This window comes from Heteronotia binoei, chromosome 2, assembly GCF_032191835.1.
Source record: "Heteronotia binoei isolate CCM8104 ecotype False Entrance Well chromosome 2, APGP_CSIRO_Hbin_v1, whole genome shotgun sequence".
NCBI lineage: Eukaryota > Metazoa > Chordata > Lepidosauria > Squamata > Gekkonidae > Heteronotia > Heteronotia binoei.
The window spans coordinates 62240949-62344658 of NC_083224.1; the positions used below are offsets into that span (position 1 = coordinate 62240949).

General features: G+C 42.6%; 3 protein-coding genes across 7 annotated transcripts in view; all 3 read left to right on the forward strand.

Annotated features, from left to right (window-relative positions):
- Positions 1 to 7864: 7864 nt before the first annotated feature.
- DENND2C (DENN domain containing 2C) lies at positions 7865 to 55218 on the forward strand. Its single transcript, XM_060231182.1, has 18 exons — positions 7865 to 8809; positions 12969 to 13117; positions 13462 to 13568; positions 15199 to 15369; positions 26417 to 26513; positions 27179 to 27223; positions 30956 to 31143; positions 35180 to 35289; positions 36099 to 36168; positions 39944 to 40021; positions 40918 to 41058; positions 41258 to 41406; positions 43482 to 43659; positions 44622 to 44663; positions 48003 to 48108; positions 50152 to 50391; positions 51036 to 51122; positions 52644 to 55218. The coding sequence occupies exons 1-18, from the start codon at positions 8034 to 8036 to the stop codon at positions 52673 to 52675; spliced, it is 2766 nt and encodes a 921-aa protein (XP_060087165.1). The 5' UTR covers positions 7865 to 8033; the 3' UTR covers positions 52676 to 55218.
- A 3427-nt stretch (positions 55219 to 58645) lies between these two features.
- Positions 58646 to 73824, forward strand: BCAS2 (BCAS2 pre-mRNA processing factor). Its single transcript, XM_060231183.1, has 7 exons — positions 58646 to 58801; positions 58880 to 58972; positions 62142 to 62212; positions 63624 to 63785; positions 67440 to 67490; positions 69096 to 69176; positions 73410 to 73824. The coding sequence occupies exons 1-7, from the start codon at positions 58709 to 58711 to the stop codon at positions 73534 to 73536; spliced, it is 678 nt and encodes a 225-aa protein (XP_060087166.1). The 5' UTR covers positions 58646 to 58708; the 3' UTR covers positions 73537 to 73824.
- Positions 73825 to 85130: 11306 nt separating this feature from the next.
- The window catches only part of TRIM33 (tripartite motif containing 33), a 104015-nt gene continuing 85435 nt past the window's right edge, over positions 85131 to 103710 (forward strand). For 3 of the 5 annotated variants that reach the window (XM_060231191.1, XM_060231189.1, XM_060231192.1), the window contains exon 1: positions 85131 to 85746. In XM_060231191.1, coding sequence (XP_060087174.1) covers positions 85239 to 85746 — 508 coding nt within the window. In that variant the 5' untranslated portion in view covers positions 85131 to 85238. The remainder of the gene's footprint in view (positions 85747 to 103710) is intronic. The other 2 variants (XM_060231188.1, XM_060231190.1) reach the window with 1 other exon arrangement.

Sequence of the window (103710 nt, forward strand, 5' to 3'; positions counted from 1 at the left end):
TGCATGGCTAACTAACAAAATAATGGAAGCTGTAAAAGGTAAGAAGGACTCCTTTAAGCGGTGGAAAGCTAGTCCAAGTGAGATTAATAAAAAAGAACACAGGCTGTGGCAAATCAAATGTAAGACTGTGATCAGGCAGGCAAAAAGGGATTATGAGGAGCATATTGCAAAAAACATAAAGACCAACAATAAAAATTTCTTCAAATATACTAGAAGCAGGAAACCAGCCAGGGAGGCAGTGGGGCCCTTGGATGACCAAGGGGTAAAAAGATTACTGAAGGAGGATAGGGAAATGGCTGAGAAGCTGAATGCATTTTTTGCCTCCGTCTTCACTGTGGAAGATGAGAAGTGTTTGCCTGCTCCAGAACCACTTATTTTGGAAGGGGTGTTGAAAGACCTGAGTCAGATTGAGGTGACAAGAGAGGAGGGAAAGCCGACAGAAGATGAAATGTCTCTGGTTCGGGAGGACTCGTCTCAAAGAGATGAAGGGTTGGCTGCTATTTTTCTACTGGGTAATGGATCAGAGTTGTCCACTGTGATGGTGACAAACAGTATGGACTGTCTGCCAAAGTCTCGAGGCAGCAGGAGGAAGGTGGTGGGCCTAGCTTGCCTGGGAAATTATAGATGTTTGTATGCAAATGGTAGAAGTGTTCAAAGTAAAATTGGTGAATTGGAATGTTTAGTGTTGGGAGGAAACATAGACATTGTGGGAATTTCAGAAACTTGGTGGAATGAGGAGAATCAGTGGGACACGGTGATTCCTGGATATAAGTTATATCAGAAGGATAGAGAGGGAAGGGTTGGAGGTGGGGTGGCTCTGTATGTCAGAGAGGATATACGGTCCAGTAAGACTGAGGTCAGAGAATTAGATTCCCTTTTAGAAATGATTTGGGTTGAAATAGAGGGCCCAAAAGGAAATTTAACTATGGGAGTTTGTTATCGCCCACCAAATCAAAAGAGAGAGGACAATTATAATATGATGGAAGGCTTAAAGATAGCGGCTAAACGTAAAAACTGTGTCGTAATAGGTGATTTTAACTACCCGCAGATTGATTGGGTCAATATGTGTTCTGGTCGAGAGAAAGAGATTGAGTTTCTTGATGCTCTCAATGACTGTGCTATGGAGCAGATGGTCTCAGAACTTACCACGGGTGGGGCGATTCTGAATTTGGTCCTAAGTAATGCCCAAGACTTGGTGAGAGATGTAAAAGTGATTGCGCCACTTGGGAGCAGTGACCATAATGTTATTGATTTCACTGTTTGTATAAATAGGGAGTTGCCCAAAAAGACCGCCACAACCACATTTAACTTTAAAAGGAGTAAATTCACTGAGATGAGGAGGAAACTGAAAGGAAAGGTAAATACAGTCAAAACCCTTGGGGAAGCTTGGAGGCTATTTAAAACTATAATCCCAGAAGCTCAGATAAAATACATACCACAAGTTAGGAAAGGCAGAAACAGGCCTAAGAAAAGGCCTGCATGGTTAACAAACAAAGTAATGGAAGCTATAAAAGGTAAGAAGGACTCCTTTAAGCGGTGGAAAACCAGTCCAAGTGAGATTAGTAAAAGGGAACACAGGCTGTGGCAAATCAAATGCAAGACTGTGATCAGGCAGGCAAAAAGGGACTATGAGGAGCATATTGCAAAAAACATAAAGACCAACAATAAAACTTTCTTCAAATTTATGGAGAGCCAGTTTGGTGTAGATGGAGAGCCAGTTTGGTGTAGTGGTTAAGTGTGCGGACTCTTATCTGGGAGAACCGGGTTTGATTCCCCACTCCTCCACTTGCAGCTGCTAGCATGGCCTTGGGTCAGCCATAGTTATCACAGAGGTTGTCCTTGAAAGGGCAGCTGCTGTGAGAGCCCTCTCCAGCCCCACCCACCTCACAGGGTGTTTGTTGTGGGGGAGGAAGGTAAAGGAGATTGTGAGCCGCTCTGAGACTCTTCGGAGTGGAGGGCGGGATATAAATCCAATATCTTCTTCTTCTTCTTCTTTATTAGAAGTAGGAAACCAGCCAAGGAGGCAGTGGGGCCCTTGGATGACCATGGGTTAAAAGGATTACTGAAGGAGAATAGGGAAATGGCTGAGAAGCTGAATTAATTTTTTGCCTCCGACTTCACTGTGGAAGATGAGAACTTTTTGCCTGCCCCAGAACCACTAATTTTGGAAGGGGTGTTGAAAGACCTGAGTCAGATTGAGGTGACAAAAGAGGAGGTCCTACAACTGATGGACGAATTAAAAACTAATAAGTCACCGGGTCCGGATGGCATACATCTGAGAGTTCTGAAAGAACTCAAAGTTGAACTTGTGGATCTTCTAACAAAAATCTGTAATCTTTCATTGAAATCTGCCTCCGTTCCTGAGGACTGGAAGGTAGCAAATGTCACCCCCATCTTTAAAAAGGGTTCCAGAGGAGATCCGGGAAATTACAGGCCAGTCAGTCTGACTTCAATACCGGGAAAGTTGGTAGAAAGCATTATCAAGGACAGAATGAGTAGGCACATTGATGAACACGGGTTATTGAGGAAGACTCAGCATGGGTTCTGTAAGGGAAGATCTTGCCTCACTAACCTGTTACATTTCTTTGAGGGGGTGAACAAACATGTGGACAAAGGAGACCCGATAGATGTTGTTTACCTTGACTTCAGAAAGCTTTTGATAAAGTTCCTCATCAAAGGCTCCTTAGAAAGCTTGAGAGTCATGGAGTAAAAGGATAGGTCCTCTTGTGGATCAAAAACTGGCTGAGTAATAGGAAGCAGAGAATGAGTATAAATGGGCAGTCTTAAGCAGTGGGGTGCCGCAGGGCTCGGTACTGGGTCCCATGCTCTTTAACTTGTTCATGCTCTTTAACTTGTTCATAAATGACTTAGAGTTGGGAGTGAGCAGTGAAGTGGCCAAGTTTGCGGATGACACTAAATTGTTCAGGGTGGTGAGAACCAGAGAGTATTGTGAGGAACTCCAAAGGGATCTGTTGAGGCTGGGTGAGTGGGCGTCAACGTGGCAGATGCGGTTCAGTGTGGCCAAGTGCAAAGTAATGCACATTGGGGCCAAGAATCCCAGCTACAAATACAAGTTGATGGGGTGTGAACTGGCAGAGACTGACTAAGAGAGAGATCTTGGGGTCGTGGTAGATAACTCACTGAAAATGTCAAGACAGTGTGCGTTTGCAATAAAAAAGGCCAACGCCATGCTGGGAATTATTAGGAAGGGAATTGAAAACAAATCAGCCAGTATCATAATGCCCCTGTATAAATCGATGGTGCGGTCTCATTTGGAGTACTGTGTGCAGTTCTGGTTGCCGCACCTCAAAAAGGATATTATAGCATTGGAGAAAGTCCAGAAAAGGGCAACTGGAATGATTAAAGGGCTGGAACACTTTCCCTATGAAGAAAGGTTGAAACACTTGGGACTCTTTAGCTTGGAGAAACGTCGACTGTGGGGTGACATGATAGATTATGCATGGGAGGGAGAAAGTAGAGAAAGAAGTACTTTTCTCCCTTTCTCACAATACAAGAACTCGTGGGCATTCAATGAAATTGCGGAGCTGTCAGGTTAAAATGGATAAAAGAAAGTACTTCTTCACCCAAAGGGTGATTAATATGTGGAATTCACTGCCACAGGAGGTGGTGGTGGCTACAAGCATAGCCAGCTTCAAGAGGGGGTTAGATAAAAATATGGAGCAGAGGTCCATCAGTGGCTATTAGCCACAGTGTGTATATATATGTGTATATATATGTGTATATAATTTTTTTGGCTACTGTGTGACACAGAGTATTGGACTGGATGGGCCATTGGCCTGATCCAACATGGCTTCTCTTATGTTCTTATGTCATAGCAACAGGTAGGGAAAGGGGTAGCTATCTGTTCATGGCAGGTGAAAATGTAAGATAGTTTGTGCATTGCAGAGAGCTTTGTGGTACTTCACGGTGAGCAAGAGGCTGTCCTAATTCCTTTGTGTTCAAGCTACCCAGCCTCTACAGCATTCAAGGATGTCGACAGTTGTTTTCTGCGGGTGGATTATCACTAGGGATGGGCATGAACTAAAGTTCATGATGAATTTTGGCTGGTTCATGGTTTGCGAAGCAAAGTTTGTAGCAGGGTGACCAACATGCACTTTCCACAATCTTTCAAGTTGTTAATCATGGTTTGTGAATGGATACATTTACAGACAGATTGTCTCTGCTCAAAGAAAATGTTTATCAAACTTCAAAACAACAGAGGGGGTGGAATTATCAGCCTTAGGGGCTCTCCAAAGCCTAACAGGTACTGCTGGCTGCCAATAACAGAGTTTCCATTTTTTTCTAAAGGATCAGAATACTATATATACCATGAACTCAGCTCTGCAGCCTCTCCTCTGTTGCAGTTAGAAAGGTAACTGCCCACTTGCAACTTCTTTGCAAAGGCCTTGACACGTGGGAGACCAGCTGTCCCCTTGGTGCCAGCCACAGTGCAGACATCAGCACCCGGACCAGCCCTCGAATTCAGGCTGTATTGTTGCGGAGCATGTTGGTAATGGCCTGGAAGGGCTTGAGGACACACACCATTTGGGAGAGGGCCAGCCAGTCATTGGAGATAATGGTGTACAGGGAATGGAAGACTTCTCCTCCATGACAAGCACTCTTTGCATCCCCTTTTATCCTTATGGTACACAAAGGTGTTCACACTCAGAAGGGGTGGGAGAGCATAAATGTGGGAGACGTTTTGGGGAGTCTGTAACTGGGATCCCAGAAATATAATCTGTTCCTGTCTTGGAAAGATTGCAGGGAAGTGGGTGGCAGGGTGAGGTTCTCTGTGTGTTTGGTGTGTGTAGCTTGCAGGGGGTCCATTCTATACTCAGTCCTCAAGCAAGTCTCTCTTTGGTCATAAAATAGTGTTGCCAGGTCCCCTCATCACTCTGGTGGGGGATGGGGGGGTATTTTGGGACAGTCTTGACATGAAGAGATCACCCAGAGTGACATCATCACACTGGGGACATTGTGCAGTGAAACTGTGGTTTTTGGGCAAAACTCTATGGTAAAACCAGCTTCACACCATAGAGTTTTGCTCTCAAACCAGTGCCTCACCACACAATGTCTCTGTTTGGATGATGTAACTTCCAGGTGATGTCATTGCATTGGGGATGTTGCACAGTGACGTCCCTGTTTGAGGGTGGGGAGAATCCCCAGAAATCAGGGGAAACCCAACCAGAACCTGGGGACTGACAACCCTATCATAAAACCCTGATATCTTTGTGACTGGCAGAGTGAAAACTTCTGTTTCTAGTCCCTGCAGTTTGTGAGTGCAGCAGTTGCTATACGTGAATCATAGCAAACTATTACTTTCTGAAATTTCCCTATCTTAAGGAGCCCAGAAGCATCTTAGACAATGTGCAGATGCCTTGTAGCTGCGGTGGACTCTGAAGCAATTATTGGTTTGGGAAGATACCTGCACCCAGGTGTACTGCTAATGGGAAAGCACAGTATTGCACAGTGTAGGGTGTGGGATGAACATAAGTTCCTGAGCCAGCCCACTTGGGTTCAAGCCTTGTCTTCACTACCTCCGCCTGCAGTGGCTGTGGGTGGTTTGCATTACTGTCTTGTCCTGTTTTCCTGTTTGTGAAATGAAGGAAGTATCAGCTCCAAGCATGGCTTTGAAGGATCTTGCTATTCCTAATCTTTTCAATAACTGTCCTGAATGTTACTCAACAAAAGAGCCTCTGGAACTATGGTCATGGTAGCATTTCAACAGTAAGAGAAATCCAGATTTGCCCCAGGGGATCTACTTCCAGCACAATCAACTTTGAGACCAGCACACCATAGTTTGTAGTTAAGAGCTTTGTTGGTGCTGCTGAAATTCCCAGAATCTAATGGTGGTGATACTTGTAAAACTTTTTGAGCTGCTTTGTCTCCACCATCTTGTAACCATCTATGTTGGCTTTGTAGGATACCACTTGCTATACTAAACTAATTCTCATCAAGTGTAGCCCCATGCTGGCTGGGGCTGATGGGAGTTGTAGGCAAAAAACACCTGGAGAGCTACTGTTGGCAACCCTTGGAATAGTGTATTAGAATAATGTTTTTTGTATTGACATACTCAAATAAGGGATATTGGCTGTTTATCTCATTACATATATGAAACCCATCTTCCACTATATTTTAATGTATTCTTTTTTTTCTAATGGCAAACTAGAATGATGTTTATAATGTATGTTACATGTTAAAAAGTAAATTAGGGGGACAGAGACACCTCTGGGAAAGAGATGTTCTCAGTTTAACCCAGACTTGCAAACAATAGAGCAATTAACAGATAGCATTTATTGCCTTATGACACTCTCACTATCATTCTCCAATTCTGACATGTTACTGTTTTATTGGTTTCTCATACAAATGCTATCCAGGCCAAATGTTCTTTCAATTTGTTAATTTCACTATTTTGCCATTGGATTCTATCTTTGTACCACTTTGCATTCTTAACCACTGCCCACCAGCTATATGTAGCTCTGCTCACTGTACCCCATTCCATTGTACCCCATGAAATATGCATACATACCAAAGCTTACATTCTGAATAAAACTTTGTTGGTCTTAAAGGTGCTACTGGACTCCTACTTTATTCTGTTGCTTCAGACCAACATGACTGCACACCTGGATCTAACCACTTGCTATGGTGTACTGTATAATCAATTTCTGAGACTAACTGTGTGTGTATGGCGCTTGTTAAAGGGACACATTATGGTCCAGTGGACAGAATGTTAGTCTTGGTCATGATATGCCCAAATTCAAGTCTCTGCTCAGCCATAGACTTCCTGAGGGAAATGCACATTTCTCCTATCTGTAACATCATGGCTGATCTTGCAGTGTTAAGTCCCATTAATATTGATAGGACTGCATATGATCTTGTTTCACCTGAGTGCTAAGTTTCTGGATTTGGGGGAGTGGAAGTGAGAGCTGACTCACACATACCCAGTCTCTGGTATGAGCTGAAGCAACATTGAGGACCTCTGTTACTCATTCTTGCTAGAATAATTAGTTTTATTTATTTAATTACCTCCACCTCTCAGCTGAAGACTTCTGAGGTGGCTTACAGACAATATCCACATAGAAACACAGTGAATAATCAATTCAGAAACAATAAAAAACAATAAAACAAACCACTGTACAGCATGAGTAAAATCCATAAAACCAGTCTATAAACCAAGACCAGCATATGACAAAACAGACATCCAATCATTAACCAGAAATTATCCAAACCCATGGGTAAACATAAAGGGTTTTGGCCTGGTGCCTAAAATTCAAATAAGGAAGAGTCAGGTGAATTTAAATGCAGAACTGTGGTGATGTAGTCCCTTAGTTTGAATCTGAATCCTATTTTGGGCCACATACCTTACCTTGGAAAGTGAGGGCACTTGAAGCAGGGTCTTCATATAGTAGAACCTTTCTGTTCTTGGGTAGTTTCAGATGAGGAGATGGGGAGGGATGGTGGCTCAGTGGTAGAGCATCTGCTTGGGAAGCAGAATGTCCCTGGTTCAATCCCCGGCATCTCCAAAAAAGGGTCCAGGCAAAAAGGTGTGAAAAACCTCAGCTTGAGACCCTGGAGAGCCACTGCCAGTCTGAGAAGACAATACTGACTTTGATGGACCAAAGGTCTGATTCCGTATAAGGCAGCTCCATATGTTCATGTTCATGTCCTGGAAAAATCCTGGCCCCAAACTTTTAAAAATGTTTTATACTGCCTCTCCACCAACATAATTGAATAAAAATAAGTTCACATTTCAAAGGAAATCTATCGGAACATGACATTCTCTCTTTTGGGGGTGGTGGTGGTGGTTACTGAACATTTTGGTATCTCGCACCTTTACATTATTTTTTTGTATCTCTTCTTCAGGGTGGCATCAGGATGCATTTCCCCTTTCAGTACAGGAATTGGTTCACTTGACAAACTGGATTTGATTGGAGATCAACCAACGCTTGATTTGGATTTACAAATCTCAGACACTCTGTAAGAGGTTGGGCAGCATGCTGTGATGGGGCACTTGTAAATGAATCTTGCCTGCCATGCACCCCACAGGGAGTGTAGATGCCAGCTTTTCCCGTACAACTGTGCAAACTCTGTCTCGTAGCCATTGCCGGAACATAAAACAGAAGATTTCTCAATGGGAGGGTCGGACAAAAGGGAATTGCCAGGAGCAAAGGCAGAAACCCAAAGACTTTGGAGTCAAGTATGGCCATGACTCCAAGGATCAGCCAGCTGGTCCTGATCATGGCAGGAAGGTAGAAGGTTTACTAAATGTCAGGAGTCTTGGCTTAGATTTCCGGGAAAACCCTCATCTCTGCTCTGTGACTGAGGAGGAGGAGGAGAGACTCCAAGAGGCTGGTGTTTCAGACAGCCTTGTGGCTAAGCCACTCTCCAATGGTGTGATATCTGAAGAAGAGGATGATGAGGACTGGGAAGGGGAGAGGTTGCCCCCAGGGAACTTCTACACCTCACGGGATCTGTGGAAACAGATAGAAGCCCTTACCCCTGACAAAAAGGCTTTGGACTTGAAAAGGAAAAGGGAAAGTTGTGGCTCAACAGATAAGGAGCTGAATGCTGTGCCAACAAAGAGTTTGGAGAATATATACTGTGATGTTGAGGGCCAGGAGGGGCAGCCACCAGCCATTAATCCAGTACCCAAACCGCGAAGGACTTTCCGTTACCATTCAGAGGGCTGTAATGGAAGCCATGTTGAGCAGAAGCTACCAGAACGCCAGTGTAATGGTGGCTGCCCTACAAACTCTCAAGACCCTGAACAGAAAGTGGCCAGAAGAGGCCTCCGGGCCAGATCAAAGAGGTGGGTGTTCTGAGAGGGGTTTTCCTATGTTAAGAAGTTAGATTCCTCTCATCTTCTTTTCCCATACAAATCTTTATTGGGCTATCTTAAAAGCTGTGCAGAAAATTTCACCATTTAAAATTAATCCCCTCTCCCCCACCCCTGATGAAACCTGTTGTTTTTGTGTGTTACACTGGAGTATGAGAGTAAAGCGAGTTTAGTGTGGTATATTGTTTTCCTACCTTTTGGTCACTGTGGTGAAGCCTCATGGGCAAAGTGCTTGTGCTCTGTAGTTCTGCGTGGATGTAGAATTTCTGTTGAACTATAATTCAGCACTTTGAAAAGGTAAACTTTCTTGCTCATTGTTATATTTTAAAGGAACTTTATTGTTGTAAAGATAGGCAAGCATTTGGCTTGTGTATGCAGAATAAGCTATTTTGTGTAATATATCTAGGTTGTGGAATTCAGAGTTTAATGTTCTATTTGAGTTACACTACTGCCAAAGTTTAATTTTAAAAAGCTCACAACAACCTGATTTCTTGGTAAGCACAAGCATCAGATCTTCTGGATCAGGGGTCAACACGTTTACTCACCTTGGTGCTGAGTGTTCTTCCCTCTCTGAGGAGTGAAAGGTGTTAAGCCTCAGGCCCTAGTCATACTGAACCTCTGAAACTGAGTGCAGTAACAACAGGCCTCAAACCCTGAACTGTTGTAATTCATCTCAGTTTGGGTGACACTTCAAGAGCCTTTAAAGCTCTGCACAATGTCAGAGAGAGGGCCTACTACTACTAGGGTTGCCAGCCTCCAGATGGGGTCTGGAGTTGCCAGATCCAGGTTTGGAAATTCCTGAAGATTTGGGGATGGAGCCTGGGGAGGAAAAAGTACTCAGTGGGGTACAACACCACAGGGTCCACCTCCCACAGCAGCCATTTTCTCCAGGGGAACTGATCTCTGTAGTCTGGAGATGAGCTGTAATTCCATGGGGTCTCCAGGTCCCACCTGGAGGTTGGCTACCCTACATTATGCCCTCCTGCAGTCCCTGCCTCCCTAGGCTTCACTTCCAGATCTCTAGGAATTTTGTACGCTGGAGCTGGCAATCCTATGAAAGTGTGGGCCTGCTGAGGCTAGTCAAAATTTGCCATTCTTTGCTGGAACTTTGCCCATTTGAGCACTTCTTGAAAATTCCTTTGAGTGGAAGCACAGTTGCCTCCCCAGCATGAAGATAATTTAGATGTCATTTGTCATCCCAGTAAATTGTATGTAGACAAAAATAGGGTTGCCAGGTCTGTGCTGGAAAATACCTGGAGACTTTGGGGGTGGATCAGGGAGAGGGTGGGGTTTGAGGAGGGGAGGGGCCTCAGCATGGTACAATGCCATAATCCACCCTTCAGAGAAGCCATTTTCTCCAGGGGAACTGATCTCAGCCTGCTGGAGATCAGTTGTAAAAGCAGGAGATCCCCAGGCCCCATCTGGAGGCTGGCATGGAAAGCAGGGAAAATGCCTGGACTACTTGTAGATTCCCCCCCTCCCCAAACATGCTACTTCAAATATATCTGATATGCACAGATGTAAAAAATTCTGGCCAGAGGAATGAGATGTGATTGGAGGTGATATGTGTGAATTTAAATATGTGTTCACCCATTTACATCAAAAGTCAGATGAGGACACTCTTACTGAGCGGAGAGTAGGGTTCCCAAATCCCCCGCCTGGGCGAGGGACCCCTGATTTGGAGCCTCCTCCCCCCGCTCCCCAAATATCTGGAAAGCGGGGGGGAAATGGCGGCCCTTCCCACCTGCCCGAGCCAAGCCGAGGGCGAGCAGGCCTCTGGCTGGGTTCTGGCTGCCGACCGAGGTCTCGCGCCGCGCCGGCAGGGTGGGCTGGAGCTGAGCGCTCCCTCTCGGAGTCCTTTTCTCTTGGGTGGTGGGCGGCCGCGCAGCTTCCTTCCCACCTCAGCCCGGCTGGCTGGGGGCTCTTCCGTGCCCTGGTGGTGGAGCGCCGGCTGTCCCCGGAGGGAGGGAGGGAAGCTGGCGCGGCTGCAGCGGCATCTTGCTCGTGAGGAGGGCGACGGGGCGCGGGCAGCGGCTGCCTCGCTTGCAGCCTTCCTTGCTCCGGAGGAGCCCCGACGCCAGGCGAGGAGCTGCGGGCGCCGCCATGGCCGAAATCGGCATCGACCAAGCTGCCTGGCGTCAAGGAGGGTAAAGCGGCGGGGTTCCCACCAGGCGGGCCCTGCACTGCTGCCCTTGCCCCATGGCCCTCTCCGCCCTGCCCTGCCTGCGCACGGCCCCGAGGAGAAGGAGGCGGGCAGCCCCAGCGCCACCGACCGCAGCCCAGCCAGCCCTCCAGCCAGCGCCTGCCTTTCCAGGGAGCCCACCAGGTGGGCCCTGCACTGCTGCCCTTGCCCCACGGCCCTCTCCGCCCTGCCTGCGCACGGCCCCAAGGAGAAGGATGCGGGCAGCCCCAGCGCCACCGACCGCAGCCCGGCCAGCCCTCCAGCAAGTGCCTGCCTTTCCGGGGAGCCCGCAGGCAAAGCGCCCCGGCCTCCCTCCTTTCCTTCTGGGCCTGGGAGACACCCTCCCCGCAGCCAGGGGCCCGCTTGGGAGGGCTACCTTTCTCCAAGTGGGGCCTGGAGAGCTCCCGGAATGGACACGGAGCTCCTGGCTGCAGGGAGCCCCGCCCCCACCGGGAAAAGACGGCAGCTTTGGAGGAGGGTGGGCGCCCTCGAGGGCATGGCTTGCATCCCCCCCCCCCGGTCTGTGTCCTTAACAAGCTCTGCCTCCAAAGCTTCAGGGGTTTCCCGACCTGGAGCTGGCAACCCAGCGCCTCCCCAAGTAAGTCCCACTTAGTAAACTGAGCTAGGGCCATGCGATAAGGCTGCAATGTTCTGTGTGTTTTCTTAGGTTTCGTGGTGTTTGGTGTTCCAGCGGGTACTCTCTACCTACAGAGGTTCCATTTGCCCATGTCAACTCACAGCTACTGATGGCCCTCTCTTCCACAGCCTCTGTTATCCTGGCCCCGCTGGTGGACCTAGGGTTGCCAATCCCCAGGGTCGTCAGAAAGCGGGGGGGGGGGGGGGGGGGAGGGGAGGGAAATGTCTACTAGGCACTCTATTATTTCCTATGGAGAACGATTCCCATAGGGAATAATAGGGAATTGATCCGTGGGTATTGGGGGCTCTGGGGGGGGCTATTTTTTGAGGTAGAGGCACCAGATTTTTAGTATAGCATCTAGTGCCTCTCCCCAAAATACACCCCAAGTTTCAAAACAATTGGACCAGAAGGTCCAATTCTATGAGCCCCAAAAGATGGTGCCCCTATCCTTAATTATTTCCTATGGAAGAAATGCATTTAAAAAGGCATGCTGTCCCTTTAAATGTGATGGCCAGAACTCCCTTGGAGTTCAATTATACTTGTCACATCCTTATTTCTGGCTCCACCCCAATGTCTCCTGGCTCCACCCCCAAAGTCTCCTGGCTCCACCCCCAAAGTCCCCAGATTTTTCTTTAATTGGACTTGGCAACCCTAGCGGAGAAGCAAGGGTCACTCCTGTACCCCAGTCTCACTGCTTTCTGTTACATCCAGCATTATTCTTCCAATCCAGTTTATTTCCATTACCAGAGCCAAGCCAGTAGGAAAATCCTTACAGTATGGAGTGAGAGGAGGAGCCAGGATTTAGCTCTCCTCAGCTGTGCGTCCCATTTTTGCCACAAAGGAGACCTTCTTCCTCTCCCCTTCTACTTTAAATGTAAATGGGTAGACACTTCTATGTAGTTTATCCTTGGAATGTGGGTTTTGAGTTATGGGTGCAAGAATGAAAGGAGTTGGAACCTCCATCTGTGCTCTTCTTATATATCTATTAGTGTTTTGAAATTTAAAAATTGTTTTTCATGCCTTACCTTAAGGGAAAAAGTAGATCAAAGAGAAATTGAACTTGTTTAACAAGTTTGGGTGTCTAGATGCCCCCCGCTTTTTGTCTTTGAACATCCAGGTAGGTGAAATGAAAGTCATAAAAGTGACATTATCTATAATGTGACCTTTTCTAAAAGATCTAAAAAATTGGTGGTGGGAGAAAAAGACCTCTGAAAATTTCAGCCAGTGAACACAAGGCAGTGGCTAGGCAGGCTGTGTCATGTACTTCCTCTGGATGTCTCTAAGGATAAGACAACCTTTCATTTTGTTTTCAGAAAGTCCTTTGAATTTGAAGATATCCAAGGCTATCGAAACAGGATAGCTGCCTTGGAGTTCCAAAAGCTCCATGAAGAATTGAATGGCACTACAGATGTCCGCCTCTATTGCACACAGTCAGAGGACAATCTCTATGAGGACATTATTGGTATGTTTAAATAAGAGAGTGATGCTAGTGACTTAGATTAAGTAGTTTTACTGTCATTCTGGAAGTCATTCGTTACTTCTAGCCATCCAATGAACATATAAATGAGCCCCTGCGATCATATGTTATTTTGTTTTCAGGGAGGCAGGTATCTACAATCTCAGGGTGTTTACAAATTGAGAGGAAGGGTGTGGGGATGTGCCATGCACAGTGATGTTTTACTCCCCCTGTCTGGCTAAAGGCAGATGACCTAGGTCAAGAGGCACTGACCCAGTTTGGGCTTTTCTTTGCAAGCATGTGTGGCTGAATGGTGATTCTGACCTTCAAGAGACTTTTTTCCCCTTCAGATCCTGCTAAGGAGAATCTATATGAAGATATTAAAGTGAAGCCACTGTGGAAGATCCCAGCTGCTTGGAAGCTGCCTCCTGCCCGGAACACCTATAAGCCACCCAAGGTGAGGGCAATGTCTTTCTCTGTCTGCCCAGCATCCTCACCTAATATGGGCACAGTGCCTGCTCCCCAAAGATCAGGTTTCATCCTTCAGAAAGCTCAGTGAAAGGGAATACCTTCACACATGCATGCATGTTCATCAGTTGAAGCACTTTGAGGATGGATGGATGGATGGATGGATAGATAGATAGATAGATAGATAGATAGATAGATAGATAGATAGATAGATAGATAGATAGATAGATAGATAAATTTATTGTCATTGTTCTCAACAAAAAGAGAGCAACGAAATGAGGTGCTCTTCCACAAAACATACCAACACATCAAACACACATATTCATATTCATACCATTTAAATACATCTAAAACCATTTAAACCATTTAAACCATTAAAACCATTTAAACCATTTAAATATATCTAAAACAGATAATCCTTCATAACCCTGCATTTAGCCTAACCACAGCACTTGGATAGAAACTGTCCTTAAATCTGTTTGTCCTAGCCTTCAACACTCTATATCGTCTACCTGACGGTAAGATCTCAAAAAGCAAATGGCCCAGATGTGAAGGGTCCCTTAGGATCATTTGTATCTTCCTTTTACATCCCATATTATACAGATCCACCAATGAGGGGAGAGAACATCCACAAATCTTTTGTGCTCTCAGTCTGTGATGGTGATTTCACACATGCAAGTCCTCTCTTGATGTTGTGTGTGTGTGTGAATGTACCCTTAGACAGCAGGCACAAATTGCAGCAGTGTAGGCATTAGTTTAAGCTCTCTTTATTCACAGTTGATACTCTGTACTTCCCATTAGGAGATTCAAGGTGAGGGGGAAATTAAAAAATTAATAAATTTCAAAAACTGGTTCTGTATCAACAATACTGTAGTGGGAAGGGAACTTGTGCTGCCTGTTAACTCCTTAGTGAACCTGCAGCTTGGCCTGTATGGTAACATACTGTGTGTCCTTGGCAAATCATTTATGTTTAAAAAAGAGAGCATCTAAGAGAACATGTCTGTCTGCTTTGTTCCTGTTCCTCATTAGACTCTTTTATTTCTCTGTCACTGCCAGAAGCATAACAACTGAGGACTAAACTACATGTTACACTGGGGATCTGTGATCAGATCACTCAAATATTGTACTTTGTCTTCAAAAAACCACCATAGGGATTTGGATTAGGGCTGTGGTGAGGGGATAATATCCTTTTCCCCATGCCATTCTCTGATAAAAATCCTTTCCTGTTAAAACTGCAATTTGTTCCAGTGAGAGAAAAAGACAAGCACCCATACTGTACAGTCTTTTCCCTATAGGGCTTATAGCTACTGGATCAGGGAGGTGGTTGTTTATCAAGGAAATGGCGCTGGGGGGCTGGAGTTTAGCTACCATGCCCCAGTCCAGATCAGGACCTCTATCTGGGTGGATGCTTTTTAAGGTTCAAGTACCTGGTGGGAGATCTGGTCACTTTGTGAACACATTAAACAGGCCTCTGGAAAGGTGATGTATGTTTTTCAAATATATCACAGATCTGTCATGTAATGTATAGTGACCCCCATTAGCAATATTGATATGGGGGTCCTGATGAGAGTGGGAATCTATTTCTAGCAAAGCATTCACTCTCTTGTCCTTTTGTTTAGCTTCCCCCCAAGCCACATTTCCTTCATCGCAAAACCCTGGAGTTAAAGAGTGCTCGGATCTGCCTACGTGGGAAGCTGGCAAAAGACACAACTCTACCTGTTACACTGACTGAATGGAAGTTCTTTAAGGCAGGCGAGGCTGGAAGCAGGAAGAAGAAAAATCTTCCACGGGTGAGGAAGGATTTAAAAATATATATATTTTAAAAATATATAAAAGATTAACATTAAAAGATTAAAATATGCAGCTATCACCATGCCACTATTAAAGCAGCTAGAACACATGCTTACCCTTCAAGGCCAGTCTAAATAATTCAGCTGTGCATGCCCTGCAGAACTAAACAAGTCCGGCAGGACACAGGTGTTATCTGAGAGTTCATTCCATGGGGTCGAGGGCACAACTGAGAAGGCCTTCCCCTGGTGACAGCTTGCCAAACCACCTGGGGCCAGACACCTGCAAGTGGCCCCTAGATGATGATCGACAGGAGTGTGGGGAGTTGTAATGGGAGAGGTGGTCCCAGATAGTTAAGGGTTTTGAATGTTAACAGCCTGATGGGAAAGGGCGGAATATAAGTTCACTAAATAAATAAATTAACACCAACACCTTCAATCGAGTCTGGAGATCAATAGGGAGCCCATGCAGCTGCTGCAGAATTGGAGAAATATGAGCTGACTGATGTTCCAGTTAGCAACCTGGTAGCTGCATTCTGGACCGCCTGCAGTTTCCATAGAGTTTTCAAGGGTAGCCCTATGTAGAGCAAATTGCAGTAGTCCAGTCTGGAGGTGACCGTTGCATTGATCAATATGGCAGTGTCTGACCCAGCTGGCAGGCCTGGTGTAGATGAAAAAATGCCAACCATGCTACCATGGGCACTTGTTTATCCAGTGATAGTGCAGAATCCATCCACATCCTGAGACCCTTTACAGTGACATGGAGTGAGAGCACATTGGAATGCTGGTTGCTGCACTAATTATTTGATGCGGAGCTTTGTTTAATTATTATTTGCACTAATTATTTGATGCGGGAGGGATGGTGGCTCAGTGGTAGAGCATCTGCTTGGGAAGCAGAAGGTCCCAGGTTCAATCCCCGGCATCTCCAAAAAAGGGTCCAGGCAAATAGGTGTGAAAAACCTCAGCTTGAGACCCTGGAAAGCTGCTGCCAGTCTGAGAAGACAATACTGACTTTGATGGACCAAGGGTCTGATTCAGTATAAGGCAGCTTCATATGTTCATATGTTTGTTTGTACTGTGACTGATTTACAAAACCAGCTATCACATTAATTCCCCAATGCTCAGTAATTACAATCTAATTCTAGGTTGTAAATCTATATTTAATATGTTTTGATATGTTTATTATAATTAGTTTTATTATGATTTTATTGTGATTTTATTTTATTTGATGTACTCTGCTCTGAGCCCCCAATGGGGGAACGGGTGGAATATAAATAAACAATTAATAATAATGATGATGTAGAAGGATTTAATATATTTTTTTTAGAACTCAAGACAATCTTGTTGTAAATAGAAAAGGGAGGTTTTAAAAACAGCTGATTAGGAGAGTAGCTGATATTGGCTTTATGCTTGAATTCAGTCCACCCATTTGTTTATCTTAATGCTACATTTATGCCTTCATACTTATTACCTAGTAGGCAATGTGTAGCAAGATGTGATTAATCCTCCTTCACACAGGGAATTAACCTCTGCCTTTGGCAAAACGGGGCCTTAATGATATTTGCAGAGGCTCAAAGTGATCCTGAGTTGATTTGGTCTCCCTGGATTTGTGTAGCTTCTTTCTCTGAATCTGCTGATTCTCAAATTAACATTTAACCTCCAAACTGTTTTTTGCTTAATACTGCTGAAGAGCTCATTAAGAAGGAGCCTGTTTCTTAAAACTTGGATACATTTTTCCTGATGCGTTTCCTGCCGCTCCCTCCCATGGGTGAGTGACTAACGGAAAAGCATGCATGGGGTAGTCAGAGAAACAAGAATGGGCTTTGTGCTGCCCGTGTGTTGAGGGACTTGGGCTCTCGGTGCCTTTGGGTCAACTTCTCCACGTTTAGATGAATCTCTAGCTCCACATCAGTAAATGCATGTATTCATGTACAGTTTCTAGAAGCAATCTTCGGTAAGAAAACAGTAACCACAATTTATACAGTAAGATGTGTTGTTGTCTAGCTAAAAACTTAAGCAATAGGAACTCCCAGTTCTGTCACCTAATTGGATAGAGCTAGCCACAGAGCTTCATAAGAATTATTTCTGCTGCTGCAAAGGGAATTGTATGTATGTGTACAGAGGGGAATGTGAGTATATCGGCCAGGCCAGGGTAACTGCCTGTCCAAGTTTTATATATCAGCATTTCTCAGAGTGTGCAGAGATGATCATAAACACCCACCCATTCAGGAGGAATGATGAAATATCCCACTCTGAATGTCCTTCCTTAGACAAATGGACCTTGCCTTAAGACCCCCAAAGCACCTCCAGAAATGTGGGAATAATTTACCGAGAGAGGAAGCACATGTTATTCTCTCGCCCTGAACTGCTAAAACTTGGCTGCAATTGCTGGACTGAGGCCCAAATGAAGCAGAAACATGTCTTCATCAACCCCAGCTGAAAAGCATGTGCTCTCCAGCATCTGCAGCTCCCAGCAGCTTCTTCTGGAGCCTTGGAGCCACTTCACACTTTGCATGGTGTTTGAGTCCCCTACCATTTATTGTCCTTTATGGTGTAAATGGTGAAGTGAAGACACACATCTTCAGACTCACCCTAAACATTTGCCAAGAAGCTCTCTGGTTTGTGTTTCTGGCTGAATGGGGCCCATGTTGTGACAAAATTTATCTCCGCAAACACTGATGTAGCTATTTAAAGCATCAAGGGGCTTTCCTTTTAGCAGAACTAGGACCCAGGCTTGGAAAATACTGGGTGTGCAGATGTCAGACAGAAGGAAGTTCATGCAGGAAATTCAGTGCTTCCTGCATAAGGGCAGTGGTGGCCTAAGGTCAAGCTGCACTCCCTCACGTTCCTGCCTGACCCGAAGGTCTCTGCAACCCTTTCTTCCTCTGTGAGCCTGTCTCTGCTGAGTTTGCTGAGGTCACAGAAAGGGTTGGGACTGTGAACAGATTTACCTGGTGTCTATAGCATTTGCTTTTCTGCATTATTTGAGGTTATGGGAACAAGCAGACCCCACCCTGTTGCCTTTGCTTGGAATGTTGAATGCATTCTTAAAGCTAGGGCAAGAGGGAACTTGGCCTGCGCACCGTGTCTAGAATAGGAAAGCAGTTCCGCAGGAGACCAGAGTGTCAGCAGGCTGGAACTTGACATGTTGAGGCAAAGAGCTCTCAGCCTGCCTGTGGCTTGAGCAGCCTGACACCCTGGTGGGTTGGGCTGCTGATGGCACTCACTTTTAGCACATGGCTCTTTCTTTGCAACTGACTGAAGCCAGTCAGCCAAACCAAAGGTTAGCTAGTAGCTGAGCAGCCACTGGCCCAGGAAACTGGAACTCTGTTTCACTTTCTATTGCTCTGCTCTAAGTGTTAGTACTTTCCTTCCTTCCAAACCTGTGAGACCAAACTATTCCTCAGTTTATCTGAGGATAACGTGTGAGCTCTCCCTTTGTAATAGCATACAGAAAACGGAGGTCATGGCAAGAGTAAATACAAAGACCAATGGAACCATGCCAATACGCTCCTCCAAAATTATAAATAAAACTTCATATATTTACAATTCTCATTCATTCTGTCTTCATATGCTGCAATACTATAATAATATCCTGCACCTGGTCAATACAAACAATGCATCTTTCAGGTTAATACACTGTGCATGTCTTACAATAATTCATTCATTTATACCAAAGTCCATCATTCATCCTGAACCAAATAGCCAGACAAGAAATCAATAATTCATTCAGGAAATAAAATCCTTCAAACCACGTAATCAATTTCTGAATATGCAGTATAGTCCAAAAAAATACAGACCAAGACTTCAGAATGTGCTCTTCATTTTGTATAATCGTCTAATAATGGACTGCTTTTGCAACATATTCAGGTGTTACTCCTCTTGACATCAAATCTGAACATAAATGCCCTGCCGTCTACTTCTCTTAATTGCTCTATATTGTGGACACTACACAAACAATTCTGTATTACTTGCTGATGGATTCAGTCCTCATTTCACCTTTGGACAGCTCTCAAGAATGTGGAAATCAATTGTGCGAGACACTTGTACATCACTTGCTGCTGTGCCGACTTCCTGGCAAAGAGGCTTATGATGCTGAGAACATGAAAACAACCCCCTTTCCATTAGTAGAGAGGGAATCAAGCAGCTGTCATGCCAGCTGGTACTCAAACAGTCCATACCTTATCTTTTAGTAGGGCTGCCAACTCTGTTGGGAAATACCTGTCTATTTGGGCAGTGGAGCCCAGGGAAAGCGAGACATGAGGAAGGGAGGGACCTAAACAGGGTATAATGCTATAGGTTCCACGCTCCAAAGCAGCTATTTTCTCTAGGGGAGCTGGTCTCTAGGTTTTGGGGTTAGTTGTAATTCCAGGAGATTTCCAGGCCTCTTCTGATGCCAGATCTTGTCATCAGAAGAGGTTTTTTCCTCACCTCTTGGCATTCTAGCTTGAAGAAAATGGACTTTTTTGTAATTGTATTTCTGTGAGAATTTTCTGATATATATTGAATTGATATACTCAATGAAATTATTTATTATTTGTTATCGATATTGGTATAGTTTAATTCATTATATAGAATTGCATTCCTGATAGTGTTGCACCCACCTGGAAGTTGGCAACCTTACCTTAGGGCTCAGCCAAACCTGCTCAAAACAAGTTCCGATTTTTCCCAAGGAAACTAATAATAACCCCCTGCATCACAAATGAAGTAGTTTGCATAAATGTATCACCATGTTTATAGTTTCCCACAGAAACTGGAATATTTTAGCACTGATTGGAAAGGTAGACAAAGGAGAGCTTGGAATGGTCTCTTCTGAGCTGACTGGGCTTAAAGCCTTGGGGTTACACACAAGTAGGTTCTCAGTGGAGTGTAATGGTACAGAGTCCACCCTTCAAAGCAGCCTTTTTCCTCAGGGGAACTGATCTCCATAGTCTGGAAATCAGTTGTAATCCTAGGAGATCACCAGATCTCACCTTGGAGGTTAGTAACCCTACTCACAAGTCCTGACATGAACCACTGGGTATTTTTGTCTAAAGCCCTTATTTGGTTTCTAAGGTTTTAGAAGATGTCCTTATCCCCCTGGGTAAATGCCTCTTTGCCTAAGCACTTCGTCCACATTTGTCACATACACTGATACCCAGGGCTTTTTTTGAGCAGGAACACACAGGAAAGCAGTTCCGACTGGCTTTCTGTCAGGGTGTGTGGCCTAATATGCAAATGAGTTCCTGCTGGGCTTTAAAAAAACAAAAACAAAAAAAGCCCTGTGTGAAACAATGGTGACATCAGGGAATGTGGCCTAATATGCAAATGAGTTCCTGCTGGGCTTTTTCTAAAAAAGAAAAGGCCTTAGTGATACCCCAATCCCCAGATAAGAATAGCTTGCTACAGACTACCATGGTCCTTTCCCTTCTATTCTGGCAGATAATATGCACCAGTTCTGGAGGGGTAGAGGAACTCTGTATTTTCTCAGGAAAATAATGGCACAAATCATTACTGGTTTGAGGACTTGGACTATAAACATGAAAGACCATTTTTAAATCTCTCTTACTTGTAGATTTCCTAAGATAGCTTTCAGAAACTCACTGTGTCTCTTGCCTATCTCACAGAGTTGTAAGAATGAGAGATAAGAATAGTAGAGATGTACCCCCGCCCCCAAAATACTCTTAACAATAATAGTAGTAGAGGTCTGATCGTTGTTTTCACATGGAAAATTCTATTCCCCCCCCCCAAGAGCAACTAAGTTTTGGAATACTGAACATGTTTTTCGTCCTGTGGGCATGATTATATCCTTGCAGGTCCTTAGGCCCTTAAATTTGCATAGGTTTGCTTGTGCCCAGTCACAGAGCTAAACCTAGCCATGCTATGAGACTCTATTTGGGTCCTGAGAAGGCTAGGAGTATTTCTGCACACCAAGAGTTGTAGGTTCCTTTGGGCAGCTTTTGTCAGCATATACAAATGCTCAATAAGGCATTAGGCTAGTGACTCCTGAGATCATGCTGATCTAACTGACAGTGTCAAATATGACTTCAGTGCTTACCAGGTCTCAACAAGGTGAAACCAGTTCTGACTGGCATTTGGTAACGAGTGCAAAGATTGAATGTCCAGTGCACAGTGACTCAGCACTTGTAACTCATTGGTGCATATACTATGTAATATATGTATATAAGCAGTGCTGTACTGTTCAATGTATCCTTCTACTCTAGATAGTTTGCTTGGCGAAGCACTTTGCTGGTGGATGTAAATAAATTGTATATAGTTAAGCACAGAGTGTCGTTGGACTTTTGCTTGCTATATTGACTCTCCTACCAGGGCTAATAATAACGATAAAACTACAGGGTTATGGGCCCAGTCTGCTATGCACTGGAGGCTTTAGATGAGGCCAGCCTGCTGTGGTGAACCGAGCCAGAGTGGATGTCTGCTGCCATTGTTTGAGAATGAGAGCAAGGACGAGCTCCGTAAGGCTTTGAATAGCAGTGCAGAGAAGACGTCAGCATGGCTCATATTTCAACAGCCCAGCTTGTCCAGAAGCTCACCTCCATTAACTATAGTGTGTGGGCACTCCGTATGGAACATTTCCTCAAACGAGAGGGTCTGTGGTTGATGGTCAAAGCACCTCCAGCCCAGCTTGATGATGATGACGCGGTAAAGAATGAGAAGGTGCTGGCTAACATTGTCCTTAGTGTGGGAGACGACCAGCTGGTTCATGTTTCTGGTAAGACCACAGCGAAAGCTACTTGGGACAGTCTAAAAGCAGTCTATATACAAAGTACTGCAGGCTCCCTGATTGCTATTACTCGTCGGCTATACAGGACGGTAATGAAGCCAGGAGAGTCTGTAAGGGCACGCTTAAATGCACTGGCGGAATGTTGCCAACAGCTAGAGCAGAGGGGGAAGAATGTTCCAGAAGAAGATAGAGTATACATAATTCTCAGCTTGCTGTCTGCTGAATTCAACATGCTCATTACTGCGCTTGAGACAGCTGAAGCAAGCAAACTGACCTTGGCATATGTCACTGGTCGACTTCTCGAGGAGGAGAAGAGGCTACAGGAGTCAAGTTACACTAAGGCTTGGCAGTGATCCAGACTGGGGGAGAAAGCGAATGTCAGCACCAGCATTTCACTTGACGACGCCAGGAATCGGCAGGGAGAAGCGTCGGAGGTGGCTCTAAATGTGCGGAAATGTTTTTATTGCGGTTCAACGGCACATCTTAAGTATGCCTGAAGGCAAGGAGGAAAGTCTAAGATTGCTCCAAGGCTTCGCTGATGGTGACAGATGCTACTACTACTCCAGGAGTATGGATTTTAGACTTGGGGGCATCACAGAATTTCTGCAGAGATGAACATTTGCTCCACGACAAAAAGCCTTCCGATCTTCAGCATGTTAGTTTGGCTGATGGACCTAATTCAGAGATCCTATGCAGGGGCATGTAAATTTTCCGGCTTTGCAGCACACTTTCTCTGAGGTGCTGTGCGTTCCCTCATTAGAGAACAATTTATTGAGTGTGCCTGTCTTAGATAAGGCTAGCTTTATGGTCACTTTTTCTGATAAGACATGTAAAGTCATAAAAGGAGGGAAAGTGCTGGGAGATTACAGAACAATGTTTATGTTCTTGAGAACTCATCAGGAACAGTCAAGGCTGTAACAAATTCTAACTCTTATGACAATTGTGTACATTTGATGCACAGGATATTGGGGCATGCTAGTTTCCATGCTATAAACAAAACATTCTATTGTGGGGAAGGGAAGTGTGAAAGATTGCAGTCAATTCCTTGACTGTGAGATATGCAAGTGCACTAAATCACAAGCTTTCCCCGTAGCTCGCAAGAGCGATAGAGTGTCGGCAAGGCCATTAGCTTTAATGCATGCAGATCTGATTGGTCCATATCCCAAAAGCCACTCCAATAACAAATTTGCTTTAATCCTAACTGATGACTACTCCAGATTTCTTGGGTGTGTGCGTTAAAGCAGAAATCAGATGTATTCACCACTGTGAAATACTGGTACAAAAAGGTTCAGAAACAACTAGGTAATCTGTGTGCTATTCAAACAGATATGGGAGGAGATTTTATGTCCTCTGTGTTTAAAAGGTGGATGCAAATACATGGGATATCTCATAAAGTGGCTAATGTAGCAGTGCCTCAGGAAAATGGGGTTGCCGAATGAAAAGGTGGAATGTTGCAAACGATGCATTCTATGTTAAAGGATGCTGGGTTACCTATCAGTTTTTGGGCAGAAGCTTTAAAAGCTGCTTGCTGTGTGAACAATAGACTCTGGTCTAAATCAATTGATAGCATTCCGTATAAGATGCTATATAACAAAAATCCCAACCTAGATCACCTAAGAGTGTTCGGTACGAGAGCTTGGGTAAACATTCTGGTTAACCAAAGGAGAAAAGGAAGTGCAAGATCTAAAAAACTTCTATTTCTGGGTTACCAAACTGGCATGAAAGCCTATCGGTTTGCTCACGATCAACAGAATATTAGCTTCAGCAGATCTGCTAACTTTTGTGAACACCAGGGGTGGCAAAGAATCCATGCTAATGATTTGCCTGATCAGGTTGCACTGCCTATTATAACTGAGGAACAAACCACTACTGTAAAACAGGAGATATGTTCTCCTTCACCTAGTGTCTCTGAGGGTGAACAAAATACATCAGAACCTAGAAGGTCAACTAGGAGGACTAAGGGTGTACCACCTGACAGATATGGGTTTGATAATACCTCAGTGAATCATGTTTATGTGAGAGAGCCACAAAGCTTTCAGGAGGTATTGAATATGGCAGAACTGGAAAGGCTGCTTGGCAGGAGGCCATGCAGAGGGAGTACAGCTCGTTATCCAAAAATAATGTGTTTTCTTTGACTTGTCTGCCAGTTGATAAAAAGGCTATTGGGTGTCGGTGGCTGTACAAAGTGAAAACACTGCCAGATGGTCAAATGCAGAGAAAAGCAAGGTTGGTTGCTAGAGGTTTTTCTCAAATAGAAGGTGAAGACTATGATCCAGTGTTCACTCCGACTGTAAAAGCAGACACTTTAAAAGCAGCATTGTGTGAAGCAGGGCAAGACAAGATGCGGGTACATCACTTTGATTTTACCGCTGCTTACTTAAATGTACATCTAGAGAAAGAGCTGTATATGGAACAGATACCAGGCTTTGAGAACTCATTTGATATTGAAACTCAACGAAGCATTATATGGCTTAAAACAAAGTGCCAGGGAATGGAACCAGTGCTTGAGTAAGGCATTGATTGGTTTTGAGTTTGAACAAGGTATAGCTAATCCCTGTATGTTTAGCAAAACAATTGAACAAACAAAATGTTATTTATTAGTTTTTGTGGATGACATATGTTTTTTGTTCTACCCTGATACACAATTGAAATGGTTTATGGAGTCAACTCAAAATCTGTTCAAGATAAAACACTTGAGTAACATACGACACTATTTGGGAGTTGACATAATCAGAGACTCACAAGGATGGTTTAGTCTGAATCAGAAAGAGAAAATATTTAAACTCTTTGAAAAATATAACATGCTGGATGCACATTGTGTAGACTCACCAATGACAACAGGTTATAAAAACGAGCCTGATAGAGTATTTGAGAACACGTCTATGTATCAATCTCTAATCGGTTCATTGCTGTATATTGCCTGTTGGTCCAGACTTGACATATGTTTTGCTGTACACATGTGTCAGAAAAGCTCAAATCCTTATGCTAAGAACTGGGTTGCAGCAAAAAGGGTACTCAAATATCTTAAGGGTACTGCCAACTACACATTGGTGTTGAAAGCTAATGAGGCACAACAAATCACTGCCTACAGTGACTCAAGCTGGGGTGATAGGCAGGATGGTAGATCCGCAACAGGGTATGTCATGTACATAAATGGTGCATTGGTACTGTGGAAATCATTAAAACAGACCTATGTGGCCACTAGTACTTGTGAAGCTGAATATGCTGCACTTAATGATTGTGTAATACAACTAGAGTGGCTGTACCAATTACTGCTTGATCTAGAAATACAATGCAAACTGCCAATACGTGTGTGCTGTGACAACACTGCAGCTCTGCAGCTAGCAGATGCACAAGGAATAAAACCACGAAGCAGACACATTAACATCAGGTATCAAAATGTTAACGATGTTGTGCAAAGAAAGTTAATCGTGTTATAGGATTGTATATCTGTAATGAATGTGGCTGATAGGTTTACCAAAAGCCTAAGTGTGGACAAGTACACAAATCTGAGGTCTAGATTAGGTCTCACTGCCTATGTCTTAGGGGGAGTGTCAGCATATACAAATGCTCAATAAGGCATTAGGTTAGTGACTCCTGAGATCATGCTGATCTGATAGTCAGTGTCAAATATGACTTCAGTGCTTACCAGGTCTCAACGAGGTGAAACCAATTCTGACTGGCATTTGGTAATGAGTGTAAAGATTGAATGTCCAGTGCACAGTGACTCAGCACTTGTAACCCATTGGTGCATATGCTATGTAATATATGTATATAAACAGTGCTGTACTGTTCAATGTATCCTTCTACTCTAGATGGTTTGCTTGGCGAAGCACTTTGCTGGTGGATGTAAATAATGTAAATAAATTGTATATAGTTAAGCACAGAGTGTTGTTGGACTGTTGCTTGCTGTATTGATTCGCCTACCAGGACTAATAATGATAAAACTACAGTTTCCTATACTTGCAACCATCACATTATCCCCCATAGTACTTGGAGAAGTTATCTGTCCCCAGTTTGTTTAGTAGTTCATAGGTCTCAGTTCTGCCACTGAAATCCAATTTCTGCCTGGAGTATATGTACCGAGCACTGACTTGGCATCTTCCGAATAGTATTTTTGCATGGTGCTTTCAGAAGCCAGGTTATTCAGTGTTTGCTCTTTGGATCAATTGGTATATCTGTACTATGTGGTTGATAATAACCCTTACCGTATTTCCTAGCTGTAGTTTTTCATGAAACAGGTATGTTAATTGCATGTTAGGCTTTGTGGTTCTTGCTTTGACTTGTGAGGCTGTATTGATTTCCACTTTGTCATTTGGGCTTCAGCTTGTGTTGAAGATACAGGAGATATTTGACTCCAAACGAGGGAAGAAGAAGGTGAAGTTGGTGACTAATACAGGAAAAGAAGCTTCTCCAGCCAAAGGTATAGATGCTTGGTTCTGTGCAATTCTCTTTGAAGGACAGCTAATGTTGATGAGGATGCCTTGCAGATATTGTAGATATTGCAGATATGTAGCAGTTCTGAGGGCCTTGTATCCCCTGGGTGAACACCCCATTCCTGTCGAACAGACATCATCTGGGAGTTCAGTGCTCAGGCACATGTAGGCCTGAGTCAGATCAAGACGGCTTTAAGCCTTCCCTTCACCCCAGTTTCCTGACCTGAAATGGCCTTGTGGAGCTACTGTTTCCCCATTGGAGAAACTTACATATATTGATGAGCTGTATATAAATTTCCCTAACTTGGCAAATAGCAGCTCCGTAGTTAATCTGTATTCTGCAGATCAGGGATGTTGATTTACTTAATGTGATTAAACAGTTACGGTGATCTATCCTCCTTCAGTGGTTTGTATTGCACAATTATGCAGAAACCTCACTGGAAATATAAAGCGAATGTCACTTGCATTAGTGAACAGCTAGAGAGCATGTGTGTGTTGCAACCAATTGCTCCGCAAAGAGCGCTTATGCTGAATGGGGCAGTTTTGACCGGCTGTTGGTGTCAGAGGCTCGTGACAGGTCATGAGCTGCCTCTAGCACTCCTCCTTCCCCTCCCAAGTGGCAAATGATGACGGAAACTTTCTATTGTTTCAGGTGAAACCAATGGCTATGACAGTGAACCAGAGAATTTGCCAAAAAGTGAGTGAGTGAGTCACAGGGGCTGAGCCAGTTCCTGGGACATAATTACAGGTGCCTAAGCACTTGGGAGCATATTTAATACTGGGAATGGCTGGTCTATGTACAGCTTGGGCACCTCACACTATGTGAGGATTTTTGGGACTGTGAACCACTTGACTAATTGGCACATCTGCTGTTTGCTTGTGGACTCTCATTGAGTGTTGAGAAACTAATTCTGGAATTTCTCAGCACCTTAATAGCCTCTTCTTGAGGACACAATCTGAAACCCCATTCCACAGAACTGGAGTAATGATGGAAGATACTTGGGCTATCGTCAGTGCCAGATAGACCACCCTAAGTGGTGGGATAGCCAACAGAAGGCTGCCTGGCAACCCTAGTTGGAGCTCAGGGACCCATGGAAGGAGATGGTCCTTCAAATATGTGGGTTGTGAAAGGCTTCAAAGATCATAACCAGCATCTTGAATTGAACTTGGAAACAGACTGGCAGCTAATGTAGCTGTTTCAAAATGGGCAACATATGTGCCCAGTGGCTAGCCCCTGGAAATAGTCAGGCTGCCACATTCTGCACCAGTTGTCATTTCCAGGTGGTCTTCAAGGGCAGATCCTCATAGTGCGTACCAGTAATCCAAATAGCAGTGGTACATAGTGTACCAGTAATCAATATAATGGATCAGTGGGGCCGGATCAGCTGAGTCTTGGTAACAAATCAGATGCAGCCGATAGAAGGTGCTCTTCACTGCCATGCTAACCTGCTGTTCAAACAGCAAGACAGAGTCCATGAGGGCCCCTGAGCTCTTAACTTTCTCTGGGGGGAAAAAAGTCATTCATTTGAGGACAAGTAGATTCAATACCTTGGTAACATCTGCCATCCCAACCAGCATTACTTCTGTCTTGGCTCCACTTCCTGTGGCAGCTATTTTGGGCTGGTACTCACTATCCTCTCTCAAACTTCCAAGGTGCACACCAGCTTAAAAAGGTTGGGGACCCCTGAATTAGCCGCCCTGAGCCTGCCTTTGGCGGGGGAGGGCGGGATACAAAAATAAATTTATTATTATTATTATGAATTACAGAATATTCTGGAGCATTCATGAGTTCTATGGCAAGCAGATAAATTTGGAAAAAGTTTCCTGAGGACCAGAATTTTGCAAGCTACTGTCTTAGAACACAAAGAATAGAAAGAATACCATTAAAAAGAAAGCAATGGTAGTCTGTGCACTACTTACTTGTTTCTGCCAAATGGTGGCCAAGGAAAGGGAGCAGGCCTGGTTTACCTAGCTCTGGTGCTGCTGTGCTATGACATCATCAGCCTGCATCAGCTACTATCGGCCTCTCTGTAGGCTTGGCAAGACAGCACCTGTGGTGCATAAACTGGGCCTGCACACTCATTCCTGCTTGGATGTAGCCACACTTGGGTGTAACCCACTCTCTTTGGCCCACAAACACATCAGCCCACCCACTCTGATTGGCCACAGGTTGGTAGTGGCAGCTGCAAAGTGCAAACCATGGCCCTGTAAGAGAACCAACAAGAGTTTTACCAAAATCCTGAAGGAAAAATGAAAGAGAATGAGCTTGAGTACTTAGATGTAGCATTAGCAGTGGTGTTTGCATGTGTTAACTGTAAGAACAATGGAATCAATTGCTCAGGCCAGCTGTGAAACTCTGTCTCTGATGGCTAAACTGGACAATCATCTGTCCAAGGAAAAAAGGGCTAGTGCTAGGCAAGCTTAGAAGTTGGATTAGATGACTTTTGAGGTTCTTTCCAACTCCATGATTCTGTGAAGAACTCCATGATTCTTATTTTATGAGGTTCTTGTAAAGGTTGCCAACTTTTAAACTGGTCCCTTTAGCTGTCCCTTTAATAATCAGTTTGTTCTGCAAGCAATTACCAGGTGATGTTATTTAACTCTGTGCCATGAAATGCTTCAGCTGCCTGTTGCCACTCATTAAACCATTATTAAAAAGACAGGGCATTGTATCTCCTAGCCAGTTGGCAATCTTATTCTTGCAACAAGATGTGAAATCTGCCCCCCCTCTTCCCCCACATTCCTACTTAGATTTTTCCAGGGTTGCCCACCAAAAATTGCTTGCTGACACTGCAGCTCAGACACTTCTATACTCTATAAACCCCTTCAAGATTATGAAACGCCCTTTGCTGGGAAAAGGAGAAACTAGAGTGAGATTATACATAACGAGTTTGGCCTTTTATCCTGGGCTTGCATGTAAACAGTGAAGGAACAACGAGAGCAACAGGTTCCAAACTGGCTCTGTGTCATGACTCATCTGCTCTAGTTGGCAGCCAGGGCCTGGACACACCAGCATTTCCTGCTCTCCATGTCTGGAACCTGACAGAGCAAAGATTTGCTTGTAGTCTTTTGAAGTAACACACTGGCATTAGCATATGACCAGCCATGCTGTTTCCTTTGCTTTCTTCCTGCAGAAAGTATTACGCAAGCAGTTAAATAAGCACCCTCTTTTGATGCTGGAGGTAGGAAGACCATGCATCCCAGTCTAACAGAAAACCATACCTTACTTGATATAAGAACAGTGAGCCTATGTCGCTGCAGTTCATAGAATCATAGAATCACAGAGTTGGAAGGGGCCATACAAGCCATCTAGTCCAACCCCCTGCAGAATGCAGGATCAGCCTGGAGCATCCCTAACAAGTATTCATCCAGCTGCTGCTTAAAGACTGCCAGTGAGGGGGAGCTCACCATCTCCCTTGGTAGCTGATTCTACTGTTGAACAACTCTGACTGTAAAAAGTTGCTACACTGTTGTTGCTGTTCTTTTGCAGCACTGTGTATGTTCGGAATGTGTTTATTCATTAAGGTAGGAGAGAGGAGACCAACTCTGTCCCAGTTCTAGATATTCCAGCTTGTTGATGTTGGCATATTCGTATAGAGTTAGGCTGCATTGCTAAATTTCCTCCCATATCTTTTGCTATTTCCACATGGAGATGATTCTGCTCCCCATTTTTGCAGCTCTGCGTGGAGCATTCGGTGCACCTGGAGCAGCAAGAACAAGGAAATATTTTTTTAAACTTTTAAATTTATTTTATTTATATCCCACCCTCCCCGCCAAGGGCAGGCTCAGGGCTAATTCCCACCTAGTGCTGTTTCCATGCAGGAAAATGGCTTGGGAGGAGGGGGAGGCAGAAGCCTTCCTCCCCCCCCTAGGGATGCCAGTCCCCAAGTAGGAGCAGAGGATCCCTTGATTTTGTGGGCTCCAGCCTGCCTCCAAGAGCAACCTCTGGGCAGGCACCCCTCTCCCTCCCCTCCTGCAATGCAAAAGAAAAGAGCAGGTGCATGCAAGCACTATGTGACATCCTCATGTCAGGGATGGCCATGCTCCTCCTGGAATGCCCCCCCCCCAAATCCCCCCCACCAGGGAGAAGATTGGACCCAACACCCTACTCTTCCCCTCCCCTCTGTGGCAGCATTCAAGCCCATTTGGCCTTGCCTTTATTTTAAAAACCATACCTGCAGCTGCTGTATGGCTGTCAAATACTTATGTACCTGCATACCTCTGCCAAGCTGGCTTTTTGGGTTTTTTGTCTGCCATTCTACCTACAACATGATCATGAGTTTCTGTTCTGAAGGACTGTGGTAGCTTTTTCTGCTCCTTAACGTTTCCACTGTCTTCCTGCTACATGGAGGCTGTGTTGTTTCCTGTGACTCTATTTAAGATGGGCTGTTAAAGTTAAAACCCTCACAGAGTGGTTTGTCTTCCATAGGTCGTCATAAGCGCCTGCTGCAAGTACAGGCTCAATCCAAGAGGAACCCCCATTACCAGACGCTAGAGCGAGACCTGATAGAATTCCAGGAGCAGCAGCTTTTTGAGCTCTTTGTAGTGGTGTCATTGCAGAAGAAGCCATCAGAAGCAACATACACCCCACAGATTATTCAGCAGTTTCCCAGCAAGGTGTGTTATGTGTTACTTGAACCTGTTTAAATGGTGGGTGGGAAGGACAAACGGAAGCAGGAAAAGCTATAGGAGCTTTCAGGGAAGAGAAAAAGGAAACAGTGGGGAAGGTGAAAACTAGATGCCCCCTTAGCAAATCCTTGCAGGACCCCATTTCTTTGTTTACAACTTTGTGCATAAGCAAGGTGCTTGTACAGCCTCACGACTGTTATGTCACAACAGTATATGCATTGGGGTGACTAGAAGCACAGATGTAACTATTTGTCTAGTATATTTTTATCCCACCATTGCTCCATGGAGCACAGGGCACCATATTTGGTTCTTCCCTCCATTTTACCCTCACAACAGACCTGTGAGGTAGGTTGCTAGCTGAGGGACAGTGTCTGGCCCAAGGTCTCCCAGTGAACAGATTATAGATTTGAACTAAGCTTTACCTTACCTTAAATATGCCACATGGGAGTAGGTGTACTTTCTGATATATGGATCCTTGGTTGATGTTCTCTTTATGACTTGTGCAGTCTCAGAGATATGGAAGAGATTCAATTGTGTATGACAGATATCTAGGATCCATAGTGTGGGTGGGATGAAGGGCAGAGATTGAATTGTCCACACCTTATAAGAGCTTGAGTATCCTCAAACATAAATATGAGTAACAAAAGATCAGTAACTTCTTTTCTAGTTTGGGAAGAAGGGTGTGTTTGTTGACATGCCGAACTATCTGTCTATCCATCCATCTTTCTAATCTTTTTATTTATATAACAAAACAGTACACATTCATATAAATACATTAAACATACCCAATTATGAAGTCCAAATCTTCTTCCTATATCCAGTTCTATACTTCTTGCCTTGCAACTTCTTCCTTTCTAATGGAAAGTTTCTGTTCCAGTTTTCATCATAAGAACATAAGAGAAGCCATGTTGGATCAGGCCAATGGCCCATCCAGTCCAACACACTGTGTTACACAGCGGCCAAAAAACCCAAGTGCCATCAAGAGGTTCACCAGTGGGGCTAGAAGCCCTTCCACTGTGCCCCCCCCCCAAAGCACAAGAATACAGAGCATCACTGCCCCAGACAGAGAGTTCCAGTGATAAGTTGTGGCTAATCAAAGGGAGACCACTGTTGAATGAACACATTCTGTGTTTGCACATTCATTAGAAGTTTCAACACCAAGATGTTATCTCTTAGCATGATAAACTCCAGTTTGCAGAACCAGATCCCCATCTTTGGTAGCATGTGCTACTTCCCATTATGGGCTAATCACATTCTAGCTGCCACCCCTAGATGCAACACCAAATACAACTGATTTGGGGGGAGCTCATTTATAGTATATCCCAACAAGTATTTTAATGGAGATTGCAATATTTCTGTGCCTACAGTGTCATGTGTCTCCTTCTGTATATTCTTCCATTATTTTTTAAGCTAAACAGCAGCCCGCCACATATGGGAAAAGATTCCAGTGCCCCATTACAGAAACTCAGGCCAACGTATATGTTTATCCTTCCTCACAACAGTCCTGTGAGGCAGATTAGAATGGGAATGAATGACTGGCTCAAGGTCACCTAGGAAACTTCATGGACGAGTGAAGATTTGAAGTCAGGTCTCCTGGATCCTATACCACAGGGGTCCCCAACCCCCAGGCCAGGGACTGGTACCAGGCCGCGGCCTGTTTGCAATGGGCCATGCAGCCTTGCTGCCCCCCATGGCGCCTCCCCCCCCCCCCGTTTTCAACATTTTAAGGCTGGGGAATGGGCAGTGAAGCGCCTCCCAGGCCGACCTCTCACCCCCTGCTGATCAGCCAGGAAAACCGCAGTGGCGGCGGTGAGGGATGCTGCCCTTGCCTACTTCCCGGGGGGGGGGGGGGTGTCAGCCTGGTAGGAGCTTCACAGTCCCTTCCCTGGCCTTAAAATGATGAAAACGGGGGGAGGGAGGAGGTGGCGAGGCTGCACGGGGGGGGGGGGGGACAAGAGAGGAGGAAATGGGGGGGAGGATAGATCCAAGTGGGCAGCTGTGTTAGTATGAAGCAGTAGAACAAAGTAAGAGTCAAGTTGCATCTTTAAGAGGCAGCGAGGCTGCGCTGGGGGGGAAGGAGGGAGGAGGAAACAGGGGAGGAGGAGGTGGCGAGGCTGCGTGGGGGTGCAAAGGAGGGAGAAGGAAATGGGGAAGGAAAACTGGAGGAGGAGATGCTGCAGGGGCGGGGGGGAGGCCAAATTGGGCCCTGGAGTTGGGCCCTGGCACCAAAAAGGTTGGGGACCACTGGTATACCACATCAGCAGATCCCACTGCATATTGCTCTTCTAAACGTGCTTGTTTAGTCAAATACATATTTGGGGCCCTCGGGTGAGAAGAATTAGGTTCAGAGAAGAGGCAATTTGAAGAGGGGAGTTGAAGGTAGAGAATGAGTTAAGCATCCTCTCCCCCACCTCCAAATCCTGCTCCCAAATTTAATTTCTCATGGAAAAGCAGTTTTTGATGTGTAATTCTGACCACAGCAACTGCTGCTTAACAGTCAGAGCCAGGAAGGAGCCCTGGATTTGTTTCAGGAAAATATGTGCCAGTTTCTACTGCTGCATGGCTGAGGATGGAAGAGGAGAGGAAGTGCAGCTAAGTTAACTGTAATCCCAGAGCTCTGCTGACTTCATCCAGGCTGCTGTTGATAACAAAAACAGGGAGGGGAATATGTTGGCCTACATTGCGCAGGAAACACCGTGAGCAACATCTCACGTGACTCTGTGCTCTTTGTATCATTGCTGACCAAGTGGATGGCAGGCTGCCAGTTGGTTTGTCTCCTCTCCCAGCCTGGGAATGTTTTGCTGGATGCTAACAGGATTTGCACAAGAGGGTCTTTCAGCAGGAAACAGCACCCCAGTAATTATGAAGCAACCATTATACCATGACCACAATGATTACAGACTTTTACCAACTCCCAGAATAGTGCTGTTTCAAAACAATCTGCCAGTCACTTCCTTGTGCGGATTCTGCATTGAAGTCTGACTCTTGCAAAACCTCCCTGGCAAATCAGGCTAAGTGGGAGCAGGCAGTGTTTTCCACACTGAAGGCTGTGGTAGAAGTGCAACATGGAACAGTGAGCCACAGCTGACATGCGTGGTGAAACTGATATTATTGTACCAGAAAAAGTGACTCAGGGGTCTTAGAAGATAAACGTGTACATTTATAAGAACTCAGACTGTATGCTTACATCTGATTGGACCCTTTTGGTGGTCAAGATCCATGACCCATCCAAACTGAGAAAATTGTGTTGCATTGCTGCACAGGGAATCTTTTCCAGTGCAAATACTTGCTGTTGGTTTGGGAAAAGATGCCCCTCTAGCAATGTCCTCCACCAGTGTCCCTGGCATAAAGTCAGGGGATGCTCCAGGAAGGAAGAGGGCCCTGGAGGGCTTCTCCATAGCAGGTTCATGTTCTTAATAATAATAATAATAAATTTATTTTTATATCCCGCCCTCCCCCGCCAAAGGCGGGCTCAGGGCGGCTCACAGACATGGAATACCATGATTTGAATAAAACAATGTAAACAACAATTTTAAATACAATTCAGTTACATAAATTAATTAAATAGATAAAACAGGTGCTATAAGATACTATAAATATCCCATTGTAGTGAATCTTTACAAGGGTCAGAGTGCGGAAAGGCCATTGCTTTTCCAGGCCTGGACTACAGGGCATGCAGTGGCAGACAGAGAGTCTTTTTTTAAAGCAGCAGCCATTCAGGCTTGAAAGATGCCCTGCAAAGCAGTTTCCCCCAAACTTTGGTGGATCACAAATTTTGAATTGTGAAAGGTCTAACCAGAGCCCCAGTAGTCTGAGAGGTAGGAGAACTGAGTGGTGCACATATGGAACTAAGATCCTGACAAACACATGCAAAGAAATTAATGGAGGAAAGAGAAGGGATGAAATTTTAATATAGCTAGAATGGACTTTATCATCTTGTATCCCACGTGGCTAATTGAGCACAGAGAGAGATAATCTGCCTGTTTCCATCTGTACTGTAAGATGACATGCGTTCTTTTTGCAGCCTGACCACCCCTTTCGGCAACCTAAAGATGCTGAGGAGAGGCTGAAGGTCATCCCCAAATTCTGTTTCCCTGACCCCAAGGATTGGTGTCCAACATCTGAGTCAAAGAGGTAGGTCGCCTTTTCTGTCTTCTGAGGAGCTACAGTTAAAAATTGGATGGCTGGGCAGTTGTTAGCTTCTAATTTCCTGTTGAAGATGGAATGCTGAAGCTGTGGGAAGGGGAGACAAGCAGAGATGAAAAAGGCTGCAGGGGCAGGTTGCAAAGGGATAGCTGGGTTATAGCTGCTGTATCAAGATAAAATAAAAATGTAGTGGCACCTTCCAGATTAACAACAGGTGAAAAAAGAAGAAAATAGTTCTTTTTTATCTACTTCAGGAACTATTTCTGTACTTATCTAAGGACGAAACTGCATGTCTCCCTTTTCATATAGTTTTGTAGGTCCCTGATTTCCAGGGAGTGGGGGTTGGATAAAGGCAGTCTTGGCTACTCTGAGAAATTGCATCTTTGTAAGTTTGCTGAAGTACCCCTCAAAATCCACCCAGGTTTAATCTACTTTTAAATTTTTGGTTTCCCTGTCCCTTGTGTCCTATTATGTCACCATGACTTAGGAGTTGCCCCATCCTGCCTCCTCCCCCAGTGGGACCCCTTACAGGGTGCGGTAAGAAGGTCATTTCTTGGCTGCCAATGCTTGTAATTTATGGCAGGGTGGAGAAGCCTATGATGCAGCAAGCTGATGAGGTATCTGCTGTAAACATCCAGTTCTGTGAAAAAATCCCCATGTGGGAATAGGAGAAGAGCAGGGTTGTCTGTGCCCAGCCCTGTCAATGTGTGTGTGGGGGGAATAGCCCCCTCCTGCAGGATAGGCTAACTTCTATTCCAGCTGCTCTGCTAATCTGACAAATTATTTTTGGTGTCCAGTGAAACCTTTTCCTTTGTGCTGACGGGTGAAGATGGCAGTCGCTGGTTTGGATATTGTAAGAAGCTTCTGGTAGGTAGCGTCTTGTCATTTCACGCTAATGTGTAATTTGTACAATTGTGGGTGAAGGGTGTCTGCCTGCTTGTCCACAATCCTGTGGGTGCAGTGGCTTAGAATACTGACATGATGATTACTAGCTCCCCCCCCCCGATATTTATACCCTGCTTTCTCTCCAGTTGAGGACCCAAAGCCGCGTATAACACTGTCCTTCAGAGAGATAAACAGTTCTCTAAAGACTTGAGAAATAAAAGACTCCTTTAGGAATTGGAAGGAGGGCCTTATAACCAAGGATGAACATAAACAAATCACCAGTGCTTGTAGAGAAAAAGTTAGGAAAGCTAAAGCTCAGTATGAGCTTAGGCTGGCCAAAGATGCTAAAAACAACAAAAAAGGGTTCTTTTCTTATGATCAGAGTAAGAAAAAGAACAAGGACATGGTAGGCCCATTGCGAGGGCAAGAAAGTGAAATTGTAACAGGTAATGAAGAGAGGGCGGAACTGCTCAATTCCTACTTTTCCTCAGTCTTCTCTTCTGAGGGAAACGGTGCTCAACATGGCAAAAACAGAACATATAAGGAGGGTATGAAGTTCCAACCTAGGATCAGCATAGGGGTAGTACATAAACACCTAGTTTCTTTAAAAGAAACTAAGTCCTCAGGACCAGATGAATTGCATCCATGGATTCTAAAAGAGCTTGCAGATGTAATTTCTGAGCCTCTGGCTATTATTTTTGAAAATTCTTGGAGAACAGGAGAGGTGCTGGAAGATTGGAGGTGGGCAAATGTTGTCCCCATCTTCAAGGAGGGGAAAAAAGAGGATCTGGATAACTACCGACCCGTCAGCTTGACGTCTATACCTGGAAAAGTTTTAGAACAAATCATCAGTCGGCCCTGGAACATTTAGAAAGAATGGATGTGATTACTTAGAGCCAGCATGGGTTTCCCAAGAACAAGTCATGTCAGACTAACCTGATCTCTTTTTTTGAGAAAGTGACTACCTTGCTGGATTGGGGGAATGCTGTAGACATAGTTTATCTTGATTTCAATAAGGCTTTTGATAAGGTTCCACGTACTATCCTTGTTGACAAGTTGGTAAAATGTGGTTTGGATCCTGTTACCATTAGGTGGATCTATGACTGGTTGACAGATCGCACCCAAAGAGTGCTTGTGAATGGTTCCTCATCCTCTTGGAGAGGAGTAACAAGTGGAGTTCCTCAAGGATCTGTCCTGGGACCTGTTTTGTTCAACATCTTTATCAGTGATTTGGATGAAGGAATAGAGGGAATGCTTATTAAATTCGCCGATGATACTAAATTGGGAGGGGTTGCAAATACAGTAGAAGACAGAAACAGGATACAGAATGACCTTGACAGGCTGGAAAACTGGGGTAAAATCAATAAAATGAATTTTAACAGGGATAAATGTAAAGTTCTGCATTTAGGTAGGAAAAATCCAATTTATGGTTATAAGATGGGGGAGACTTGTCTTAGTAGTAATATGTGCGAAAAGGATCTAGGGGTCTTAGTGAATCATATGCTGAACATGAGTCGACAGTGTGATGCGGTGGCTAAAAAAGGCAAATGCAATTTTGGGCTGTATCAACAGAAGTATAGTGTCCAGATCACATGATGTGATGGTATCGCTTTATTCTGCTCTGGTAAGACCTCACCTGGAGTATTGTGTTCAGTTTTGGGCACCACATTTTATGAAGGATATAGACAAGCTGGAATGGATCCAGAGGAGGGCGATGAAGATGGTAAGGGGTCTGGAGACCAAGTCCAATGAGGAAAGGTCGAAGGAACTGGGGATGTTTAGTCTGGAGAGGAAGCGGCTGAGAGGTGATATGATCACCATCTTCAAGTACTTGAAGGGCTGTCATATAGAAGATGGTGTGGTATTGTTTTCTGTGGCCCCAGAAGGTAGGACCAGAACCAGTGGGTTGAAATTAAATCAAAAGAGTTTCCGGCTCAACATTAGGAAGAACTTCCTGACTGTTAGAGCGATTCCTCAGTGGAACAGGCTTCCTCGGGAGGTGGTGGGCTCTCCTTCCTTGGAGGTTTTTAAACAGAGACTAGATGGCCATCTGGCAGCAATGAAGATCCTGTGAGTTTAGGGGGTGGTGTTTGTGAGTTTCCTGCATTATGCAGGGGGTTGGACTAGATGACCCTAGAGGTCCCTTCCAATTCTATGATTCCCTTTTCCATTTTATTCTAAAAACAACAACATTGTGAGGTAGGGTGGGCTGAGGGTGCCTGACCCAAGGTCAATCAGCAACCTTCTGTAGAGTGAGTGTTCGAACCTGAGTCTCCCAGATCCTAGTCCAGAAGTGACCAAACTTGCTTAACGTAAGAGTGACATAGAATAAATGTCAGATGTTTGAGAGCTGCAAGACATTAACAGATATTACATACACTTCTTTATTAAAACTCATAATACTTTCATTGTACGGAAAGAAAAAAATACATATTAGATTAGATTAGATAATTTTATTTATATCCCGCCCTCCCCGCCGGGGCAGGCTTAGGGCGGCTAACAGTAACATTCCATTATACAGAGACAGGTTACATTCAACATTAAAAATTCTAATAGGTTTAAAATTGATTAATTTAATAAAAATGTTAATGCTATTGCTATTTGTTCTTTATTATGATGGCGGTCTCATTAGCACTTTCCTCGTCAGCGAAAGCCAGTCGGAAGAGGAAAGTCTTGCAGGCCCTGCGGAATTGTTCAAGGTCCCGCAGGGCCCGCATTTCCTCTGGAAGTTGGTTCCATAAGTTCGGGGCTACAGAGGAGAAGGCCCGATTTCGGGTGCATTGCAGCTTCACCTCTCTTGGTCCGGGGGTGGTCAACAAGTTTTTTCCAGCTGACCTCAGTGCTAGCTGACCATGCTAGAAGGAGACTTTTTAAAAACAAAAGCTGGGAATAACAGACCTCATAAGATAAGCATAGGGAAAGGTTAGGGAATTATCTTTTTTCACTAGTGAGAGAAACACACTCAGGACTTTTTTTGGAACGGGAACTCTTTTGCATATTAGGACACCCCCCCAACCTGATGTAGCCAATCCTCCAAGAGCTTACAAGGCTGTTATTACAGGGCCTTCTGTAAAGCTCTTGGAGGACTGGCTACATCAGGGGTGTGTGGTTTAATGTGCAAAGGGTATGTGGTTTAATCTGCTGCAAAGCCCTGCATGTACCATATAAACGACTGGCCACCATTTGAATCATTATGCATCTCTCTTTGCCTTGACACCAAGGTTAGTAAATACAGCTACTGCAAGCTACAGGCTATGAAACTAAGGGGGAACCCTGTGCAGCCCTCTTTAATTCCTCTTTCAATTGGCTCCCTTGGCTTCTGTGCTCTTTTTCCTCACTTTAGGTCTTCAGGCGACCTCTGTGGTGGAGGAGAAGAGCTTGCAAGCCTGCCTATTTCCCCTTCCTTCCCCACTTCATGCATGACAAAAATAGTAGCTTACCCAAGGGTCAGCACTCAGAGGCTGACTGAGGTCATGATGCTGAGCAAGCTTACCTAAGAGTAAGCCTACATTAAGTTCCTCCTTGACCTCCTGGAGCCAAACAATATGTGCGAAAGAGCCAACCTCAGTTTGGCCACCCTTGTCCTAGTCCAATACTAACCAAAATGCAGTTGCAAACATTGTTTCAGCTTAGCAAATGAAAGACAGAAAAAGAGCTAGTATGGGAAGCTACATTGCCAGAGGAACAGCTTCCTGGCCATTTCATCATCCTTCTCGTTCTTTGTGGTGATCTGCTGTCATTTTTTGTTTTCTTTCAGCCTGAAGGCAAAGGCAAACGGCTGCCTGAGGTGTACTGCATGGTGAGTCGCCTAGGATGCTTCAACCTTTTCTCTAAGGTGAGTACACTGCCTTCTCCTTCGGAGTAAATTTAACTCCTCTGGTCTAAAAAGTCATGTTTGATCTGACAGTCAGAGGGACTCAAGAAACAGGACTGGCACATTTTAGCTGACAAGAAATATCAGCCATCTATGCCAGCAGATGTTCACTGAGAGCTGACCTTATTTACCCATCCTGCAGAGAGCCACTGTGGGCCATGACACTGACCAGATCTGCTTTCATTTCTCCTCTTTCTTGAAGAAAGAGGTAGTATTTTGAGGAAGGGAACATTGTCTTATCTTCTGTCTGTTTTGCAGACTGGGAATTGAGAATTATGCTGTAATGTTGTTGTAACTATTCATGTGCATGTAGTTGTAAGAAAATGTATATTGGCACTGTCACACATTCCTACTTGTAAATAAGCTCAGTTTCCACTGTCAAACTGACACATGAAATCTGTACAGTGGGTGTCATTTGAACATTTGCTACTTGTGATCAAGAAAATCCATAGTGTGGATTGTTGAAGTTGCTGGCTGCTTTCCCCTAGATATTTTGCCCCAAATGGAGAGCAGCATGCTTCTGCATTTTGTGGGAGCTTCTACACAACCCATGTCAGTGTCTGGTGGTTTCCCTGCTGGAGGTGCCCTCAGAGGCATACTCTGCTGAGAAACTGATTAATAATGAATTCCTGGATGTCTGTGAGAGGCATATGTGGCTTGTTCTTCTTGCCCCACATAACAGTCTTCAGGTAGGTTATTGTCTCTTTTAAAATCAAAATCTCTCTGAACTTTCCTTCGATATTCACAACCTTTATATGTGTGAAGGATGGTATGTAGAAATTCTGTTTCAATCTCTTCTGCCTCCTTGTGTTCTGGCCAATAAAATTCGTGCTTAACAGCAAGCACTTTTCTTGCAGATCTTGGATGAAGTGGAGAAACGACGTGAGATGTCCCCAGCCTTGGTGCATCCATTCATGCGCAGCGTCATGGAAGCACCATTCCCTGCTCCTGGCCGCACCATCACTGTGAAGAGCTTCCTGCCAGGTGCAGGAAATGAGGTAATAGCAAAGGCATGATTTGTCTGAATCACAGCAAATGTTGGGTGGTACCTTATTAATTTGGGGGGTTTTGAACACAGATTTGAATTTGCAAAGACTGTCTTGGAGCACCTAGCAAAATTTTTTTCTGAAGAACACTCACACATTCCAAATTAAGGCAGTCCTTGTTATTGACTCTTTTTTACCTCTTTGCTCTTAGGTGATTGAACTTTGCCGTCCACTAGATTCCCGACTGGAGCATGTGGACTTTGAATGTCTGTTTAAGTGTCTTAGCGTCTCTCACTTGATTCAAGTCTGTGCTTCTCTCCTGCTGGAAAGGAGGGTGATCTTTGTGGCTGACAATCTAAGGTAAGATATATCTGACAGTCCCTTATTCTGATTTGTCAGAATCCTGGTTTTCATCTATTTCTCAGCCTACATACCACAAAAACTTTAAACTTTCTGTGGGTAGCAACTTTTATGCTGATCCAAATACAGCATACTCCAGTCCAAACTGTTCCAATCCCAAGAGGCATTCCCAATGGTAGGCTTTCAAATATGTGTTTGTGAATACAAACTCATATTTGAAACCTTCTGGGGGAAGAGGTAGAATACTGTAAGGAGGGAGCAGGGAAATACCTGGTGAGGAAAGGGTTGTGTGTCTCTCCCCCCCCCCCCCCGAAGCAGTTTCTCAAGCAAAGGGGCAAATGGGCTGCTGTAACACAAATATCTCTTCGTAATGCTGTTATGAGATGGCATTCTCAACTGCTCTTCCGTATAAACTAACTGAACTTAGAAGGCTAGCATGTTAAGGGGAAAACACTCTATGCTTCTGCTACACATTGAGGACTCTCCATTTTGCATTACTGGACACTGCAAATATGAAGGCATTCACATTGACAACACAGCATCCACACAGGCAGTTTCTCTGCATACTTTCCTCCATCACCTGCCGTTTACACCATATTTTTCCTCTGTGCCACCAGAGGGCTTTTTAAGCACTTAAAAATAGTTAGTAGTTTCCATAGTGTTATAGTGCTACAGCAATTATCCAGTGGGTTTTAAGCCCTCAGAAAGCCCTCTGGTGATGTGGTAGGACAAATGGCAGCCAGGAGGAGCTGACTGAAGAAAAATGGAGCTATTGTGAGCAGGACCTTTGAAAATGTGCCCTTTCCCATATGGATACAATTAGAACAGCATTCTTTCACAACATATTGTAATAAAATAGGTTTGGAAAAAGAGCTTGTCAAGACCAGGGAATCCTGGAAAGGATTAGGTTAGAGGATGACAGTTTAGACTGAGGATGAGCAACCTTAGATTTGATCCCTTCTCCTTGACATGCCAGCTTTCTATTTTTGTCATAAGAGATTCATTCTTGCAATCTCTTACCTTCATTATGTATTATATAGTTGCAAGGACTTTGAATTGTATGGTTTTTTCTCAATGTAAAAATCAACCTATATAAAAACATAAGAGCTCTGCTGGATCAGACCAGTGGTCCATCTACACCAGCACCCTGTCTCACACAGTGGCCCACCAGTTACTCTGGAGGGCCAACAATAGGAAACAAATGCTGAGCCCTTTCCTTGATGTTGCCTCCTGGCACTGGATGTGGAAGTTCCGTTTAGTCACCATGGCTAGGAGCCCATTGATAGACCTCTCTTCCATGAAACTGTCTGATCCCTGGTTAAAGCTGTCTATTGCCTGTTGCCATCACTTTATCCTCTCACAGTTAATTCCACATTTTAAGCTCTTAATGTGTTAGTCTGTCTTGAATCTACTGCTCATTAACTTCCTTGGATTTCCTTGAGTTCTTGTATTTTGTGAGGCCAGAACTGCCCACTGTATTCCAAATGAGGCTGCACCGTAGACCTATACAGGGTCATTATAATAGCAACTGCTTTATTTCCAATCACTTGTCTAATAATCCACAGCATATAACTTGCTGTTTTCACTGTTGTGGCACGCTGGGTTAATGTTTTCATTAAGCAACCCTAATATCTCATTCCCTGGCTTCCAGATGGACGTCATATTTGTGAAATCTGTCTGAAAGGCAGAATCACTTTATACATTATTTTTTTGGCCTGAACTGTCCTGTACTATACTTCCTAAAAATATAATTTCAGGCGTTTGCTATAGGTACAATCTATGGGGAGCTCCACATTATGGCATATATTTATATTAAGAGAATCTGCCTTTGTTTGCATTAGAATTTAAAGTGAGGTTTTGAATCCAAGCCCATTTGAAAGTTGGACTGTAGCTGAAGACAGCCTCATACACTTTAGCTGTGCTTAAGAAAAGAACTGTTCTGAGCAATGCATTTATATATTCCATTATTCTTCTTGTTCCCATGAAGGAAGAGGCATATATAAAGTTAGAAAATGAGGATGCTTTTTTGTTATCTGGAGATCTCATATGCTGACAAGCATCTTTTCTCCACGCAGCACCTTGTCTAAATGTGGCCATGCCGTGGTTGCAACATTGTACCCGTTTACCTGGCAACACACCTATATCCCAGTCCTACCCGATTCCATGATAGACATTGTCTGTTCTCCCACCCCATTCCTGATCGGCATCCTCTCCTGCTCTTTAACACAACTCCAGGACTTGCCTATAGAAGAGGTAAGATTTGGGAAAGCAAAGGGAGACATGCAAGGGGGAGGGGATGGTCCTGCTGACTACACTGGATTGGAGAGGAGGAAACTGGTGGGTGGCAAGCTGATGTTTGCAGGACTGATTTGTTTTGAGGAATGATTAGCCGCCCTCATGTGGCTGCTTTGAAGATTGAGGAAAGGTTGCTGGAAGAGAATGTGTTGAGCCGTTTCCTCTCACTCCTCTTCAGTGATTTAGATGTCCCCTTTAAAGCGGCAATTAGCCCAGCATTGCAGGTGTGTGTGGGGGGGAGGGGTTTAAATCATGGAAGAGGCAGGAATGTAAAGGATTAAATGCCACACACACACCCCGTTGCATTCTCTCATCTTCAAAATAGCCCCAAGAGGCTTAAAAACAAAAACCCCTCTCCACAGGAAATCTGGTCTCAGATCCCACAGGTCACATCTACTTGAGCTTCAGGAGTACTTTGCTATGTCCTTTTGCACACATGCATGCTATTGAATAGACAGTCACACACCAGTATCATAGGTAGGATTTATGCGGCTGCAGCTTCACATTGATCGGCATTGCATTATTATTGTGCTGTAGCAGTCATTTTCAACAGTGTGAGCTAGTGCACAAGGTTTGCAAATAATTACTGTAGTGCAACAATAGCATGCCATCCAGTGATGTGGATGCAGTCTGTGCTATGCCATTGTCCATAAGCCCTATACACACAGCCAGTAAAGGTATTGTTCTGAAATAATAAATTTATCAGGTCCCCTTCTATTAATGAGAACTGTGGTTATTTGATAAGAGAGATTTAACTGGTGCTAGATGTGATAACATCATAGTCAGGCTGCAATTCCATTTTTATTACCTGGAAAAACCTTAATATTATGAATCAGTATGAGTGGAAGCATATAGTTAAATCAGAGTATTAGCACTATGGAGTACATGAAACAATGGTGTGTCTTTCCTTCTTTCCCTAGGTACTGATTGTTGATCTCTGTGCTGATGAGTTTTTGCAGCAGGTGAGTAAAATGGCTTGTCTGCCAGCCTAAGAAAAAAAAAATCAGGGATTTAAGGATGGAACTTTGCAGGGAGGAATAAATACATTAGAGAAATCAGTATTTACTCTCACCATTTTTGTGATTGAATACTGGGCAAAGGATTGCACTGGATGGTGAGTTAATGGTTTGTTAAGGCTTGGCTTTCATGGAAAAAGACTTCCCCTTGTTTTGTATGTCCATTTGACTGGCCTAGGTGACCACAGGTTACTCTGGGCTGAAATGGTGCTTCTCATTAAGCCAGCTAAATGGAGAGAGAGTAATTAGAGAGCTCTTGTCCTTTCTATGTCTCTGCTCCTCTGTCTTCTGCATTTCCTCTGCACAAATGATCTTGTTGTCTAGACAGTCAGAGTTTCCGGTGGACAACTGTTCTTAAAATAAACTCCCACAATGCTGTTTGTTGCTGGTGTTCATTGTTCCCTATTGATGGAAGGGGCTTGTACAGATTATCATTCCTGTAAGCAGAAGTAAAGCAGAAATAAAAAAGGATTGTTCAGTGGTTTTAATAAGTGCTGGCAAGTCATTTAGCTGCTTGGAGACTGATTGTTTCCTTTTCTAGTATCTAGGATTTCAGTATATCAGGTAACCCAGGGGTCCCCAACCCCTGGGCCATGGACCGGTACTGGTCCGCGGCCTGTTAGCAACCGGGCTGTGAGTTGTATAATTATTTCATTATATATTACAATGTAATAGAAATAAAGTGCACAATTGTATCATCCTGAAACTATCTCCCCCCCCCCCCCGGCCTGGTCCATGGAAAAATTGTCTTCCACTAAACCGGTCCCTGGTGCCAAAAAGGTTGGGGACCACTGAGCTAACCAACTGAATGGTGGAGGGAAATAAGTTGTTTGTATTGTGCATCCATATGCATAGCAATTTATAAAGTAATAGGCGAGTTACATGAAGACAGAGTAAACAAAAAAGGTCCCTGCCTTAGCTTTCAATCTAAAATTATGGAATAGCTAAGGACTAAGATACATGTGATACTAGGGGTTCATTGATTAGATACTCAGATATGCAATTAAGTTGCAAAAAAGCAATCTTCAAGTCAGGGAGTGGGTGGAGAAAGCTGATATTGACTGGAGCTTTGGCAGTGTCCAGTCTTTAAAAAAAAAAAATCTCTTTCCTCAAAACAAAAATGGTTTCTGCAATCAGAAGTAGCCTCCCAAAGTTGCTTTAAACCCTTATCGGGGAAAAAAGCATAATATAGTACCTATCTTTATCTCCCAGCAGGACTTAATGAATGGGGGGAGGGGGATGATAAAAATAGCGGAGGAGGAAGAGAACCATTGACCTGATCCATACTGACTGTTTTTGCAGCTAAATTACATATATGGGGATCTGATAACAGATGCTCAGTGTAGCATGCAGCTTGAATCTAAGGGTGGAGAATGAGCAAAAGACAACAAAGGGACATGAGAAACAGAAAGGTAATGGTGGAAATGAGAACAAATGCAGACATTCCAACTTGGTTTTGGTTGGAGATGAACACAGAATTGTTAGAGCAAGGGCTTCATGGGAAAAGTGGTGCTTGAACTGGGGCTCAAAACAAAAACCAAAGAGAAACCCTGTGTGCACTTTCAGATCATGTTCAATGCATGAAAGTGGAAGCAGGGTCTTGCTGCTGACCTCTGAGGCTGCATCCATACAGTGAGGATCCTCTGTTGTGCATTCACTGCCATAGCAAATGCAGAGGCATGTACGCCAATATAGCTTGGTAATTGCTGTACAATTGCATTATAGCAATTCCCCTTTTTTTAAAACCCTCAAAAGAAATCCCTGGGGGCATGGCAGGGAGAAAGGTGGCCATGCAGGGCCAGCCAGCACAGGAGTGGCCAAACTGTGGCTTGGGGAGCCACATGCAGCTCATTCACAGATACTCTGCAGCTCCTGGAGGTCAAGGAGGAACTTAATGTAGGCTTACTCTCAAGTAAGCCTGCTTAGCATTTGGAGCTCAATCAGCCTCTGAGCATTGATCCACAGGTAGGTGACTATTTCTGCTGTGTGTGAAGCAGGGAAGGAGGGGGAAATAGGCAGGCGTGCAAGCTCTTCTTCACCATCGCAGAGGTCGCCCAGTGATCTAGAGCAGGAAAAGAGTGCAAGAGCCAAGTGAGCCACTGGAAGGAGGGACAGAATTAAAGAAGGTGGTTCAGGGTTCCCACTTAGTTTCACAGCTCTTGTAGGAGCTGTATTTACTAACCTTGGTGTCAAGGCAAAGAGAGATGTATAATGATGCAAACGGGGGGCAGTAGTTTATATGGTACATGTGTGTTTCCTTCTCCCGCTGGTGCCAATAATTCCCTAGCCTTTCCCTGTGCTAGTCTTATGGGGACTGTTATTCTCAGGTTTTGTTTTTTAAAAGTCTCTTTTTAGCATGGTCGTGTTGTAAAGTGTATACATAGGTATTTTATCTTTCTGTGCAATGAAAGTATTATGAGTTTTAATAAAGACGTGTATAATATTTGTTCATTTCTCGCGACTCTCAAACATCTAACGTTCATTCTATATAGCTCTTATGTTAAACAAGTTTGGCTTGCAGAAGAAGAATGGCACCCACCTGGGCAGGGCCTTCCCTGTGTAGATAATGTGACACAATTTGAAGGTCGGAACAGCCTGGTCTAGAGAGCCCTGTAACTGTCCAGCACAGTGGGATGAGGTGGATTCTGTGGGTTTTTTTTGCACAACAACGAATAATGAGCAATATATTTAGAGTTACAAAAAAGGAACTTGAAAAAGTTATATGATTGAGTGATGAAAGAGAATTGACGTTTTGTGGGCTGCAGCGTAAAAGGATATCATGTTATAAAACATGATAGAAATTATAAATAACCTTAGCAGGCAATGTGTAAGTGTAGCTCCTATGATGGTGTTACATGTCAGCCTCCTTAAGCATTCTTCCCTCTGTGCCTGTTTGTGTGCGTCTTGCTCTGCATCTAGTGCATGCAATCAGTAGCCAATGGTATTAAAAAGATCAGCCTTTTATTCTCCTCAGCCTTACTCCAGCTTTCAGATAGATAATTTTGCCCTTTGCCCTCAACACTTGCATGGTTGGAGGCTGGAACATACAGTGGTTGTGTCACTTATTTTTATGTTAGTAGTCTATATGTGGGATCTGCTTTAAACACCAGTGTTTAATTTCTTTCACATGACAATTCTGCATTTCTGCATGGCTATAAAGCACATGTGCTTGCACAGCACATTGATATTATTAGATATGTTGGCTGGAACAGTGACTTGGTTCAGCATTTTAGTAACAGTTTATGAAGATAACAAGTCAGCTATTCCTTTGCTGAATTTTCAAAGGTTTCAGATGAAAATGAGATTCTACCTCACAAGCTCCAGGCTGCACTTGTACAGGTACTGGAAGAAAGAAATGAAATCCTCTTTCAGGAGCGGAATTACACGCAAGGTGAGAGTCAGAGCTGAGAATCTTGTGCCTCAGGGCTTAACTAGATGGTATAGTTTTCACATCAGGGCCCAGTCTGCCATGAGGACTTTTTAATCAGATAAAAGTTGTAAGTCTCCCATGGGGATCTCAGTTCCAAGATTCATGGGGGCCCAAAAGGACCATGAACAGGAAGAAGGGGATTAGACTTTCCTCTCAATGCCATTTCCTGACCTGAATTGCCACAGGGCTGCTACGTCCTTTACCTGATACTGTCAGGTAAACATATGTTAGTCCCAGTAGTGCATATGGAGCCTTCAGTGGGGCAAATCATAACACCCCAGAGCCTTTTCAGGTCAGGAAGTTGACATGGAGGGGGGAATCTGAGTCCCCTCTGCCCACACACTGTGGTTGCAGTCCAAACTGAACACCTGAATGCCAGAGAATTCAGTTCCCTGTGAGGAGGGGAAGTGGTGGGGGAGAAGCAGCTGGGGGAGGCTTCCTTGTGAACAGTGCTGGCTCTAGGGTGCGTGGCACCCCAGGCAGGCTCCCTGCTTGGTGCCCCCCCAGCACCCCCTGCCGCCGTCTGCCCTCCGCAGCGCTGTAAGACAGCGCTGCGCTTCATTGCCGCCCCCCATCAGAGTGCACTGCAACAAGACTCAGCCCTACCAGCTTCGATGTAGCCAGCATCTGATCCTTCTTTGAACAGAGCACTGGAGGAGGCTTCTCCTCCCTCCTTCCTGGAACCGGAAGTGAGGGGGAGCGAAGACTCCTTCAGTGCTCTGTTCAAAGAAGGATCAGACGCTCACTTTAAAATAAAAGAATTTCGTAAGAACATGTGCTTTTTGAAGTACATTCTGGAGTACTAGTTTCAGACTGAAAGTCCCAGGGAAAAGCAGGACACTCTTTCCTTCGAACACAACTCAAAATGGAAAGCAAGTCATTCATACCTGCTCTGGTGTGTGGCAGTCATGAAGACATTTTTCAGATCACTGGGTTTCATGAGAAAAGGAGATGGAAATCCATAAGGATGAAATTGGAACAAATGAGGGTCTGAAATTCAAACTGCTACTTGTCCGTTGCCAGGTAGTGGTGGGGGAGAAGCAGTTGGTGGGAGAGAAATAGCTGGGGGAGGCTTCCCTGTGAACAGTGCTGGCTCTAGGGTGCGTGGTGCCCCAGGCAGGCTCTTCTCGGGGCCCCCCAGTGCTCCCTGCTGTCGCCTGCCCTCCTCAGCGCTGTAAGGCAGTGCTGCGCTTCATCGCGCCCCCCCCCCCCTCCACATCAGAGTGCACTGCAACAAGACTCAGCCCTATCGGCTTCAGTGTAGCCAGCATCTGATCCTTCTTTGAACAGAGCACTGGAGGAGGCTTCTCCTCCCTCCTTCCTGGAACCGGAAGTGAGGGGGAGCGAAGACTCCTCCAGTGCTCTGTTCAAAGAAGGATCAGACGCTGGCTGCATTGAAGCCAGTAGGGCTGAGTCTGTCGTGGTGCACTCCTCAGATTGCGCGGGGGGAGGGGGCAGAGCTCGGCGTGCGGCACTGCGGAAGGGAAGGGAGGGAGTGGGCTGTGGTGGCAGTGAGTGGGGGAGGCAGGCAAACTAGGCATTTGTCATAGCCAGTTCGGCGCCCTAGGCAACTGCTTAGTTTGCCTAGTGGGCAAGCTATCCCTGCCTGTGAAGTATATGTATTTGGGAACCCTGGCAGGCTCCCGGGGGGAGTTTCAAGGGGAAAACAGCAGGTGGGGATAGGATAAATCAGCAAGCACACATGCAGTTGGTTGTTTTCCCCCTGAAAACTGCACGCACATCTTGCCACTGGAATCAGAGAAGTAGTAGCCTGCATTCTCAAAACTGTATTTGCCACAGAAGATTGAGTGTTTACATAGGTGCTCTTCCTTTGTGGGTTCAGAATGCAATTTCAGCATCAGCTATAACTGCTGGCCTATGTAATTTTCATTGATTGTCTGTCAGATAATTAAATACCCTAACCTGGGATCGGCAGACATTAAACTCCTTAATTTAATCTCTCTCCAGAGGGGAGATGTAACTGTTTTGTCTGCTGTCCACTAGGTGATGTGACTCTGGCCTCCTTGGTGTCAGAAGCTTTTGTGCGTTTCTTCGTGGAGATCGTGGGACATTATTCCTTGCACATGCACATCACGGAGAAAGGGGAACGAGTGTTCCAGCGAGAGCCTTTCCGGAAATCACACACCTCTCGCAGTGTACGCCATTTCCTAGATATCTTCATGGAGACACAAATGTTTGCAGGTTTTATACAGGATCGAGAGCTTCGTAAGAGTGGGGTCAAAGGTGAGAATTGCTAAGCCCAACCCTGCTTTATTGATGCATTGCATAGAAGAAAACTTGGTATAAACCCAGAACTTCTTTATGCCTGGAAGCTGTCTGAATGCCTGCCAGGATCTGGAAAGTGCTTTTGTTGCAAGCCTTCACAGGTTCTGAGCCTGGAAATTTTGATGGTACATTGCTATCAGTATGAAAAGCGTACGTTATTAATCAGGTCTTGGAAACAGAAACACATCAGAGGTTTAATAGCTTCTCTAAAGTGCCTAGCTTACTGTTACCTTTAAGGCATCTTTCACCCAAAGAGCAAATGTCAACAGACTTTTCAAAGAAACAACTCTTGCCTTCTGTGAGAATGTCTACATTATTGTAGATAACTTATCTTTAAATTTAAATCAAGTTTAGACTGCAATTCAGGTGCATTCAGAGCAACATAGAATAAGTTTCTCAACTATCTGAACACCTGCTGGGCAAAGAACAAAACTGCAGACGTTAGAGATTTCCTGCTACAAAGTTTGAGAGGTCCTGTGTATAGGTCTGGCAGTGGAGTCTGGAATATATTGTGACCATTAGGTCACGCTATTCAAGAATTTTTTTGAATTTGCTCATTTCTGCCAAGAAGTGAATGTCTGAATGATTATTTCTTTTTCTAGGCTTGTTTGAAGTCCGTGCTCTGGAGTACTTGGAGACCATTCCAGAGTCTGAGCCAAGTGGGATGAATAAAATACTTCGCAGTCTGGGTAAATAAATGCTCGGTTTTGTTCTTGGCCACGGATTGTTCATCATTTAAATAACAGTCTACAGTTTCTGTCATGACAGTAGTCCTTACTGGGAGTAGAACAATTTGATTTTATGAGCTTTGTGTCTTTCCTTTACAAATCTACCTTTTTCATATGTCTGTCCCATTCTAAGTTCTAGCACTTAATTTTTCCTTGTATAAGTTGCTTCATTTCAGGTAGTGCTCACTCCCAATATCAATTTTTCAAGAGACCCCACCTGTGCAGTTCTATATCATGCTCTGTTTATCCTCTCCCTTTGACTCCGGAAGCTCCATAATTCTTCCTTGGCCATATTCTTCTGTTGCATCACCATCAGCAGCAGGGTGATGAGGGTTGCCAGATCCCTCCTAGCCACGAGCAGGAGATGGGGTTGGGTTGCCAGCTTCAGTTTGGGCAATTGTTGGAGATTTGGGGGTGGAGCCTGGAGACGACAGGGGCCTCAGTGGGGTACAATGCTGTAGAGTCCACCCTCTAAAGCATTCATTTCCTCCAGGGGAACTAATCTCTCTAGTCCGGTGAGCTGCAATTCTGCGGGATCCTCAGATCCCACCTGGAGGCTGGCATCCTTAAGGGTGGCAAACAGATTTGGGGCTTGCTACATTGCTAGAAAACTAGTTAATGTATAGGAGAAAATACTGAGTTTGTTCAAAATAGTTTAAGATATTGCTTTCATTTTGTGGAAAGATTTGCTCACTAAGAGCTAAACCGCACGTTGGAGTACTGTGACTGGAATTCAAAAACAGGCACCAGATGAATGGAACCATGGTGCTGGAGGGGGGGGGGAGAAATCAATTATTCCCCTGGTGGTGTTACCCCCCCCCCCAAAAAAAAGCCCCTTTCAGTTATTTTAAAGGTAGCTGTATTGTACCTGTCATTTCCCCCTTTACTGGGCTTAAAGCATGTACATTTTAAATTGCAGAAATTGTACAAAGTTAACCCGACATTCCCTGTTCTGTAGCAGCAGCCCCAATCCATATGATTCCTCCCTCTATGATTTTTTAAAAAGGAACAAACAGGGCTGCAGGTCCAGTTATAGAAATTGCATCTGCTCTTTGGCCTTATGTTATAGTGCTATTTTTAGTAGAGTTACACTCTACTATATCCACTGACATAACTTATGAAGGTATAATTCTGCTTAGAATGAATGGCACAGTCAGTATATTTGATTCTGAGATTTAAGACCAGGAGCCAGAAGAACTAGTATGAATCGGTGGGTTTTTTCTCCTTTTGCATAGTGACATTCTGCCATTACACCAACATATTTTTAAAGCTCCACTTCCAAAGTGCTCTTAAATGGCACAAGCTTTGAGAAACACAAGGCCCAGACTTTTTTGGACATCCAGAACTAGCTGTGGCTCTTTGAATCCTAGTTTAAGAAGCTCCATTTCTTTAATGTGCTTGCAGCCTGGTAAATGGCAAAGAGGCAAGACACACGCAACTCAACCTGTTAACCTCTTGTTTTATTTATATTTTTTCTCCTAGGTAGTAAAATGAAGTTTCTACAAAAGAAGTGAGAAGTTGCAGAATTGCTGCTAAAGGTGGTTCTGCGTTCTCGGTCACAACAAGATGTTGCTCCATTGTGTATTGCTGTGGGACAGATGGGCTCACTGGAACTTGGCTCAGATGAGCTTCAAGTGTCTGGAAGAAACTGCATCACATCCAATTGGAGTATTGCTAAGAGAAAGTGGACTTTCCTGGTTTTTGAAGGGGAACCTTGATCAACTGAGTGAGATATCCCTGTTTATGCTGCTTGGCCTGTTCATAGAAGACTTTGGATCAAAGCAATCCAACGTCTAAATTGATACCTTTAAAAGGATGCGTGAACTAAGGAAAAACAATGAATCCAGGAAGTGGTCTGTACCAATACTGCACTGCAGAAATTCTCTGCACAAGGCAGCTTCCTTTAAAACTGGAATGGCAAAGCCTTTTTACTTGTCTTCATCTGTCATACCAGCCTGTCAGTTTCTCTAGTATCGGCCTTGATCCATCCATGTTCTCATGTTCATTGCTGATTGTACTTATATATTGCAAAGCTTTATATTTTGCAGCTGTTATAAGCAAAATGAGAATTTATGCTTCTTGTTTGCTGTTTTGGTTTTGTATTTTCTTTGATGTCAAGACAGAGATTCTTTGCATTTTTACAGAACCATCTTTGCTATGGGGGAATATGCCTTATTTAGGAATTTTGTACTTGCCAAGAAACTTCCATTTGATCCCAATCAGAAGCATGAAGATCCCCCCCCCCCCATGGTAGAATTAAAATGAACTAGTTTTTGTTTGGTATGGCGCTAACATGAAATAGAGGAGTTTCTTGTAGACTGTATTTTGCTGTGAGTGTGAGCCAGAAAGAAATGGGTTCATCTTTGAATGCATAATTGCCTTCTGTTGCTACTGCTGAACATCCACCACAAATACTTCATTTCTGAAATCTAGGTTTGTAGCGATCTGCTGTTAGGAAATATTGGTATCTTTTGTAGCCAGTCTCAAGGGAAGAAAACTTTGCAGTGTGCCATGCAGACCCTTCCCTAATGGGTTTGCACACTTTGTGGAATAACTGTCTAGATACATGATGTCCAATATCTATTGCCACTCTTAACCAAATATAACTAACAATGACACTTGCTCAGTGGATTACTCCGGCTACACTTACCTTTACTTTTGCCTCTGTGGATGAATCACTGTAGTTGGAGACTACACTTTAATGAAGCTTTACTATATGTTTACATGTAAACAAAACAATAAAATGGGTCGGTGCAACCTGGGAGTAAACAATGGCCCAGAAGAGGAATTTTTAATGAAATGTTTAAGCTTTGGATGCTGGTGAAGTGGTTTGAATTGTCCTGGGCACATAGGTAAATTAACCTCTGGGCTTGAATGAAATGTTGGATTTGGTTTTGCATGGCTTGATGGGCCAGTGAGAGATCCTAAATAGTTCTTTCCTCACTACCTGCAAAGATCAAGGAGGAAAAAAAACTGAAAAAGAAATCCTGAAGAACTTGTGACATTTTACTTCAAAATTTGTACCCTGAGTAGCAGTTTCTGCATTTGCTCTGTACCACCAGCTATTTCAAAGTTTTTATTCAGTGATTTGCCACTGGTGGAATGGCAAAAGAACATCCACTTGTGTTAGGCCAACAGCTCTTTCTAGGCATGTTTACTCAGGAGTAATTCCACTGAATTCAGTAGTATTTACTCTATACAAAGTTCACCTAAGTTTTCAGCTTGACAGTAATCCTAACTATACTTTTTCTTGAGAAAAAAGGGCCTTTGAATACTATATTGCTTACTTCTGAATAAATATGATAGGATCCAGCTACAAGGCTGTGGTCCTTTATACTGTTGTAGCCCAAATCTATGGGTATTTGAGCAGAACTAAGTCCCTTTATGTTAATGGGAGCTTAGTCTCAGTGAAATGTGCATAGAATTTCAGCCCTAGATGGAAAGGTCCATGGAATTTACAGGGATTTATTACTGTGTAAACTTGCATAGTATTGTGCTGTAACAAGTGGGTTCAAAATACAAGTAAAGGAAATATTTTTTCTTTGGATCCCTTTGAGAAAATGTTTGAGAACCACTGACTAGCTTCGTTTGCTGCTGCAGTTCTGTTTGGAATGTTATATGATGTAACATCTTACTGAACTATATGTTTGATAAGAGGAAGCAAAGTAAGGTATTAATTTCTAATATGTTTCTGCACTTAGAAATTATCTTCCAATTTCTGTTTGATTGGAAGAGCAGGAAGAAAATGCTTCAAGCACTTGCAATTCCACTCTCCTCATCCACCTCTGGGATGTGGTCTGGTTAGTGTAATCCTATAGGATGTAACACCCACCTTTATCATTCCTGTCATACCACTGCACATGGAAACAGAACTGGCTATTGCTGGTCTCTCTTCAACACGGTGCTTCCATGTTCTGCAGCCTGCGTTGTTCCTTCTGAACAAAGCCATATTCTGTGATATATAAGTGAAACCAAAACTGTGTGTACAGTAACACAATTGTAATAAACCAAGTTCCTTTGGGAGCATGGTTCAAATAAAATGTGCTTTTTTAATGGAGTCATATGTATGTGTGTATATTTCTAGCTGTCTCTTATGCCACTAGTTATCCCTGAAAGAAGAGTTCCTGAGATCAGGAACTCACATTTTTAGTGCTTCCTAATATAAAATCTCCTGGCAAATACCAGGGAGAACCTAACCTTACCAAAAAAGTGGTACTTGCAATGAGGAAAAAAGAAATACAGTCAGACCCTCAAGACAAGTAATATGTGAGGAGAATATAAGCAAATATACAGATAATCATTTGGTTATGTCTAGTATATAATAATACTTGTGGCGCACTTATCTGTATTAGTACAAAAACACACACTTGCCACTAACGATTCAGAAAGTAAACATGTATTACACATGGCAAAATCTAATCTAACCTACACAGAAAGCACAGATGTTGTATTATAGACTTTAGCCTAGCTGTAACATACATAAGAGGATTATTTTACGTGAGGAAATTTTGAATAATGTAATTGCCGATCTCTGCAGTCTGAAGTGGTACAGTCCATTTTGCTCCCTTATTGCCTCTTTACTCTTCTGCATGTATAGACAGGGTCTAAGTCCTCATTTAAATAGGGCACTGACAGACAAAATATTTTATTGTGGATTTTGCAGTTTGAGATGTTACACATGCAAATCATCTATAGATGCCCAGTCACCACACCTGTACATTAGTCACATAGGGTTGCCAACATCCAGGTAGTGGCTGGAGATCTCCCACTGTTACAACTGATCTCTAGCCAACAGATCAGTTCACCTGAAAAAAATGGCTGCTTTGGAAGGTGGACTGTATGGCATTATACCCCACTGAAGTCCCTCCTCTTCCCAAATCCCATCTTCTTCAGGCTCCACCTCCAAAATTTCCAGGTATTTCCCAACCCAGAGCTGGCAGCGCTAGTATGTGATCTATTCAGACCTTAGTTTTTAGCTTATTCTAGTTCTAAAGCCCATGTGGAGTAGTGGTTAACAGCGTTTGTAGGTGGACTACTGACTAGTATGTGGAAGACCCAGACTCAAATCTCCATCTAGAGCCAGTCACACACTCTCAGCCTAACCTACCTCACAAGTTTGTGGGATGATAGCATGGAGGAGAGGAGATTAATGTAAACCACTTTGGGTTCCCATTGAGGAGAAAGGCAGGGTATAAATGAATTTATTAAAATTAAGTAAATAATTCAGATTAGAAACTCACTTCTATTATGAAAACTGCAGTTTATTTAGCATATATGTAACCCAGTATAGACCTTTTCTCAGACTGACAAATTCTGCATTCAAAGGGAAATCATGGTATTAGGAAACATTAACATTGTTTTGTATGCAAAATAACCATGAGTTTTGTGGCTTCATCAGGTGCCAAAAGAGTTTGTCATGTTGATACACATGCCATATGAAGACTACATAGTGGATTTCTGCAGTATGCTCAGGAGAACTAGGAGGTACTTTGATGTTTGTTACATAATACCAGTGAAATGCCAGTGCCGTTCCTGCATTGTTCTATATAGAAATGAATTCTGTATGGAACTTTGTTTGCTAGAACGGCTGCAGGGTTAGAGCGTCAGGCTAGGATCTCAAAGACACAAGTTCCAGTCTTCACTATGGAAGCTTGCTGAGTGAACTTGGGCCAGTCACGCACTGACAGTCTAATTTGCTTCACTGGGTGGCAAGAGGACACAATGTTGTAAGCCACTTTGGGAAATGTGGTAATTAATAATTTCATTTTTATTCTGCCCTTTAACTCTTAGCAACAGCCAGTTTAATATGTGCCTGTATTTCGCTATCTGACTTTTTAAAAGTAGGTTGTTTTAGACAATCTTGGGAAATGATGAGGCTTAGAATAGAACTGTATATTTTCTGAACAAAGTTTGAGTCCAGTGGCACCTTTAAGACCAACAGAATTTATTCAAGGAGGCATAAGCTTTCATGTGTGCACACACAATTCTTCAAATAGAATGAAATGGAAGTTACCAGTCCATACATACAGATAGAGGGTGAGCATACAGCATAATAAAAGTGTTTAGCAGATTAAAGGATCAAACAGGAATAACAAGCTTAGTTTATATGTTTACGACTTGTTTGTTTTAATTCTGTTGGGGGGGGGAACAAAGTGAAGGAAATATGTCAAAATTGGAGACTGATGGGCAGATGGAGCCTTATTTTTGGGATGCTGAGAGGAACTAACTGCAAAGTCTTAGTTAACAAGCATACTTCTGCCCAGCAATCTCCAATTTTGACATTTATTTCCTTCACTATGTTTTCCCCCTCCAGAAATAAACCCAAAGAAATGGTAACCATATAAACTCAGTTTGCTATTCCTCTTTGATTCTTGAATTTATTAAACATCACTATATTAAACATCACTATGTTGTATGCTAATTTACTGCTCACTCTCTACCTATCTGTGTAGACCGGTAAGTTCCATTTCGTTCTATTTGAAGACGTGTGTGTGCACGTGAAAGCTTATACCTTTATTAAAACTTTTGTTGATCTTAAAGGAACCACTGGAGTCAAATTTTGTTCTGCTGCAGCTTCAGACCAACAGGGTTACCCACCTGAATGTATATTTTCTACACTGCTCAAGGCCAAGGGGTGTGTGTATTAGTTTATGCCTTTTTTAAGCAATTGAATGCTTGTTTTTTTAATCCCATCACTCATGTCACAGTCTGCTTTTTGGTTCCATGGAATACAACGGCAAATCACAATCCATTAGCTCCAGCGTACGGAGTGTCCCATTCAAGTTCACAGGGTTTGCAGCTTTGCAAAATGCTCTCTAGATCCCAGAACTCCGATGACATTACGCAGTTATTTAAATCCATACTTATTTATTTAACATATTTTAACTTGCTTTTTCCCACCAAGAACATGGCCCAACTCAAAGCAGCATGTTATTGTTGTTGTTCAGTCGCACAGTCGAGTCTGACTTTTTGCGACCCCATGGACAAAGTCACGCCAGGCCCTCCTGTCTTCCACCATCCTCTGAAGTTCGCTCAAATTCATGTTTGTTACATCCGTAACGCTGTCAAATCATCTCATCTTTTGCCGTCCCCTTCTTTTGCCTTCTGTCTTTCCCAGCATCAGGATCTTCTCCAGGGAGTGCTCCCTTCTCATTTGGTGGCCAAAGTATTTGAGCTTCAGCTTCAGCATCTGACCTTCCAGGGAACAGTCTAGGTTGATTTCCCTTAGGACTGACTGATTGGATCTTCTTACAGTCCAAGGGACTCTCAAGATTCTTCTCCAACACCACAGCTCAAAAGCATCTATTCTGCGCTCGGCCTTAAGCCGAAAGCAGCGCACCAGTAATTAAAACCAATTACTATGACAACTATGCACTACTTCTGAAACTATTGGCGACACACAATACTAACCTGCAGGGGGAGCTGGAGGCTTTGCCGTGTCGTCGGAGCCTGTTTTCCCAAAACACTGGAAAGGTGAGCACGCGCAGAGGCCTTGAGCGACTGCGCATGTGTGGGACAATTAAGGGTTTGGAGGTGGGCGGTGCAAGATGGCGGGCCCGGGGCTGGTCGCTGGCGAAGTAGCTGTAGATGCTCTTCCGTATTTCGATCAAGGCTATGAGGCGCCGGGCGTGCGGGAGGCGGTGAGTGGCGAGGCGGGCTGAGGGCGCCCGGAGTCCGGCAGAGAAGCTCATCTAATCTCTGCTTGTTTGTCTGTCTAGGCCGCAGCGCTGGTGGAGGAGGAGACGCGGCGTTATCGGCCCACCAAGAACTACTTGAGTTACCTGCCCGCGCCAGACTACAGCGCCTTCGAGGTGAGGAAGGGTCAATATTCGGCTCACAAAGACGTCGCTTTGGGTGGAGGTTATGAGCCTGTTGGAGTAAGGTAGATCGAGCCAGGGAGGCCGAGTCTTGGCGTGGCCTGCTCTACACGTGCAGCAGAGTGAAGTGGTAAAGTTAGAATGATTTCTTTAAAAAAATTGTTCTTCAGGTAGAAAAATAACAATGCCAGGGAAACAGAACCTGTTGCTCTGCTTTGTATTTATGGCTAATTTTCGTTATGGGGGTACGTTCAGCTGGGTTGGTCTGAAGCAGCAGAACAAAGGTTGAGTCCAGTGGCACCTTTAAGACCAACAGTTTTATTCAAGCGATAAGCTTTCATGTGCGTGCATGCACGTTACTTCGGGTACAATTAAATGGAAATTACCTGTCCATATGTATAGGTAGGTAGAGGGCGAGCAGTAAATAAGCATACTGCATAATATAGATTTTTAACAGATTCAAGGACTAAACAGAAATAACAAGCTTAGTTTATATGGTTACCATTTGTTTGGGTTTAATTTTGGGGGGAACATAGTGAAATAAATATGTCAGAATTGGAGATTGATGGGCAGATGTATCCTTAATTGTGGAATGCTTCAAGTAGTTAACTGAGACCCTGTTGTTATGCTCCATCTGTCTCTTCTCAAGCATGAAGGCAATCTTACAGCATCTTCTTTGAACTCGGGTGAGTGGCTGTGTAGAATTATCTCCCCTGCCCCCAGGCCAGAGAAATACATCATCCAAATTACATTATATTCTACTGTTCATTATGTTACTTTACAATCTACTAGTCTAATCCATTATTCCAAATAAGAAATAAGGTCAAATAAAGAGGATGTATGGCTCTTATGGGTGATTGGTGAGAACGGAAGATTAGATTTAATTTACTATGAATCTTCTCTGAGGCAGGAGCGGGGCAGTCTGTTACCTCTGGAGTCTATCTGGAGGTAACGGACTGCCCCATTGCCTGGACCGCTGGAGAATACAGATGTAAGATCTGAATGAGGTTATCACATGTATCAAGATAAGAAACCAATATCCCTGTTCTGGGAATTCCATTGTTCTGAGTGTTGTAATAATTTGAAGCTCAGTAATTTCCCTTTCTAGTCTGTTCCTGAAGTTCCTTTGCAATAAATTATTATTAATTCAACTTAATTAATTGCCCTATCCTGGGTCAGGCTGATATACCAGTTAAAAACAGCACAATAAATCAATTAAAAATATGAAACCTCAGATGGCACCCTATAAATTTTTCTGTATCCTGGACTGCCTGGGCATCATGCTGGGACAGAGGGAGGGGGAGGAACTTGCAAAGCATCTGGGTGGGGAAAAAGAAGGTGCCAGCTGGATAACAAACCGTTGCTGCCCTCAACCCAAAGTCTAGCAGAACATCTCTGCTTTACAGGTCCTGCAGAATTATGTAAGTTTCTGCAGGGCCTTAATGTCATCTGGCAGAGAGTGCCACGAGGTCAAGGCCATGACTTAAAAGGCCCTGGCTCTGGTTGAGGACAGCCGGACCTCCCTAGGGCTAGGGATCACCAGAGCATTCTTACCTAGAGCATAGTGCTCTTGCAGGGACATACTGGAGCTTTGAGGACACCCATTGAATGTTCTGGAAGAATGAAGTGTTCTCCTGCAGGCTTCTCGGGATCGGGCCTTCTCCATTGCAGCTCCACTATTGTGGAACCAACTCCCGGAGGAGGTGCGGGCCCTGCAGTGTCTAGATCAATCCCGCAGGGCCTGCAAGACCTACCTCTTTAAAATAGCCTTCACTTAATACCGAGCCAAGAAAGATTTGCTGGATATGTTTTAGTCACTGAATTTTATAGAAGATCTGAGTCATAGCACCATAATGTTAATTTTAATACAAGTTGATTTGATGATTTAATGATGGTTTTATATAATTGTAATTATTGTGAATTATGGTTTTATTGTACATTGTATTTATATGTTGTGAGCCGCCCTGAGCCTGTCTCGGCAGGGAGGACGGGATATAAATAAAAGGTATTATTATTATTGTTCTCAGTCTTATGATTATTGATGTCAGATTTGTGTCTCTTTATCCTTTGACGTAGGGTTTGCCCAGTGTAGAGAAAGGGTATTGTCAGCATTTAATAGTATATACAATGTTAGAAGAATAGCATGCGAATAAACCTGAGATGATGTAGTTGATATTGTTAGGTCCAGTGATTGTGTTGTCTGGGTTTATGCAGCTGCAAAAATATAATCTGGGTTTATTGCAAGCTCTGGTACCAGTGTCCATGTTCAAATTAAATGTTGTATTATTATGCATGAGGAGCTGTTTGAGGGGTTGTCTGCACAAGAAAAGGTTTACCCTTCTGTACTTGTGAAACAGATCTGTCCTTATCCAGTAGAGGTTGCAAGTAGCTGATGATTAGTTCAACTGCTTCAATAACGTGACAATTAGTGGTGGTGTGTTATTGTCTCTTTGGGGCCTGTTTTGCAACAAGTTTTCTCTGGGTAGCATTCTGGCTTTGTTAATCTCTTTCTTGACTTAATCAGGTGGATACTTTAGTTCCAGAAAGGTTTGTTGTAGATCCCTCAGGTGTTCAGAATCTCTGTCTGTAGGACTGGAGCAGATATGGTTGTAGTGCAGAGCCTGGCTGTATACAGTGGATCATCTGGTATGTTTAGGTAGTGTCTGTGTTCATTGTGTATTTTTAAAGTATTGTCCAGAAATGTATTTCTTGCATAGATTGGTTCATTGTACTCTAGACAATAAAAATGTCATCAGTGTATCACAGGTATAAGAGAAGGATGAATGGGTGGGAGTTTAGGAAGTGTTGCACCAAGTCAGCCATAAAGATGTTATCATATTGTGGGGCCATGTAGATGCCTGTGGCTGTACCATTGAATTGAAAGAACAAGTTGTCACCAGATCTGAAGTGGTTATGAGTGAGAACAAAATGGCACAGTTTTGTGGCAAAGCCGGCTGTGGTGTTGTAAGAAATCATATTCCTTATAGCTTGTAATCCGTCTTGGTGTGGGATGCTGGTATACAGAGATTCCACATCCATGGTGGCTAAAATAGTATTCTGTGGAAGGCTGTTCAATTTGTATTAAAACCACCATACAAATTCAGCAATCAACATGACCAAAAGTTGTTTGTAATAACTAATTTTGCTTAATTTTTGTCTGCAGACTGAAATAATGCGAAATGAGTTTGAACGTCTAGCAGCCCGGCAGCCCTTAGAACTGCTAAGCATGAAAAGGTAACTCTAGGGGGATTATTGTTGTTGTTGTTATTTATTGGATCACCCCATCCCAGCCAAAGCTGGGCTTTGGGCAATGTACAACAATAAAAAGGATAAAATAAAATTTCGGATAAAATATTATGTCTCTTACACTCCCCGATCAGGGCTCCCTTAACACTTTCTGCTGTTCCATCCTGGTAGGGAGGGGGTAGCCTGGAGGGGCAGAAGAGTGAGGTGCCAGCTTATTACTGTCACTGTCCCTACTCAAAAGCCTGGCAGAACATCTCTGCCTTACAGGCCTTGTGGAATTGCAAAAAATTCTGCAGGGCCCTGGTATCAGGTGTTAGAGAGTTCCACCAGGTAGGAGGCCAGGATTGAAAAAGCCCTGGCTCTTGTTGAGGACAGCCGGACCTCTTTAGGGTTGGGGATCACCAATAAGTTGGTACCTGCAGAGCACAACTCTCTTCAAGGGACGTAACAGAGGAGGCGGTCCTGCAGATATGTCGGTCCCAGACTGCTCAAGGCCTTAAAGGTCAAAACCAAAACCTTGAATCTGATTCAGTACTCAACTGGAAACCAGTGTAGCTGGCGCAGCACAGGTTGAATATGTGATGTCCTTGGTGTTCCTGTCAGGACTCACGCTGCAGCATTCTGGACTCGTTGGAGCTTCCGGGTCAGATTCAGGGGTGGGCTAGCGTAAAGCGAGTTACAGTAGTTACTCTGTTGGTAAAGTAGTCATCATTTATGTTGAAAAAAGTTTAGGAAAAATCAGCACTGGGTTATTAGTATTAAATGGTTGTGTTCCAGATCTTGCATGTTTTCCATCAGCCATGATGTTAGTTCATCCTGCTGGAACAATTATTATTGGTTTTTTGTGCTTTCAAGAAATATCTTGGCCTATGTATGCTATGAAAAAAATCAGCAATTAAAAACAAATGCTGAGATTCATCATGCTAATGATTATGGAGAAGTAGGTGTTGGCTGATGCTATTGATCAGTTTGGTGTAGTGGTTAAGTGCATGGACTCTTATCTGGGAAAGCCAGATTTGATTCCCCGCTCCTCCCCATGCAATTACTGTAGTGACCTTGGGTCAGTCATAACTCTCTCAGTACTGTTCTGTTCAAGAGTAGTTCTTAAGAGAGAGCTCTCAGCCCCACTTACCTCACAGGGTGTCTCTTGTAGGGAGGGGAAGGGAAAGGAGATTGTAAGCCACTCTGGGTATAAATCCAGGCTCCTCCTCTTGAAGTTGGTGTCACAGGTGTTTGGCGCTGTTAGCTGTGAGCCAACATTGTGCTTTCACAGTATTTAAAAGGTTTAGACTGTGTAAAGTAATTTGCCTAAGCACTATGTTTGAGTCATTCATCAAAAACTAGATGAAGACTACCTGTCATATTGCTTTAAAGACTATGTTTTCTGATGCTTTAACAGGTATGAACTGCCTGCTCCCTCTTCTGGGCAGAAGAATGATATCACAGCATGGCAGGAATGTGTTAATAACTCAATGGCTCAGCTGGAGCATCAGGCAGTTCGAATTGAGAACTTGGAGTTAATGTCTCAGTATGGCTGCAATGCATGGAAAGTATATAATGAGTAAGTAGTTTCTCTCTGTCTCAAGCAATTAAAAACTTAGTTGGAAGAATTTGTATTTTCAGTTAACAGTTCTTCAGATCTTTACATTTCTTTTGTAGTAGCAGAATATGTGCTACAGATAAATTAGACAAATGATCAAGCCATTCCATGCTTTGTCATACAAGGTGTGCTCTTTACTCTCTCATCTAATGTGAAACCCCGTCTGCTTCTACGACTTGTAATTGCCACTTCTTCTGTTGGGCTATCATATCCTCAAGTTTTTTTAAAAGCATTGCATGCTGCTAATCTGTTTTACAAAAGTATAAAACTTGTTTTCTAACATCTTTAATGGGTTTTTATGCTGGAAAGGGAATGGTTATAATCCTAATAAATTATTTTACTTTTTGAGAGATGTAGTCTGATAGGTGGAACTGCCGCTGTCAATTTGCAAGGTGGTGTGAGTGTGTTCATCACTGGAAAGTTTTTGAACAGGCAGATAATCAAAGGCTTCACTACGCCTGGTGAACAAGGTCATGTTTGTTTCTGTCAAGAAAATTAAAATGCAGAACATATCAAAGTATTGGGATCCTTAGCAGGCTATAAAATTAACAGAAACAAAAAATGATAATGAAGTTTTTAATGCAGCAAGAAGAAGAGATTATAAGGAGCACAGAGTGCTTAGCAATCACCTATTAAATATTTTGGAATAAATGTGACTGAGCTAAACTGTAATCTTTCAAAAAACAACTACTAGAAAACTTAGAAATCAATGCAAGCAGTTTTATCAAGATGGAAAAAATTGGGAATCTTGTGGCTGGGAAGAATCTCTGCATTCAAAGTGAATTTGCTGCCAAAACTAAACCTTCTGTCCCAAATGTGACCCATATACATAGAAGAAAGAATATTGAAAAAGTGGTGAAGGCAGATAAACCAATTTATATGGAATGGCAAAAAACCAAGAATAAGCTTCAAAATACTGCAAGATTAGAAAAGGAGAGGTGGATTAGCAGTCCCAAATATAATATATTACCAAGCAGCAGCTCTGGTCTGAATTGTGGACTGTAGAAAAGACAAAGAATAGCAAAATCAGAATCTGCAGACCTTGATGAAGACTTACACAATTATTTATGGATTAAGAAATTAGCTACAGATATCTTAACACAAGAAAGAATTCACCTAATCAGAGATGAACTTTGAGAATATGGTTTACATGTTGGAATTTTTGGGTCCCTCATACCCTCTTATGATGTCCCAAAAGGAGCTTTTATTAACAATAACACAAGAAATAAAAATGGTTTTTTAACATATGGCATGATAAATACTCAGGGGAAAATCAAGTCTTGGCGAGATATGAAAGATGTTGTAAACATCCAATGGCTGCTATATTATCAATCACTGTGAAAACCAAAGGAGATCAGAAGCACTGAAGGTGGAGTTCTAAGAGATGCACTGAACAGCTGATTACAAAACAAAAAAAGTATTATGATGGATATGTAAGCTTTTATTCCAGCTAGAAACAGAAGGTGAACAAGTGAAAAAATGTATGATTAAGTGGATGCAAAACTTCAAAGGACAAGGTATCTATGCAACAGTGGGAACGAATATGGGGAAAAGGTAACAAATTTACAATCAGCCAGAAAGAGAAAATTGGTACAAAATGTTTTTTAGATGGTATATGATTCCAAAGGACATCGAGAAAGCAGATAAAAATGCTGGAAATGTCAAGGATGTAGATGGAACCTTCTTTCATATGTGGTGGACTTGTAAAAAGGCAAAAAGCAATTGGAAAGAAATACACCGGCAAATGCAGAACATATTAAAGTTTAAATGTCCAGTAGATATCAGGAGCATGCTATTAGGTGTTACTAATGCTCAAAGGCAGATTCCTAGAGAAACAACGTCTGGAGGAAAGAATCAACTTTTATTTGGATTGGTTCCAATATCTTCAACTAAAATACTTGTTTCACTCTCCTATTCAAGAATTATGTATTATACTGTAATTTACTTAGTAAACTTAAAGACCAACCCATACAACTTCTTTCAAATTTGTACCGAGTCCTCTTGCAATCCTCAAAAACTAGATCCCTTTGTTACCAAGTACGCTGGAACCAAGACTGTCAGAAGCAGCTAAACTCTTTTCATTGGGACAGAATATGGAACTCATATGGCCTAACAACGAAGGTTTTTAATATCAAATTTCAATTTATCAAAACAATGATGTGTTGGTACCAAACTCCCTCATTATTAAACAGGATAGATCCTGGGATAAACCTGGCTTGCTTAAAAGGGTGTGGTGAAGTTGCTACATATTTATATGGATGGTGGAACTGTCCTAATTTATCTGACTTTTGGAAACAAATTCAAAGACATATTAAACTCATTACTGGTTACTATCTTCCTTTCGAACCAGACATCTTCCTTTTACACAACTGGAAAGATCCATACCCTTAGTAAAAGCAATATTGAATTACCGTAATTAATATTCTAATAGCAGCTGCCAGACTTATAATAGCCCCAAATGGATTGACAAAACTCCTCCCTCCATTGAGCAATGGCTACTCAAACTTTGGGACTTATTCCTTCACAAACTAGCCTACAATACTTATGAATACTCAATAGATTGCTATGAACAAAGAGTTATATCAGTCTGGTTTCCCTTACTCTCATACCTGATGGAACATGAAATTTTACCTAATAATCCATCTTACTGGAGTCTGATCTATTTTTGACCTGTTAATTAACACTTTTCTTTTCTTCTTTTTTTTTTGAGGGAGGAAGGGAAGGGCTGAATTGTGCATATGTAACGTATACCTTAAATCTCAAGTTTGTGTGCTGATTTTATACTGTTCTAAATAGCGGTATTTCTTGTAATGCCTTATTTTTTTCCTCAATAAACTTGTTATTTTTTTTAAAAAAACATTACTAGAAAATGAAGAGACTAGAATTATTTATGCAGCAAAATGGAAACTAGATATCTGCCCACATTTAGAAGAATGGTAAAATAAGTTTGCTGAATATATAGTAATGGCAAAATTTACAGACTATTTGAGAAACAAGTCTATTAATGAAATTTGAGGAGAGATGGAGTGTGCATTGTGTGTACAATGCTAGCAGAAAACAAACTTAGAATGAGAAGCAGTCTAAAAATATATACTGATGGTAATGAAACAAGTAGAATTAAAATCTGTTTTAAATTTAACATTTCAAATATAAATGGGTTCTTGATATCAGATACATAATAGACTTTCCTTTGCACCTTGATATATTATTTATCTGTTAAAGTTTCTAATTAATATATATAAGTGACAAAAATATGTAATACTGAATACATTGTAACGATGAAACAAATGATGTAGTCAAAATAAATCATGAAGTTTAAAACTTAAATGTTGAATACAATCATATCCCCAACAGAAGTAAGGTTATATTTTATATATAGTACCTTAAAAATTATAATTAAGGGGATGTCAGGGAAAATATTTTCTTATACATTTTGTACTACATGAGTGTCCTTGACAAACACAATTATGTTGCATAACCCCTTTTATTTTATTTGCCTTTCCTTTTCTGTATCACCACAGTCTGTCTTAATTTTTTTTTAAATGCAGACACATGCCTTCCTTTCTCATTGTACTTGAATAATTAGTTGAACTAACAGATCTCCTTTGCTTCTAGACATTTAGTTCACATGATTGAACAGGCACAAAAGGAGCTGCAGAGTTTGAGGTAAGTTTTTCTGTTACCTTTGAACTGAAAAGAATTCTAAAAATAAGGCTTAAATAGATGAGGTTGCAGTATTTGCAAGTTGCTAGTAGAGAGTATTGTGATGTGAACAGCAAGACTTTCATGCATCCACCCACATGTTCTCCATGTGGTAGATACATGGCCACATAGAGATGAGTAGTTTAGCTATTAATATTAAGATATTCAAACATAGATAACTTTGTATAGTGTTTGAAGTTATAAAATAAAAAGTGGGAACCTGCAAGAAACGTGAGGTCTGTGGGGTGATGGCTATGGGAGCAGGAAGCCATACCAGGTTTGGGATTATGGCATGGGGGAGGGGGTAGAGAGGCAGTGATGTTGGGGGAGCTGGGAGCTTTTCATCAGCAGGGCTTCCTGCCCAGTTGCCGCTCCCCCCCCCCCCCCAAAAAAAAAATGGCCTGGCAACAAGGCAGGAAGCTGTGGTGGGCCGGGCCTGGCACCTACAATTATAACTCAGCCACTTGCCCCACAACTTCACTATTGCACTGCTGCCATTAGCAGCCACTCTTCTGGTTATCCTACAGCTTTGGTGTCACAGCAACAACTCTCCTCATCATTTCACCCATCTGCCCATGTCTTTCTCATTTGTAGGTGCTCCCAGTCCTCTTTCTCTCCCACTCTCTTTGTTGCACATCTGGCAAGAAGAGTTCATCTGCTTTGTGTCATTGTGGCCCTGATCCACAGATTTAAGTTTCCAGAGATTGGACCGCACTTGACTTTTAGAATATGAGATTAGCCAGAAATGTGCACCCTTATCAAGTGGGACAGCTAGCTGTTAGGAGATAAGTTTAGAACCTATAAATATGGGAAGCTGGATGGATTTGGAGCTTCTTCTTAGACGGAGCTCTTCGCTTGTGACCTGCTTATCTTCAGGCAAGCTATTTTTATGGACTCATTTAACTGTTCTCCTTTAATTATCTATATACAAGTAATGGATCGTATAATCTTGAGTAAGTCGGTATTAAAGATGCCTGTAGTTGTGTTGTAATAAAAAGAAAGCAAAGATTCCCTAATAGCATTACTTGTGTAGTATAATCATAACAAACCAAAACACTGAGGTGGAGCTCTTGCCAGGTATTAAATGATCAGATATAGGAATGCTAACTAGATACCTGTATCTGAATCAGACCTGACAAGAGAAATCTAGTGTTACTCATTGTAGAAATTATGTGGAAAAAAAGCTCACAAAAAATCCCTAAATCCATGTAATTAGTTTCATCTTGAATCTCGGTATATGTGCATGATGTGCCAGTTGGGGGATGGTTCAGAGGTCATATCAAACCATGGTCTAATGCTGTGTGACTGAGCCTTTTATTCCTCCTACTTCTTCATGTGGTTTGCCATCCTTGTTTGAAGGGGAGGCACAGATCTTAGTTTGCAGGCTCAGATATTAGATTTGTGCTAAAGCAGAAATTGCTGATTGATCAGAATGGCTGTCAGGTTTCAACTGTAGGCTTAAGCTTGTGGTTGTACAAGATCCTGTTCATTCCACTGGGCTGGGTCCCAGGCAGGAGCAGAGAAAGTGACTTAAGTTATTCAACTGCCCCTCCCCCCCGCTTCTTTCAGAAAACATATTCAGGATCTGAACTGGCAGCGGAAGAATATGCAACTCACCGCTGGTGCTAAACTTAGGGAGATGGAATCTACGTAAGTACCTCAAACTTCTTTCCTGCATATACTTTGCCCTTGATCTATATATTCATTTACACTTTGTAGAAATAAATCTGAAAAGTGGAGTTCCAGAACACTTGATTTTTGCAAATATTATTGCAGAAAAGATACAATTGAGTTATACTGCATGGCATGTGAAGGCACTTATGCAGATTGAAAAGCCATAATGATCTAATATAGAAATTCTTGTGAGGTATGGTTAAAGGAAAGTTTTTAACTTTCGTATGTTTTTCACACAGTACTTGATCAGGCAGAGTTAAATCAGTGTAGCATATCATAGTTTTTCTTGGGGTCTAGAATCTACAAGAGTACTACACATGTTAAAAAGTGATTTGTAAGGACATAGGATTGAGTCTTTCCCTGTTGCACATCCAAATAACCTGAAAACAGACCATTTTCTAGGAATGGGGATATTGTCCACCTCAGAAGAAGGGGTAGAGTTGCCTTCTTGCTTTTACTTTGAGGGGTGGGAGCTTGTACAGCTGCTTGTCCTCTAGTTACCTTGCTTTTAGATCACTTCAGAACACTCGCTAGGAAACATGCTCATTGATTTCTGGCTTGCAGTAATTCAGCCCTAGGCAGTCTAGTTGACTGAGTGGCTTCAGGGAGGTAGAGTCCCTGAACTACTTCAAGTATAAAATTGAATTGTTTGCATTGTTTTCTAATGGCCAAGGGTTTTAGCAGAGAAAGATTTGCATCTTTATACAATAATAGCCAGTGATGGATTTAGAAGAAGATGATGATGATATTGGATTTATATCCCGCTCTCCACTCCGAAGAGTCTCAGAGCGGCTCACAATCTCCTTTACCTTCCTCCCCCACAACAGACACCCTGTGAGATGGGTGGGGCTGAGAGGGCTCTCACAGCAGCTGCCCTTTCAAGGACAACCTCTGCCAGAGCTATGCCTGACCCAAGGCCATGCTAGCAGGTGCAAGTGGAGGAGTGGGGAATCAAACCCGGTTCTCCCAGATAAGAGTCCGCACACTTAACCACTACACCAAACTGGCTCTCCAAAATTTAAATCATGTCCCTGGACTGCTGAAGTTTGAGAACCATTTGGAAAGTGTAAACTGATCACAGCTATTACCTGGAAAGTATTGGGGTTAAACCCATAGCTATGTTTTTTATGTTATTTGTAGTCCACCTTTCTCACAAGGAGTCAAGGTGGATTACATAGAGCAAGTCAATACAATCAACAAAGTGGTATATTCAATAAACAGTGCATTAGGATTGTAGAATTCTGGAACCAACTAGATAGCTAAAATAATTGACGCATAGCATAAATATTAACATGACAAATTAAGCAGTATAAAAATTACATGGTAGAATCCTAGTTACAGTAAGCTATATAAGCAGTATAGACCACAGTCTGTAGTCATTTATTCAAGTAAACTTGTGAACCATTTTGTACGGTACAATCCTGTTACCTCTTGACTAATGCAGTTTAGTATAATTTGTGGGTGCCTTCCTGACCTCCTAATGCAGGCCATTCTATATGGTGGGGGTCACAACATAGAAAGTACATGTACGGGCAGTTGTTGATCGTACCCATTTGTAGGTTGGTTCTAGCAGAAGGCATTGAGATAAGCAAAGCTGATGTGGTGGAACATATGGGGAGAGACAGTCCCTCAGATAAGAGAGACCAAGGGTGAAGGGCTTTATATGTAGATAGATCCAAATAGACAGCCGTGTTGGTCTGAAGTAGTAGAACAAAAGAGTCGATTTTACCTTTAAGACCAACTTAGTTTTGTTCAGAACGTAAGCTTTCGTGTGCAAGCACACTTCATCAGACGAGGAATGAGGTACAGTAAGCAGAGCCACATATAGCTGTTGGGGTTTGGAAAGCCACATATAGCTGTTTGGTACAAAGTTAAAAACCAATAGCAGAATAGTAAAATTAACAAATTCAGAAAACCTTTTATCTGGGTTGCATTAGCGTGGGAAACCATAAAACAGTAACATTGTCAGAATGTGAGAATGCCTGTTAATTATTCTATTGCTAATAAACCTGGGTCAAAAAGAAGGCATTTCTTTCCCAGAAGTTTTTCCTGTCCAACTAATTTACCTTTTAATATGTAACACAAATATATACATCATTCTAGTTTGCCATTAGGACAAAATACATTAAAATATAGTGGAAGATGGGTTTAGTATATGTAATGAGTTAAACAGCCAATATCCCTTGTTTGAGTATGTCAATACAAAAGCATTATTCTGATACACTATCCTAAAAGAGAAATACATTGGAATACTGTGGATATATCGCCATACTTGCTGAAGATGGGTTTAGCATAAGATAAAAAACAAAACATCTCTGTTCAGTTCTGGGGAGGTGTTTGTTCCAAGTTTCATAATAGTTCATAATTCAGCAATTCCCCTCTCCATTCTGTTCTTGAAGTTCTGAGAGTGGGTTTAGCATCTATAATGAGATAAAAAACCAACATCCCTGTTCAGTCCTGTGGAGGTGTTTGTTCCAAGTCACATAATAATTTATAATTCAGCAATTTCTCTCTCCATTCTGTTGTTGAAGTTCCTTTGCAGTAAAACAGCTACTTTGAGGTCACCCATTGAATGCTTTGAAAGGTTAATATATAATATTATATGTGACAGTCAGTACATTAAATTGAGCCTGGTAGCAAATGGGCAGTCAGTGGAGTGTCCACAGAAGGAGAGTAATATGCATGTTCAGTCTGGCTCTCAGTAATAGCTGAGCTGTGGCTTTCTGCATCTACTGGAATGTCTCAAGTGACTTTGAAGGGAGACCAGTGTACAGTACTTTACAGTAGTCTAGTCTCAATGTATGTCTTATCCCAAGCTTCAGTTGTAACTGCCAGTTACCTTAAAGAAATAACATGCTGAGAAACATGCACACACATGGGTTGAGGGTAGGCAAATTGAAACAGATGAAAATGTATATAGATGGGGATAGCAGGTTGGTGCAAAGAAGCACAAAGAAGATTAATTCTGGAAAGAAGCTAAGACACACCATTACAGGAGGACAGTATCTTATGTACCAACTTTAATTACAGTCCATATAGCTTTTTGCTTTTGCCTGGAGGTAGCTTTTGCTGGGACAGTAATAATAATAATAAGTTTTTATTTATACCCCGCCCTCCCCGCTGAAGCAGGCTCAGGGCAGCTTACAAGACATGATATAAAATATCATGATATAACAATAAAACAAAATAGTACAGTCAATAAACAGAACAATATAAATTATACAATATATAAGTTAACATTAAAATCATCAATCTAAAAACAGTATAAAGGTGCTACCGTCGCAGTATATACAAGATGGCTTGATGATAATTCCAGGTTTATCTTAAAAGGCTAGTTGGAAGAGGGCGGTTTTGCAAGCCCTACGGAACTGGTTAAGATCCCGTAGGGCCCGCACCTCTTCTGGTAGCTGATTCCACCATTGGGGTGCCTTTATAGAGAAGGCCTGCTCCCTGGTTGTTTTTGATTTGGCCTCCTTGGGCCCAGGGATTTCCAAGAGATTTTGTGAGCTGGAACGCAGTGCTCTCTGGGGAACATATGGAGAGAGGCGGTCCCTAAGGTAGGCAGGTCCTCAGCCATATAGGGCTTTAAAGGTGATAACCAGCACCTTGTAACAAACTTGGTAGACAATTGGCAGCCAGTGCAGTTCCCGCAGCCTAGGCCACACATGTTCCCACCGAGGTAGTCCCACTAGCAGTCTGGCTGCTGCATTCTGCACTAGCTGCAGTTTCTGAGTTCGGTACAGGGGCAGCCCCATGTAGAGGGCATTACAGTAGTCTAGCCTCAAGGTGACAGTCGCATGGATCACTGTTGCCAGGTCGCGGCGTTCCAGGAAGGGGGCCAACTGCCTCGCCCACCTAAGATGGAAAAAGGCGGATTTGGCAGTGGCTGTTATCTGGGTCTCCATTGTCAAGGAAGACTCCAGCAGCACTCCCAAGCTCCTGACCTCGCGCACTGGTACCAATGGCGCCCCGTCAAAAGCTGGAAGGGAGATCCCTCCTTCCCTCCTTCTTCGCTGGATTCAATTTCAGCCTGCTCAGCTTAATCCAATCAGGACAGTGGTGTGTGTGTATCCACTGAGACCTAGCCCTATTGAGCTTCTGGTGTTGTATAGCACCAGCTGATCCTCCTTTTCATTTGTGTTTCCTTGGTATTTTATCTTTAAGGAATATTAAATAGTTATTTAAGTATTTATTTTGTTTTCTTTTCAGGTGGGTGTCTCTGGTCAGTAAAAATTATGAGATTGAACGGACCATTGTGCAACTGGAAAATGAAATCTCTCAAATTAAGCAACAACATGGAGAAGCAAACAAAGAAAATATTCAGCAAGACTTCTGAGACTTTTCTTGGTCTTCTGTTACCAGCATGGAAAAACTGAAGTAAACACATGGCCTAGATACTAATTTCTGTGTTTGTAGTGATAGGTAAATCCTCTGTGTTAGATGTTCCCTGAGCTTTACAAAAACTGACTACAGGAAGCAGAATTATTCCCTGGAAGAGTTTAACCTGGACTCGTATCCTACATTTTCTGGCATGAACATGTTGTATTTTTGCAACAGCCTTATTTAATTGTTGGATTTTTTGAAAAAAACAAAAAACCCTGAAAATAAACATTTTTCAACTTCAGCTTCTGGTAAGAACAAAGTATTACTACTTATTAAAGTAATTATGACATTATATCTACTGCCAGCTTAACTGATGGAAGGGAATGCAAGCCTTGAAGTGATACAAAGCTCACATCAAAATCAGATATAAAAAGGAAAGATAAGGCAATGGCTTTAAGTCAGGATGGTAAACTTAATTGTAATTTATGTTCTTCACAAATATGCAGATTATTCAAGCAAATATTTGTCATTGTAAGTTTCTGGGCAGCTGCATGAAATAAGAGCCAACTGAAAATAGTTTAGTGATTCTTCATAAATTCTTGTGCATTTATGAAGAGGCCGTGCTTTGATTTCTGGAATCCAGGATATTTACAAACCTGAGAGCCTGTTTTCATGATCCTTCTCATATGGTAGCTGCTTTATGCCCTCCTGGCAAGCAAATATAAGCAGAATGTGTCTTATTGGGAGTTGATGGGTATCAGATTTTGCTCTTTTCAGAGACCCTATATATCTTGCACACATAAAGGTGCCTCTCTCTAGTGTTCTGAGGTGATGTGTATTGTGGTGCCTTATTGCCTTTCTTAGTGTTTCTTACTTAATTTCACTGCCACCCAAAGGCTCTTGACTTAGAATTCTTAGTTGGACCCAAAGAAGAGGATGGCTTAGTTATATTTGGTCAGGGGAATGGTCATGGGAACGGCTCTGAGGAAAAAGGGTATCTTTTACACTAAAAAAAGCAGTTATCACTTAAACAGTTTATTTAGAAGTCTAACAATGTAATAGTCTCAGATACAGTTGCTCTCTGATTTTCTTAAATTTCCCTTGCCTCTTGGGCTAATAATTTCCAGAATGAACAGATTTCTCTCACATTTCTTCACCCACTCAACACTCTCCTGCTCACTGTACACTCTCTCTACAAAACAGTCAACTTTGTCCCCTAGAGTACAATGGATCATAACACTTCAGTCACCCAGCCACTCCCCCCTTTCTTATTCTTGAGGCTTCCAGTTTAACCCACAGCAGCATACATTAAAGAAGAAGAAGAATTGCAGATTTATACCCCGCCCTTCTCTCTGAATCAGAGATCAGAGAGACTTACAGTCTCCCATGTCTTCTCTCCCCACAACAGACACCCTGTGAGGTGGGTGGGGCTGAGAGGCTCTCACAGCAGCTGCCCTTTCAAGGACAACCTCTGCCAGAGCTATGGCTAACCCAAGGCCATTCCAGCAGGTGCAAGTGTAGGAGTGGGGAATCAAACCCAGTTCTCCCAGATAAGAGTCCACACACTTAACCACTATACCAAACTGGTGTCCACGCACTTAACCACTACACCAAACCCTCATTAAATTACAGAAATAAAACAGACATATTTACATAGTGAAACACGACCATGGGCTTGTGAAACTATTTTTGATTAGTAGCATGACCCTGGATATTCATAGCTCTGCTTTAGATCAATTCATGCTTAGAATTAGAACTTTTTGGCCTTTTCTCCTGGGAACTATAATACAATGCAAATGTTCAGAATATCACTGACCAAAATCATTGGAAACCAACATAAAATTATGGAATTCTTAAGTGCTAAGCTACCAGCTCACTGTGCCAAATGCACATAGTCTTATCAATGAACAAATGTATTACATGAAAACAGAACTGTTCCTGTGATGGCTATATTACCTGCCTGCTACACTGGGCCAAGATGCAGAAAAGAGAACTCATTTATCAATAAATAAGGTGTTTGTTTGCTCATATTACTTTGTAATAAGCTCATTCACCCATTTCAAGAATGGCATGATAAAAGTGAACAGACTTGTCACTTCCCCCTAGCTGCTTTGTGGAGCATAACTATAACCATTCAAGTCTTCTCATGGAGCTAGTAGGATCTACGTGAATGATTCAACTATTATTGATTCTGTCTTTTAAGTCCTTGCTGGCAGCAAATGTGTTTTGACAACAATGGACTGGGAATGGATTGATTAATGAAGTTGGTATAAAGGAGAGTCAACTGACGGGGTAGGTTTAGGTAAGGCTTTGCTACTGAAGTGGAGCTTAAATATACTACTAAAAGATCAAAAGGTTATCAGTTCCAAATAATGGGAAATACTCTAAATGGAAACAGAATTGCAAAAGACCTAGAAGTGGTGAGGTATGGGGACAGGTTCCTTCTAAGGATCAGACAAGGTGAAGAGGTAGAATACTTGGCTGGCTTGTCCTTGTTCACAGGATTCTTGCTGCTCTGTTACATGTAAAAGGTGGTGACCTGTCTATTTCATCCATTAAAATCCACTTAGCCACATGAGCAGCTTATCGCCTAATCAGTGACAAGCCATCTTTTCACAGTTCTTTTTTCAGAGCTTTCTTAAGGGCTTGAGAAATTTTAATTCTCCATCTGCACTGTCTGCGTCAACTGCAGATCTGGATTTAGCCCTCTTAAGACTAATGCTTCCGCTGTCCAAGCTTCCAACCACACTTTCTTCTTTAAGTAGAACAGTATGTTGTAGAGGTCTGTGCATGTTCCATGCCATGCAAAGTTAAGAAGTTGTTGAATATTGAGGATTTTTCATTAATAGGTTTCAACTTCCCCAAGGCATGCAAGTGAAATTTAATAATTGGGAACCAGAGAGAGTCCGTGTGAGTTAGTTAGGAGCCAGCATTATTCTGCCTTATAGATTTGGAGCGCTACTACTTATTTTGCCCCAGTTGTGTTACTTTGCATTAGTCTAGGTTGTTTATAGGTATCTATCGTTCTACCTCATTGAAAATCCGATATTACAAATTAAAGCATTTATATTCAATTTTAAAAATTCTCTGCAATAAACTTACTCTGGGCCTTGAACACAAACTGAATCGTCAAGAGTACTCATGGTACTGTCTGAGACTTGAGTGGTGATTGTGCAAATGTAACAGATGCCTAATGGGGGCATCCCAGGATATAATTTCTGATAGGGAATACACTTCACCATTCCATTTTTATTAAGTGCTATATTTCTCATGTTTATACATTTCTAATGTCTCACCCCATTCAAGGAGTACATGGTTTACATAAAGATGGGTAGCTGTGTTTGTCTGTAGCAGTAGAAAAGAGCAAGAGTCCAGTAGCACCTTAAAGACTAATGAAATCTGTGGCAGGGTATGAGCTTTCGTGAGTCACAGAATCATAGACCCCTCCAGCGTCATCTAGTCCAGCCCCCTGCACAGTGCAGGAAATTCACAAGTACCCCCCTTCTATACACACCACGTGACTCCTGCTGCAAGCCCAGAAGATGGCCAAAAAACAAAAAAACCCCTCCAGGATTGGCAAAACTGGCCTGGAGTGAAATTGCTGCTTGACCCCAAAGTGGGGAACAGCATTTCCCTGGGCATGTAAGAAGGGGTCGTGAGAACTGATGCATGCAACCCTTCCTGTCCTTCTCATGATTTGCCTAAGTTCACAGAATCAGCATTGCTTTCAGATGGCCATCTAACCTCTTTAAAAACCTCCTCCCAAGGAAGCCTATTCCACTGAGTAATCACTCTGTCAGGATGTTCTTCCTAATGTTTAGACAAAAACTCTTGATTTAATTCAAACTCATTTGTTCTGGTCCAACCTTCTGGGGCAATAGAAATCAACTCCACACCGTCCTCCATATGACAGCCCTTCAAGTATTTGAAGATGGTGATAATCTCACCTCTGTCATCTCATCTTCAGGTTAAACATATCCAACTCCTTCACCCTTCTTGGTCTCCACACCCTTTGCTATCTTCATTGCCCTCGTCTGGACGCGTTCCAGCTTGTCTATATCCTTCTCAAATTGTGGCGCCCAAAACTAAACACAGTATGTTAGGTGAGGTCTAACCAGAGCAGAGTAAAGTGATACCATCTGGACACCATACTTCTGTTGATGTGGACACCATACTTCTGTTGATACTGCTCAAAACTGCATTTGCCTTTTTAGCTACTGCATCACACTGCTGACTCGTGTTCAGTGTAGGGTCCACTAAGACCTCTAGATTCTTTTTGCACATACTACTGCCAAGGCAACTCTCCCCTATCCTATAATTATGAATTTGATTTTTTTCTACCTAAATGCAGAACTTTTATCCGTATTAAAATTCATTTTATTTGTTTGAGCCCAGTTTTCCAGCCTGTCAAGATGATCCTGTATCCTGTCTGTCTTCTGTTGTATTTGCTGCCTCTTCCAATGTAGTATCATCTGCAAATTTAATAAGCATTCCCCTCTATTGCTTCATATAAATCATTTATAAAGATGTTGAACAAAACAGGTCCCAGGACAGATCCTTGAGGCACTCCACTTGACACTCCTTTCTAAGAGGATGAGGAACCGTTCACAAGCACTTTCTGCGTGTGATCTGTCAACCAGTTACAGATCCACCTAACAGTAATAGGATCCAAACCACATTTTACCAATTTGTCAACAAGAATATTATGTGGAACTTTATGAAAATAAAGTGGAACCTTACTGAAATAAAGAAATTATGTCGACAGCATTCTCCTGATCCAGCAAGGTAGTAAGTTTCTAAAAAAAAAAAAAAAAGATCAGGTTAGTCTGACATGATTTGTTCTTGAGAAACCCATGCTGGCTTTTAGTAATCACAGTCATCTTTTCTTAAATGCCCAAGGACTGACCATTTAATGATTTGTTCTAAAACTTTTCCAGGTATAGACATCAAACTGACAGGTTGGTAAGTTGCTTGAATCCTCATTTTCCCCCTTCTTGAAGATGGGGACAACATTTGCCCACCTCCAATCTTTTGGCACCTCACCTATTCTCCAAGAATTCTCAAAAATAATGGCCAGAGGTCCCGAAATTACGTCTGCAAGTTCTTTTAGTACCCTTGGATGCAGTTCATCTGGCCCTGAGGACTTAGTTTCATTTAAGGAAACAAAGTGTTTATGTACTATCCCCTGCTGATCCTAGGCTGCAACTCCCTTCCCTTTTGCCATGTGTTCTGTTTCTGCCACTGCGCAGTTCTTCAGATACAACTAGAATATGAGTCCACCTGTCCTAATTATTGGAAAGTGATTTCAGATGTAAATTACATAAGCAGGCAAATGACAATAGGAGGTGTGATTGGATTAGATGTGATATGCAGAGGTAGGCATGGAAAAATCAGCATTGCTAATGAGACAGGAAACCTAGGTCTGGATTAAGTCCAGCAGGATGCATTGTCTTGAGCTGATCCAATCACGGCACTTTCTAATTCTGTTTCTGCCACTGCGCAGTTCTTCAGATACAACTAGAATATGAGTCCACCTGTCCTAATTATTGGAAAATGATTTCAGATGTAAATTACATAAGCAGGCAAATGACAATAGGAGGTGTGATTGGATTAGATGTGATATGCAGAGGTAGGCATGGAAAAATCAGCATTGCTAATGAGACAGGAAACCTAGTCTGGATTAAGTCCAGCTGGATGCATTGTATTGAGCTGATCCAATCACAGCACTTTCTAATAATTAGGACAGATGGACTCACATTCTGTATCTAAAGAAGTGTTCAGTGACTCACAAAAGCTCACACCTTGCCATTTTGTTAGTCTAAGGTGCTGCTACTTGATCTTTTTTATGGTTTACATAAGAAGATAAAACAGTAGCAGTGTTACTGGCTTTACAACCTACTCATTCAATTTACAGCTTTTATTGTTGCTTTAATATCACAGGCAAATATGAGGCACTAGTTAAATTCCTTGATAGAACAACTAAAAGGGTATTTTTGAAGAAAACTCAGTAAATCTCCATTTCTACCTAACATTTATTTGAATCTGTTAAATTTAAGAATTCTGCTTAGTGCTTACCAGGCTCATTTTCATTATAGCAGGTAAAAAGTCTATCTCATTTTCCTAGTTATTTTGAATATGCCTACTTCAGAATATACAGTTTTTCCATGTTTAGTGTTATCATTCTTGTCCAGTGAAATAAAAAGAACAAAATAACATCTGAATTTTTTTAAAACAATGGACTAATTTTGCAATGTATTATCATTTGTTGGAATGAAACAAAATGGAGTTTTCTTTTATACAACTATAGTTTTTTATTTGCATACTATAGAGTGAACTTTTAATTAAAATGCAGTATACTGAAGCAGAGTGAACTCAGGTAATTTGCTTGTCAAAAAGCATCAGGTGTGGATAGTAACATGAGCTCTGGAATAAGTTTTCTGTTGCATTTTCCTGAACCCATTTTTTTTTAATGGAACAAGTAGGTTGGGGATGGTTCAAAGTTTGCTTTAATGCATCATTTGTAGGAGACAATGATTCAGATGACATTTGCCAAACAAAACCACTCTTGCTTTGTTCTGTTCATTAGGAAAACTATTATGCAAATAAACTCTTGTTGTCCAATCTGTTTTCTTGTAATGGCCAGCTCTGTGGGAGACCATATTGCTGACTGAGATAATATGAAATGGGATTATGTCGGTCAGAGCCTTTGCTGAATAGGACAGTTTATCACAGATGTGATGCTCAGGAATATACTTAAGCTTCTCTGATGTGCCTGGTTTAATCCACAGACTTGCACAAGTCTACCAAAATGTATCAGTATACTGTCATCCATGTCACATGCTCATATAACAACAGCGATGGCATTAGCATGCTGTGGCAGAATTTTAGGGGAGACAAGGCCATTTTTGGTTTGTTCCTATAATTTGGCTTAAATTCCTATCATTTCTCTCCCATACAGCTTTGCAGTTTGGATGTGCCTATAGTCTGTTTATTGATTCCCTCTGTCCCAGCACTATGTTTACATAAAAAATTATTTTTGAGTGGTTTTTTCTCGTTTTTTTATGGGGGTGGGGTGGAGGGAATAGATGATTCAGGCAGTTATAGTGTGTATGTTAATTCTTTAATTTGATTCTACAATTGTATAGTAGTGTATACTATTGTTTTAAAATGCTGTATCATTTTTGGTTCTTTTTTAAAATTTCTGTAATGCCTTAATCTGTCAATAAACTCTGATTTAATTTTAAAAAAGGAGTCCTTGGTACTAGACTTTAAGTCTAAATATATATATAATGTTTCTATCGGAGGCTCCTCAGTCATTACCGTTAACTAAAGTTTTTTGGAGCATGGTCATATTCCTGATTGACAACTATATGGGGCTAGCAAGGCATTTGTATGGCTTGTTTTCTCATTATTAGTTGCTACACACCAACCACCCCAAGGATTTGATGGGTTCTTGATGCGTAGCCAGAATATACATTCCTTTACTTGTTGTAAGTGTGCACTTACATATTGGAGATGATGCTTTTGTATGCTTTGTTCTACGATTCAATAAATAGATCCAGTTTGCAGCATCCATTCTCTGTGTCAAACAAAGTCAGGTTAGCCCCATCTATCCCTGGGTGGGATCTGGGGTTCCAGCCAGTGCCCTGGTCACTAGAATTCCACAGCACATGCATATACTGTGGAACAGTTCTTGTATAAACTTCCTCTTGATTGAGTAGATCAAAGGATATTACATGCTGAGATGTCTGCAAGAACTAGCTTAATTCACACTTGGAGATTTCTGTTCAGTTCTGCATGTTCAATTGCCACTGGTATTGAAGGAGAGTCCCTGAATAATTAATTAATACCCCAATAATAATAATAATATTTGTCATATTGAGTAAAAATATGCTTTGTCTTCAAACAAAGGGGTCTGTTGTAAAACTGCCATTAGACTCTACCGCCTAGTGGGTGTAAGCTCCAGCTGTAAGATTAGATAAGGGAACAGCCTCCTAGGCAGAATTCCTGAAAACTCTTGGTCTTCATTAGAAATCTGGACTTTAATAACGTTCTGCATTCCTCAAATGTATATCTTCATTTGCTTTCTTAATGTCATTTATATTTATGTTCCATCTATGAACTGTGCATATCAATCTTCCTATTTAGCTATTTGGTGAACCTCTTACCTGTGGAAAGAGGCATCTATACGTTATCTTATTTTATGCCTCCATCTATAGTATCTTGTTAGAGCTTGACCTTTTCTGAGTGTTTTGTTTAGAAAATCCTTTCTATGTTTCATGTTCTGACCATGGTAGGACTCCAATTCTGCTTGATTTTGTGTTCCAATCCAGTCTCCAGTCCTGGCCAGGCTTGCTACTGGATAACACATTTCCATTTGCTTGTTTTAAGTTTCTGCCTCTCCATTATTTCAACCGTCTTTGTCAGAACCTATAGAACAAATTTTGGATAAGCTGGCACAGAGGAAACTGAGGTTCAGTGGGACTTGAATACCCCACTGATTTCCAATGGTTTAAATTCTCTGATCCAGTTCTCTGATCGTTTTGGGTCTGATCCCTCGCATACATGTATGTTAAAACTAGCATTGTTCTATTGAGGCCTGTTTTGTTTTGTTTGTTTTGTTTGTTTTTGAAGTTTTTCTTATTTTTGACAATTTTATATATTCCAAAGCTATAGCAAAAGTTTTTCTTCCCTTTTTGTGACCATTTTCATAACCCAGGGATAACCCCAACTCTGGTAATCTCTTCTTGGAGCTCCAATTTTTGTGCACAATTTCATGTTTTCTTTAAGATTCATATCTGTTGCAACAAAGTAAAAAGCCTCTCATGAACCTCTAGGCGCACGCTTTCTATATGGATGTGCACTAGCCTGAATCATGAGAAGTGATGCATAGGTTTATATTGTGGATTTGTGTTCTGCATAATGTATGGTGTATGAAATCTGCCCTTTAACATTGGAAGGGTAGAGACCTTGTCAAACTAAAACTCCATGTGAGGAGAAGGAAGTCTCTAGTCCAAAGCAAGGGTGGTAATTTAGCTAATGTGTGCCCGGATCTGCCTGTCCCGCATTGGTCTTGTCAGCCACCAGCGAGCCTGCAGCAGACGTGGACTACTGCACCCTTCTTAAATCTTCGTTTGCGAAGTCAAGCCGAGAGAGAGAGAGAGAGAGAGAGAGAGAGAGAGAGAGAGCAACCCTATCTCAACAGGGTTGGACTCAAGTTATGGCAATTTGTGGACAGCGAAGGAACACTTTAAGGGGAAAAGCACTTACAATTGTTGTTTTGTTTGTTTCTCCAAGTATGTTTTCCAGGCTCTTCCAGAGGTCCTGAAAATTGCCTGGCCATGCCTCATTGATGTTGGAAGGAAGGCCTCCCCCAGAACCCCATCCAAACTGAGTTGTGAAAAGATTGTCATGCATAGACCATGCAAACCCTCCATGAACTCAAGAAAGAAGATCTTTTGTTAGACTAAGGGAGGAGGGGAACAAGGAATTAGTCAGGAAATGGTTTTTCTATTGTAAATAATGTGGCCAAATGTGGCCTGCCCACAACTGGGAATGTTTCCAAGTATGTCCGAGTGTATGAATCTTAATCACCCAGGCTACAACAAGGTTTTTGCCATAAAGGCCCATGAGTTGATCCAGTTTATAGTATGTCACTTGCATATGTCCTTTATTGTTGCTTATGCGTTTTAGAAATTGAGATGAGTTCTTGTATTCTTGCATCATAGCTAGTAATGTTTTATTGATAAAGAAATAAGTTCCCTAGGGTCCTTCCAAGATTTATGTTCACAAATTTAGACTGGACATATGTAACTATTCAATGCATATACTATGAATGGATTTCCCTGTTCGAGTGATTATCTCAAAAAAGAAATGTATCTCCAGCCTCCTCTTTCCTCGACCTCAATATTGTCCCAAATTTCAGTGATAGTCTTCAGTACCAAGACACATAGTCCCCTTTTTCCCTGATTGGACTTTTTTTTTTAATTTTAACGCATGTATAGCCTTTTTTTGGTAGTTGACATTCCTAAGCCCTTCCCCTTTGTCCCAACTGTATCTCAACCCTGGTTGTTTGTAGTCTGAACGGCAGCGCATCATGAAATGTGGCACACACCCTCCAAGGATTGGGCGGTGCCAAAGGGGGGGGAATTGATACCAGAGTGCTGTCGATTAAAGAGGGTAGCCTTAAAAGACATGGGGTACCTCTCAAGCTAGCCTGTGTGCCCAGAAAGGCCCCATGATGGAGACCAGGAAAACTTCATATTGGAAGGCTGGATCATAGCCAAGGCATGCCTCTGAATGACCTTCGCCCCCCCCCCCACATCTTCTTAGATGGAAAAATAATGGGATGTGCCAGTGTGAATGGATAATCCCATCACTGTCTCTCCTCCTCCCGTGACCCATCTTTACCCCATCTTTGTCAATATACTATTCCTTGCCGGAGTCCACTTGTGGATCACTTGACTTACAAGTCCAAATTGTTGGCCTATAAATCAAATGGAAGAAACTACCAATTGAATATTGAATATATTTTTGTAATTCCTATCATTTGCTCTTCTTTCTTGTGGCATTTGGGAATTGATTATAGTCAGAATCAATCTGATTCCATCCCAAGTGTTCAACAATCCAGTTTTCTTGCTGGAACTGACGAAGGAATCTCCTGATCTCACATTGTTTGGTTACATCTGCAAAAATGCAGCACCCTTCTTCCGAATGCATATTATAAATGCTATCATTCTGAGCAGACTGACAGAAGCCACACCCTTATATCATTGTACCAAACGTTAAGATTTTTGTTCCTGGAAGAATGGTTTCCAGCATCAGCACTCACAACATTGCATGGCAATAAGTCTCAAAGGCCCAACCTTACATCACAATATTAATCCTTAAGGCACCATAGGTTCCTCTGTAGGTTTTATTGCAGTGGATTTACGTATTTTAAAAACGTATATATTATAGCTACCCCGCCCAAATTGATGTCGTAACAGGAAACAGTATAGCGAAGGTGGTAAATAGATACACATACTGCTACTGAAGAGAAAATTAGGTTTTATTTTGGATCATGTGTTTTTAATTTTTTTTTTTTTGCAATTTTGTTCTTACATCAAACCAGTCTGTTCCTTCCTTTTTGATCTCCACTTGCCTCTACTCTTTCTTCTAGAGAGCGCTGAAGAAAACACAGACCCAGCTGAAACGAGCCCCCCCCCCCAAAAAACAGATATTTGTCGCTTATTAATTATACCCAGATATTTGTGTGCTTTTTAAAAAAAAAATAAAAAATCCCCATATTCCACCGTTGGCACCTCCCAGCAGGCACGCGCACGCCTGAAATTTCCCTCCGCTCAACAACCGCCAACAGCTGTTACGTCTCCTACGTTTCGAACGACGCCCCACTTCTGCGCCTGCGTGGCTTCTCCTCCGAGCCTCGCTATCTACGTACGCGCCCCCTACAGACCGTGCGCGCTCTTTCACGGCCACACTATCGCATTGCGCACCGCGCTTCGCCCCTTTCCCCCCTCAAGTCCCCCCTTTTCTTTTTAAAAAAATCCCCAAAGTGCGCGCACGCCTAGCCCCGCCCCTCGTCCTTTCTAGGTTCCATCTCTCCTCGCGCCAGATGTGTCTCGGTGACGCGCGCGCAGGCTGATGCCGTGCGTGCGGACGCATGCGCGGTCCTATACGTGAGCAAAGCGGGGAGTCGGGTTCAAAGGAGGAAATATGGCGGAAAACAAAGGAGGAGGAGGCGGTGGTGGCGGGGAGGGGGCTGGGGAGGCCGCGCCGGCTGGGGGTGGTCCCGAGCCCGCCACCGCTGCAGCCGCTGTCGTTGTCACCTCCGCGGCGACAGTGGCGTCCCCGCCCCCTCCGGCCCCCGCCCCTCCCGACGACAGGGAGAGCCCTGCCGCGGTGGTCCTGGCTGCGGCGGCGGACAAGGGCCCAGGAGAGGCGGAGGCCGCGGCGCCGGTGGTGGTGAGCGGAGGCCCGGGCTCCGGCTCCCTGCCGGCGCCGCTGGGCCCCAGCCCCGCGCCCCCTGCCCTGTCTAGCGCCGCGCCGGGCCCGCTGTCGCTCCTGGACACCTGCGCCGTCTGCGCGCAGAGTCTGCAGAGCCGGGAGGCCGAGCCTAAACTGCTGCCGTGCCTGCACTCCTTTTGCCGCCGTTGCTTGCCAGAGCCTGAACGCCAGCTCAACGTGCCCGTGCCCGGCGGCGCCAACGGGGACATTCAGCAGGGTGAGTGGGAAGATTTGGGGCACAGGTAGTGGGTGCGAGGGCCACGGCTTTTGCAGGGGAGGATGCGAGGGGTGGACCTGAGCAAGGTGGGAGAATGGAGACAGCCAGGTGGCATTGGCACAGAGCGTGAGTGGCCCTGTTGGAGGGGCTGCAGAGGGGTCGAATGTGCTCTTTAGAAGGCTGACATACCGGACTGGACGTGGTGGATCATTAAGGTGCTCGAACTGCGTTGGAGAGAATGTTGAGTGAGGTGGTGGAGCATACTTTGGATAGACAGTCTATGCAACCTGAGACTGTGGCTTTGAGTGACTAGGTTACTGAGTACATAGGAAATAATTCAGTTAGTACTGTGCTTTGTTGGAAATAAACATGATTGCTGTCAAGTTTTAGTTAAAGCAGTGGCCATATGCAGCTTATGAGTGTGCTGTGTGAAGGCTGTATTGCATGAGTAGCCAATTGTAGAAATAACTTGTTAGAAAAAATGGGGTGAGAGATGTGGATGTTTACTGACATATTCAGTAGCAATTGTACACAAATCTGGAGATGTTTACCAGGTGTTCTCTTTCCTGCCATGAATGGAAAAGTGTAATATGTTTTATTCCAGCATGGTCTTCAAAAAGGAACATTCCTCTTTCACAGGTTACTTAATAAACTAATAAATATCTACTAACAAACATTTAAAAAGGTAAAGGTAGTCCCCTGTGCAAGCACCAGTCGTTTCCGACTGATGTCGGATCACAACGTTTTCACGGCAGACTTTTAATGAGGTGGTTTGCCATTGCCTTCCCCAGTCATCTACACTTCCCCCCCCTCCCCCAGCAAGCTGGGTACTCATTTTACTGACCTCGGAAGGATGGAAGGCTGAGTCAACCTTGAGCCAGCTACCTGAACCCAGCTTCCGCCAGGATTGAACTGAGGTCATGGGCAGAGAGCTCGGACTGCAGTACTGCAGCTTTACCACTCTGCTACTAAGTTTCTAATACAGAAGTAGCTTCTGAAACTCTAGTGCAGTTATAGGTCAGTCTTTAGCCTATCTTCTTTCTTCTGCAGAATTCCGAGTTACTTCTACTTCAGTGCAGTTTGTTCTTGGGAGATGCTTGAATGAATGGTAGTTCTGGCTTGTTTTTGCAGCTGACTTTCCTGTCTACTGCCTCTGGCTTTGTTATTTTCCACAGATTCACTCTGGAGCAAGCCGGACACATTAAAGGTTAGGAATTAAAGCAAGTTAATTTACTAGCTGAGGATTGAAAGGATGGGGGAAATGCAGTGGGTAGAACTTGGATTGGTGGTGATGACCAAACTGCAATAGACTATATTTTGTATTTCATCCAGTGATCTAAGTAACACAAAAACGTAGTACAGCAAGTCTTTGCTTCACAAATGTTGAGAACAGAAATTGTGGATGTTAAAGTTGTTATGAATGAAGTTATGAATTAATGCTCTGATGCTAAGATCATACAAGGTTATTTGCTGGAAGGGGGAATCATATTCCCAGCTACACTACAGGGAAAGAGGTGGCATTTTTAGTGTGATGCATGACTTGGGAAAACCCAGGCAGGGACTATAAAGTAGCCTCCTTCTGTCACCTTTCCTTTGATGAATTCTACTTGAGACAAATTGGCTTGACACTGAAATAGGGTTATGGATCTAGAAGGCTTTTGATCTCTTAACTAGAATAGCATTGGAAAGAAGTTTGAGTCCAGTGGCACCTTTAAAATCAGCAAAGTTTTATTAAAGATAACAAACTTTCATTTGCATGCATGCTTTTTTCGATACAATGAAATGAGAATTACCAGTCCATAGGTAGAGGCTGAGCAGTAAATAAGCATACAGCTTAATGATGATGTTTTATAGATTCAAGGACCAAACAGGAATAAAAAGCTTAGTTTTTATGGTTATGATTTGTTTGGGTTTAATTCAGGGGGAAAACATACTGAAAGAAATAAATATGTCTGGAGATTGATGGATATCCTTAATTTTGGAATGCTAAGAGTGATTAACTGAGACCCTGCCATTGTGCTCCATCCATCTTCTCTCAAGCATGGAAGTGACCTTTATCATTGGTGACTTGGTTTATTTTTTTAAAAATATTTCCCACCGTGTCCAAGATGGTTTATAAAATATAAACATATACAGTTAAAACATAATTTGAATTCTTAATTTTAAAAGTATATCTGCTTAAAGCTGCAACTCCTGCAACAAATATCTTGCAGCCACAAGCTGCCAGACATATTCATTAATTTCTTCCTTCAGAGGTGAGCCAGAATAATTCCGCCTTACACCTTGTATGGAAGGGTGAGTATGGGAGTTTTCTGTACCAGATCCAGCAAACTATTCTGTGAGTGCATCCACTGACAACAACATTCCCAGACTGTAGGACTTTCAAAAGTATCTGTACACCTTAGTTATCATATGGAATCATGTGGGGAAGAGCAATCTACTATATATGCAAGTGTCAAACCATGAATGGCTATATAGGTAAAAATCAGCACCTTTAGTTGTGATTGGAAACTGCTGAAGCACAGGTGTATTATGAGCATACCAGTGTAAACTGATCAATAATCCAGCAGCAGTGTTCTGTACTAGCTGCTGTTTCCAAACTGTATTCAAGGGCAGTCCCTCACATAGCGCATCATAGTAATCTAACCTCAAAGTTACAGTGGTGCGGATCAGCACGGTAAGATCAGCATGATCAAGATAAGTGGCCAGTTGATGCTCTTGGTAGAGAGAATAGAAAGTGTTCAGACCAACCTTAGATTTTATCCATTGGATGATACTGGATGTCAAAGGAATTACCGCTGTTGCTATATTTGCCACTGTTTAAAAATTGTATTATCACCAAGATTATCACTTCTGGTGGCTTAGTTAAAGAGAATGTAGCTGGTCCACATTTAAGTGACAACAAACCCCCATGCTCCAGACAAAGAATGTATACAGATATAGATCATTGATGAAAGGATTGCTCTGTGAGGCATGCCACAGGTCATGTGCCACTGATATGATTATCACTGACATCCAGTGATGTTCAATAGAGTGTAAGTTAGCCCTAGCCAGCACTGTGTTATGTTTGTTTTCTCTAGCTGTCCTTACTGTATTTCCTTTTTCTGTCAGTTGCTAGATGCTTGGTGGAGTAAAGTTCTCTTTTAGAAACCAAAGCTTTGGGGAAGAACGATCCCTTTACCATAATAATAATAATAATAATAATAATAATAATAATAATAATAATAATAATAATAATAATAATAATAATAATAATAATAATAATAATAATAATAATATTTATTATTATTATTAGAAATAGGAGTACAGAAAAGAAAAAGGGAAGGAGGAGGATTATAAGTATCAATTGTATCTATTATTTGTTCATCATAAGGATAAATAGCATCAAAGTACGGTAAGTATAGAACAGGGGAAGAAGAAGAAGAAGATGATATTGGATTTATATCCCGCCCTCCACTCCGAAGAGTCTCAGAGCGGCTCACAATCTCCTTTACCTTCCACCCCCACAACATACACTTTGTGAGGTGCGTGGGGCTGGAGAGGGCTCTCACAGCAGCTGCTCTTTCAAGGACAACCTCTGCCGGGGCTATGGCTGACCCAAGGCCATGCTAGCAGGTGCAAGTGGAGGAGTGGGGAATCAAACCCGGTTCTCCCAGATAAGAGTCCGCACACTTAACCACTACACCAAACTGGCTCTCCAAACTGCAGCTCAGGAACCACATACTGGGTGGCTCTTGAAGCTCCCACCACAGTTGGCAAGTTTGGAGACGGCATTTCTCTCTTTAAATCACTTCTCCAAGACAAGCCAGCTGGCGACTTGGAAAACGCATTTGAAGTTAAAATTTCCTTCCTTCCTCCCTACTTCCTCTGATGTTTATGTCTTGCAGCTCTCAAACATCTGACGTTATTTTATGTGGCTCTTATGTTAAGCAAGTTTGGCCACCTTTGTATAGAACTTAAGCATTTAAGATACCTAATATTCAGTAATTTCTGCATTTTCTTGTTATTAAAACCTAACATTGATTATCATTAGTTACTATTATAAACATTGGTTATTTCATGATATACTCTAATGTATCCTAGTACTACCATCATTATCATAGTTAAATTTAAATCCAAGAGTATTTTAAAGAATAATCCTAAACATGAAAAAAGGATAATGACAATGGTTAATGAAATATCAACTTCCTTGGGCTGCACAGATATCTCTGAGCTATGCCAGGATATTCCAGTGTTGAAAACTCTTTTATTGTTAAGTATTAGTGTTAGTGAGAACCCTGAGCTGGTAGAATTTGCATTTTAATGCCAGCACACCCTACCTTTTCCCTGAGCCCTCTTGACTGTACCCAGGTATCTTTATGAGACTCCTTTCATTCCAGATCCCCTGGCAACTAGGGTCGAAAAGGGGGTACCTATTAAAACAACTAAATCCAAAATAAGAGGGATTCCACTGACCAAAGGGATCTCAAATGGGAGAGGGGTCTTTACATTGGTACCCCCAGATTACTCAGGTACATAAGGACACATGTCCTAACAAATAGTTCTGTCTTTAGAGGGAAATGGGCAAGGCAGGGAGGAAGGAAGGAAGAGCCAGGAAGGGAGTAAGCTCAGTATCCTCTATCATGCCCCCTTGTGGCCCCAGGGTGGCTCATTTAGGTGTCACCAGGGGAAGAGCCTTTTCAATTTTGCCCCCTACTCTGTGAAATGCACTCTTAAATGACATCCATGTCCTGCTGGATTTGTTTAGTTTCCTGAGAGCACACAAAGCTAAATTGTTTAGGTTGGCCTTTGGAGGGTAACCACCTAGTTGAGCTGTTTTAATAGTGGTGTGGTGATAGGTGCATATTTTAATATATTAATCTGGTTTTATGTTATTTTTACCTTATTGGTTTTACCTTATTAGTAAGTCACCTCAAGATCTTTCAGGTGAGTAGCAACCCCCCCCCCCCAATATATACAGTGTGTGTGTAAAATGCCATCAGGTCACATCCAACTTATGGCAGCCTCCTGGGTTTTCAAGGTAAGAGACTAATATGGCTTGCTATTGCCTGTCTCTACATAGTGACCCTATGTAATTCCTTGGTGGTATCCTGTTCAAATACCACCCAAGGCTGGACCCTGCTTAGCTTCTGAGATATGTTGATATCAGACTAGCTTAGACCATGCAGGTCAGGGCAATGTACTATATATTAGATATTAGACACTGATACGATCATAGCTAGCATTAAAAATGTAAAATACTGAATGCTTGAGTAAGGAATTGTTATATTTCTGTAAGCATTTCTCAAGTATTGGAAAAAGTGTAGAGGTTACCCTTATGATAACCCTGTAAGGTAGGCCAGTCTTATCCTCCTGTCATAGATGGGAACCGAAGTGAGAGTATGGCAAGTATAGATACCTCAGGCAGTATGGATATCTCAGAGTTAAATGGTTAAGCACATAGGTTCAGTGCCAGTGATGTGGACAACATTGGGTTTGTATCCTCTGATGCCTGTTAAGAGGAGTGAGTCACAGAAGAGAGCCTTCAGTGCAGACGAACACGTTGTCTGTACTGAAGTATAGAACTGGTTGCCACTTAAGGCCATGTAGTGAGGTCAGATCTGAACTGGGGATTTAATTTGTGGTTATGCTGATAACAGCTGATAAGAACATGCTTTGTGCCTTAAAAATGATATGGTTATTGTGTTAACAAATTGTAACCATATGCACCAGAAGTTTTAAAGGAAGGGAAAGCTGATGTCTAGAATGTGTTCTGAGTTTCCAACCAGTGTGTTTGGGATTCACTATAAATTAATCCCATTGGTCATAGTAACCAGACAAATATGCTATTATGAACTTGAGCCAGTTGTAGTGCTTGAGGCTTGATACATTGAGATCTAATACCTGTTTCATCACAAGCTTCTTTCAAGGCAGTATGGATATCTCAGAGTTAAATGGTTAAGCACATAGGTTCAGTGGACAACATTGGGTTTGTATCCTCTGATGCCTGTTAAGAGGAGTGAGTCACAGAAGAGAGCCTTCAGTGCAGACGAACAGGTTGTCTGTACTGAAGTATAGAACTGGTTGCCACTTTTTCTCCTACCTGGCACTGGATTTGCATCCACAAGAGCCATATAATCGGTAGAAGGTCAACATTTGTTGCTTTTCCAGACATGGAGAGCAGAAGCAGAAGAAGCTGCCATTGTTAAGTATTATGTGTCATCTATCGGGGGGGGGGGGGGGAAGGTGCCAACCTTCACATAGTAGCTGTTTGTGGCTCTTTTCCGTTAGCCTGTCATGACATGGAAGCCAAATGTAAGCACTGGAAAGGATGAGAAGGAGGCTGCCTCTTTTTCTGTGATTTGGACTCTGATAAAGTCAAGTATTAGAATACTCTTATAATAACCAGCCTGGCAGATAAGTAATGACTTGTATTTTCTATCTACAAGTTTTCAACTCTTGACTTGGAAGAAAATTCCTGCTAGTGAGATAGTAGTTGCCTTCTTGTGGGTGTACATTAATGCAGCTGCCCTGCTATGTCTGTTCTGACTCACCTTTATGCAAAATTATATGAGATTTTTGCTTGTGTTCCTTGTGGATTTGAAGCAGCACTGTATAGTCTCTTCTGATGACATTGGGCATAATGAAATCTAAAATGCAACAGACCTTGGTGTAACTGAAAACAGGTATAATTTGAGAATTCAAGAGAACTGAGTGGGGGGAAACTGGATATAGGTGAGTATGACGCTTGTGAGTCGGAACCCAAAATAAAATGCGAAGCCTCTGAAAGTTGGTTGCAGGCCATCCCTTTCTAATGGCCGCCCCTGCCCTGTACATTGCTCTGTTTTATATTTTGGAAACCAAATTCTAAGATCCTGGAAACAGTATCCTTCATGAAGATGCTTTCAGAGGGTAGCCATGTTGGTCTACAATAGAACAGTTAGATTAGAGTCCAGTAGCACCTTAGAGACCAACAAGATTTTCAGGACTCACTGTTCACTTTTTCAGAAGACACGAGCAGTGATTTAGAAAAGCTCATACCCTGCCACAAATTTTGCTGTTCATTAAAGTGCTCCTGGACTCTTGTTCTTTTTTACTGCTAAAGACAGATTAACATGACTACCCATCAAGATTTTCAGGGCATAATTATATTGAAACATGACACAATTATTATCTAATGAAAAGGTCAATGCTTAGTTTTAAAGCTGTTTTATGTAAAGTAGAGCTGAAATAATTGTGAAATATAACTTGAAAATTTTTTATCTTATCGAAACCTCTCCTCCTCCCAGTGTGCTTGGTTGGGTAAGGGGGATGGATGCATGTATTTTGTCTGTGACCTAGTTTTTTACTAGGCTATGTGTTATTCGTTACGTGTTGCTTTTTGGTGTATATTCTTTTTCTTTTTTTTGTCTATGTATTGTTTTCTATTCTAAATAAAGTAAAATTCTTCTAAAAAAAAAAAAAGATTTTCAGGGCATAACTTTTCAGGAGTCAAGGATGCTTGACTCTCAGGCCTGGCACTGGGGGTTCTGGCACCCTAGGCCGAGCCCTGTGCCCTCGCACCCTCTTGGGCTCTTCTCATGCACGCTTTGTGTACACAGCCGTCATGATATCATTGGGCCGCTCGCACTTCGCACTCAGCCCAGCCCTCCCTCGCTTCAAAGGGAGACAGGAAGAGGCCGTGGTCTCTTGCTGGCTCCCTCTGAAGAGAAAGAGGGCCAGGCAAGGGACGGTTGGGTTGATGGGGACAGGGAGAGGGGGGCGCCTGCACCCACCTCTGTGGCGAAGTGTCGCCCCAGGCGGCCCCCTACTTCGCCAACTCCCACACGCTGGCTCTGCTGACTCTTGAAAGTTTATACCACAAAAATCTTGGTCTCTAAGATGCTGCTGGACTTGAATCTAACAGTATATTCCATGTCATGTATTGCTAGTTGTTTTTCTTCACTGCACATACATGTTGATCAAGTAAAACATGTACTGATGGTCACTAGAGTAAATTTATTAGAATCTTAGGGTGAATTAAAGAGAGTAATGGAGAAGGAGAGGGTGGTCAAAGGCTGGAAAGTAACCTCTATGTAACAACTGTATAAGTTGGAATGCTACTTGCTCAGGGTTCATAGTGGGGGAAACAGTCCTCTGTGTGACTCTTGTTAGTTTCTCAAACATCTGGGTAGCCACTAGAAAAAGGAATGCTGAACTAGATGTGTACTAAGCTCATAATTTGTCTAGGACCCCCCCCCCCCAAGCTAGCCCTGAATTGCTTGCCATATCAAGCACATTTGGATGTGAGTAGCATACCAAAAAGGTTAGGAACAGTTGACATAAAGAATAGTTCTGCTTGCAGGAATCAGAGGTTATTGAGGCTGGCTCCTCATGTCCCATTTTGATGCTAGTAGTTAAGCAATGGTACTGAGACTTGCTCTAGTTGAGGCTTTGTCTATAACTATAATTCATAGTGATATTGAAATATGTAATTACCTGTGTCAGGATATTAATTTTCTTAGCTTGTAATGTTCAGCTGTATTATGAATCAATTGTTACTTGTTACAGCTTTTACTGCTCAAAACATAAAAATTCACTCTGTATACATGCAGAACGTGCATGTTCTATAAATGCAGAATATAGAACTCTGTACACATGCAGAATGTGCTTTTATCAAATCCCAGTTTAGGCAGAACTAAACAAATGTGCCTTCCCTCTGTAAGATTTTGGGCTCCAAGGAAATGTGGGCATACCCTGAAATCTCCAGAGTTTTGGTTTTCAGAAAAGATGTGCGATTCCTGAGCTTGTCTGAGAGATTTGTGGGAAACTTCTCAACTAGTTTATAACTTTATAAAAGCTTTTTATCATGGTCTTTGTTGTCTCTTCCTCTTGTCCTAAGTTTGCGTTCTTTTAAAAATGTGGCAAAGAGGCAAGAAACGCACTCCTCCCACAAGCCTCAGTATTCAGTTTGAATTAATTTCAAGTCATTTTGTTGTTGTTGCAGTTTGATTTTTTTTGGTGAGTGGTGCAAAGAATTTTGTAAATCTAAGCTGTTCCATAACTAATCAGCTATTCATTCAGGTATTTAAATCTTTGTGTATGTGTGTCATCTTTCTTAGCATGATTCTAATGTGGATGGCATAACAAGTGCAATATTAATAGTTGACTCATTCATTTCATTATGTATATTACAGATTTCATAAATGGAGTTTGTCTTCCTGGATGGGTCCCTTGTTGGTTTTTATGTTTCATAGATAAAGGTAAAAAAGGTAGTCCCCTGTGCAAGCACCAGTTGTTTTCGACTCTGGGGTGACGTTGCTTTCACAACATTTTCACTGCAGATTTTTATGGGGTGGTTTGCCATTGCCTTCCCCAGTTTCATAGATACAAAATAGCAAAATCAATTGCTGTTCTTAGTGATATATAGACCTTTTGTTAAATATACTAAGAATATGTTAACCATTTGTTAGATATCTGCTGCTGTCTTGCAAGCAAATATTTTAGTTGCAGTTTTCTGGCTCAGTGCAGGTTGCTTGGTTTTTTTGCTTGGCAGGAGCAAGGGTAGGAAAAAGCATAGTTGAAGAGTCCCTCTTTTTGTCTGACCTTGGAAACACAGTGTGTGTTTGGGGGGGGGGGGTGGAATCTGGCAGCTGTTATCCTCCATGTGTTTACCCCAACCCTACCCTTGCCTTCTAGGGGGAGAAATTCAGCCAACAGCTAGAGAACATTGCTAGGTTTGCTCAGTCTGGGAAAGCACAGCTGGGAATGGCACTTGGATAGGAAAAGGCAGTAGAAGTGGCAGTCTTGCTCACTTTAGTCTTGGCCACATGCATTTGCCTACAGTGTGCAGCTAGGGCTAAATGGCAGATATCAAACTGTAATCTATTTTAAATTCACATTTTATTAATACTAACCAATTGCCCCAAAATTTTCAGATTAAAAAAAAAAAATATTCTGAAGTTTACTCCTTGTTTGTGAATTTCTGGATCTAGGACTAAAACATTCATATTTTCCACCACTGTTTACCTATTTGTGGTCTTTCTGTTATTTGTTTCATTCTGTGATTGTGACTGATGTGCATCATTTATGGTGGAAAATATTGTTGCATTTTTTTGTATTGGTTGTTAGAAGAAATGCTAAGGCTGCCCTCAACTTCTAAAATCTAGCAACTAGAGTGATTTCCCATGAAACCATAATATTTTGTTATGCATCTTGTGCATGTTAACCATTTAACAAAACCTGGGGTTCCCTGGTTGTTGTAGATGTTAACTGGTATAGCATGTTAATAGTTGAATGTATCTAGCTTGATTATATTTGACTCTAGATGATTACAATTCACCCTGTACTACCTGCATTTCAGGGCCCTTGACTCAGCTGTTTGCTGTTTCATAACAACCTACATAAAATAGCATAGTGAGAATACAGTCATTGCATCTAAAGAAGTGGTCTCTAGGCCATTAAAGCTTATGCTGGAATAAAATTTAGTTAGTCTTTAATTTGTTATAAAACTCCTGTTTACTGTGTAAGTCAGCCCTTTGATAAATAGAGGTATTTTTCAAACTGCAGCTGCCTTCTGGATTTTTGTTGGTGTTGTGGTGGTTCTGATCTGTTGATGTGATCAATACACACTTACATGTTTTCTTCTCCCCCCCCCCCCCCGGATCAGTATTTAATCAGTTCACATTGTGGGCTGATTTTCCATTTTTCCCCTGTGTTGTTTTCTCTACATGCGCTGAAGTGTCACAATGCCCCAGCAGCCTCAAAAAGCCAAGAAATCCCCTTATGAGCACATTCCCTGCCACCACACCACACTTGAGAGTTGTCTTAGGTGTACATATCTCACCATTTTTGGGTTGCCTCTTTTCTCGTGTTTGAGTGTTTTCTGCTATTGACACCCCCAAAAATTTTTTGAAATCCTTTCCCTGACTTGCATCAGTACAGAGTTCACAGCAGTTTGTTTCCTTCAATTATATGTTTTCAGGGTTTCACTGTGAAATATATTTGAAAATGGCATCCAGAGGCATGGTCAGATCTGCTCTTGAGTGTGAATGAAGGAATAGTAAGGAAGGCAATGATTGGCTGCTGGTGTTGAGCCTGTGAATGGGACTGAACTTTTATTTCAATGAAGGTGCCCTCCAACACTGAAATACAGAAATGCTGGCATGCATATTATAAAAAATTGCTCCCCAAACCCACCAGTTCTGGGAGGGTTTGGGTGGCATTCCACAAGACAGAAAAAGCTGTTCTCATTTCAAGCAAGAGGCAGTCTTGTGAATTCATTCTGCAATGGGAAAACTATGGGAATAACTAGGAAAGAATGGAAAAAAAAACCTGGGATGTTAACAAAGTTGTCTGGACACAAGAAAAAAAAATGGTAACATAGGGAAATGAAAATGGAACATTAGAGCAATCTGGAAAATGCTAGGAAGAACAATATTCACCCTTTTCACTGATTGATTACCATACAAACTGCATTGAGAAGATATTTGAAGTATGAGTCTAGGCTTGTAAATGAATAAAAAAGCTATCAAACCATAAAATCATTTACAATTTCCCACATATCTAATTTTTAAAAAATCCTTTAATTTTGGTGTTGATAAAGCTAAATAGTTTATGAATAAATGCTATTTTATGTGCTGTGTAAATACTTTAAAGTATTTCCCAGTAGCTGAAAGCATTTCAACTTAAATATTAACAAAATTTCTTTAATAAATAGTTAAATGTGGCTTAAGGGACAAAAGCATACCAAATAAGTTCACTGTTAAAAGATGTACTCATGAAATACTTTTCCACATAAGCATAAAAACAAGAATGTGATATGATACCCTTAGAACTCTTATCTATATCTCTAATTCCCAACTCTGCCCCCTATTTGTGGATACTTATTTCCACAAACAGAGGGCACACTCTTACCCAGCAGGTTTTTCTGCAGACTTGGGACTCCATGGGTCTGCAGAAAAATCTGAAAAGTTAAAAAAAAACCCAACTCGGGGAGGGTTGTATCCCTCTGCATACCTCTTGTTGTCTTTTGAAATGGCTGCCACAGAAATCTACTCTAGGCTCCACTGCATTGACAGTGAGAGATGCACTGGCTGAGAGCCAGAGAGAGACTCCTCCCCTCCAGGCCGTCACCTTGGCAGGCAGGCAGTTCACTCAGAGGACTTCCTTCCTTCCTTCCTTCCTTCCTTCCTTCCTTCCTTCCTTCCTTCCTTCCTTCCTTCCTTCCTTCCTTCCTTCCTTCCTTCCTTCCTTCCTTCCTTCCTTCCTTCCTTCCTTCCTTCCTTCCTTCCTTCCTTCCTTCCTTCCTTCCTTCCTTGCCATAGCATTAAATGTGTTGCTAATAGCTGCATAGTACACAGAAATTCATGTACTTCACTTCTGGATAGGAGCTGCATGGAGGATTTCTGTCATAATATTTATATTGCTTCTTACTCTGCAGCCTGTCTTGGATCTCTGTGTTATAAGAAGCTGTGTAAGAACTGTAACTAATGAAATAATCAATGGGATATCTTCTTCTGATTTCTTTTTCTGGCCTGGGAGCAATTTGATAGACAGCAACATAGACCTTTGTGTTGTTTTTTCTTACTTGGGAAGCAAGAATGTAGCTGAGAAGATATGGGAGGAGATCTTATAGTCTCATGGTTCTCCACATGGGCTTGGACATGAGCCTCCTTGGTCCACATTTTGGCACTCCTTGATTGGTCCATGAGACAGGATGTTGGCCTGGCCACCCAGGACATTGATTGATGCCTTCTGTGTTTCATTGGCGGGGGAGGGAAAGGGTGCTCTTAATACACTAAGCCAAAAGGGTCAGGATCCCCTCCCGTATCTATCTAGGGTAAGAGCTTCTGTTCCCTGGCTCATTATTGTTTATTTACTTTTACTCCATTTGGTCCCCACAGGGTCTCGTGTCAAGGAGTATATACATTTAGTAACTACAATTTCTACACAGCAGTTTTTTAAATAATGCAATTGCAGCTTAAAACAAACTACAACACATTATACAACATTTTGTTGTAGCTCCCCGCTTGTATATTATCATTATAATTGCCTGGAAGCTCCAGCATTGTCAGAAACCAATTTGATTGGTATTGTATTAATCATGTTAATTTTCAGAAAAAAGCAATGGAATATGTTGTCACACACAAAAGACAAATCTAATTTTAAAAATTCAGGGACTTTTTAGATTTGAGTCCAGTAGGACCTTAGAGACCAACAAGATTTTTAGGGTATGAGCTTTCAAGGGTCAGAGCTCTCTTTTCATTCTAGGTGTTCTACTGTAGACCAATATGGCTACCCTCTAAAACAGGGGCGAGGAACCTTTTTTCTGCCAAGGGCCATATGGATATTTATAATATCATTCGCGGACCATAAAAAATTATCAACTTAAAGAACAGTGCTCCGCTGAGGGAGGATGATTCAGGCCAGCAAAATTAATACAAATAATTGTTTTTCTATTTGAAGTAATGTGGGGAGAGCCTAATCTGGCACACACACACATCCTCGGCCCGCTGCCCTAGGCAAATGCATAGGTCCTGGACTTTTTTGTAGAAAAAGCCCAGCAGGACTCAGTAGCATATTAGACCACATCCCATAATATTAGCATATTAGGTCACACACTCATTAGCATATTAGGCCACACCATCTGGGATAATCAAGTGCAAACTGAACTGTGACAGTACATCTGGGCCCTGTGATCCCTGCCTGGTCCTAGGGAGGCTGCTGTACAGCGCGGCTGGGCCCCACGATCCTCACTGGCCAGCCAGGCCCCAGAGAGGTTGTCACATGTCTTGGTTCGGTCTAGCAGTCCCCAAGGGCCACACCAAGTTCCCCACCCCTGCTCTAAAACTACCTCTAACAATCATGAGGTGGTGATATGTGGAGACCCTTCCCCCCACTCCTGTCTTTCTAATTCTTGAGTTTCTTTGGCATTCTGAAGACAGAGGCAGGAATGAAATCCATCTGTTCAGCTATTAAAACCGTCTCAGGAGTAAGGTAGGAATTCCCTTAGGCATTTTCAAGAGGAAGTAGCCTGGCTGTTCCAGGAGAACAAAATCTTTGTTTGGCCCTCCACAGTTCCTCACACTCATGGCTATAAACAATGACCCAGATTTGCAGGACACTTTCCAAGACTTCCAGAATCACCTATGCAAACTTCTCAAGTGATTCAGTTATAAACCCAGGAAGGGCTATCAGGCCAACACCTATCATTTGCTAATAATCTTCTAGCCTAGATCATCCTGCCTCACACTTTGTCTCAGTGGGTACACATCCTCTTCTTCTTCCTCCTTATGACTGTTTTGGATGTTTCCACTTTCGTCTCATTACTTTTACAAAATTCAAAATCCATCAGTAGGAGTATGAGTCTTGCACTTCTGGTCCAATGCATTGTGGATCCTAATTCTGCCCTGAATTTGACCAGTAGCAGGGCTTCCCTACAGGAGCTCATGTAAATCTAGTTGCATAAGGGCACCTCAAGTCCTCTGTTCACACTCTGAGGGAGAGGGCATCTTAGCAATGGAAGATTCCCACCATTTAGTCAGGGAGATGGGACTTGATTAGGGATGTGCAAAAAAAAAAAAAATCAGTATTTTTCAGTTTGTGTCTGTTGGACACCCCTCCCCCCATTTTGGTATTTCCAAAAGAGATCTGAGAAGAAAAATACCATTGGCTGCTTCTGGAACCATTTAAACTGTGAGCCAGAAGCTGGCTCCAGGATATGCCTGCAGTGGGGAGGTCTCACTGCCACACGCAGACCTGCCTGGGAGAGCTTTTCCTGTGCCATGCTTTAAACCAGAGGTTCCCAAACTTATTTGGCCTAACGCCCCCTTTTCAGAAAAAAAGTTACGCAGTGCCCCCCTGGAAATCTACCTTCAAGAAGAGGACTAAAAGATGCAATGACATATTTGTGCATGGATTAAACAAAGATGTTGTAAAGAAGATACATTGAAGCTTGAAATTCTAAAATTATTTTATAAAATCAACCATATTAACATTCCCATACACAGAGAATTTTTGAAATTTCTTTATAATTATTATCCACCCTCCCCTTGTCAGCTCCAACTAACGCAATGGGAAGGTGACACCGCCCAGCCGCTTTCAACTTGAAAGCAGCAGGCAGCGGTAAAATGGGGCACTCTTTGGAGGCTTCCTTGGAAGCCTCCGACAAGCACAAGTAATGTTTGCGCTGCGAAGAAAAACGGCAGCGTGGCAGCACCGCCTGGGGGTCTTTGCTTGCTTGCTGACTGGCGCAATTGTGCCTCAAGGAAAGGGGGAGTACGGGGGTGCCCACAAGCACCCCCTGGCAGGGTGGCACCCTAGGCGGTTGCTTACCCACCTACTCCTGAAGGAGAGCCCCTGAATAATTAATATCCCCAATAATAATAATATTTGTCATATTGAGTAAAAATATGCTTTGTCTTCAAACAAAGGGGTCTGTTGCAAAACTGCCATTAGAAACTAACTACCGCCCAGTGAGTGGGAGCTCCAGCTGTAAGATTAGATAAGGGAACAGCCTCCTACAGGAGACTTGCTGTATATAGATAAGTAAGGAAACTTCGTCATGGAAAATTTACTAGAAGGAGGTTCTGTGAAGGCGGGACCTTTTGAAATCAGATAAGCCTGGGTGCCTGCCTGCATGTTTTCTGAGTGAATAACACAGTCTGTATGTAGAATGATTGTAACTCAGTCATTTTGGGGCCCATGCCCGACTAGGTTCTGCTTAAAGTAAACCTCGCTTCAAACCAGTAAGTCTGTGCTTAAAGTAAACCAGTAAGTCTGCTTACAGTAAACCTCGCTTCAAACCAGTAAGTCAGTGCGGACCTCGTTATTTCTCTGCTTCACTCCCATGTGCTGACCCTGCAGAAGCAGGGTTGCCACTTTCTGGAAAGTCAGGGAAATGGAAATTGGTCAGGGAAATTGTGATTAAAATATATTTAAGCAGTGGATTTTTGACCTGCTGTTGCAAGATCTGTTCTTGTGGCAACTGGAATAGAGAAGTAGCAGAATACAAGTAAAACTTAATGATGCCCTTTCCCAGTTCCACCTTTTTCTCAGCTCCACCCCCAGCAACCAGCTTAATATGTTTGTTGAGCTCTGTCCCTGCTTGATTTCCAAGGTCTGCCTGTAGCATTGGCAAAGCAAGGCTAGTTTAAATGTTTAGCAATATACAAACGTTAAACATCTGTTTTCATCCCTACCTGCTAGCACCGCATTTAACTTACATTTAAAAATAAGCATGTTTTTGGGTCATGTTTGTATATGGAATGGATGTTTTATTTCCTGCTAAACTCAGCACAGAGTTGCAAATGAGTTTTGCCGCTGTTGAATTTCACAGACAACTTGCACTTTCTACTCTGCACCATGCAAAGTAAATTTTGCTAATGTGATTGTTCCTGGTGGAGTTTACAGAGTACCAGCTCCCTCACCTTCTTTCTTGACTTTGAAGCAGAGAAATAACGAGGTCCGCACTCATCATTGTGTTGAGACGAATTTTACTTTGATATCAAGGCAGAACTTAGCCAGCCATAGGACTAATATGACTAAGTTAAAGTTCTTCTCATTCAGACCGTTTTTATTCACACCCCAAAACAAGCAGGCAGGCCCCCAGGCTTATCTAACTCAACATTCCCCACCCCCTTGCTCTCCTTCTATCTTCTGTCTCCATGCGTTACCAGCTCTTGCAAGAAGCTTCTTTCAGGCCTTTTTGTTATCTACTTTACAACCTTGAATCTGCACCCACTGAGACTATCTGGCCTCTAACGAACAGTTGCTTAAAACATTGCATCAGACATTCTCTTTTTGAAGCCATAAGCGTGCTTTTATTCATTATTATAGGGGTATTCATTAATTATTCAGGGGTCCCCCTTCAACTTCTCCCATGTATAAAGGTTGCAAATGAGGGTTGTATGCTTCTCTTGATTGCAGAAACTCCACCTCCTTTCTTGCTGATTTGCTCATTACACTTTCTGGAACCAAAAAGTGAAACTTTCCCAGCTTTGGAAAGTTTCTACTTGTTAGCATTCAGAGTTTACTTGAGTTGAAGTTTGCATCTTGGTGTAATTTTTGGTGCAATTGCAAAACAGATGTTGCTGCAGTTAATGTTGAAAGAAGCTGATATTAAATCTCTTACTATGATAAATATTTTTGCAGTTGAGACTTGTGTAGTTGTAAAGTAGAACATTTCATTAAGCCTTTCATTAATGCAATACAACCTATTCATTTTTTAACTTGTGGTTGTATTTTATTTATTTATTTATATTTTGACTTATATCCCGCCCTTCCCACCGAAGTGGCTCAGGGCGGCTTACAACATAATAAACTTACATAATTTTAGCTTAAAAAACATTTACATAAGAAGATTAAAACAATAAATTAATAAGACATAAAAAACATAAAAACCAGCGGTCTATTAAATGCATTTTAGTTCCATCTAAATTTCTCAGTGTCAGTTAGTTGTTGTAGGCCTGCCGGAAGAGGGCTGTCTTACAGGCCCTGCGGAACTGCCCTAGGTCCCGCAGGGCCCTCACCTCTTCCGGTAGCTGGTTCCACCAGTAAGGCGCCGTTACCGAGAAGGCCCGATCCCTGGTGGATTTCAGACGGGCCTCCTTACTAACAGGTTTTGTGAACCCGATCGTAGTACTCTCTGGGGAACGTGTGGGGAGAGACGGTCCCTAAGGTAGGCAGGTCCTAGGCCATATAGGGCTTTAAAGGTAATGACCAACACCTTGTACCGGACTCAGAATGTTATTGGCAGCCAGTGCAGATCCCGAAGCCCCGACCGAATGTGCTCCCATCTTGGGAGCCCTAATAGCAGCCGGGCAGCAGCATTCTGCACTAACTGCAGTTTCCGGGTCCGGCACAAGGGTAGCCCCATGTAGAGGGCGTTACAGTAGTCCAACCTCGAGGTGACTGTGGCATGAATCACCGTTGCTAGGTCGTCGTGTTCCAGGAAAGGGGCCAATTGCCTCGTCCGCCTAAGATGAAAGAATGCGGACTTGGCAG

Bases quoted from the DNA above. Each gene is read 5' to 3' on its own strand.
- DENND2C (XM_060231182.1), top strand. From the start codon at position 8,034: ATGCACCCCACAGGGAGTGTAGATGCCAGCTTTTCCCGTACAACTGTG. The intron at 40,022-40,917 runs GTGAGTACACTG...CTTTTCTTGCAG, and splicing joins GCTTCAACCTTTTCTCTAAG to ATCTTGGATGAAGTGGAGAA. The intron at 50,392-51,035 runs GTGAGAATTGCT...TTCTTTTTCTAG, and splicing joins TCGTAAGAGTGGGGTCAAAG to GCTTGTTTGAAGTCCGTGCT.
- BCAS2 (XM_060231183.1), top strand. From the start codon at position 58,709: ATGGCGGGCCCGGGGCTGGTCGCTGGCGAAGTAGCTGTAGATGCTCTT. The intron at 58,802-58,879 runs GTGAGTGGCGAG...TTGTCTGTCTAG, and splicing joins CGCCGGGCGTGCGGGAGGCG to GCCGCAGCGCTGGTGGAGGA. The intron at 69,177-73,409 runs GTAAGTACCTCA...TTTTCTTTTCAG, and splicing joins CTTAGGGAGATGGAATCTAC to GTGGGTGTCTCTGGTCAGTA.